The following is a 144,179-nucleotide window of genomic DNA, read 5'->3' on the forward strand; positions in this document are numbered from 1 at the left end:
ATATCCGACAGATGAGATTCCAGACCGGGGGTGTTACGAAAATAATTTCGCAAAACTGAAGTTGAAATCATTTGATAATGTATATCAATGCTAGAGTTATGTTTATATATTTCACAATAAAAAAATAAAATTATTTTCTATTGAATGCTTACCAAAAGTGCATGTCATAATATAGGAGGAATGTCCTCGTGGAAATTATAAATAAGTTTTGAGATGGCCTCTACATCGTACCTAGCCTCTGCTTGAGTCACGTGACATTCATTGAATTTCCTGTGTGAATCGAGGCGGGCGGCGGCCCGGTTGACATGGTTTGAACATTGAATGATAATTTTGCAACTTTAGACGATTGTGCTACTGTGAAACCACTCTTGTTGAAATTCCTTGTTTTGTAGGGATTTATTTAAACGTTTGATACTCAGGAGACAGCTGAGTAATCAGTTTCCACACTTTCTGAAGTCGTGTGGATCATTTGCAAAATTTCAAAATGGCGGACGATCCGTACGCTAATGTTAGCGCTCAGGAGCTGAAGTATCTTGCTGTTGATAGGAATCGTATAAATGATCCTATGGTCCAAGCAGAATGGGCAGCCAAAAGATTAATTTGGGTGCCTCACGAAGTCCATGGCTTCTGTGCTGCCAGTGTCGTGTCGGAAAAGGGTGATGATTTGGAAGTTCAACTTGAGGAAACTGGAAAACATGTGAAGGTCCATCGGGATGACTGTCAGAAAATGAACCCCCCAAAGTTTTCAAAAGTTGAGGATATGGCCGAATTGACATGTCTCAACGAAGCATCTGTCCTTCATAATTTGAAAGATCGATACTATTCTGGTCTAATATACGTAAGTATCAACATAATTTGAAGCCGAAAAAGAGCGCTTTTCGAAATTCAAAATTGCACTTTATTGACATAGTCGCATTTGTGATACTGTACATCCTACATGTGTGCAGTTTGGCCTCAATGAATCACTGACAATCCCTTATAAATATGTCAGAAACCCAGAAATGTGTTATATCAATAATATGATCTGCTGCTAATGAGGATAATTATTGATGTAAGTTAGTGTATTAAGGACAAGACACATTAATAGATGCAGAATATCAGTATTAAATGATTACAACATCTTTTATCATGGTCCCACATGTCAGTTGATACTTCTTTAAGGTATAAATGTTATGATCAATTGAAACCTATCTAAACCCACTTTCTGTAAATAATATACAAAGAGACTAGGTCTATATTGTAATTGTTACAATACAGACTATACTGCAGGTGTTGCATAGTTTTGGTTTTAAATATTTCTTTGTTGCATAGTTTTGGTTTTAAATATTTCTTTGTTGTCAGTTTGATTTTCTCATTTATTATAGATGTTCCACAGCAGTCAGCTGCTAATTGTGTGATGTCACATCAGACATGGTCTAACATTTTTATGATAAATTTATACCTTGGACTGCATAAATTTGCTCCATCTGCCCTGATCCTGAAGATGACCTAGGTGACAGGACATGGGTCATGAGTCATCTGTTTGATGCTGATAAGGCATTGATTTTTATGGGGTGTTCAGAGGTACATTACGGTATTTGACTCAAAATTAAACGACACCCAGCTTTAGTTATCTGATCCATTTCCTTTCAGTTTTAAATCTGTCCATGAAGATTGTAACTCCAGTTTAGTGTTAAGAAGTAATTACAGATATTGACCAATGCTATTTACACTCCCTATTGTAATGATGCCTTGTCAGGAAAAGGGTTATGTTGTATTTCCTGATGTTAATTGAGCTCTAGCTTAGGTTTACGACTTCATTCTGATACCAAAATGCAAGGCATTTTAATTGGCTGTTCTGCATCATGTAATTGTGTAGATTATAAGTGTTAGGTGAAACTAAGGATACAAGTTCTCTGTCATTCAAAACAAGATATCATATTTGACAATACATTGTTTTGATATAACAACAAGTTAAAAGTAAATAAAAATTAATTATAAATATTATATATAAGGCTAAATTTACCAAATTAACCTTAAACTGATAATCTTATTCTTAATTTTCACAAAAATGCTGCATATGAATTATCATGGTCACTAGAAAAAAAATGCCAAAAACATGTACTAGATGAGTGTATTGGAAAGCTCCGAATTAGGTCACAGTGCATGAGGTCGGTCAGCTGTCACACGGTTGAGCGATTCTAAAATTGGGACAAACTAATACCCATCTAACAGAACGGTGGACAGGTGAAGACTGAAGATCTTTGGAGTCGATAAAGATGTGTTTCTGTTCACCATTTGTTTCACTTTATCATGTATTTACTCACAGAAAGCTTACATGGTTTTTTAACAGTATTATACATCGAAATTACAAAAAGTAGACATTGAAAATATATATGCATTGTTAGTATAGATATTACTGGGTTAAAGTAATATAATGCATTTTAATATTAAATACACAGTAGCAGCAAGTTTAAGACTATGATTATAAGCAATTTTAGGGTTACTTGGGCAGTATGTGGTATAAAGATGCCCAGGTGAAGAGGGTGTTATCTGGAGCCAGTGTAGTACACAAGTTGATGGCCAGGTATACACTTACAAGATAACAGTGTTGTTATATCACCTGTAGGAGTTACCTGGGTAGGGACTAAATGGCTCACCTCTTATTTGATGTTGGCAAACACAATGTGGGCAGTTCGGTGTTTACCCCAGTAATTACATATATACTGGACGTCCTTCAGTCCCTTGTATCACAGTCAGATACATCCTAGTAATCATGTGTTGTAACATTTTTTTATTACAAGATTGGGGAAATCCATTAATAGTCATAAGTTTATGTATTGAATTATCTTAGAACCATTAATTATAAATATAACTAAATAGGGGAAAGGAAAGTATCTAACTTTTTAAATAATTTAATTGTCATGATATACCAGGTATATTGCATTCACTTGAACTATAAATCACAAACATAACTTATTCATAAAATAATAAAAAAAAAAAATTATTATCATATTTAAGAGAAATTTGAAGGTTCCTCCATTTCCGGAAAGCTAAATGATAAAGATTTGTTGAAATTTTTAAAATGCTTTTTATTTCTATTTTTATTGAAATGAAATCATCTAGCTAATTTCAAGCTTTTGTCTTTTTCTATTTTCTATTATATTCTGACAGCACATTAATAATTGTTGCACACACAAAAACTGCAAAAAAAAGCAAACATTTTACAGTCCAAATTATTCTGAACTAAAGCAATTATAGAGATAATTGTAGGATTTTATCAATGTATACAAAAAATACTTCCTGGGCTTCCATTTGTAATGATAAATGAATGGATCGCTGCCAAAAATTTGACCCAACCAAGAGATTAATTACTATAATTTACTAAAAAGTGATCATAATGCAGCAGGGTCCATAAGTAAAAATAACAGACTCAACAGGAAGTACACTGCCTTCTGACTAAATACATGAAAAGGTGCAGAGCTATAACAAGTGAATAATGACCCATTTATACAGGGTTTAGTTTGTATTGCAAGTTGAATTGGCAGACTGCCCAAATTTGCATTATAATCTTTAATTTCACTTTACTATTATCTATTATAAAGATCTTATATAAGAAAAAAGAAAAAAAACTTTTCATAAAACATGCAAGTTAGTAAAAATATCTGGTATACAATTTGTTGAAGACTTTTTTCTATATCTGCCATTGAAATCTTTGTAAATATCAAATATTCCGATTGTGATGTGTTATTTTTATACACAAAATGCTAACCTAACGATGAGTTTACATTTTATCTGTTTCTAGCATCAGTAATTATATAGTATATGTACATTTGGTAATGTCACTTTGATTCCAGTTTAAGTACTAGAGTGTCTGATATTGAAAATGTGTATCTATTTGATATGAAGAGTGGTTTCCAATTTAAAAAAATATGATACTTAAATGAAATGCAAAACATGTTTCTATATATAATGTAATTAGATTATTTATATTTTGTCTCATTAGAAAATTTCAATTTAGTTTAATTTTGAATTTTGAAATTTAATAGGTTTGTGTACAACTAACTTGCATTAATATTAAAGCCATTACTACTGATTTAATTGACATCAATACCATTAATATAGTTAATAGGATTTATTCTTTCCTCTTTCAGACATATTCTGGTCTATTTTGCGTAGTAGTGAACCCTTATAAAAGACTTCCAATCTACACAGAAAAAGTTGTCGACTTATACAAAGGAAAAAAGCGCCACGAAGTTCCGCCCCATGTTTTCGCCATTACAGATGGAGCATACCGTAGCATGTTACAAGGTAAATGGAGGAAGATGCTGTCAAGTTGTCAAATTATTTTCCTGTTTTTGCTTGTAGCTTGTGTATACAGCATCCAGGTATCCTCTGCTGACAAGTATCCCATTAGGACATTAGTAGTTTTAAATCAAATTTGATCCCTACTATTTTACAGTAAACACTGTTCCTGAGAAGCTCAGATACATATTTTCTGTGTGACCATATGATGTATATATAGCGAGAATCTTGGACATTCTCACCTTCATTTGTTTACAATGAGAGATACGTATACACTTACACTTGTTCATGTTGCAATTAGATCATAAAAAAGTAACTATAAAAAAAAGTTAGTGTCAAAGTAGTGCTAATTTAGATTTTTCTTATATATTTATATATAAGGAGAATCTAGATTAGCACCTCTTTGTTAGATGAAAGTTTTTTTTACATTGGAATACAGTAAAATTGACATTACCACCATCTTATTAGGGCCCTTTCTGTTTACACTGCACGAACACAGAAGAAGAAAAATCACAGGATTTGTTTCTACTGGTGCTAAATGGTGCTGACAAGTTAAGGATAATGGATTGCCTACAAGTGCCAAGTTGAAACTTATCTGCTCTCTAGCAGGCTAGATATTGTGATAAGCCAGTAGATTGTAAAAGGTAGGGATGGGTATCGCGAAAAATTTTGTATCGCGATATATCACGATACATCATAAGTGTATTATGATACGTATCATGATATTTTGGAATTATTTTTGTAGAATAAGAATTGCATGGTTTTTTCTGTCAATCACCTAAAAAAAGTATGAAATAAATGTTTTGTCAATATATCACTTTTATTCTTGTTTTTATCTAAAAAATGCGACATAATGTCTGTGTTACTTCCGCTCGATGTTTTGCAAACACTTACTACTGGACGGGACTCAGTAGCTGGGTGATGGCGACGCAAGTGAGTCGTCAGGTTCCTTGTTCCGCCACTACATTTAACGATTGCCGTACACAATCGACATCAAGCGATGCTTTACTCGCTATTTATTTCCCCTTTACGTACTATAAGGCCAAAATGCTGCCATACAACCGCTTTTGCTTGGGATTTTTTACGAGGTTATCATTCGTGCCTATGAAGGTCGCCATTTTGAAACGTTACTAAGCACAAGATCAATCATAATCTACGTATAATAACATCCCAAAAATCCATCTTAACCTATACATTTGTCTGAAATGTTGTTAAAATATATATTTCAGTTTTAATTTTTATACAAATTCTCATTTTAAAAATATTTCCCGTCAAAAACGAAATTTTCACGGAAATATACGGAAAATCCCCGAATGATTCCGAGTGAACCGATACGACTAAATCGTACCGCGATACGTATCGTTTTCAAATTGAACCTGGATATATCGGTATACCGATAATACCGCGCACCACTAGTAAAAGGTAGTACAATGCATTGCAAATCCATCATTAAAGAAGTTTAAGCTCAAAAGGAGTGAGGAGTAATATATCAGTGTGAAATGAAAAGTTTTTAGCAGATGTAGAATTAGAAGATGGAATCAAAATGAGGTGAAAACGGTTTAAAGTTAGTATATTAATAACTAGATAGAAGTCAGGTCATTGTGTAAATTATGTGTCTATTTGAAATTATCTTAATGTGTCTATTTGAAATTAAATCTGCAAAAAATTTTGAAGTAAGAGGCATCAATGTTTTCTGCTGCATATAATATCTATCATGATCAAATAATGAAAAATAAAAAAAGAGAAAAATACATAAAATTTACATATACATTTCATGTTGATAAAAGGGTTCACTTTTGAGTTCATCATATTTCAAATTTGATATAAAACATAATATTATTACAATCAAAATCACATACATATAAGACGATATATATTTACTGCTGTACATACATATGCAGTGTTGAAAACATGTCTAGCTAGACCCACTGGGCAAGTGAATACGATATATTTTATGCAGCATACTAATATTGACACAAAAAAAAAAGATTGTATTGATTGTATGAACATCTGGTTACTAATATGGAAGAACTGTATATCTGAAGTTATCTATTTCCTAGTTCATACCATATATACATAGACTATAGCTGGTAGTCCATCATTACTGTGACGACTTCTGTCCATCAAGCCCGATATCACTCAATAATATGCTGACATATATGGTACAGATACATGTATGAATGGGTCTTGCAGCTGGGCCTAGATATGAGAAAGTATGGCAAATATACCCATTACAGATATGGGAATCATAACAGATAGCAAGATTATTACTTAGTTCTAATAGAAGTCCTGACAACAAGAGAATTTTTATCAATTTAATATAGGACTATAACTTAGTGATAAATCACATCATTTCATCAACTCATAATGTCCTGATCATGGAATGATCTTTATACATTATGATAATTTGACTGTACAACTGCTTCCTAATTCAGACCCAAACTTGCCCTGCCTGTAAGCTAGATATATAGTCCAAGCTCCAGGTACTGATCCTACTTTAAACATTTCTAAGTATAATGTCTGCTGGATTTGTATATGCAGTACAGTACTAGTACTGTAGACTTGGAGTAGTATGTACACATGTAGACTTGGAGTAGTATGTACACATGGCCAAACTGTTAACATTTTTATGCCAATTTTGCGTGTAAGACAGAAGAGAAAAGATCTGTATTACAGTAGTTATGTCTGGCATGTCGCACAGCCGTAGGGATCAGCAGGCCTAGGTACATTCCTCATATGATGGAGCTTACTCTATATTAGATAATGACACCTCATTTACATATTATAAACCTTAAAAAAAAACCAAAGCACTACACCGCAAGCAAATGTACCTGGTAATCGACATGCATATATTATGATCAAGGACAAAGAGACATGCCAGTTAAACAAGTGTCGATACTGGTATCTTTATAGACCCATTGTATGCAAGTACAGGCTTCAGAAGGTGCACATAATGAAGCATAAACATATGCTGTGAATTTTTATGCAGGACTCGCATACATTTTATTCTTATGACTCATTTTAGGTACATGGTTGTCTTTTTAACTCAGACTTTGTCATAAGTTATTTTTTGTCTTTATAAGAAAGGATTAATATTTTGGTTTTATCACTTGTAGATATTTCTAGTTATCCAAGAATTTGCTTTCTAACTTGATTGAAGCTTTTTCATTTGGGTCCAATAGAGCTGTAAGCCTTATGAGGAAAACAACCAGAAAAAAGCTCGAACTTTTAAAATAAACACCTAGATTCATTGATCATAGATCTATATTGCAGTTTCTTTAAATAATTATCTACATTGTAATTGAAATGCCAAAAATGATTCCTATCGATAAACAGCAATGTTTTGAAAAAGCCAGGTGGTTTTGTGTAATCTCCTAAGTATCAACTTCTACCTTGTTTCTGGATATGTATAAAATTTGCATTACAATTCATCCATGCAAGCTTTATACACATAACTTTTTGGTGAATCTTCTCCCGAGGAATTCACGATTAAATTAAGACATGGAGTAGAGTTATGGTGTGAAATTCTTGCATAATTACATGATCTATATTTCTGTCTTCTGCTAGCTATATTGACAGCATTGTTAACTTAGCTTACAGTTTACATGTATGTGCTGAGTAATCAATGCATATAGGACATGCAAACTTCAAAAGCTGTGTATTTAGGTGAACACATGCTTGATAACAATACCACTGAATAATAGGCCTACATCATTAATTTGGCCAAGAACAATGGTTCTGATATCGTCCTGGGCTAGTCCACATTCCGGGCATTCTAACTTTACCATTGATCGTCTCCAGCTCTGCTAGGGTCACATATTTCAGATAGCTACCTGACCTTGAAAATGGTGGCCATTACCTTCCTTTGAAATTTGAATGAAGGAGATTCAGTGTAAATGGAAATCTGAAATTTGTAAAGATAAAATTTTAATAGTAGATGTATTGTAAAGTAAGGAATAAACTGTGGCTCTGTGATATCAAATGAATATATAAGGAATTTGTAGTGGTCGTTCAAAGAGGCTACTGCCTGTATATATAAATACACACTAGATTACAGTAGTTTTCAATGTTTAACAAGATATTTTAAGATGTTCGTTCGCTATGCTCTTAATAAAACAGGAAGCTTACTAGTCCCAGATAAAATGTTGGGCCGGTTATACAAAAGGATGGTCTTTCTAACAGCGTAATGACCTTTAGTATTTGTATCTGTCAAAACAAGATGACTGCTAGATGTGGCAAGCATGGAAGAATTAGCAGTCATCCGCTTGGGCTAGATGGTATTCTGAAAATGTGAGCTTAAAACATGTAGATATGAGATGCCCTGATCATGACACTTGTTTGCTATAAGAAGTCAAGTTGCTGTCTGCTTGTTAAAATGTACCAGAATGTAAAGTACTTGTGGAAAACACTTGTCAGAAGCTAACAGGCTAATAAATATAAACCTTGTTATTTATCCAAGTTATCAAAATATTACAATATCAGAATGTATTTAACTTTTTGATGGGATCTTTTACATAGATGGCTATTTAATTTGGCTGAAAAATTGAAATGTAAGTTCACAGCCAAAGTCATTGGCCTCTGAAGGTGAACTAAGGCCATTTATTACCTAGGGGAGCCAGATTTTGACAGATATACAATGTACAGGTCATACCTACAGGAAGTTCACAGTTGGGTACCCTTGCCTCACTCCAGGGATATCTAAATTTAAATATATTTCAATTTGAAATTGATTGTTAATGTATTTTGACCATTTACACATACAACTTTTAGTCTGGGTCTAGAGCTGTTTTGGCTTTTAATAAAATCACCTGTTAGGACTGCCTGGTAGCTTGTCTTGTTTTTCAACTGGAAATAAACTGTTAAAGAGAATAATTTGGATTTCACTGCCTTCAAACAATATTGCTACAAATTAGTTATAAAAATGTATAATTTCATTGATTTCTATAGAACTTGACAAACTGACTTTAATTTTTTGTTTGCAGATCGTGAAGACCAGTCTATCCTATGCACGTAAGTATTACCAAATAAATCAAATTTCCTTCTGATCTGTTCCTAATTATTGAGGCTTTAGAGATACATTGACTGTACTGCAGTCATGTACCTCTTGTAGAATACTATCTGAAGTTCTTGTTGGTAGGAATTTGAAACTTTGATGAATTTGAAGATGATATACTGTACTTAAGATTCTGAACTTTGTGGCAGTTTAATGACAGGACTTTCAACACATGAAAAGTTTTACAGTGGGTGAAAGTTAAAACTAGCTTTCTATAAGACATTAGAATACATTTCTACAAAAGGAGGAAAAATAGGGGTAGGGGGTGACTACATCCCCTTTTCTTTCTACTCTTAAAGAATTTATTGTACTAATGTTATATATTCACTAAAAGGCATTAGACATTTGGATGTACTTTTAAAAACATATGTATGTAAATTTGGGAACTGAATAGTATATAATAATGAACTTTTCTACTAGTGAATGGAGTAGTATTTATTCACTGTCTGTGATTATCTGACATATTACATCTTATACATCATGAACAGGTAGATACAGTCACTTTAATTCAAGATTAATCATAACTGGAAAATTACCCAACTATCAGCCCAATCTGAGTGAATCATCCCGTATGTGTGAAGCCAGGAGATGTCGGGCTCTAACATTTAATAGGGTGCCTTTCACTTCTCGAGGTTGATTTTGAAATGTTTAGATAAGAACTGATGCTAGTCTGCATCTTGTTGCGATTACAGACAGGGATATAGCTGAACCTTATTATACTGTGATGTTTGCTTTTCATAGACGATATCAGTTCTAGTTATATGTATGACGTATGCTTTTCATAGACCTCTAAAGTTGAAAGTTGAAAAAAAAATTCCTCTATCAGTTCTAGTTATATGTATGACGTATTCTTTTTTCATGTAGTTTAGTGAAAGTTATTAGATTTTTTAGGCCTGGACTATCTGAACCTGCTGCATTCCATTTGTAGTGAGGTATGATTAGAGTCAAGGTGATTAGCGAGACCCAGCTGATCAGTAAACACCGCTCAATCTATCCTCACCATGCTCTAAGTGGGAGTGGATATATAGCTCCCCTTACTCTAGTAGTGTAAGAGATAGAAGGTGTATGTACCCCTGGCTGGGATGTTATTTATCTAATCTGTGTAATAGACACATAATAAATAGCACCTAATGATAGCTATTCACTGGGGGTTTGATAACCTTCCATACCCTCGGTCATCTCCTATACACAAAACCTGGTCCTTCTGCATTTGAAGTTTGTACAAAAACCTGGTCCTTCTGCATTTGAAGTTTGTACAGAGTCAAGTCTGTCATATTTGTAACTAATTTCATAACTTATGTTAGTTTGGAGTATATAATTAAAAAGTAACATATCTTTTAAAAAAAATCAAAAATTTCTTGAAATTTGAAATAAGTTTTTACCAATTTGAAATGATTAAACTCAATAATAATGACACACCTGTTTCAGGTAACTTAGGGCAGCACCTAAAGCTCGTTCCAAAATATTTCCTTCTATAATTTTATGATATTTAACAGCATATATTTACAACTATATTATTTAGTAGTGGTAATTGATAAAGCCCAATTCATAATCTGTCTTGTGTGCGTCATGAAGCATTAAGTCTACAACTGACGATATGTGCAGCATGGCCTGACTGAACTGCAGCTCTACATGTGGTTGTATGTACTGTTGATGTAGACCGGCTGTGAGGGGGACGTCCCTCAATGATCCCTGTTTGCATAGACAGATACAGTGGTATATACCTAGTCAGCTTCTTCATAAAAACAGAACAAAAAACACATTGATCACAGTCGCACAGCAGTCTGTGATTATAAAAAAACACTGCTGTTATCTTTGTGTATTACATATGCCAGCCATTACAGGGCCTTCTTTCATTTACTGGTGTTTTCTCATCAATTCTCAGGTAATCTGCATACATTACCACTGATTCACAGCTTGTATCTCGCCTCCTACTTCAGATCAGTGTATTTTTGTATAACAACAGAAGGAGGGACTGTTGACTGATTAATTAGCCTGATTTTGTACTAGCCTTTGTAGTAGTCTGTCAAGTAGATAGTGGTATTATATAAAAAGGCAGAAGTGGCCTAGTGGTTTGGGTGTCTGATCTGCTTCCGTCCCTGACCTCCAACCAGGTCTGTAAAGTCTGTTTGTGAAGTACTTGAGGTCAATGGCTGTTTGTATTGACCAGATACTTGTTAGTTCGATGTAAAACACAATCATCAAGTCCAGGTCAATGTGTTGTATGGTATCCGAGTCCAAAGGGTCATGTTTCAGCCTGGGGACTATTTGTATACAGCTGTAACAGTTTATTTTCCTGAAATAAAGTTAGTGAAAATGGCAAATTTTCTGTATGTGCTGAAAATAATGATTACATATATCTCAGATTTTGTCTGAAACATTTAGGAGATGATGAAAGTTTTCTGCTGGTATGCTATATTTACATGTGCTTTACAGATTATAGCTATAGATGGTAATCACTTTGTTAGTTACTCATACACTGGTCCAGGTCCAATATGATACCCCTGTCCTTACATCCAGTCATTTCCATCTCCTTGAGCAGCTTCCGGAGTTTATAGACCAGGGAAAGATACTGTTTGGAGCTGTAATGCAGTTGTTGTGGCCAGGTTTATAAAAATGGGATTATATTATATATACATGCATACACAGTCTTATTATTATTTGGACAGGAAGGTGGCACAGTTTCCTAGACAACCGGACTTTCCCTCTTCAGATTTCTGCTGTACCAGCACACGTGTATTATATTTAATATTTAGGAAGAGTGTTGTTGAGTTGATAAAGATATTTGATTAAACTTTACACTAAATATTGAAAACTGTTCCCCTGCCTTACACTGGTGGCTGGGGAATTGTAAAACAAGGGTGTTATCTGGGTACTGAGCTGTAAATGGGTTGAAGGACGGGAGATAAAGCTGAATTATTACATCTTATTCAATAGAGAGTGTTGTTGTCGGACAGGTTTACAGGCCAATGGTACTACACCACTACCTCTGACCTACATACACCTGTATCTGTGTATAAATTCCACATTATAATCCACCACACCCCTAGTTATTGTCTATACAGATAAATAGAAGAATCTACATCCATTAAAATAAACCTCATGACCTACAATAAAGCAAAGAATCTGAAGAAATATTTGATTTCTTATATTACTGTTCTGTTTACTTGATGTTCTATATATGCAATGTCCCAATCAAATTGTTATTTATGTGCATTTTGGAAGAATATTAGTCTTTATGTCTACTTGATGGTTGTCTAGATGTCTTAAGGCGTGCTGAATGCATGCATGGACAAGAAAGTATTTTTGAGCTAAATATGTATGTGTTGGTACCAAATTTTGCATTCTCTTTAATTCCAAGACCAAATACATCTTCAAACGCAGAATAATACAAAGTTTAAAAGGATTGCCAACTTCACCAAAATTATAATCCACCCGGTTTGAACAATAGTACAGGTGTGAACAGACGCGTCCTAGTCTTGATTTCCAATTTCTTACCGAGCAGCTTTTGATTTCTATTTGCACACACAATAAAAATTTTTACATGTTCAAGGATGCTTGCTTTATCACGCTTTTTAAGACACGAGGATCTGTGCGTAGGTTTAATGTGCAGTAGTTGGTGTTTTAAGATAGTTGATAAAAGTCTATCCGGTGGCCAACTTTTACAAAACGTGACAATGATGACACCCTCTTTGTAGGTTTCGTGTTTTCATTGCTTATTCAGATAGTCTAATATGATCCCACTGCCAGGGGCACAAGTTTTCTAGGCCTGAGCTTTTATGGAATTTCTCATTTATTCAATTGACCTTAAACTCCTGGAACAAATATTTTGTTTTCTTCGGTGTAAGGACACAGCTCATTTTCAATTTAAAAGGGTTTCGATTGACTTAGCACAACAATCAACATAACAATAAACCCAAATGAAGAATGATGATTACAATACACATATTTCATACATTACATGTGTATATGAAAATATATACACCGTCACTGGATGACAGTCTGCATGTTTTTGTGCAATCATGCATACTTAACTTTAGTGTAGCTCTACTATAAGTTTTTATGCCAGATCAGCATACCTGGCTGGCGGTCGGAGATATTTCAGTTTACCTGTGTAAATACTAGACATGAATGACTGCTTTTGTTCATGTTTTTTTTTGTCTCGATAAGATTGTGGATTGGTTCAAATATTAAAAGCAGACTGTAGTATATGTGGTTAAGTGTCTGGGGCAGTAGTAGATCGTCAGTCCTACCTATTGAGTAATAGTTTCTCGTCATTATATGACGACAGATAGAAATGTTACACTCCTTACGTGGCTAATGACTCACATAGTCGTTTGAAACCCCATATAAGGTAAAATCACTCCTTTATCAGACTGGCTACCTTTAAAGAAATACAGTTTTAATAGGTATCAACTCTCACTACGTTTTTATACAGAAGTTGCTCAGGAATTTGCCACCAGTTTATAAATAATTCATTGACTAGTGAGTTACTTGGAAGGTCTATAATTAGATTATGGCTAGTATATACACTTTTATCACCGTAATTATCTACAATAATTATCCTCATTTAAATCATGTTCTGAAAGTGGAATACAACATCCCTCAACAAACTTGAATGATTTTTCATTTGGAAGGCTTACATGAGAATAAATGTGATAAAGGTGATCCTAAATCTCGAATAATCCGGTAGAGGTCTTGTGAACCCAAACCTGTAACTTCTTGGATCATTCACCTCCCGAACTGATATAGCTTAGTGTTTTATAAATGACTATAGTATGATCGGCATTCCAGACTCAGATATCTGTACTGTTTATCATTACAGACTCACTGGCTTTACAGGTTATAGTGAACTATTTCGATTACTATTACTGGGACAGCTTATCAGATCAGGCTCAGTGTTTTAATAACTGTCATTGATAATTAATCTGAGGGATATTAAAATTCTATCAAAATATGTTTGAGTTGTACTTTAGGTGTAGTGGATCTGGAGGGTCCTCGAACTGTACTATCACCTCGAGCTCACTATCACAACCCTGCATGTACTTATCTGCAGATTACAACCTTGTCAACACAGTTTCACACACTGAAAGACTTTGGTGTTCTTTGAAGTCAAAGTGTATAAGGTCAGAGAAGCCGATGTTTAAAGTTTCTAAGTTATGGGAAAGTGACAAGGGTAACACAGGGGGAATTGTTGTCGGGATTTGTGGGAAGGCGGTTGTCTCCCGCTACTGTAGTGAAGAATTACAAATTCCTGCTTTCACATATGAGATCTGAGAAATATCGATAAAGGAATCTAAGTTATTTGTGGCTGACCTTCTCACCGCTATTGATTAATATAGGCCTAATAGTGGTCAGCAGGTAAGGCTCAGCATTTTTCAGGGGAGGTAATGACGTTTCGGGGTACTTCAGCTGAAGTGTGCGAGCATATTATTAGGTGTGTACTAGACAACTAGTGTTAATCTGTGTATGAAAATGACAACTACAAGTACTGGAACCGTCTGAAATAAGAGGAAGCTACAAGCATTGACAAGTGGAGGAAAGTGTTCAGTCTTTGTAAACAAAATCCCCTTTCATGTGTACTAATGACACACACTTGGATGGTTTCCTATGGCCATTTACAGTCTTGTGTTGTCAATCCTGGTTTTAGCAAGGTATATCAAATTAGGTCAGCTGTCCATGTAACTGGATACAGGACATTTATTGTTTATTTCTCTGATTGACCAACTGGACCTTCCATAAAATTTATACACCTTAAATGTGGTAGTTTCTAGTCTAAAAGTATAAGAAAATATTAGTTCAAAGAGTTGATGTGTTTCATAATAGATAGCGCAATAAACAAGTATAAAGATCACATTGATATTCTGATTTGAGATATTGGAGAATAATATTTGAAAAAAATGTAAATCTGTGTCCGTTGAATCATGTCAACTATATATAGTAGAGATATTGGTGATAGACAGCTTAATAACCTAGCTATTTAGATCAGGGATATATTGATGATTGAATTGTAAGCAAAAAGATCAGAGAGGATTTTGAATCCTGTCACTTCTGCATCGTAGAAGACTGTTGAGGATTTTGAGTCCTCTATCAGAAGAGATATTGGTAATGTAGAATATCTACCATCTGTATCAGAATTATCATCTATAATTGCCGTCTACACACAGCTAATTACATATAAACCCCCTGGGACAGGATTAGCTGGCTCACTTGGACCAACACTAACTGGCTGTACAGATGATTAGTAAGGTGCTACTGATGAACCAAACTTCTACACAAGAATGTTTGTATACAATTTACCAAATTGGCACTGGCTACCAAGAGGAAACATCTGCGAATATACACAGGTTACATCGTCAAAATAACAACATATCTTGTGTACACTCAAAATAACGTCAAGAAGCACGCATAGTCAAAACATTACAGCTACACCATGCAGCATAACAATTATCACTGTGTAGGTTTAGACTTTGTTGTGTGATAATGGCGATAGAATTGACAAACATAGACAGAAAAAATAAAGTCTGTTGTGAAAATAAATATAGAGGTGTTCATACTTTACAAAACCTTTATAAACAAAGGAATAAGGCATTTGTTTGTTTTATGTTTAATCTCACATTAGCAGTTAATCAAGGTCATTGAATGTCATTGAAGGTCATGTCGGGTTAAGGAGGTGGAGGAAACACTAGTGTACCTAGAGAAAAATCACCGACTTACAGTCAGTAGCTTGCATGTCCCAACTGGGGCATTAATCATAGAGAGGAAGTATAGTTCTGTAATATAGGTCATGATGCAAAAAAGTTCTTTACTATTGCTCAAATCATTCTGTGTATACACGAAGAAATATGAGGTAGCCACTATGGTGATTTACTGGAATCAATATCGTGTCTGCATATTGGTCGAGTAGAGAAAGGCTTTAGTCATCAGGGAAGTGATGACCAGTACAGATATCAATATGTTACGTCTCTACCACGGTACTATTATGTTGTTTGTCAGCCTTGATGTTATTTACCTAATGACAGATCCTCATATTATACCATTGAAGTACAAACATCTACTTTTACAATGACAAAACAAACTATTCTTGTTTTCTTTCCGGTCTTCATAATAGAGGAAACAAAAAAAAAATGAGTTGTCTATCAACAAGTATTTAAACTGATAGGGTGACATAGGTAGACATGATACACTGTAGGTGTAACTTGGTTGTCTGGGTCTGACAAACTGATAGGGTGACATAGGTAGACATGATACACTGTAGGTGTAACTCGGTTGTCTGGGTCTGACAAACTGATAGGGTGACATAGGTAGACATGATACACTGTAGGTGTAACTCGGTTGTCTGGGTCTGACAAACTGATAGGGTGACATAGGTAGACATGATACACTGTAGGTGTAACTCGTTGTCTGGGTCTGACAAACTGATAGGGTGACATAGGTAGACATGATACACTGTAGGTGTAACTCGGTTGTCTGGGTCTGACAAACTGATAGGGTGACATAGGTAGACATGATACACTGTAGGTGTAACTCGGTTGTCTGGGTCTGACAAACTGATAGGGTGACATAGGTAGACATGATACACTGTAGGTGTAACTCGGTTGTCTGACAAACTGATAGGGTGACATAGGTAGACATGATACACTGTAGGTGTAACTTGTTGTCTGGGTCTGACAAAACTGATAGGGTGACATAGGTAGACATGATACACTGTAGGTGTAACTCGGTTGTCTGGGTCTGACAAACTGATAGGGTGACATAGGTAGACATGATACACTGTAGGTGTAACTCGGTTGTCTGGGTCTGACAAACTGATAGGGTGACATAGGTAGACATGATACACTGTAGGTGTAACTCGGTTGTCTGACAAACTGATAGGGTGACATAGGTAGACATGATACACTGTAGGTGTAACTCTGTTGTCTGGGTCTGACAAACTGATAGGGTGACATAGGTAGACATGATACACTGTAGGTGTAACTCGGTTGTCTGGGTCTGACAAACTGATAGGGTGACATAGGTAGACATGATACACTGTAGGTGTAACTCGTTGTCTGGGTCTGACAAACTGATAGGGTGACATAGGTAGACACGATACACTGTAGGTGTAACTCGGTTGTCTGGGTCTGACAAACTGATAGGGTGACATAGGTAGACATGATACACTGTAGGTGTAACTCGTTGTCTGGGTCTGACAAACTGATAGGGTGACATAGGTAGACATGATACACTGTAGGTGTAACTCGGTTGTCTGGGTCTGACAAACTGATAGGGTGACATAGGTAGACATGATACACTGTAGGTGTAACTCGGTTGTCTGGGTCTGACAAACTGATAGGGTGACATAGGTAGACATGATACACTGTAGGTGTAACTCGTTGTCTGGGTCTGACAAACTGATAGGGTGACATAGGTAGACACGATATACTGTAGGTGTAACTCGGTTGTCTGGGTCTGACAAACTGATAGGGTGACATAGGTAGACACGATACACTGTAGGTGTAACTCGGTTGACTGGGTCTGACTGGTGTAGTATTTCATGTGATGCCCCCATTTCTTCCTGGTATAAGATTTAAGGCTATGTCTTTTCTGTCCTGACAGTTTTTGTAACAGGGGGGGGGGGGACCATTTCAGGCATTTGATATGGTGTCTGTGTCACTTATGATATTAGATTGTGTTTCCTAAGTTATCTCATTCAACAAATTTACAAATTCAATTTAATAATTCTCTTGAAAACCATGCAATTCAAACTGCTGGTGGCATCATTATTGATAAAGTTTTTTTAAGAAAATTATAGATGAAAAATTTGTTTATGGAAATATATAAATTAGTGTGAAGTTTAAAGAACACCTGTGTCTAGGAGTGTTAACAGAGATGATTGTCTGACTGATGATTGGTCCCAACATCACTGATAATGCTATCTTACATATTGTGTATGGCATGTTTATAGGGCGATGTTTCCTGGGTTATTTCATTGTTCCTGGGTGTAGCTACACTATCCCTCTAACACTTTGAATCATTCCCACGTTATCTGTGTGTGCTGTAATCATAACTTAGTACAAGCTGAAGTAATAACATGATCTGACCAAAAGTCTTTGTTCCAGTGTACTACGTCTATAGCATTATCTATAACAAGGGCAAGAAGGGCACATATGTATACCGTACATTCAGGTGCTCTGAAGGTGAAAGGGTTTTCTGGAAAGAGTTGCGTAAATGTATAATATCTTGCAATGCAACTGAAGTGACAGGTTAGATAGTGGCCTTTTGCTCAGAGGGCTCTATAGATGTCATAGGGGATGAGGGAAAGCATTTTCCCAGGATTCTTTAAGCATTGATACCACTATTTCAAAATAGTTTGCAAACTTTTTTTTTTTCCATAACCCGATAAAATTAAAAAATAGTGACATCAATACTTATAATTAATTTTATACTCTATTTGATAAAATGAAGTATGTTTAAATGTAACATTATAGTGGTTTTTCAAGGTATAATATCTTGCAATGCAACTGAAGTGACAGGATAGATAGTGGCCTTTTGCTCATAGAGCTCTATAGATGTCATAGGGGATGAGGGAAAGCATTTTCCCAAGATTCTTTAAGCATTGATGTCACTATTTTAAAATTTTATCGGGGTATGAAAAAAAAATTGTTTGCAAACTGTGTGAATCTGCGTAGCGGATTCTCACAATAGTTTGCAAACTTTTTTTTTTTCCATATCCCGATAAAATTAAAAAATAGTGACATCAATACTTATAATTAATTTTATACTCTATTTGATAAAATGAAGTATCTTTAAATGTAACATTATAGTGGTTTTTCAAGGGATTCTTTTATTCGAATCAATACGCAACGTCAATGTCTCTATTGTGACGTCACAATAAAGTCGGGGTTTCACGCCATTCTCGTATATTTTTTTTCATAGTGGTATGCAAAAAAAATATTGGCCAATCAGAAAGCCAGATTTGGTATGAAAAAAAAAAAAAAAAAATTATTCACCCATAATACCACAGAATTAAGATTGACAGTATTGGATATATATAGGTTAGACAAAGAAATAAAACAGACATTCCACCATTAAAAAACAAGAATGAAGTAATATGCCATTCGTGTCAATTCTGGTATGCATCTGTGTAATTGGACACCTGGTATGAACTCCTAAACAGTGTTTTGTAGAAATCATAAAATTAATTATAGGTTATGTTCCTTGCTCTTGTTGACTTGAAGGAAAGTGTAAGAGGGATCCATTACTGTGTTGTCAAGAGACTTAATCATGGCCTTTTAGTTTTTCACGTAAATTTTTGCTTAATCCAGAACTAAGTTGTATTGAAAATAAATTTGCAAAGGCTTTGTTTATACAATGTGCTGTACAATTCATTTATGAACAATTATGTTTGATTCTTTTTACAATTAAAAAGAATTTCAATTTTCTGAATTACAATTGCAAAAATTTGCTAGATCTTATACATGTGTCAAGTCATTGTTTCATTTAACTGTCAGAAAACCTTTCCTCTACCTTGAATTGAAAATTAGGTGTTTCCATATTTCCAGATACATTAATACCATTTGAAGTCTTTTTGATAATGCAATTTTAGCAAACAATTGCAGTTTTAGATTCTTTCCATGTGACATACCAACAAGATTTGAATGTTAGATGTGTCTGCCACACACATGACATGAACTTGATAGTGTTTATGTTGACATTTTGAGACTATTTTTACTTGCAGAGGTGAATCTGGAGCTGGAAAGACAGAAAACACCAAGAAAGTCATTCAGTATTTGGCTCATGTCGCAGCCTCAAATAGGACGTCGGCCAACCGTTCATCCGTGTCCAATCTCCACATCCCGGTATGTATTGGCTTGTAGCTGGTGGCAGTTGCTAGCCATCTGCTGGCAGTTAGGGTGTGGCTGGGTGGGGAAGGACATCGCCAGTCCCTCCTCCCTTTTGTATATTGATATATATGATACAGCATCTGTAGCTAGTGGCTCCAGTCTGATGTTTTGGCTTGTATCTGTCTATTAGATAGTCTGCTATTTGATAGAGGAGATCATTTTATTGTTTGTATTCAATATTTAATAGATGTGAGGTAATTTATTTTTTTCATCCTTATGTCAATGGGTTTTCCAATGTTTTCTCTTTCAACTGCTGGGTTAGGAAAATGAGTTTGGATCTGAAGCCAACATTTTGTTTGGCAAAAGACCAAAAAGATCTCCACTCATAAAATAGAAAATTTTGGGGAGTTTTATTTTTTTGAGGCCATTTAATCTTATGCCAAATTTTGTTCTAAATATCCTTTAAAATTTTACATTTGGATTTAATTGACTTAATTGATATAAGGATGTAATTTTCTTTATCTGGTATTGCTTCAACTGTCTGAACTTGGGATCAATGTAGCTAATGGATATGGTGTAAACTAGTAGTAGTAGATTCGGGCTAGTATTGTTGTTATCTTATCTATAGTAGTATTTAAATTTCAAAATCTAATGGGATATTAAATGGAAAGTGTATTCTGTCAGTTTAATCTTTCTGAATGACAGCTTCATTATACTTTTTGAAATGCTAGGGTTCATGATGATTTAAAACTTCACAATATTACACTGTTTTTAAAAAGGTTCCCATATGATACAGATTATATGTTGTTGGAAAAAGATAGCTTTAATGTGTACCTAGTTGCTGAACACAATAGCAAAACTTTGTGTCTGTAAGTTATCTACTTTCTTTAGGCTAATATACCTATACATAAACCAGCCAAATCTATGAAGAACCACTAGCTGTATACTTCATCTAAATGAGTTTACACTTTGATGTTCCTCTTCTTATCTCATCAACAAGACTACATCAGTAAATCTGTTACATTACATAGAAGTGTAAGATAATTTGTAAGATCCCTAAGTTCAGATGTGTAACTACATTGGGCCGATATAACTAGTGCAAAAAAAGTACAGCTGGGGCGATGGGGATGTGCATGTTGATATGGAATGGCTTAAACTTGTCGTTCGTGTTCGTGTGTACAAAATTGTGGCTTTTGACATACGCACCTTTCAAGGACTAAAGCTTAGAAACAGGAAGCAGAACTTCTGATATCGATAGAATTACATAACATATACAATAGTCGTCAATCTCCATGATTTTACTTTTTCATTTCCTGCTGCTCCTATTTTAAGTGACTTTAGGATGTTGGTAGCGGAGTCAGAAGTAGTTAAGAAATGTTCTATAAGTACAAGTGGACTGTTTATGTTTCAAATGGCCCTGTGTGTTTAAAACAACTGTTTTAGGTTCTGAGTTACTCAGTCCTGCCACTGACAAGTAGATTGTATTAAATACACACCCTATGTTTAAGAAAGAAAAAAAAAGAAAACCGGTTTGTTCCATATATTGCTTCCTATAAATGTAATTCTGTTGACGAAGTCCTTCAATTTGATGCTTTTAACATCTGGAGTTGTTTAATGTGTAGTAACATTTTAATATCCACCGGAAACTTCTGACTTATCACATAAGTGTGACTAGCTTTAACCTGTGGTTTTGTCTCTTACCTCACAACTATAAAGCCCAACACCGAACGTCAAACTGCCTTCACGCTGGTAGGTCATGTGATTGTAAACCGTTGTTATAACCCAGAAAGTTATACCAAACTTACCAGGTGACAGATGCACAAAGTAATCACAGTAAAAGGCAGGGGAAAATATACAGAAAACAGAGTTTTGCAATGTATAGATACTGGTGAAACATCAAATATGATCTTCCTGATTGTGCATCTGTTACTTTCCTAAAAAAAACCATAATATCTGTAACCCAAAAATAAAACTTGTTTGTATTAAAAAGTACTTTTGCCCCTCGTTATAAACCCCAGATAATTGATTAACATGCTTCTAACCAACATGTGTTGCTGTGTGTAAAAAAAATAATTGCATGCAGGCCCAATGATTGCATGTCATATTTATTGGCTGTGTTGAAACATAAAAACTGAAATGAATTGGCCCTAATTAAGGAAAGGTTATAAATATACATGATTTATTCATTAATTATTGTTAATTAATATATTATACAGGGAGGTAATGTCTTTATACAGGCAAGTAGTAACATTTATGAAATTCTCTTTTCTGCCTACAAATATGGAATGACCACGTTATCTACTGGAAATTATTATCAATTTATCAAAAATCCCTACTATTAGTCCATATACATGTATATGTATAGTATATCTGTACTTTCTTCAATACTCTGTCCAATTCTTGATGATGCATGAGGCATTCTGGCTTAGCAAGTTATAGTTTGCTGTGCGCTAGCTGCTAGGGAACTAGGGATGTCGCTTAGAATTACTGACTGCATTCTTTGATAGCTTTTGTTCCTGAATTTAGAAAGATAAGAAAAATTTCAGATAATTGATGAGTTTCTCCGGTTTGATATTTGGTTATGAAGAAGACATTTTCATGTGATTTATTTTCATTAATTTTAGATCTCTTTATTTGTACGAAAAGTTCTTCAATTAAAGTTACATTTTGTATTGTGAAAAATAATTCATTTCTTTGTTAAATGGCTAAATATTCCCAATATTGTGCTAGTTTCTCCAGTAAATCTTTTCATTATAAAGATCAATTAGATCTTGTAAAGAATCCTATGTAGATATCTATCTCTTTAATGCATGTGAAAATAGCATGAAGATTGATTGGTTTTATATGACCTTTGTACGACCTTTGTTGATTTCTGTTGAACCAATGCCTAATCAACTGTCTCTTCTCCATTGTGGGGCACACTCTACAATAGAGCCATAAGGATCTAAATCTTGTAAGTACACATGTACTTGATAGCCATCATTTGTGTTCACGTCACACGAGCCATGTTGTCCGAGTCTTGTTTTTGTTTTGTCAGTTTTGTTGAGTAATTTTGTAACTGTTGTTTGGTGTATTACAGTAACATGTTTGTTTGGTGATTTGGATACTGATTTAGTGCATCTGAAGTAGGTATCGGGATGTGTTACGGATTGGGGTGGTCCTGGGTGTGTTAGAAATCTGTGAATGTAGTTTACAGGATAGACGGGGCATTATAGAACTTAACAATATCAGAGCATGCTTTTATCCATGTCTAGGGCGACATGGAACTCCGAACTACTAACATGTAAGTGTTTGTGTAGACTACTAGAGGGAGAGAAAGCGAGAAAATAAATGGACATGGTCATCAGTCTTTTGTCTTTTGTTTTATGGACAGAGTCGGCAGTCTGGGAATATCTGAATCCTGAATGTCTCTGTCCAGCCGTTGATTCTTTCCATGAAACAGAATGTAAAGACTGTTTGTTTCCAAGTATTTTCTGGAATACATTTGTGTATGTTTATGTAAAAAGATAGAGTGGAGGTAAGTATATATATATAAAGCTCCTCTAGGGGGCTTTTCTCAAGGTCTAAAATGGGTGACCTTTCAAAAAATGTACTGTTCAGTCCCATGGTTGCGGAGATATACTACCAGCTGTCATGGTGATTATATAGAATACATTAGCCCTATATATAGACCATAAGAAAGCATGAACAGTGAAGGATTAACCCCCGATACTATTCAGTTGAACATATACTAACACATGAAATGCATGCAGCATCCCAACCACACTTCTTTTATTACATACTTTTGATCAATTCACTGATCCATTCACCGACCACTGGTCTCTCTATGTTAACAGTAACATATTGAGAGTTGTTGTGATCGCGCTTTGCGACCTTGTTTATCATACACCAGTACACCTATATACCACGGAGTGAACTCACTGGTGGATCTTGTACACTTGGGCTCACAACTGTTGTTGCTTTGAACCACTGATATTGTTCATGGTCAGATATGTCATTGACTTTAAACATCATGGTTGGAACTGTGAGATTGACCTTTTATGTCATGTTTGATATATGCCATTGACCTTCATCATGGTTGATATATGCCATTGACTTTCATCATCATGGTTGATATATGCCTTTTACCTTCATCATCATGGTTGATATATGCCATTGACCTTCATCATCATGGTTGATATATGCCATTGACCTTCATCATCATGTTTGATATATGCTATTGACCATCATCATGGTTGATATATGCAATTGAGCTTTTATATCATTATTAGCTTATGTCATTGACATTTTACAACATTGCCAATTTATGCCATTGACCTTTTATATTACATCATGGTTGATATATGGCATTGACCTTTTCATCATGGTCAATATATACCATTGACATTTTACAACATGGTTGCTTTAGTTTATTGTGACTGATGTTTTAAGTACCTGAATTTCTGAACTTCATACTGAGTCTACAACACTGGAGTGGAATGGAGATCTGGGTCGTCCATTTACAGCAGGAAACATACTGCTGGTCATGATCTGGGCTGTCCATCAAACTTCAGCTACAGCAGGATACATACTGCCGGTCATGATCTGGGCTGTCCATCAAACATCAGCTACAGCAGGATACATACTGCTGGTCATGATCTGGGCTGTCCATCAAACTTCAGCTACAGCAGGGTACATACTGCTGGTCATGATCTGGGCTGTCCATCAAACTTCAGCTACAGCAGGATACATACTGCCGGTCATGATCTGGGTTGTCCATCAAACATGATCTACAGCAGGATACATACTGCTGGTCATGATCTGGTCTGTCCATCAAACATCAGCTACAGCAGGGTACATACTGCTTGTCACGATCTGGGCTGTCCATCAAACATCAGCTACAGCAGGGTACATACTGCCGGTCATGATCTGGGCTGTCCATCAAACATCAGCTACAGCAGGATACATACTGCTGGTCATGATCTGGGCTGTCCATCAAACTTCAGCTACAGCAGGATACATACTGCTGGTCATGATCTGGGCTGTCCATCAAACATCAGCTACAGCAAGGTACATACTGCTGGTCATGATCTGGGCTGTCCATCAAACATCAACAGCAGGATACATGCTGCTGGTCATGATCTGGGCAGTCCATCAAACATGATCAACAGCAGGATACATACTGCTGGTCATGATCTGGGCTGTCCATCAAACATCAGCTACAGCAAGGTACATACTGCTGGTCATGATCTGGGCTGTCCATCAAACATCAACAGCAGGATACATGCTGCTGGTCATGATCTGGGCTGTCCATCAAACTTCAGCTACAGCAGGATACATACAGCTGGTCATGATCTGGGCTGTCCATCAAACTTCAGCTACAGCAGGGTACATACTGCCGGTCATGATCTGGGCTGTCCATCAAACATCAGCTACAGCAGGATACATACTGCTGGTCATGATCTGGGCTGTCCATCAAACTTCAGCTACAGCAGGATACATACAGCTGGTCATGATCTGGGCTGTCCATCAAACATCAGCTACAGCAGGATACATACTGCTTGTCATGATCTGGACTGTCCATCAAACATCAGCTACAGCAGGATACATACTGCTGGTCATGATCTGGGCTGTCCATCAAACATCAACAGCAGGATACATGCTGCTGGTCATGATCTGGGCAGTCCATCAAACATGATCAACAGCAGGATACATACTGCTGGTCATGATCTGGGCTGTCCATCAAACTTCAGCTACAGCAGGATACATACAGCTGGTCATGATCTGGGCTGTCCATCAAACTTTAGCTACAGCAGGATACATACTGTCGGTCATGATCTGGGTTGTCCATCAAACATGATCTACAGCAGGATACATACTGCTGGTCATGATCTGGGCTGTCCATCAAACATCAACAGCAGGATACATACTGCTGGTCATGATCTGGGCTGTCCATCAAACATCAGCTACAACAGGATACATACTGCTGGTCATGATCTGTGCTGTCCATCAAACATCAACAGCAGGATACATACTGCTTGTCATAATCTTGGCCGTTCATCAAACATCAATAGCAGGCCAACTGCTGGTCATGATCTGGGCTGTCCATCAAACATCATCAACAGCAGGATATATACTGCTGGTCATTTGCTTTACTTCACAATGCAATTTGTCTTGTTAACTAGCCCTTAATTGATTTACTGCATGCTTTTAACAAATAAAAAAACAACAACAATTAACTTTTAAATGGATTTTTTTCTGTTAATATGTTAAAGTATAATATTTATCTAGAGACTAATTTTGATAACCATTTATGTTTCTAGTTAAAAGTAACTATTAACTGATTATTAAAGCGATTTCATCTATCACTTTCTTAATTTTGACAATTATATTCAATAACAAAAAATTTTTTAAATGTGCACATTTCTCCTTTTTATAGACAATGTCTTGAATGTGTCTGGTATTTTCATTTGTAGGGTGAATTAGAAAACCAGTTACTACAAGCTAATCCCATCTTAGAAGCATTTGGAAATGCAAAAACCATCAAGAACGACAATTCTTCCAGATTTGTAAGTAAATATTTTCACTTTAAAAATAATTTTAATTTATATTATCCTTGATAAATTCATCTTTAGAAACTTAATATCTTTGATAATATAATTTTAGAATGAAGACCCAACTGAAAATGATATAACAAAGAGACGTGCTATACTGTATAATAACTGTATACATCCATATAAAAGTGTAATACTTTGAATTTTAAAAGAATTAAAAAAAATTATTTGCAATTGCATTTGTAGCAAAATAGATAACATTTATCAATGGTGTTTTATGTATTTTAGGGAAAATTCATCAGAATCAACTTTGACTCATCAGGCTACATATCTGGGGCTAACATAGAGACATGTATCCTTATACGGTGTACCGTAGGACAAGAGGACACAAATAGGTCATCGGTCATCCTTACCTGTACCATAGACATGTGGACATGACTAGGTCGAAATTTCTAGTAAAAATAGCTGATGATGAAATTCTAATTAGCCCTTTCAAATGTAAATTTTGATGTAAGCTTTCTATATATTATTTTTTTTACTTGACATCATGATTTATGTGGTGTGTGTAAAAGCTTACTTTATATGTTACTTTGGAAAAACTAAGGGTGACTCACAGCCTGCAAAAGGTACAGATTTGGCATTGGCATGTTAATGTGAATTTGTCATATCTCAAAGGTTTATAGCCAATAAATGTTTTGTATTAAATAGAAATAAACAACATTTTGAGTATATATTGAACTGATCCTTGACTCGCTGAAGATCTGCTGGAGAAATCTCGAGCTATCAGACAGGCTGAACAAGAAAGATGTTTCCATATTTTCTACCAGTTCCTGTATGGAGCCACGCCCAGCCAGAGAAGTATGTACACAGACTATCTGATCCCATAGTTATATCATTTATATAATATTCTACCACTTATTAGGAACCATGGTATGGTAACCCTCGTTGCTGTTATTTGTAATCTGATGACAATAGTCCTATATACCTAAATCATGTTTAGGGCATCTGACTTGTAACCACATGTACAGTGAAAGGTCTTTGGTTCAAGTCTAGGGGCTTTCGCACTGTTGTGGTCGGATTTTTTCACGAATATGAGAAACAGTTTGGTCTTGGCTATTGTGATTTTGCCTTTCAACAAGATACTTTACCCTTTACTTGATGGTAAACAAAGCGCCCCTGGTTGATTTTTCTCATGAATACGAGAAACAGTTTGGTCAGGGCTATTGTGATTTTGCCTTTGAACATGATACTTTACCCTATACTTGATGGCAAACAGTGTCCCAATATGTTGTAGAATGAGGAAGCCACCAGGTACTGGCAGAAGCATAAATCCCCCTAATAACACTGGTGAAATAAAATAAGTGTAATTTCATAAATCACCTGCACAATTTCTGACATTGTTGATTACCTCAGAATGCTTTTTAGGCGTTAGCACCTCTCATCAAATCTCTGTTGTTACTTAGCATAGCCATTTTAATCTCAGTTAACAGATACATTATGTATATATCATACAACAGATGTCTTGTATACAAGTTTGTTACATAAATAGATTTGTTATATGTATAGATATTACCTGTTGTGTGTAGTATGTAGGTACACCAATGACCTGTGTAGACTAGTGGGGGGTGACTCATATACACACAGCTGGTCTGTCTGTCTGGCTGGCTGGCTAGGCAGTCATTGTACCTCCCTGATCTAGTCTCATCAATCATAAAACATACTGTCCCAACATTTAGTCATTCCTACAGGTCTCCATATTAATTTTCCAGATTAATTTTGTTTCTGAATCAAGATGGTTCTTTTTTATGGAATTATACAAATACAATAGTTGCAGTAAGAAACCCATTCTAGTTCCTTTTTGAGAAATCAAGAGTTGTTGATTGTTATAGTTTAGTGTCAATCATATCTGTTTCTAAATTTGACTTTTTGTAATGCATTTGTAAGACAAAAAGGGAAAGAAATAATTTCAACTTAAGGAATTAGAGCTTAATTGTGAGAACAGATTTCAGGTTTAGATAAATTATATTGTCCATCTTTTTATTACTGGTATTTAAATTCTGTTGTGTCAAGATCTTCTTCTTCCTTTAAAAAAAAAAAGAGAGAAAAATCTGAAATGACTCGAGTTAAATTAAAGTCATGTGACCAATGTAATGAAATTTTAGTCAGCCATTATAAGAACAGTCTTTGACTGCAATTGTTATCAATGTGAAATAAAGATTATGTCAATATCATCAATTTGAGCTGAAGGTAATGATTTTTTTCTCTTTTTTTTTTTTTTTTTTTTTTTGTTTACAGAGGAATTTTTACTGGAGGACATCAAAAATTACAAATTTCTGACTTACGGCAACGTGCCTGTCAGTGGTGTGGACGACACCGCCGAGTTCCGCCAGACAGTCGAAGCTCTTACCATAATGGGCATTTCACCTGAAGATCAGTCAGGTATAACATGCATTGTCTGTAACATAATAAGGGATTCAATCCTAGTCACAGCACCAAAATGTTTTGACATGGAACAAAACATTTAAAAAATTGAAGCAAAATTTAAAGATGCTCTACCACCAATAAGTGGTGATTAATCCTATATATATATATATTTCTAATTAACACAAAATAATACAATATAATGCATTCTGCTTTTGGTGCATGCACAATCAGTACCGTATTTCCACCGGAAATAAGACCCCCCTCCCAGAAAAGAAATAAAGGTCAAAAGTAGGTGGGGGGTCTTACTTGCGGACACAACCGCCTGATAACATCGATCTATGAGGTCGCCATCTTGGATTTTTTTAATGTCCTGTCATCGTTGTAACATACAGTCGTTATGACAGATGGGTAATAGCAAGATGTTCAAGTATTTTTAATAATAATGAAGAAACGTATGAGTAAAATTAAATCCAAATATTATGACAAATTGAAATATATTTGTTAAAACAATATAGGGCAGTTGTAAGTCCTGAAAGGAAACGCACATTTTTGCAAGAGTCACGCGGACATTCACCAATGAATCAAAAACGAAGAAACAGCATCTATAAGCAATGTCATTTTAATCTAGAAGTTTTAATAATCGTATTGTTATTTTAAAAATATTCAAATTAGGTTATTGTTCTACGATCACAACTACATCTCCGTCTTAGTAAACACGTGAATCAATCACCGTGAATCGGAAGAAGGGACGATCGCCGTTCAGACTCAGGCCTATTTAAAATTCACTGCAAACGTTTACATATCAAATTTGTTCATAGACAGAAGAATCTACGTACATTTGTCTCAGTCAAATGAGCAAACAATCGTGATTTAAACTTCATGCAGTTGTTTGTAACATCGTACACACATGGCATTCTGCTTTTGGTGCATGCACAATCAGTACTTCATTCCATATAGGACAGAGCGCAACAGAATTTGAAGTAAAATTAGAAGCTCAAACTTCAATGGTGGTAATGGTGTAAGGTAAATAACTTTTGTAACTGAAGAAAAATTGTTAATCATCTGCTGCTGTTTTTAATACCATTTGCCAGCAGTGGAGCATCTTTAGATAAAACTCCAATTAGGTTAATTATGAAACAAACCCCATGTGAATTGTGTATTTGACAAAATAAAACACTATTTGACCAGTTACCTGCCCAAAATATTCTCGACATAAGTCATCATGGTTGTTTTGCTAATCTGTGCTTAATTACTTCGTAAATAAGGTAGGTAAATCAAAAGTTATGCAGTTATTTCCAGTACCCTGGAAATGTTCATATTGTTCTTTTGTATTTGTAGCCATCATGAGAGTGATTTCTGCATTGCTGCTGTTCGGTAACATGGTATTCAAACAAGAAAGGAGCTCTGACCAGGCCACACTTCCAGATGATACTGGTAAAGTCCTACCACCAGGAGGAGATATTTTCATTCTGTGCTTTAGATATAATTAAAGTTGATTTGTTTCATGTTAAAATTGCTGTGAAATGAAAGAAAGAAAAGTGAAAATACAGTCAAGAATTCATGTAATGAGAATATGTTTATGTAGTGAATGGTTTAGCCGGGCCTAACCAAACATATTAAATCTGGGTTTTCCCAGTTGAATAATTTCAAAATAAAAGGTCGAAATCGTAGATGTAAAGCTGATATTCAGATATCTTTGAAATTTTTGTGTAACCATAAATAAATAAGGATGTTGTATTGATGATTTGAAATTAAGGAGGAAGACGAACAAATTGTATAAAAGATTGAAATAATACCAGAATCAATTAAATCATAACCTTTTCTTCTCCATGCCAGTTGCCCAGAAAGCTTGTCACCTCCTTGGCCTGTCTGTGACGTCGGTCATACAAGCATTCCTCCGTCCCAGGATAAAGGTCGGCAGGGACTATGTTACAAAGGCTCAGACCAAAGAACAGGTGGAGTTTGCTGTAGAGGCTCTGTCCAAAGCCTGCTACGAGAAGATGTTCAAGTGGCTAGTGACCAGGATCAACCGTTCCCTCGACAGGACCAAGAGGCAGGGAGCATCTTTCATTGGCATTCTAGATATTGCTGGTTTTGAAATCTTCAAGGTGTGTATACTAGGGTCAAGGATCTGTTTTGAATTTTCTAATTTATTTGATGCAGTAAGAGTTTGTTTGAAATATGATTATTGCCTTTGTTGGGATTTATTTGGTTATATTTTGGGATTTGCATTTTGAGGTTATGACAGATATTGAGATCAGGATTTTCTTCTAAGGTTTACTGATTTACTTGTCCATGTTCATCATGAGCATTTGGCAAGTCAGAATCTACTATGACTGAGATGTGATGAATTCAGAAAAATATGAACTGTTTAAGTCATAGGATTTGTTGCGTGTGGTTATTTTTCTTTGATAAGATAAACTGCAATGGGATATTAGAACAGCTATTTTCTTTAACCCTCTCAATCAGCATGTTTTAAGTTTAAGAGAGCTTTATTTTAGAAGGGATATACATGCATAAACAGTGGTACGGAGACATGCTTGTTGATTAAACTATCCATGAGAAACTGACCATATACTATTTATATCTGTTACGCCTGCAGTCCACAGATTGTAAGGTAAATGACCAGTTCCGTCAGCTCCATGTCTGGTCGGGACATTCAAGAAGCATGATCTGTGTTTTTTTTGTCAATTTATATGTCAGAGGAATGAGCTAGTAGATATTAGTAGATTTATTTGCTGAATGGTAATCATTGTTTACACAAGATTTTTTTGAGTCATTTATTTAATTTTTGCCAACATATTGTGGAACTTTTGTTCACTTGGTGAATAGGTACGTTTGAAAATGCTGTAGAGAATTCCTGTGCACAATGGTTTTTGAATCATTTGCAGTTTTTTTTAGCTGTTTGTTTTTCATACATGTCTGATTATAGCTATGTAACATTATTTATTATAATGAGGTAAAGATCTTGGGTATAAATCATAGCAATGCGCTATTTTACACAGGAAGTTTGTTGTACATCCTGTACTGTAAAGGTTGATCATGAGTTCTGATATTGTCTTATGTCTCGTTAAAGCCGAGTGATGTGAACTCGGGTGAAGCTCCCGTAAGTAGTGTCTGATGCCAACCATCTTCACAATGTTATATTGATTTATGTTGGTAAAGTTGGATGTTAGATTAAATATAAGGAATGTATGCTGCATTGTTATAGAAACTTTTAATGGATTATTCTTAACTTCAAAACAAACGAATTTCAGAAACTCATGAGCAGGTACTTGTTTTGGGCAAAGGATGAAAAGGGGGTAGGGAAACAGAGAGAGAAAAAAAATTTAAGAAGAAAGGGGCATTAAGAGTTCAAGAAAATTTTGAAGGAGACATTTCTTTATATAAAGTCTGAAATTTGTAAGAATTCTTATAAAAATAAGTGTTAGGTTTTAGCATTCAAACAATGTGAAAATGGTTGTTTCCCAATGGTTGGTGTGGCAGAATCGTATGATAATGCTGAAGCCTAGTTATGATCCAGTTCAATGCTTTCCATAAGGAAATGAAAATTTGTTGTTCAGTCTTGGCAAAACCTATCCCGCTTCACTGATGTACTACCTTTCAAAAAGTTGTCAGAATACTTTTTTGTGTTTAATCTAAATTGTTTGCTGAAAATTTGGATTTTAACTGTATATAGACTATTTTGAAATAATATGTTACTGCTTAAGGAAATGATTTTTTTTTTTCAAATGAAAACTGGTCTTGGTAAAAAGATAAAAAAAAATTATCAAAGGAGTACTGGTCTTATTTATTGATAATAAATTTTTAATGGAATTTGAAAACTGGTTAGGTCATGGTATGCAATCACGAAAGTTTTGAAACCTTGCTAGCTGATTTATTGTTTTGGAAGTTAAGCTATGCTTTGTTGAATGGCTGGAATACCCAAGGTCATATAATGACCTTCAGCTTAAAGCAGAGTTGCTGTGTCCGGATGATTTTATGTATATGCATGAATGTGCACGTCAGGAAGTATGCTGTAAATTTCAAAGCAAACTTCAGATGTTGTTTGATTGATTAAAGGCTGTAAATTTCAAAGTAAACTTCAGATGTTGTATGATTGAATAAAACAAAGATTATTCTCAGGTGTGCATGAATTTTCATCGGTCAATTACATATTGATAAAAGAAATAGTATTTTAGGTGTGCATGAATTGGTCAATATTGTATTGAATGTGGACTTCATGTTCAAGTTACATATTACTGAGGAAAACCTATCGTCAACTTGACTTACTTTATTTTTTTATGTCAAGGATTGAAATCAATGATTTCCTAAATTGATTTCTTGTAATTCAACATTATCAAGCCCAGAATTATTCAGGTGTTTTTTTGTACCATTACATGAAACTTTATTGTTGTGCTAGTTATTCCCATAACCATTTGTGGTATAGCTTATTTTGCCATCTTTTCTCCCCAAATTTGTGTTCTTTAGTTGTTTAAATGTCAGAGGTTTCTGTCTATTGATTTGGTTGAATTTTGAAATGATATTTTTGTTTTGCAATGAAAAGAGTACCTGATGAGTTCCAAACCGGATGTTGTTTCAATCAAACATTGCATGCACTCTTTTAAGCATTTTGATGGTTGAAATGGTGTGCCTTCAGTTTTGACTCTGTACAGTTTTAAGCATGTTTTATTGAGGTTCTAAAGTTCACAAATTTAAGTAATTTTTCTTTGAACACTTTATAAATTATTTGGGTTTAAAAATCTAGTGTGTCATGTAGAATTGTCCCGATTTATTAATTGCGAAACTTACTGAAAGAAAACAATTTTTTTTATTAATTTTCTCTCATTATCTTCCTGTGACATACACTAGTATGCCTGTCCAAGGCAATAAACCTGTACATGATTCATGGAGTTAAAAAAAACCCACCTTATTGTGACATCACATTGTTCATATGATGTTTCAGATGGTTCATGCATTATAATGTTATTAAAGATGGTTTTGCTCCAAGGTCAGATCCGGAAGCAGAAAATGTAACAATTATCATAAAAAATGTGATATGAGAAAATCGTATGTCTGGTTTAAAGGAAAAGGGTATTCTACCCGCATAGTCACTAGATTTGATGAAACCGAATTTAGTGGCACCTTGGATGTTCCGATCCTTCACCACCTCATATGAAAAAATCTTATAATCTGTTCTTGTCCAAAATATAACAGATATGGTGATTGGGTATTTTAGCTTCAAAAGTGGCATAATGCATGGCTCATGCGAAGAAAAGAAGGATTTATTTGTTTAGTTCATAGATAGAAATGTTTCTGTGTTTGATGTATATCGATAGTAGGATACAAATATTTCTTCTGTACAAACTCAATCTGAATGCTTCTCAAATATATCCTGTATAGTTGCCTCAGATTTTCTAATGATCAGTTTTAAATCCAGGTATATCTAATGATGCATGTTTGGGGAAAAAGCAGTGAATTATTTTTATCATTGCTAAAGAAATTGTCCTTGTATAACCATTATGAAATTTTATATCCTTTTAAATCAGCAGAGCATATGGCAGCTTGAAAAGCTGTGATAAAATGATTTCGTAGTTTTACATTAGAGTAGATAACTAAAGCAGACCTATCTATGTTATAGATGAACTCCTTCGAGCAGTTGTGTATCAACTACACAAACGAGAAGCTACAGCAACTCTTCAACCACACCATGTTCATCCTGGAGCAGGAGGAATATCAGAAGGAAGGCATTGAATGGAAATTTATTGACTTCGGCCTCGACCTCCAGCCAACTATTGACCTCCTTGAGAAGGTATTGTTACAAATTCTAAAAAATATTCTCTTATTCTGTCTTTGTATATTACAGAGTTGCCTCCCTTTTGGATAGGTATCCATTGTGATGTCATTATTTTGTGACTGCAACTCACTTCGTTTTGTCAGAAAAGTATTACCCTCTGAAACACATGACGTCACAATCAATACCTACCCGCAAGGGCAGAGAACTCTATAGTAATATGCAAATATGAAATAACGTGTGCTTAATTAAGAGTCGTAAAAGGAGAATCTGAAAGTATTATGAAATCATCTATAAAACCTAAGATTTCATAAGATAAAATTTGTTGGTATATTGATTGAATTGTTTATATGATAAAATCAACTTATGTATGGTAATAACCGTTTCTTTCATGAATGTGTAAACTGTGTGTTGCTAAAACTATTATTTTCTTCAGCCTATGGGTATATACGCCTTGGTCGACGAGGAGTGTTTCTTCCCCAAAGCCACAGACAAAACCTTCATTGACAAGGTTGTTACCCAACATTCCTCTCACCCCAAGTTCCAGAAACCTGACTTCAGAGCAGACGCAGACTTCAGTCTCATCCATTACGCTGGAAAGGTGATTCAATAGATTCATTTACAGGATAAAAATTTGTATTGAAAGAAAAGTTAGAAAATTTGATAGCATGAAAATAATTTCTTAGATGTGTCTAGAAAATATGCTTTGCCTTTTTGCCCTGCCATGAAATGGGGCAGAATATATAGGAATACCTATGTCTGTCACATCCCTTTCCACTCTCATGTATGGAAGCCATGACATGAAACATGACCTGTTGAGTCCTTCTGTTAAGACAAAGTAGTTCTTTCAGCACCACCTTATCAATTCTCTTCAATTTTAACTTGTGCGAAATCCAGCAGCCTGATAAAGTCTGATGTAACAAATTTATATATTTTGATTTTCATGTTTTGAAAGAGAAATGTTTGACATTTCAATCATTTTTAATTGCCAGGTTGACTACTCAGCAAGCATGTGGCTGATGAAGAACATGGACCCGTTGAATGAGAACGTTGTGTCTCTACTGCAGATGTCATCAGATCCCTTTGTGGCAACTATCTGGAAAGACGGTAAATAACCAATTTACTGAAGTTCGTTAATTATCCTGCAGTAGCCTCTATCCAATATAATGTGTTAAGAATAACTATGTAGTAAATATATAACTAGAAAATCAGATTGATGAAATGGATGTTCAAATTTGTTGTACAATCAGTTCCAAACATGCTTAGTATATACTACTAAATCAACTGTAATGGATGTTAAAATTTGTTGTACAATCAGTTCCAAACATGCTTAGTATATACTACTAAATCAACTGTGTTTGGAGGCAATTATGTTACTGTTTTAACAGGTTGAAAGGTACAATAATTCCCTTTCCCAGTAAAATTACTAATAAATGTAAATTCATGCTTATCAAGTATGTTTATTTTAACTCTTTATCTTGTTCCTTTGACAGCTGAAATTGTCGGTATGGGAGCCGCATCTACCGGTGACACTATGTTTGGGGCACGAACCAGAAAGGGAATGTTCAGGACAGTTAGCCAACTGTACAAGGAGCAGCTCGCCAAACTGATGGCTACACTACGCAACACTAACCCCAACTTTGTCAGATGTATCATTCCAAACCACGAGAAAAAGGTACTTTGAATATTGCATATAATGTTGTCATTGACCAGGAACTATCATCATGTGAGTCTTCATGTTTATCAATCTGATGACTTGGCTTGGGGGGGGGGGGACACTCAATTAGTTTAAAATGTGATTGATAGTACCTACTTGTTTAATGGATATTCTAGATTTTATTTGGTATTTCTAAACTTAATTTGCCTCATTGTTTCATTTATTCAGAAATAACTCTTTTGTTTAACAGGCTGGTAAAATCGACTCGCCCTTGGTCCTGGAGCAGTTGAGATGTAATGGTGTATTGGAAGGAATCCGTATCTGCCGACAGGGATTTCCCAACAGAATTCTATTCCAGGAGTTCCGACAGCGATACGAGATTCTGTGTCCAAACAGTATCCCCAAAGGATTCATGGACGGCAAAAAAGCTGTGGAAAAAATGGTAAGACCATGTCTGATTTTCTGTTTTAAAAAAAATAACACTTTTTCTGATGGAAGGCACTTTCAAAATATTCACAATGTTAAAAAAAAAAAAACCAAACAAATAAACAAATATAAACACATATGTACATGGAAATTTTAAGTTTAAACTTGCATATTTCTTGATAAAACAATCCTTGATTTATCCTCATTAGATTTAAGTAGCCATTTAGAATGTTTTTGTTTAGTTTACTTCATAGATGAATGCCCTTTCCAGCTGAGTGTGGATAAATGCTCTTTTCAGCTGAGTGTAAATTGATATATTGAATGATAATATGACATTAATCTTTTTTGTAGATAAATGCTCTGGAGTTGGATCCTAATTTGTACCGAGTTGGTCAGAGCAAGATCTTCTTCCGAGCTGGAGTACTGGCACATCTAGAGGAAGAAAGAGATCTGAAACTTACTGATATCATCATTCAGTTCCAGGCCTTGTGCCGAGGCTTGATTGCAAGGAGGTAAAAATATCTGAGGATGTAAACATTTATTGTATGATTGATAAAACTGTAAACATAGATATTTTTGTGTGTGGATTTTTTTGCTGAGTTAGCTTTCAAAGTGTTCGCAGTGTGATCATTTTTGCACTGAACATCTATTTCACTTTCGATGTGTTAATGCAAGTGAAACAAGCAAAAATATCCACAATGGCAAACACATTCATTTTTACAAGGATTTCTTTTTATGAAACACCAACATGGATGTTAAATCACAATGTTGATGATGTGACAAAAAATCATAAGTCATCATAATTCAATAGTTAGCTTTGTTCTTGATCTACCAAAGTCGTTTTTGTTTATTCAAACGTGCAGTTTTTTTATATAGGCCTGTGATGACTTTGTTAAGGCTTGTCTTATAACAATAAAATCACCAGTAATCTGTAATTTATGAATGGACAACTACACATAATCGAAAACGGCCTAGGTGTTTGATGTGTAGATGTTGATGAGAAATAAGTGAAGGGAGATAACTCTAACCTTAACTTGATCTCCACAGGAACTACCAGAGAAGGCTTCAGCAGCTCAGTGCTATCCGTGTTATACAGAGAAACTGTGCTTCCTACCTCAAACTGAGGAACTGGGCATGGTGGAGACTCTTCACAAAGGTAAATCACTGCCTTTTGATTTTCATGTGAATATAAAAAACCCTAACATGTCAACAGTTAATAAAGATGTATCCTAGTTTTCAGTCACAGTTTTCTTGTTTTATTTATGGAGACATGGAACAGAAAGCATTTTGTAAATATTGATGCTCAAATAAAGAAATTCTATCTTCTGTCTTAGATTACAGTGACATGTGTAACATTTTGTGTGTTCATCTATACATTTCCTACTACTTCGTAATTGTTGAAGATATTGTTTGTTTGTGATCCTAATACACTTAAAGCAAATGAAATCAAACAAACATATGCTTTATAGGTTATATTGTTTAATAAGAAAAGGTTTAATTATTTCTCTTTTGTTTGAAGGTGAAACCATTGTTGCCTGTTGCTGGACAAGAAGAAAAGCTTACATTAAAAGAGGATGAACTTAAGAAAGCAAAAGAAAGCATTGACCGCCAAAAGACTGATATAGAGGAACTGGAAAGAAAGTATGCTCAAATTATAGAAGAAAAATCCATCTTGGCTGAACAGTTACAGGCTGAAACAGAAATCTGTGCAGAGGCTGAAGAGGTTTGTATTTAGAAGAAATACAATACAGATATTTCATGCAAGTGATGACAATTTTATGTGAATTCTGTAAAATAAGATCTTAGATAATATGATTTGTCGTAATTGGCAACATGCAAGTTTCAAAATTGATTGCATTGATGAAATATCAGTTGCCATCAAATATAAACAGACTTTAGCAGAGCAATGTTGAGTATATATGATATACACACTGATAGGTCAAATTTTTGTACTATTTAAGCTACAAAAATTTTGTATAATATGAAAAGTAGCTTTTTTTTTTCAAAATTACAAGAATATAATCCTCATAAAGATGAATGGTTTATGGTAATATATTTGATTAAACTAATTGAGTATGTGATTTCTTCAGTCCAAGGCCAGAATGCAGGCAAAGAAAGAAGAGTTGGAGGAGATTTTACATGACGTAGAGATCAGGATAGAAGAGGAAGAGGACCGCTGTAATGCCTTGATGGAGGAACGCAAGAAATTCCAGCAGACAGTTACAGACCTAGAGGAACAGTGAGTATGCTGGACAAACATTGTGTACTGGCAGTTCATAGATCATAATCAATTTAATAATCATTTGGGAAGAGCGGAGGCCAAGTACTGAAAGATGTCCTGACACACTTTCACAAGCTCCTCACTTCTAGGACATTAGTCAGAATCCCATAATCTGTGGTTCTTCTACTCTGGCTTTCCTAAACTTGGCATGTCCTTTAATGGCCGCGACATTAAGAGGACTGATTAAGTCAAAAATCTGTTTAGGAAACCATTGTTTTTGTTTCATTATGTAGCATAGGTAAGGCTGTTGGTTTGGCCGTACAAAAGAAGGCAAAGAGTCCTAAATCATAAAAATGGACCATTAAGATGTATGGCTACCTTGTAAGTATATAGCAGGCCTGAACATTTAACATTTTCTCCATAATGTTACAGACTTGAAGAGGAGGAACAATCCAGACAGAAATTACAACTAGAGAAGGTATCTGCTGATTCTAAGATCAAGAAGTATGAGGAAGATCTAGCCTTACAGGAGGATACAAATCATAAATTGATGAAAGAAAAGCGAGCTATGGAGGAGAGGATGAGTGAGATTACATCACATCTAGTAGAGGAGGAAGAAAAGGCCAAGCAGCTTGGCAAACTAAAGAACAAATATGAGTCCATTATCTCAGACTTAGAAGAACGCCTCAGGAAAGAACAACAGGTAAATAAATGATAATTTAATTAATTTGTTATTAATCACATTGACTGAGTATCTGCTGTATCAATGTACAAAGGTTGTGTAGAAAAATATAATGAAACTTTCCATTTCCTTTTCCAGGCTCGACAGGAATTAGAAAAAATTAGACGACGTCTGGAAAGTGAGCTCAATGACCTTAGGGAACAGCTAACAGAAAAACGGCAACAAGTAGAAGATTTACAGGCTCAACTACAAAAGAGGGAGGAAGAGGTTCAATCCTCTTTGAAAAAGTAAGTTGTTGGACGATTAGAGTAGCTGCTGTGTCTATAGGGTGATGTTCAAGTGAGTGAGATATTGAACACTCTACCGTTTACAACGACATCTTTGAATTTTTGATTGAAAATTCAAAACTATAGTTTGTGCATGTGCCAGATTTTTTTACCAATATTTTGACAAGAATGTTTGTTTGTTCGAGTTTCAGGGCCCATCAACAACTAAGGTCATTTTTTGTCAAGAGAATGACATCAAAACAAATATAATTTGGTTGTATGACATAGCTAAGAAATTAAAAATAAAAATTGAGAAGTTGAATGTTGTGTTATTTATGGAGTAAATTGTTGTAATCTTACAGGGTAGATGAAGAAAATGTAATGAAATCTCAAGCTATGAAACAGAGCCGTGAAATACAGAACCAGTTACAGGAAGTAACGGAGGACCTGGAGGCAGAGAAGGATGCCAGAATGAAGGCAGAGAAACAGAAACGCGACCTTAGTGAGGTAAATATATAAACAGATGAATATTAAATAGCTCTTCAACTTGGTTAAGGGGAGATAATTGTGTGATTATTACAGTACTAACTCATCTTTGAATGATATTTATTTGGTCATATTTGCAAAAGGCTTAAGCTCTTTTATTTGCAAAAGGCTTAAGCTCTTTTTCACTTGCTTTCATTGATTTTCACACTGACTTCTATATCACCGTTCTTATTATCATGTAAAAATGACATTACAGTGAACTTGTAGAATATATTAACTGCATCAAGCATGTTTTAAAGATGACAATGAAAATAGTTGTTCATGTATTGATGCTATTGAATTAATTTAATGCAAGAAGTGAGAGGCAACATATAGACCAAATGCTTGTATATTATTTCAGATGTGTAAACTAAGTGTTACGCCATCTTATTTTTATAGGAATTGGAGGCCCTTAAGTCTGAACTGGAAGATTCATTAGATGCTACGGCCGCTGTCCAGGATTTGAGAAACAAGAGGGAAGATGAACTTAAAGATTTAAAAAATATGTTGAGCGAGAGTAAGAAAGGCGCAGAAGAACAAATACATGCCATGCGTCACAAGCATACAGCTCAAATACAGGCACTTAATGAAGAAATTGAAAATGTTAAAAAGGTAATTAGAATTTGTCTGCATATTCAACAAATGTCAGCTTCATTGAGAATTGCACATGGATATATTGTACATCTGTGACTAAATGTCTTTCGCACCAAAAACCTAGTTGACTCAAGTTCTAATCCTTCATGCTGTATAGTATTGGATATTGAACTATTGTTAGTGTATTTGTCTGTTAAAAACATTCATTTTTGATCTGTTCAACAGTGATAGCATTATATAATTTAGTAGTTATGACACAGTACACTTTATATATAATTAGAAGAAAACAATAGTTATATAGAGGAATCAAACTCTTATGTTAGCATTTTAATGAGAATGTATTTGATTCTCCAACAGAGCAAAGCATCCCTAGAGAAACAGAGACAGACACTGGAAGCAGAGACCACAGACTTAGCTGGAGACCTCAAACAAGTTCAAATGGCTAAGCAGGAGTCAGAACGAAAGCGTAAACAAGTGGAAGCCCAGCTCCAGGAGGTCACGATACGTTTACAGGAGTCTGACCGTGGCCGTGCAGATAGCAGTGATAAGGTCACAAAACTCACGGTAAGAACAGCATTTCAGTCCTCTTATAAGGATAGATCTTCTTTATCAGGTGCAAACAGATTAATTATTTTAGTTTTTTTGATTAATCAATTTTAAAGCAATTAAGTCTTTATTTTGATCTGCAATTTGAAAAATAGAACTGTTTGATAAAAGTATTTTATGTTGGTAATTAGATAAAAGTGACTTGTAAAGACTGTAAGATAATGCAATATGCTCTTTGATAAAGTCAGTGTACAATCTTTCTGATATGTTCTCCCAGAATGAACTGGAACAAGTCAGCACACAACTGGAACAGGCTGACACAGACTGTCCAGTTGAGAACAGTCGCTAGAAGCTCACAACTAGCTGATTCAAGTAATATATGGGTTTGACCATGTTGGTTAAATTCAATAAAGGAATTAAAATGAAAATTGACTTGTACCTAAATATGGTGACAACCTCAGTACAAATCAAATAATTTTTGAGAAATAATGCCTGAACAGTAGCCAACTCACCCGATTTCCCGGGTTGTTTTTTGGCATTTTAGAATAAAGTCTTTTATAGTTTGGTAATTAGATAAAAGTGACTTGTAAAAGACTGTAATATAATGCAATAATCTTTCTGATATGTTCTCCCAGAATGAACTGGAACAAGTCAGCACACAACTGGAACAGGCTGACACAAAGACTGTCCAGTTGAGTCAAAGATAATAATGAAACCGGACAACAAAAATCCGAATTTTGCTAAATATTATTTTAAAGACTTTTTAATACAATATTTTTATTAATAATACGATTCAAATTATATTATAACATAAATATATCATAAATAATATATTGAATTACAATATGAAAATAATAAATATATGCATATTTAAGGCTTTTGAAAAGTGTTTAAAAAATACACTAAAATGTTGTTTCGCACATGACCCTTGTTTTGACCCTTTCACCCGTTTTTTCAAGGGTGATCAAATAATTTTGCTGAGAAATACTGCCTTAAGTAAATGGATGAATAGGTTGACAAAGTTATAGTTTTAAAATGTAGATCAAATTTGATAATTGTATATCTTATGTCAAAAATTATGTCTATTAATTCAGCTTTAATTTAGGTGATCTAGAGACAATTGTGTTTTTTTACAGGACACTTTACAAGAAGAGACAAAAAGCAAACTGCAGGTACAGTCAAAACTCCGACAGATGGACGACGAGAAAGAAGGTCTGTTGGACCGAATAGAAGAGGAGCAGGAATCTAAGAAAGTGTTAGAGAAACAGATCAGTGAGCTACAGGTTAAGGTAGGCACTTGTGTCAGCATCAAGCAAGAAATTATTTTCATTTTCTTACTCAAAAGGCATGTAAACTCGTGATAAAGACAATAATTTTTCCAGTGATATTTTTGCTACTACTATTTATATCCCATTTCCTCTTATTAAAAGACACATTGTCAAATTTAAATTTAAATTTTATTTTGTCATTTGAAATGGAAATCAGGAATTATCAGATTTTAGAATCAAAAACTCTGACTAGACAATGCATTAGTACTACAGCAAGTATAGCTGATATCTCTACTACACAAAAAAATAGTTCTTTCCATCAATTGGCATTAATTATAATGAAGAGATGAGCTTAATAAGAGTTGAACTTTCACAGATGTTGGAGCTGAAAAAGAAGAATGAGGAAGAGATTCAGAAGCTAGAGGCAAACGAAGAGCTTAGAAAGAAATCAGCCAGAGATGCCCTAGATGACCAGAAAAAGGAAGCAGACCTCATTATTGAACGCCACGAGAAGTCTCGTAAAAAGTTACAGGCTGAGGCAAGTGACAATGGTGAATTTGATCTGAAATATACGATATACCTTTAGATGAAATTTGGATGCATTTATTACATTTTTCTTGAATCTTGAAATTTTAAGAGGGGAGGGGAATGGTTTAAAGCAGAGAAACAGATTTTGCATGTCTAAACTTATGTTGTTTTTATTTGTGCCCAACAGGTAGAAGACATGACAGTAGAATTAGATAATCAAAGATCTGCTTATACCCATCTGGAGAAAAAACAAAAGAAGTTTGATGCCCTCCTTAACGAGGAAAAGAGTGTTTCAGAAAAGTAAGTTAGATGCCAAATACAAGCTGTTGTAATATAAAGTATGAAGATAAGATTACTATTATGTGTAGAACATTCCAGATTAAAAAAGAAAAAAAATCAGTGTCCATACACTGATTCGATTATTCGGGATGAAAATAGAAATTAATCTGTTACAGGCAGATACTGTAAATCAATTTATTTTTGTAGGTGATTATAATTAGTTCAAATAGATTGCCATCTGTTATATATAAAAGATTTACCTGTAAATGGCGAAAATTAAATCGCCTTGGAATTTTTATTTGGCATGAAAACGTGAAATTAAGTTGCTGCGGAAATCAGTAGGTTTGCAGTATAATATGATTTGTGCTGAGACAATATACAGCTATGAAATACTGATTTAAGCAGAAGGAATTTTAATATTTGGTACCTGTTTCTCAGTATTTACTTTCAAGATTGTTGTAAAGAAAGACATGCTTGAGTTGTACTTATTTGTTGATATTTACTTTCAAGATTGTCGTTAGAGAAGGATATGCTGGAGAGGGAAAGCCGCGAGAAGGAAACAAAGATCATGAACTTACAGAGAGAATTAGATGAAATGCACGAGTCATTTGAGAAGGCTGATAGGAGTCGACTTCTTCAGCAGAGGGAGCTTGAAGATCTCATGTCATCTAAGGATGATGTTGGCAAAAATGTAAATATTTCATGTTCATCTTTTAAAATGTACATGTCAAATGGCAGAAGTTTATATCACGTCCGTACATAAAGAAAAAAGAAAAAATAGTAGTAATAAAATTCTTGAATTTGATTGAGTGTTAACAGAAAAATGTTATGATTTTGTCGCTAAAAACTTATATTGTGTTGATTATTGTACCATATGTGCACTAATCATGCATAAATCTGTTTAGGTCCATGAGCTGGAGAAGGCGAAGAGAACTCTGGAAGCCCAGGTGGAGGAGCAAAGACTGCAGATTGAGGAGTTAGAGGATGAACTCCAGACCACAGAGGATGCCAAACTCAGACTGGAGGTGAACATGCAGGCCATGAGAACCCAGTTTGAACGTGACCACCAAGCTAAGGAAGACACTGTCGAGGAACAAAAGAAATTACTCCTCAAACAGGTAAAAACTGGGAATAAACTCTGACTGAAGCTGTCATTTTGACTCTGACTTTGCGTTTTATATTGTGAATGCTATGACATTTAAAAGGTACATGTGAGTTTATTCAGAAGAGATGTGGCTACTTACTACCTAGTGATAAGTTAATTTGGTTGTAGTTACCTGAATCAAGGCTAATTTGGTTGTAGTTACCTGAATCAAGGCAGAACTTTCTATCTTATTATACTATTGATTAGATAAGTAAGAAAAAATAAAAAAAACTGATTGTTAAGTGTCAGGTAGGGTTTGACACTTGGTAAGTTGAATTACTGGTGAATTATTCGTCAGTGATGATTTTATAATGACCTAATTTGAACGAGTTGATATCACTTGATATGACTTTTCAATTTTGCGTCCTATGGGTTTGTAAACAAATAGAATTATAACATATTTGTATTCAACAACAGCTACGTGAGATGGAGGCGGAACTTGAGGACGAACGAAAGCAGCGTGCAATGGCTGTTAATGCCCGTAAGAAGTTAGAAAATGACATCAAGGACCTGGAACAACAAGAGGAGATGGCTAACAAGGTAAAGGAAGATGCTGTCAAGCAGCTGAAGCGCACACAGGCTGTCATGAAGGATAATCTGAGGGAGCTCGACGAGGCACGACTAGCCAGGGAAGATGCTGCTGCTACTCTCAAGGAGAACGAGAAGAAGTTTAAAAACCTCGAGGCAGAAGTTATCAGGCTGCAAGAAGAGTTGTCTTCTTCAGAGAGATCTCGCAGAAATGCTGAGGCTGAGCGAGATGAGCTCCAGGATGAAATCGCTAGCAACACAACTGGAAAGTATGTATGCATAGGCTTTAACAGTTCACAGTGAACACATCTCGCCGTCAGTTTACCAAAATGAAAGAAAATTGATGATGTTTTCTCTATAATACAATAAGTCATGCTACAATACACCAATATTTTAGCTGGTATTTATTTGATTTGATGAATACTTGGACAAATTAGATGATATTGGACAAGATGACATTCGGTCTCTTATCCTTATAATGAATGTTTGTCAAACTTTGTTATTTTAACGTTGCCTACTTTTGTGATTAATGAATTCCTTTTGTTTTATCAAATTGTTGTTTTACTCTTCAGTGATGATCAGAATCGGTACAAATGTTTTATAGACTTTGATTGTGTTGTGTCCTTGACCCCAGGGCATGATTCCTAGCATGAATCTTTAAAAAAAAAAAAAAGAGACATTTTAGGTATCGGTGGTGATATTTTATCAAGTTGATATCTAAAGCAGAATGTATATATGTATAAATAATTTCATCTTCTAGTGTGTAATAACAAACCTCTTCATTTGTGTCCTATATGTATAATATTTCCTAATTTTGAAAAAGAATTAATTAACTCCAATTGCACTATGCATGTCAATAAAGAAAAGAAATTAAAACTCCCTGAATGCTCAATTTTAAAGTGTGTAGGTACTGATTTGAAGCCATTCCTTTTAATCTTGAAAATTTCCATGATATGAAAGTGTCTTGCATAAGCTGCTCCAAAGTGCTCTGTTTCCTATTAATTGTGTGTGCCCCGTGAAGACTTGTATTTAACAAATTCCATTTGTGCTGACCAATTGTAATAATTTCAAACATAATTCTGAAAATTTTTGTTTGGAAAATTTGCTGGGGAAAAAATCCTATAAAAACAATGAAGACCTAGTAAATTTGCTGGGAAAAAAATCCTATAAAAACAATGAAGACCTAGTAAATTGGATTATTTTGGATATCACTACAATTCAACAGAAAATAATAGCATATTTAACAGAAAGTGATGGATAAGAAGCTTCAATTGAGGAAAAAATAGAAGATAATGAATCAAACTTCACATAACCTAATAGCCAGCTGAATGTAGATTACTTGTTTTTAATGGCCATTTGTTGCCAATAATGATTAAGGATCATGTTTATTACAGATCCTCATTGCTGGATGAGAAACGACGACTTGAGGCACGTCTACAACAGGTAGAGGACGAGCTGGAGGATGAACAGACTAATAGTGAAATGCTGCTCGACAAAGCCCGCAAGGCACAAATGCAGGTAGGTAATATATCCTTAATGACGGGATACTTTAGTGTTCTGATGTCTATCTATCTCCTGCCAGATTATCATAGATCTAGGTGAGGCATTGTCATGTAAAGTAGGTTACTGCACTCTTTATCTAACCTTTGACTTTCATTAAAAAAGACTTGTCTATAATCTTTCTCCTACAATACTACGATTTACGGACTGTAATTTGCCAAGTTTCCTTCTTAAAAAAATATCCGTGGTAAAAGATGTTAGCTTCAAACTGTCCATGATTAGAAATATCATTGACTCGGTGTACTGCCCACTAGACATGTAATACTCTTACACACAGTGCTTAGTGTTTGAGGTAGAAAATAATATATTGGTTTGGTTTCTAAAGGCTGAGCAGTACCAATCTGACCTGGCTTCGGAGAAATCAGTCACCCAAAAACTGGAGAACCAGCGATCCTCGCTGGAGAGACAGAACAAGGACTTGAGGGAGAAACTACAGGACTTAGAGAACACTGTACGTACTCGCACCAAGGCAACCATCGCCACTCTAGAGGGCAAGGTGTCTAACCTGGAGGAACAACTCGACAGCGAAACAAAGTAAGTCATATAGTCACTCAGGTGTAATCATATCATCAGTCATTCTTTCTATCAGTTTAGATGAAGGTCATATTAATTACTAATAAATGGTTTTATTTTTGCATGTCCAGACTATCGTCTGGGTCATCTGAAGGTTTTACAAATCAAGCATGAATTGTAGTATGCCAATAGTCATCCGAAATAGACCATTCCTGTAATGTTGACGTTTACTTATGACATTACATATCCCAATGAACGATACCAAAATTTGGGTATTGCTATCTATGTCTCTATATGTATCTATTGAGTTGACAGCTAAGATTGTACTTTGTAATTTAGGGACCGATCAAATATGCAACGTACCGTACGTCGTTTGGAAAAGAAACTGAAAGAAATGGTGTTGCAGGCCGAGGATGAGCGTCGTCATGCTGACCAATTCAAAGAACAGGTACAAATATTTGTTTCAATTCATACCAAGAAAAATAAAAATGGATCAAGCAATAGTTTTCTTGCCTAGGTGACAACTAGTACATGAATATATATATATATTCTTTTGTTGCTCTACTCTCCACTTATTATAATCTTGTGAAATTGCTTCATTGTGTCTACATGTCATAAGTTTATCTTTGTGCTGAAAATAGACATAATATTAGGAAGTTGTGTACAAATTCTTACCCATTCTAAGAAAGTTTAATTAGGATTAACTTGAATAGATTTTTTAATGTTATGGAGATATAACACAAAAATCTGAGTGTACTCTAAATAAACCACAAAGCGGTTTATGATTAGAGTACACTCAGATTTTTTTACTCTAAATAAACCGCAAAGCGGTTTATGATTAGAGTACACTCAGATTTTTAGCCCACCATCATCAGATGGTGGGCTATTCAAATCGCCTTTCGTCCGTGGTCCGTCGTCCGTCCGTCCGTCCTTCCGTCCGTCCGTCCTTCCGTCCGTCCGTCCGTCCGTCCGTTAACAATTCTTGTTACCGCTATTTCTCAGAAAGTACAGAAGGGATCTTTCTCAAATTTCACATGTAGGTTCCCCTAGGGCCCTAGTTGTGCATATTGCATTTTGGGACCAATCGGTCAACAAGATGGCCGACTGGCGGCCATCTTGGATTTTGATAGTTAAAGTTTGTTACCGCTATTTCTCAGAAAGTTTTGAAGGGATCTTTCTCAAATTTCACATGTAGGTTCCCCTAGGGCCCTAGTTGTGCATATTGCATTTTGGGACCAATCGGTCAACAAGATGGCCGACTGGTGGCCATCTTGGATTTTGATAGTTAAAGTTTGTTACCGCTATTTCTCAGAAAGTTTTGAAGGGATCTTTCTCAAATTTCATATGTTGGTTCTCCTAGGGCCCTAGTTGTGCATATTGCATTTTGGGACAGATCGGTCAACAAGATGGCCGACTGGCGGCCATCTTGGATTTTGATAGTTAAAGTTTGTTACCGCTATTTCTCAGAAAGTTTTGAAGGGATCTTTCTCAAATTTCATATGTTGGTTCTCCTAGGGCCCTAGTTGTGCATATTGCATTTTGGGACAGATCGGTCAACAAGATGGCCGACTGGCGGCCATCTTGGATTTTGATAGTTAAAGTTTGTTACCGCTATTTCCCAGAAAGTACTGAAGGGATCTTTCTCAAATTTCATATATAGGTTCCCCTAGGGCCCTAGTTGTGCATATTGCATTTTGGGACCAATCAGTCAACAAGATGGCCGACCGACTGACGGCCATCTTGGATTTTGATAGTTAAAGTTTGTTACCGCTATTTCTCAGAAAGTACTGAAGGGATCTCTCTCAAATTTCATATGCATGTTCCCCTTGAACCCTAGTTGTGCATATTGCATTTTGGGAGTGATCGGTCAACAAGATAGCCGACTGGCGGCCATCTTGGATTTTGATAGTTAAAGTTTGTTAACACTATTTCCCAGAAAGTACTGAAGGAATCTTTCTCAAATTTCATATGTAGGTTCCCCTACGACCCTAGTTGTGCATATTGCATTTTGGGACAGATCGGTCAGCAAGATGATCGACAGGTAGCCATCTTGAATTTTGATAATTGAAGTTTGTTACTGCTACATATCTCAGAAAGTACTGAAAGGATCTTTCTCAAGGTTCATATATAGTATGTAGTAAAAGTTTGAAAAGCAGGGAAAAGATCCCTCTTTCTGTTGTCAGACATAGATCATTCTTTGGTGGGCGCCAAGATCCCTCTGGGATCTCTTGTTGTGTTATATCTCCATAACATAAAAAATCTATTCAAATTAATCCTTATAATTCCATTTACTAAAGATAATCTCTTCAATATTCAAAATTCATTTTGGGACTCTTTTGTCTATGAAATCATTACGCCGTCATCTCGGCCAATCAGAAGCAACATTACAAACGGTGACGCCATTTTTTCCTTTACGGGCTGATTAAGTAAATTTTAAGCCAATGAAAATGCTCGTAACAAGCAAAATTGAATTATAAAAAAAAAATAAAAAAAAAAATACAGTTGAAAAATTTCCTTTATGTTTATTTGTAATTCCAGAACGACAAGATGAACAATCGTGTACGAGCTCTGAAACGACAATTAGACGAGGCAGAGGAGGAGATTACTAGAATGAATGCAGCAAAACGCAAACTTCAGCGTGACCTTGATGAACAAATGGAACAAAGTGAAGCAACAGCAAGAGAAATATCTCAGCTGAAAAAATACAGGTAGGTTGAAGGCACACAGAGATGTATCAACTTGAGGAAATATAGATACCTGGTCGTGGTGGTAGTTACATAATCTTGGCGGTGGCTGGTGATTTGTTGTCTTATGAACTCTTGAAAGTTAAATGCTATAGTTTCTTACTGGAAAATTTTTAAACCAAAAAGTTCATCAGAAGTCTGATAATATCATTGGTCTGTTTCATTATTAATGTTGATTTTTTTTTCTCTCTTTTAAAAGTGTTTGATCAATGGGAATTTTGCTGCCTTGCAACAATCATAACATGTTAAAACTCAAATTTCTCTTGGGGTAATTCATTTTGCTACTAAATGCATTTGTCATGTCATTGAACTTTATAGATCTAGATCATTACCTGTGATAATGTACTAACAGAATTTATTTCTATATTTTACAATTATAGGATTTTAGATCTAAGTCTAAGGTTAGCCTGACTTTCTGTGTCGGTAATCACCTAATATATGTGCTGTGAATTTTAGTTTCATCGGCTTCACAATAAAGACAAAATATGTTTGCAAGCTCTAAATCATTCATCTAGAGTTGTTGACCATAAAATAACATTGTGTTGATTGGAATAAACGTAGGGATCATTTGCAAAAATATCCATAATTTATTGTCAGTAACACAAAAATAAATTTGTGACCCAAGCTCCTTTCAAATATGTTGATGGAGGTATCTCATTAAAAGTTTTTTTTTCTTTTCTTTTTGTTGTTGTTGATATAAGAAAGTGAAAGGGTGTGATATCATAAGTTCAGGTGGCTTTGTTGAATCAATTTGTGACCATTGTTATTTGAATCATTGAAAATTAGGATTGTTGTCTTTGGAGAGATTTTCAAATTGTCTTTATTGCTCTTTGATACTACATGAGTTTCCAAGGATTTTGAGGGAGCCCCTGTCTTGACATTAAAATAGATTTCTAACAGTTTGCATGTCGTGTGGTGATCAACTAGAATCTAGTCTGTGCTTCTATAACTCATTTGAATATCGTTTAAACTGCATCATGATAAGTAGTGCCCTCACCGCCCATGATCAATTCATTCTCTCATTCAAGTCACAAGCACATGCTCTCCCTTCAGCCTTTAATTTCATTTGCACCATAAGATAAACCTGGCTGAATTAAGAGAAAAATGATGCTGAAAAGCTTTGAATTTTTTCTTCAATAATTTTGCACATTTTTCTGCATTTTGGTATCTAAGATGTCTGGGTTCTTTTTTTTGGAAAAAATTGGTCACCCGAGAGCTACTGTTTACATTTTTCCTTTTTTGGTCGAGTCCTTTATGTAAAGAAATAACAAGATGGTGGATACTCTTTGGTTAACTATGATAACAGGATTCTAGTTGTTAGACGATCTCTGGCTGGAGACTTGTTCTTTCCTGAGGGTTAAGTACTGCGAGCTTCATGTATATTTCTGAATTCACAGATCGGGGGAGAAAGCCTCTAATTGATGATCTTTTGGGTCAGACAGGTAAAGCTCTGATTGATCTACCTGCGGCCTCTGCTAGCCAAGGCATTCTTATTTGCCTTATTGTACATCCTCCTACATGACAATGCTTGCGACTTTTTGGCCAAGTGCATATTCCTAGTCTTGTACCATCAAGTAGTTATTAATATCATATACAGTGTATCTGCCAACTGTGCATCGTTAAAAATCCTCAGTTAATATCTTCACTAATATCTGAATCGCTAATCATCATTTTTGGAAGATTTTCGTTTTTCTGGTTTTTGGGAGAATGTTGCATGCATGGCGTGATACTGATTTATTTTTGGTTTTAAGTGATATTTTTGCTTCAGCTTTCCTTACACTAGATTACATATTGAACTTCATGTTAAGAATGTATCAATAAAGAAATATTCTTGGTGAAGGAGAAAAATTGAAATTGTCCATTTTTTGACGTCTTAGACTTTGAATATGCTGTTATTAATCAAACTTGTATAAACATATTTGTTTTGATGTCTTGGAATCCTACACTTGATATGTTTGATTTAGATTACATGGTAGTGTGCATGGTATGAAATCAAACCAATCGTAAGTTCTCCTTGGAGCACACATGGTTAGCCATTTCTCAAATAGTGTGTTCACTCAGTATACCTTATCAATGTCACTGTTAGTATGATGTTTATCAGGTCCACAAAACTTCACATTCACTCATTACAGTGTGATGCGAGTCAGTAATTGGTTTTCCACCAAATATAGCACCAATTGTTGATTGAGTGGTTTTATTTTGTTATGCAATGACCAGGAATTGCTATGTCTGTACACAAAAGGACATCATTTTCTCGTGTAACAATGTTACCCTCGCCAAACATCAAACAAATATTGTGGTTTCATGCTAAAGACCTAAATTGTTTGGCAATTTAATTTCATGATTTACAGTAATCTATGCTAGAAATTTTGGTGACAATAAATTACCACAATATTTTCTCGCACAAAAAAAAAAAAATCACGTGCGAAAAATAGTTGGTTTTCTCGTTTGGAGTACCCTATCATCAGAGATAGTAATTCTACATACAAAAATAGGGGATATCTAAGATATTTTTAGTTATTTTTCTCTGTTTTGGTGATAAGTTACACTTCATTTTTGTGTCATTTTGTAATTCTGGCATGGACAATCATTTTTATTCACCTCGCATGCTTTTTGGAGGCCAGTAGTTCATACTAATAGGATCAGCATAAGCATGCTTTATGATCATTTTCTGATCAAGAAATTTGAAGAAAAAAATATACCATAGCATAACATAATACATAAATCTGTAAATTTTGATTAAAATTAGTCTAGCCTACACGGCCGTTGCCAACTGCCAATGCTTCATACCGCATCTGGTATAGATCTTATTGGTTAGGGGATGGTCTCCCTTGCTTACCCCCTTTTCAGCAATGCACAATGGCAAATCTTAAAAGATATGTAACTCAGATTTCTAAAGCAACTAACACTTAGATTGGCAGCTGTTTAAGAGATACAGTCACTGATTTTGAGGTTATGTTTGATGCCCAATCAATAATATACAATCCTGACGAGTGTTTATCCTCACCAATGCTGACGTGTGATGTTTGCGAGTGTGTTTTGTAGTTGATTAATACCACACAACCAGACCCTATTTAACGTGAGGTCTTGAAACATTTGCCAAATGAAACAAAGAAAGGAAAAAAAACACAGTCTTTAACTGATGAAAGTGAAGAAATGAATGAAGAATATTTTAAAAGATGTCTCGCAAATTGATTGATTTTAGTTAGTATGAATGTTTCTGAATACAAGTTTTACTGATGTTATTTTCGGGAAGATTGGTGCTCATAATTATCCATTACACCATGTACTAACGAAACTGATATAAAGCTAAAAATCTGGCATGATCATAAACAGACATTTGATTCATGTATATGATATATAAATAATATATTCTAATGTGGCTTCAGTGTTGATTTCTTCTCTATTTTCAGACCCAGTGCTAGAGTGTCGTCTGCCCGTTCAATGTTATCTTCCATACGGTCCGGAGCTGGTGATTTGGATGATGATGACGACGACAGCGTTGACTCGACGAAACAAAACTCTGATGCTTAAACACATACCAGAACACTTATCATTTACTGAATGGGTGCCCTATGTCCAGTGTATCGTACTTCATATAAACACTTATACGTTTGATTCCTTTTTTCTACAAAAGATGTGTATATCATGCCTATATAATTTCTATAATAAAAACAACAAATTAAGTTTATATCATTACCACTGTTGACATATTATGTTTTTTTTTACACTTTGATTTATATCAAGATCCCCATTAGCCGTTATCCTCTTTTTTTATACACAGTGTAAAATTGTTTTGTTACTTTTGTGAGTTTTCTCACCGAATCATTTACTGAACGTCTTATAAGAAAATGTGATTACACTTGTATCATATCACCAAACTGGGACCCGAAATACTGGACCATACCTTGACCTTTGACCTTCCTGCTGGCCAGTGTCAGTTCTGATGTGTGTGAACTCCGACAGCGTGGCGTTATAAGGTTCGACCAGGCTTGGCGGTGTGTTGCTTCCAACAAAGATTGACATGTCATTTCTGGCATAGGGTCATTGTGTCATTACCTGACCAAGCTTGGGTGTTGTGTTGCTTCCAAAAAAATGTTCTATTTCTGTCAAAGCTGTGGATATGTTGGAAGATAAAAGTGCTGAAAAAGTTTTGTCTGTGGTGGTCACAACGTTCTGTGCATGCCCATTTTGCCAGTACATTATGTTGGTAATGCTTTCTTACCCGTTGCTATTATAAACAAATATTTAATGTTATATTTCTTTTACAATGGTTATTATTGTACTATGTGCTCTAAATTAAACTGTGCTATTCTTATTGTCTCGTATGCTTAGCTTTTATAGAGAACTGAACGAGAGCGTGCGAGAGTAAAAAAAATCATTTGTTGAAGGGTGGACTGTTGACTAGGTCATAAATATCTGTAAATATTTGGATGAAAATATTGATATAAAATTTGACAATTTATCAAATGATGGTATTGGTTAATCATTAACCAAGAAAGTATGAAAATAGAGATTGTATCAATTTTATATTTGTTTTTTGTAAAGACTGTGGTCACTGTAGTGTGTGCACGAGAAAAACGGTGATTATGCATGTAAATATCCATGTTGTCCAACACACCGTCGTCAACATAGCCCATTCCACCAACATCTTTTCACCATCGTTCACTGTCATGTCACTGGCATCTAGAAAAAAATCTACCCTTTCATTATAAGCTATTTAATTCAGAAGTAGATAAAATAAAAAATCTCTGCCTTGTGTATTTGTATTCACAGGCAGATCTGTTATCATATTGTTCCAATAAACTTAAGTAACTCACACATAGAAAAGTAACAATTAGTGGTAACAATGATTAATTCCATGATGGATTCTGTGATTGATAGGAGTCAATAAAGGGCCTTACAATTATAGTTTGTAGTAGATATCGAGCAGAACTTGTGTACCGAGTTGTAGGGGTGACTATACCCGTGTAGATTAGAACTTTATACATGTACGTTGGATTAAGATCTCACCTGGTGGTCAATGTTAGTGTCTGTACAGCAGAATCTATATTGTTGTAATGTTTGGTTCTAGATCTATACGACCCGAAATAGTTTCAGTTTTAGACCAAGACTACCCGAGACTGCTTCAGTTTTAGACCTAGACTACCCGAGACTGTTTCAGTTTTAGACCTAGACTACCCAAGACTGCCAGAAGTTTCCGTATTAGATCTAGACTACACAGACTGTCAGAAGTTTCATATTATACTGTTGAAGTGTAAACAATGCTGAATTGTTTGTGTCCCCCAAATGACAAGAAATAATAATAAGAAAAACATGTTAAAACATGGTGATATGCAATAAATTTTTGTGTGGGAACAAATGGTATATTTTCTGGAGGATTTAACCTATGTGATCTACATGTATATGTACTGGATGATAAGTGTATACCATATTGCTGCTTATAGCTAGCTAAATATTAAGATATATTATTATTATTAACGGTGATAGCTTTTTGCTAAATGGACATCTTGAATAAATAAAACTAATAACATTATTGGATTGTTTGTGTGCGTTCTTTAACAAAATACATCTCGGATATACTAAAGATGACACTAGTACCTGTGTAGAGGTCTTTAGAGATATAATATTACAGTTAACATCAAAACTGTATGGATCATGTTTAAGCTTCCATTTGCAGCACTTTTACCAGAAAAAATAAAGGTAACTTCTTTTTCTTCTTTAGAATGACATAATAGGTACACAAACACCAATTTTCTTCCTTTATCAATTCCATAATTTCAAAACGATGAAGAGATTCCTTGGCAAAACCTGAAGGACGCTGTGTATTAATTACACTACTGTAACATCACAGTGATTCCGTAACTTGATGGAGATATTTAAGATATTGACACCATGGTGGTGCTGACTGGCCTTCACTCTTCTTCATGGCTATTCTGCTACTCATACAGCCGAACGAATCTGGACATCTTATCATTCAGAGTGTTCATTGTCGCACATAATGGTAAAGAACGTAAACAATCTTACAGTTGATGTAAAAAAAAGAACCAGAGAGTTGGAGGTTAATAACTGATGATTATGATGTATGTGCCGATAGCTGTCGTGAGGATGCATGATTGTTGATACTGAAGATTTTGAATTGGAAATTACTTTGAAAAACAAAACCTTAATTAACCCGTCTTTCAAAACAAACTAAAAAGACAGGCAGACAACTTGGTCACGTGACAAAATTTTTAATCGATTAAAACGCATTTAAACACGACCGTATTCGAATTTTCTTCCTAATGTCTCCATCGGCACCACCTCATTTTTGAACTTGTGAGAAAGACTTCAGTGTTCTGTCCCCTGGCCGAAACATTATAGCCAGTAGTTTCTGCTCTTCTTAAGCGTTCTGCTAAAGCGTAAGAGTTCCTCTTATTACGAGGAGACGTAACACGATTAAACCCCAGCCTCCAAAAATACACTCCCGTGTATACACACCATTTTCCTGTTTATACTAGAATGAATATTCAAACCCGGCCAATACTAGACCAGAAACATATACATATATAATCATGTTTCTTGACTATACCTTTCGACCCGGTATAAAGATAATGTCATTACCTTCTAAAAGTCTTTTGAGCTACAAAATTCAGCTAGCAGGTAGTTAATACCGATAACCTTTATACACAAAATATATGAGAACTAATAATTTTACCTGAATCGCAAATAATGTAATTGAAATTTGGAAATATATCAATTTGAAATCATTTACAGCAGTGAACAAATTTATTGCACCAACTAAAAGTTATATGCCGATCGCCAAAATGTCATTGTTCAGGGTGTATGATTCCCCATGTCGAAATGCCTTTACAGCATACATTAGCGTTATAAAGTTATATTTTATTGTTGTAATCCAACTGCATTAAAATAGCTACAACATGTAGTAATAACCTATCTACAACTGTTTTTGCAACATTCGGAAATCGTGAATTGCTACAATTCTACACGTATAGACCATCCTCGATACTCCATGGGTTCTTAGAGATCGTTAGTGAACGGAACCCCTGGAGTATCGAGGATGCATATAGTACTTGTAATAATCCAACTTTATACTGATAAAATTTTCAATAGGAAAGTAACTTTGCTCTCAGAATACCAGGGAATCATTAATACGCATTCATAATTTCCTGCGGAGAGGGTATCTCGTCATCTGGGTTCAGCACTCAGCAAGGAAAACATGGATTCAATCCTGGATACGCTCATGGACATATATTCCAAACAAAAAAAAAAACAGTAGAGGTATGACGAAGCATAGGTATTTAGCACGCTAGTAAGTCAAGGACCCACTATAGACTAATATATCTATATATTAGTCTATAGTGGGTCTTTGACTTACCAGCGTGCTAAATACCTAAGGACGAAGCAGTTCCATTTGGAAATGCGCGGGAAATAAGTGGGCGTTTACCCTCAGTCCTGAACCGGAAGCACGTGTTTGGATCACTTCCGTGTAAATAGTCGTCCAACTGACACAGTCCATAGTCTGCTTCTACCTTTTACCGGTCCAGACCTTCAGATACAGTAGCCATGTCTCAGAAACCGTCCTACGTCGAGGAATGCATCAAAGATTACAAGTACATCTTTAGGCCTGATTTACTCAAGTAAGTATGTTCAATGCTACATACATGTAGTACTAAATTTTGTTCTAATCTAACCAGTTTTTAAAAGGCACTGAAATAGTGCCTATCGGTTGATCTGTTGACCGACTAGGTGTCAGGGGTCATCTTGTCAGTGAACAAAAGAAAGAAATGGAAATAAAAACATTTAGTGTTGTCAATAGTTGCATGGCATGCAGCAAAATGAAGCCATTATTTTTAGGTCAAGAAATGGGACGTTCTAGATAATGACTGGTTCATAGTCAAAATGAAAAATAACATTTAGTGTTGTCAAATGTTGCATGGCATGCAACAAAATTAAGCCATTCTTTTTAGGTCAAGAAATGGGACGTTCTAGATAATGACTGGTTCATAGTCAAAAATGATTGCTTGCATGTCCCAGATACTGACCATTTCAGTTACATGTATTTACTAGTAAAGGTCTTATCTATGCAGCTCTGTGATGCTAATCAAATACATCTAGCCTTTGTATATGACAAACTCTAATGCTTCATATTTCTAATTATATTATCACTGACTTTGCTTTCAATTTAACATGCTATACAAGAGGTCCAAAGGGCCTGTACCACCTGATTAACTGGGTAAATAATATAATACAAAACACTCCTATATCAGGTAAATCGGTATATTCACAAGTTCCAAAAACAAGCAGTTATAGATAAGTATCTTATTCAGGAAATATTTTGAATGAATCATGTGACCCCACAGGGATGGAACCAATCCAATGAAATCAGTCCAATGTATGAAAATAGCTAATTGACCTATTTTGGTCCTGCTGCTCAGGTCCACAAAGGGTCTTATATAGAGAGTAACTTACATAAAATAAGCCTAATTGATCATTTTGTTTCCTCCCTTCTCTCCATCATGCTTCCTGAGTGTCAGCCTAACTATTGGTAAAATTTTGAAAACAGTAAAATTGACCCCTTTTGACCCTGTTCCCTGAATTGGCTCTGAGGGTTTTTAGCGTTAACAATTTTGAGCTAATGAAACAGACATATATGTCTGCTCAATTTTTCAAATGTCTCTATTATCAAAGAGACATTGAAATATTAAGGTGATTTGTTTTTTTTTCTTACTATAATTTGCCCAATAAGCACCCAAGGCATTTAAAAAATTGAGGATGTGTGCTAAATAGGACCAGATTAAGACCTCTTTAAAAAGATTTTTTTACAAAAGTCAGACACAAAGAAACACAGCATAAGAAACTGTATGTTATTCCTATTTTTAATTTGCATTTAATAAATAATTCTAACACCCCCCCCCCCTGATAGCAATCCTACGCTTATAAAGTTAGCTAGGGGGTTGGGGTATGAGGGGGTATGGGCACTCATAGGGACAAGAACACTTAATGGGTAAAATACATTGTACAGAATAGTTTAAATAAAATTTTGTTTGCTACTGCATGGTGCATGAAATACATGTATTAGGTAGGTCAAAGACAAATTATACTTAGCAAAATGTAGGAACCTGAGAATAATGTAAACCTTGTAGTGTAGTCCAATGGTCTTCTTTCTGGTGTTAAGGTTAGAAGAAATTCAGACTGTACTTTCCTAAGCTCTCCCGAAACATTCTACATACATGTAGTTGTTGTGTTTTTGTAAATGTTAAAGCAGATTTCTGTTCCATGTTTACCTTTTATAAATTAATGCAGTATTTGTTTTGTTTTAGGGGGAAAGTTGCCTTCATCACAGGAGGAGGGACAGGAATATGCTTCACTATTGCTGAGGTTTTTATGAGGTAAGCTGAATTTTTTGCTCATTTAGAAAATTTTATGCAACTCTTAATTGAATACTTCACATCTGTTGTCTAACTTGTTTTTGTAAAAGTGGTTGGTTCAGTGCTCAGCGGCGGCCGAGATAGTAGATCAATACGACTGTTTGAGATATTGGTTTTTGTGACATCATACAGTTCCTCCAAAAATACAATATAAGACCAAAAAAATAATATGTCTGTTTAGGGTTACCCGACCGACCCTTATTTTTTACCCCCGTCTTTTAATTTTTTTTCCACTTTTCTATGAACGAAAAAAATTAAAAGTCGGGATTTCGATCTCAGACTCCGGTTCTGGCCATTATAAAGAGTGAAAGACACTAAAAAAAATTCTCCAGACTTACCGACCCCTATTTTTTTAGCCCACCGTCATCAGATGGTGGGCTATTTATTAATTACATCGCCATTCATCCGTGGTCCGGGGTCTGTGGTCCTTCTGTCGTCCGTTAACAACTTTTGTTACCACTATTTCTCAGAAACTGGCCCCTAGTTGTGCATATTGAATTTTTAGGACTGATCCGTCAACAAGGTGGCTGCCAGGCGGCCATCTTGGATTTTGATAGTTAAAGTTTGTTACTGCTGTTTCTCAGAAAGTACTGAAGGGATCTTTCTCAAATTTCATATTTAGGTTCCCCTTGGGCCCGTGTTGTGCATACTGCATTTTGGGACCAATTGGTCAACAAGATGGCCAATCAGCTGCCATCTTGAATTTTGATAGTTATCGCTATTTGTCAGAAATTACTTAAGGGATATCTCTCATATTCGATGCATAGGTTCCCCTTGAGATTTAGTTGTGCATAGTACCTTTGGGACTAATCGGTCAACAAGATGGCCAACCGGCGGCCATCTTGGATTTCACAGCTGTTTCTCAGAAAGTAATGAAGCGATCTGTCTTAAATTTCATATGTTTGGAAAAGTTTGAAAAACAGGGAAAAGATATCTCTTTCCATTGTCAGACATAGATCATTCTTTGATGGGCGCCAAGATCCCTCTGGGATCTCTTGTTTGCCAATGTAACCCTAAACAGACATATATTTTTTTTTGACCTAATCATAAGAAGGTGGAATAATCATCCTCAAACCATGTCATTTTACTATCTCAAATCACTCATATATCACTCATTTTGGTTGATTATCCATCTAACGGGTAGATTTGAAAGTGTGGTACCCTACTTTGGGCTGCTTCTTACTGCTCCTGTCACATCAGAATTATTTTTTGATAGAATGATTACATAATCAATTATTATCATGACATATTCATAATAGTAATTTGAAAAAGAAAATACCACTTGTTAAATGTGGACTAACATTTAGCATATCTCCTGTTTCAGACACCAGTGTGATACCGTGATATGTAGTCGTAAGATTGACAAACTGAAGGAATCGGCCGAGACATTGTCCCGGGCCACAGGTCGGAAATGTATCCCTGTACAGATGGATGTTAGAAAGGTGGGTATTAAGACATTGTTTCATTATTTTGTTTTCCACTGTTCTGTTTTCTGGCCAAAAATTGTCCATTATTTACCATGTGTAAGTGGTTTTCCTTCATGAACTCTGAAATTTGTCTTTACCAAGTCTGTCACATGTACAGTCAAGCATAGCTGATAAAACACAAAAATCCAAACAAATTAGGTGTGTTATATTTTTGGATTTTTTTCCTTACAGCCCGAAACCATCATAAAAGCTGCTGACATGGCCCTTTCAGAGTTTGGCAGAATAGACTACCTAATTAATGGTATGTACATGTTTTCAATAAAGTGTTGTGGACTGGGTAGATTTTTAGCCCAGCATTATCAGATGGTAGGCTATTCAAATGGCCTTTCGTATGTGGTCCGTCTGTTAACTATTCTTGTTACTGCTATTTCTCAGAAAGTACTGAAGGTATCTGTCTGAATTTCACACTCAGGTACCCCTAAGGCCCTAGTTGTGCAAATTGCATTTTCGTACTGATCGATGAATAAGATGGCCGTCAGGACGCCATCTTGTATTTTGATAATTGAAGTTTGTTACCGCTATTTCTCAGAAAGTGCTGAAGGACTTTGTCTCAAATTTCATTTGTAATATGTTGTAATAGTTTGAAAAGCAAAGAAAAGATCCCTCTTTCCATTGTCAGATGTAGATCATTCTTTGGTGGTAGCCAAGATCCCTCTGGGGATCTCTTGTTAATGGCTATAAGTTTCTTGTATGTCTTCTTGTAAGGACAATGACTGAGAAAGGAGGGAGGAGTGTAGCGGAACTGGGCCGATCATCAGTGACAAGGTAGCTCAATTGGTAGAACATCCATCTAGTATTCATGATCAGGAGCCCTAGTCTGGCCGCTACATTTTCTTTCCTGTTACAATTAACCCTTGTTTTAAGCATTGGGAATATGCTTAGGGAAAATATGCAAGTTGTTGTGTTTTTGGGGACAAAGACCTGGAGAAGAGAGGAACCCCAGTTTAGCTGCTACATTTTGTCCTCTTCTCTCCTCTTTCCTCTAGAACTGCAGAATAATTTGGACTAGCATCAGTTGTTGTGGAATGTTATACTGTAAACCTGGTAGCCATTTTATTTTACAAGTAAAGAAAATTTGGTCATAAAACAAAAGATTTAAATTTCAGTGATGTAAAACAAATTGCAATATACGTGTATCTATAAATATATTTATGATTGAACCAATCCATTACAGTTAAAACTGCCTTACACGACCACCTCTGCATAAAGACCACCTGCTTGATAAGACCACTTTTTTTAGTTCTTAATGGTCAATTTCAACACCATTTTCCCTATCTGTAAAGACAACTTAGCTATAAAGACCATTTTTGCTGGGTCCCTTGGGTGGTCTTTATTGACAGGTTTGACTGTTGGTTGTCATTGCTGATATAAACAATATTATTTCAGGTGCTGCTGGAAACTTCCTATCTCCTATATCTGGCCTATCATTTAATGCTTTCAAAACTGTGATGGAAATTGATGCTCACGGCACATTTTATGTCAGTAAGGTCATCTACGAGAAGTACATGAAGGTAATTATTGACATTTATTTGTATTTTTCATTTTGACTGAAAAGAATGCTAATGATTTTAAGAGGATAATCAAAATAACATTCATTTCATATTAAATGAAATTAAAAAAATGTGTGGAAATGTTTTTGTGGTTGCTATGAAACCATAAAATATATAAATACAAGGAAATGTATGTTTTCATATTACTGTATCGATTGTAAACCACAGAAATTTCTGTCCACGGTACAATGGAAGTAACCATGTGCTTTCATGCATCCTAAATCATTATACATGCACTCTTTATGATATAGAAATATCCTATTCATTAGGTCATTATTCACAATACACATACATGTACTAAGCTTGATTCTTTTTATTGTTATCATATTTTCTGTAGAATCATGGTGGAGTAATAGTGAACATCACCGCAACACTACAATTACGTGGTCAGGTACTTCAGGTCCACGCTGGCTCAGCTAAGGCAGCTATAGGTAAGTAACTAATGGTCAGGTACTTCAGGCCCACGCTGGCTCAGCTAAGGCAGCTATAGGTAAGTAACTAATGGTCAGGTACTCAAGGCCTACGCTGGCTCAGCTAAGGCAGCTATAGGTAAGCTAAAGGCAGCTATAGGTAAGTAATTAATGGTCAGGTACTCAAGGCCTACGCTGGCTCAGCTAAGGCAGCTATAGGTAAGTAACTAATGGTCAGGTACTCAAGGCCTACGCTGGCTCAGCTAAGGCAGCTATAGGTTAGTAACTAATGGTCAGGTACTCCAGGCTCACGCTGGCTCAGCTAAGACAGCTATAGGTAAGTAACTAATGGTCAGGTACTCAAGGCCTACGCTGGCTCAGCTAAGGCAGCTATAGGTAAGTAACTAATGGTCAGGTACTCAAGGCCTACGCTGGCTCAGCTAAGGCAGCTATAGGTAAGTAACTAATGGTCAGGTACTCCAGGCTCACGCTGGCTCAGCTAAGACAGCTATAGGTAAGTAACTAATGGTCAGGTACTCCAGGCTCATGCTGGCTCAGCTAAGGCAGCTATAGGTAAGTAACTAATTGTCAGGTACTCAAGGCCCACACTGGCTCAGCTAAGGCAGCTATAGGTAAGTAACTAATTGTCAGGTACTCAAGGCCCACACTGACTCAGCTAAGGCAGCTATAGGTAAGTAACTAATGGTCAGGTACTCCAAGCCCAAACTGGCTCAGCTAAGGCAGCTATAGGAAAGTAACTAATTGTCAGGTACTCAAGGCCCAAACTGGCTCAGCTAAGGCAGCTATAGGTAAGTAACTAATGGTCAGGTACTCCAGGTCCACGCTGGCTCAGCTAAGACAGCTATAGGTAAGTAACTAATGGTCAGGTACTCTAGGCCCACGCTGGCTCAGCTAAGGCAGTTATAGGTAAGTAACTAATGGTCAGGTACTCCAGGTCCAGCTGGCTCAGCTAAGGCAGCTATAGGTAAGTAATTAATGGTCAGGTACTCCAGGCACACGCTGGCTCAGCTATATAGGTAAGTAACTAATGGTCAGGTACTTCAGGTCCACGCTTGCTCAGCTAAGACAGCTATAGGTAAGTAACTTATGGTCAGGTACTCCAGGCTCATGCTGGCTCAGCTAAGGCAGCTATAGGAATGTAACTAATTGTCAGGTACTCAAGGCCCACACTGGCTCAGCTAAGGCAGCTGTAGGTAAGTAACTAATTGTCAGGTACTCAAGGCCCACGCTGGCTCAGCTAAGGCAGCTATAGGTAAGTAACTAATGGTCAGGTACTCCAAGCCCACACTGGCTCAGCTAAGGCAGCTATAGGTAAGTAACTAATGGTCAGGTACTTCAGGTCCACGCTGGCTCAGCTAAGGCAGCTATAGGTAAGTAACTAATGGTCAGGTACTCCAGGCCCACACTGGCTCAGCTAAGGCAGCTATAGGTAAGTAACTAATGGTCAGGTACTCCAGGCTCACGCTGGCTCAGCTAAGGCAGCTATAGGTAAGTAACTGATTGTCAGGTACTCCAGGCCCACACTGGCTCAGCTAAGGCAGCTATAGGTAAGTAACTAATGGTCAGGTACTCCAGGCCCACACTGGCTCAGCTAAGGCAGCTATAGGTAAGTAACTAATGGTCAGGTACTCCAGGCCCACGCTGGCTCAGCTAAGGCAGCTATAGGTAAGTAACTAATTGTCAGGTACTCAAGGCCCACGCTGGCTCAGCTAAGGCAGCTATAGGTAAGTAACTAATGGTCAGGTACTCCAAGCCCAAACTGGCTCAGCTAAGGCAGCTATAGGTAAGTAACTAATGGTCAGGTACTCCAGGCCCACGCTGGCTCAGCTAAGGCAGCTATAGGTAAGTAACTAATGGTCAGGTACTTCAGGTCCACGCTGGCTCAGCTAAGGCAGCTACAGGTAAGTAACTAATGGTCAGGTACTCCAGGCCCACGCTGACTCAGCTAAGGCAGCTATAGGTAAGTAACTAATGGTCAGGTACTCCAGGCCCACATTGGCTCAGCTAAGGCAGCTATAGGTAAGTAACTAATGGTCAGGTACTCCAGGCCCACGCTGGCTCATCTAAGCCAGCTGTAGGTAAGTAACTTATTGTCAGGTACTCAAGGCCCACTCTGGCTCAGCTAAGGCAGCTATAGGTAAGTAACTAATGGTCAGGTACTCCAAACCCACACTGGCTCAGCTAAGGCAGCTATAGGTAAGTAACTAGTGGTGAGGTACTTCAGGTCCTCGCTGGCTCAGCTAAGGCAGCTATAGGTAAGTAACTAATGGTCAGGTACTCCAGGCCCACACTGGCTCAGCTAAGGCAGCTATAGGTAAGTAACTAATTGTCAGGTACTCCAGGCCCACGCTGGCTCAGCTAAGGCAGCTATAGGTAAGTAACTAATGGTCAGGTACTCCAGGCCCACACTGGCTCAGCTAAGGCAGCTATAGGTAAGTAACTAATTGTCAGGTACTCCAGGTCCACACTGGCTCAGCTAAGGCAGCTATAGGAAAGTAACTAATTGTCAGGTACTCAAGGCCCACACTGGCACAGCTAAGGCAGCTGTAGGTAAGTAACTAATTGTCAGGTACTCAAGGCCCACGCTGGCTCAGCTAAGGCAGCTATAGGTAAGTACCTAATGGTAAGGTACTCCAAGCCCACACTGGCTCAGCTAAGGCAGCTATAGGTAAGTAACTAATGGTCAGGTACTCCAGGCCCACACTGGCTCAGCTAAGGCAGCTATAGGTAAGTAACTAATGGTCAGGTACTCCAGGCCCACACTGGCTCAGCTAAGGCAGCTATAGGTAAGTAACTAATTGTCAGGTACTCAAGGCCCACGCTGGCTCAGCTAAGGCAGCTATAGGTAAGTAACTGATTGTCAGGTACTTCAGGTCCACGCTGGCTCAGCTAAGGCAGCTATAGGCAAGTAACTAATGGTCAGGTACTCCAGGCCCACGCTGGCTCAGCTAAGGCAGCTATAGGTAAGTAACTAATGGTCAGGTACTCCAGGCACACGCTGGCTCAGCTAAGGCAGCTATAGGTAAGTAACTAATGGTCCGGTACTCCAGGCACACGCTGGCTCAGGTAAGGCAACTATAGGAAAGTAACTAATGGTCAGGTACTCCAGGTACACGCTGGCTCAGCTAAGGCAGCTATTGGTAAATAACTAATGGTCAGGTACTCCAGGCACACGCTGGCTCAGCTAAGGCAGCTATAGGTAAGTAAGTAATGGTCAGGTACTGCAGGCCCAGTCTGGCTCAGTTAAGGCAGCTGTAGTTATGTTACATCAAATGTATGAAAGAGAAGGAGAGGGTTGGGTTGGGGACTAGGGAAGGGTGAGAGTGGGCTGGGGAATAGAGTAAGGTGAGATTTGGGGTGGGGGAAAGGGTAAGACCGGATCAGCTATAGGTAGGTTACTTAAAATCAAGGAAAGAGAGGTAGAGGGTTTGATTGGGGACTAGGGCAGCTATGACAGCTTTAGGTAAGTAACCAAGGAAACGGAGAAAATACAGATGAGGTTAGATATGAATGGTACAGTAAAGGAAGGTGTTGGGTTAGGGGATCAGTAATGAATGGCTATAGGTAAGTAAACGATGGTTTAATGAATGTGGACAATTAAGGCAGCAAAAGCTTAGTTACCTTTAATACAGAACTGAAACAAAGGAATTAATGGTAACTGGTTAAGTGGTAAGCAAAGGCTGCTATAGGTAAGAATTCTATGGTCCAATAAGGGAATAGACCAGAGAGAAGGAGGCTGTCAGGCAGAGCTTGGGGTGGGGCCAGCTGATTCAATGAAGAATTCTGTAATGGAGTAAGGAGTAAGGAGTAAGTTAAATGAAGGGATGAGGCAGCTAATTAGCTGTTCAAAAGTAAGTATTAATCGTAAAAGGAAGAGGGAAAGGTTTTAAACCATATTAAAAATCAAATAACAAGGTTATATATTTTTTACAGAGACGATGACCAAGCACATGGCGGTGGAGTGGGGTATGGACGGTGTGAGGGTCATGTGTGTGGCACCAGGACCAATAGAGAATACCGAGGGCATGAGACGGCTTGGTATGTTAGATTTTATAGAGTTATGGCCCTTTGTTCAATATGTGCTTCATCCATTGGAGCATATCTTGACTTCTAAACCTACAGCTACAAAATTTTTATATGTAAGTTTTTCAAGGCACAATAAAACATGTTTATAACGAACATACTTATAACACATTCATGGTTATAACATGGTAGTTTTTATTCCCCCTCAAGATTCCTATAATATGTTTGTGATAAGCGTATAAAAAACTATGTTTATAAAGCAGTGATTTTGTTGGTCCATAGAGGTTTGTAATAACCATGTTTGACTGTATAAAGAGGAATCAATTTTTTTAAGGTTGAGTTATAGCTGTCTACATTGTTTTTCACTTTGTTTTCGGTTTTAACTACATGAGTCCAATTCTACAGCATCTTTTGTGATACATGCATATCAAACAGTTCCTATAAGAAGGCTATGTAGCCAAACATTGAATTAGAGACATTTTTGGAGTAAAGTTTTTCCTGGATTGAAGTTGCTGTGTCTTAATTCCAACTTTTAAATGAGTTACTGCCCTTTGTTCATTAATAGCAATTATGTTGTAAAGTTTTAAATTGCTAACTTTTTTTTAAGAATGAGGGAAATATCAAGTTGATGCTGTGACTTTTTTCTCACTTCATACAGAGTTATTGCCCTTTATAAACCTGTGCTTTGTTCCATTGAGTCTTTGTTGTATAGCTATCATTGTCTGGATGTTAGTTTTTCTTTTGATTGAGGAAATTACACCTTGAGCTGTGTCTAGCACGCCTCCTGATATGGAGTTACTGCTCTTGTTGATTTGTGTCTTACCTGACAGAGATGAGTTACTGCCCATTTTGATTTCTGTCTTACTTGATGGAGATGAGTTGTTCTGTCTTACTTGATGGTGATGAGTTACTGCCCTTGTTGATTTCTGTCTTACCTGATGGAGATGGTGTTATTGATAAACATTTGAGGAAAGGTTTGTAGAGTAACATTCGAAATATCTTGGATAAGTTGGAAAATCAATACCTTGGATAAGTTCGAAAATCAGCTTTATCAAACAGTAATTTACGGAGTTATTCCCTTTGCACTTATAATTATTTTTGACATTTTGAACACGTTAACTTAAGTAAATATGCATTGAGCTTTATGAAAATTTGTATGTAGACTAACATTGGAAAGATCTTGGACTAGTATGAAAATCAGCATGATTCGATGGTAATTTACGGAGTTATTGCCCTTTGCACTAATGATCATTACTGGACCTTGTGAACAGCATAACTTAAGTAAATATAAACTGAGCTTAATGAAACTTTGTATGTAGACTAACATTGGAAAGATCTCAGACAAGTTCAAAAATCAGTGTGATGCGAATGTAACATACAGAGTTATTGTCCTTTGCAAAAATAATTATTATTGGATATTGTGAATATGAAGACGTGGTAAAAATGCACTCGGCTTTATGAAACTTTGTATTTAGACTAAAATTTCAAAGATCTCGGACAAGTTCGAAATGGCCTGATTCGACTGTAATTGAATGAGTTATTGCCCTTTCCACTAATAATTATGATTGGACTTTGTGAACCCAATAACTTAAGTAAATATGCACCCAGCTTAATTCAAACTTTGTGTGTAGACTAACATTGGAAAGACCTCGGATGAGTTTGAAAATCGGCTTGATCCTTCTCTAAATTAATTATGGAGTTATTGCCCTTTGCATAAACAGTTATTGAACCTTGTGGACACGATAATTTGAAATACTATACACCAAGGCTAGCTTAATGAAACTTTGTATGTAGACCTATTAGATGTATGTTCCTATTTTGTGAACAAAAGACATCAGTTGGCTAGTAAATGACATAACTAATTTTTATCAAATATCAGGTGACCGTTAAGGCCCATGGGCCTCTTGTTTGGATTGAGGTAGTTCTCCATTTATTAACAGCTTGATAATATATCGGGTTGTGGATTTGAAGAAATTTTCCATCAAATACTCATAATCATCCAGATTGATGGATGATATTGTAACCAAGAAGAAATCTTTAATTCATGGAGTTATTGCCCTTGGTTGAATAGTACCTGTATGTGTTTCTAGTGGTTAGAATATCAACAAGAGAGGATATTTATTTGTTGGAGATGGTGCTATGACTAATATTGGAAGAAAAGAATTTATTTTGATTGAGGAAATTCTCCTTCTTTAAATTGAAGCGCGATAATATATGGAGTTATGGCCCTTGGTTGATTTACACCTGTATGTGTTACAGGTGGTGAGAGTATTGATGACAGCTATTTGAAGGGTATACCTGTACAGAGGCTGGGGACGAGGGAGGATATCGGTAATACAGTACTGTATGTAGTTAGTGATGCCGCCCAGCTAGTCACGGGGACAACAATCATAGCTGATGGTGGCGACTGGCTTTCTTCCTCTAATAGTTATCACCAGATGCAGCAACTGATGAAGAAGAAGTCGATGATGTAGACCTATATTTCTAGTCTGCCTTGAACATGTAAGAACTCTGACTGTGGTGTCTGTTGTGGATAATATTAGGCCTCAGTTTCATCAACATTTATTAAAGAAAGTTTGTCTCATCACTAGATATTTACCAAACTTTATCGAGAAATAATCATAGAAGTCTTGATTATGCAAAAGTTAAGACGTGCGAAGTTGTGAAATTTAGTAGCCACAAAAGAAAGTTTGCTTACAGTGATTTCTTGGACTCATGATTTTCCTATTGGACTCACTTAAATCTTGAAAAACCTCTATATGTATTTCTCTATTCTGGACTCGACTTAAAAAATCCTACATAAATTGCTGAATATAGACTGGGAGGAAAGATTTTAACTTTGTGACATGCTTTATTTAGATCTTCTTTCATTAAAAGGGAGGATGTGTTGATGATAAACGTAGTAGGCCAAGCACGTAGAAATGTTTGAAATAATTGATAAATGGTATTTCGTTTGAGCAGTGTTGTGTTATGGAGCTGACGGCATTGTGGATTTGGGTTGTTTTTATTTGGTTTGGTCTGACTAAGCATTTTGTCTAAGAAAAATTGGTGATATTAACCAAGATGTCCTTTTCTAGTAAAACACAAACACTTAAATAGATCAAATTCTACCTTCCTTGTTTTCTGAATTATCTCCCTTTTGTTGTAAATGTTACAAATGCATATATTGGTATGTAAAAAAGGGAGGTATAGTATTGATTGCATTGAATGTTTTTTGGTTGTTTTTTTTTATCAATTTCATATCAAAAGGTGAAAAAATATGCAACCTGCCACTGTTGCGTGGATCATAAAAGGCAACTCAATTTTGGATTCTCATCCTGGATGGTAAAATAAGGGCATTAAAAATATTCATTCTAAGTTTGTATAACATATAGGGTTTCACAACAGTAACTTAAATGTTTGATTTTACTTACAGATGGCGGGAGAGTAAATGAAAACTTTGTCAAGTCTATACCAATACAGAGAATGGGGAAGCGTGAGGATATAGGTAACACTGTTCTCTATACAGTTAGTGACGCAGCCCAGCTAGTTACAGGAACAACCATCATCGCTGACGGCGGCCATTGGCTTACAAACGGCAACAGCTATTACCAAACAAAGAAATTGATGGAGAGGAAATCACAGCTTTAAACTCAATAAGTGCAAGGCTTCAGTTTATGGTAGTGAATGAACTTTACAGAGCTATGGAATTGTGAAGGACAAGCCTTTAATACTGATGTGGATAAAGTGCTGAAAAAATGGCCTTTTTGTCTAACATATATAACCAAAAAATTGATGTGAAAGAGGAAACAAATAACAGAGTATCATTGATACTATCTCCTTCGGTTACTATGATCTCTGATTCTGACCCGCCATCCTTGTATTATCCCCTACACCCTTACAGCACAACCATCTGTCATCTCCAATACTACTTTTTCCCCAGGCAACTGTTAATTGTCTCAATATCCTCAACCCTGAGTCCTCCCACAGCCCACCACCCCATTCCTTCAGTTCATGATGATCGACCACTATTCTCTCCTCCCTGCCCAAAATCCCTACTCCCCATTACCATACCCCTAAAAACCACTGCCTGACTCCAAACTCAATCCTGTCCACTGTGTTTATACTACAGAACTTCCGGTAAATGGTGCTAATTATTTTGTACATTATACACATTCCATACATTTTGATTACTGTATCAATCATAGGTTGTAATAAATGACAATCATTTGAATGTAACATATTCACTTAGAGCAATAAAATCATTGGATGCAACGATTTATGTCATTATTGGTACAATCAGTTATGTGAACATACCAAATATTGTGTGCTACAGCTCATTATCCATGAGATGTGTACAAAATAAAACTTGTGTAATTTCGATGTGAGAGAGGTGACAAATATCATGTGTACAGACTGTGATAAATAGGTTGTTATTATTAATGAATAAAGTGATTTTTGAAATGATAATTGTTGGTTTATAATATATAGTATCGTATTTATACTATAGTTATAATATGGATATCATGGTAGAGAGAATCACTAAGAGGAATTTTTTATTGAAACATATTTTAGATTAGATATTGCCTTTTTTAAAACGTGCATGGACAATCTAATTTCAATAAAGGTTGAATATAAATGGTTCTCTGTGTACAACAATATACATGTACAAATATCATAGAAACTATAAAAAGAACTAATGTTCAAAAACAATCATTCACTTTACATTGTCCTCCATATTCCAGGGGGTTACTATCTCAGTCGTTATATCCACCTCTTGACTATGTCATTGTAAAACTGAAGGCATTCAGGAGAAATGAACTGACCAATCACAGATCTACAGAGGCTTCGAAGATTAAAAAGAGCGATGTCTGTCTTTAAAGTCATAAGTGTACCGTATTATGTACATCAAAGGATCAAACTATCTGACATCTGTTGTCACTCACAGAGCCTTCAGTTTTACTATGACATAGTCCAGGAAGAATGGATATAACGACAGTGGTAGTAACACATGGAACAAGAAGCAATAGCCATAACACCCCTAGAATGCAAGCCAAACTATGGAAACGGTTCGTGGATGATGTACTAGATAGAGGTTGTCAAGAAAGGGCCATAAAACAGCTGTCGTCTGCATCATCAACATCAAAGCTAGTAATTGCATCAAATTCACTTGTGAAAAAGCACCCAATTAACTGTCTTTCCTATACATCATTTTAGTTAAAAAAGAAGATGGTGCATTAGTTAAAAGGATTGGTACATATAAGAAAAAGACCTACACAGACCAATGTCTGAACTTCAATTCTTACCATCCCCGTATCAGAAGTTAGGAACAGAGTTAAAATTGCTCAATAGATGCGAGACCATAGTCACAGAACAACAGGACAAACCACAGGGGCTTGCAGATTATGGTATAAAGTTGCTGTAAAAGTATAACGGAATAGGGCTACTGGTCACAGGGAACTGGCACGATTTTTTTAACTAACAGTATACATACATATATTATAGTATATATATATATGTATACTGTTGGTTGAACATTTTCGTGCTAATGGTTAAGGCACACTACATTTCCGAAACGGCTATTAATCATCAAAATGGGAATGTAAAACGATATCGATAATTTTTGTAGAGTCGCAAAAGTTATTAACTTACTGTTAATGCTACACTCATCATCATCTTCTGAGAAATTTAATTAAAATAAATAAAATGTTAATTTTCATCACGCAGGTCGTTTTATGTTTCTCGCCGTCGTCCTAACTACCGCTCGGGAGTTGAATATTACTGCGCCAGACAGTAAAACAGCGAAATGAATCTCCACAGTTATCACAAATTATGCAGAAAATTTTGCATATAGTTGGTGTTGTTAGCTCATCTTATTTTCTTATGTTATTAATGTTTTTAAGAAACGTATAAATTATGCTTTGGAAAGGTAGTGGGCCTTTAACTACGTATATAGTCTCTAGAATTAACCAGTAGCCATATTCCGTTATAATTTTACAGCAAATTTGTATGATAATGTGGTCTGTGAGACTAACCACATAAATCAACTGATAACTAGGGCAATGAAAGTCGTGAATATCCGGAATGGGTCCTATGACAGGTTAGAAAATAAAGAGAGATCTAAAAGGAAACCAACTAATGACAACAACAAAACCAAAAGGTCAAATGTCATCCCGTATATCCAGAGGATGTACCGAGGTCATAGCATAAGATTTAACCATGAAACCACTCAAGAATATCCGGAGTACCCAGAACATCCTAAGGATAAAGCAATAGATAGGATGCAAAAACTGCGATGCATCGTATATAGGAGAGATGGGAAGAACTTTGGAGTCCGCCAAGAGGAACACCTGAAAGATGCGAAATCCCAGTCAAGAAAGGCCGATCTGAAAGCCCACCCAGATCAAGAATTCGGTTGTTATAAACCATGCCACACCGAACGTATGACCCATGGAAACCTTTGGTTTTATATATGTATTTCAATAGTCTCCAATGTGTAGTATTATCAATAATATCCCGGAGTAATGTCAGCTATATCGGATGATCCTATGTAACGTTGACATGAAAAAAACCTACAATATCACGAAAATAACCCCCTATAATGTATCTGTCATAATGGCCATCCGTGTTCTGGTAACTATTTTGTAGCCGATATGTGGGGTTTCTGATCCGCTGACACAAAGCTCTATTTTACTAGGGGCAAAATTGCCTTCACCACCGACAGAGGAAGAACTTTACCACCGCTGGTTATGAGGTGAGTTGGCGTCTCTCTGTGATTCAACGAAGGATTTACATACCTTTGGAATCCAGTCACTAGTACTGATTTTATTTATAAGATTTTCTTCAGAAAGGTAGAAAAAAGATGCTTTATAAAAGATTGTGAGAATCGTTCATCCGATTGACATCTTTTGATAAATATTCACGGCTTTGATAAAGAACAGTGAGTTGTCAACACGTTTGGTTTCTACTACATTATTATTGTATTTACATTTCGTTGTTGTTCTCACTTTCCTATTTAAATACTTCCTATTATAATTAATTATTTTTTCTTTTGTATCTTCCCTATATTGTATTTATATATCTGTAAAACAAGACAACATGTGTGATTTGATAATAACCAAAGCGACACTAAGAAAGATCCCTGTAGTACTCCTTTAAATCAGACAAAAATAGAAACCTCTCCACGAGTTTCTACAAAACCGGAAGCTCTATCCAGCTGATAGCATATTTTGGTTTGAATTTTCAGAGAATGACTTTGTTGTATAGAATATCTGTACGGTGACCATTTCAAGGTTTCTAGAGGTATACCACTAAGCACATTGCATGTACAACAGTCCGGCGTATGTATCCTTGTGCAGATGAAAAAGGTGAGTGTTTATCTTATACGTTTTCTGTTGTACGTGTATATTGTCCTATTTTTAATGAAGAAATATTTAGCATGTATTCATTTCTACCAACCTAGATATTTGATGCATAATTTTTATTGTTGATAGACCGGTGCTACTTATATCTCACTGGACACCATTAATTATAGTTGCTTGGAAACATATATTGAACACATATACGTGTATGTAAACAGATGGAACTTTAACCATATGATTATTTCTTGAAGAACTGGCGATGGAATAATGTTGAAGCCTTTATTATCATAGAAAATTCGGCAACGTTTGTAATACTTTCACGAACAAAAGGTTCTATTGAAAAGGCTACCGTGTATCTATAATCGAATTGTCCTGTTGTTGATATGCGTCTCCATAACGAATACATTTTCCCGTTAGTTTGAAGTTTGTAGTAACTTCAAAATGCAACTTTTCTCGATGTACTCTGGTATGCCGATGCTTGAAGTCCGCTATTCGACAGTATGGTTCGGTGTAGTAACACTATAAACCGGGCATTGTTTCCACATCCGTAGCGTTAGGGAGGTTTGCTGAATTATTTGAACTGATTGATGTGATCTTAAACCATGTAAACAAAACTTTACCATTATAATTTCCGATTTCATTTATAAAACTATGTTGCATACACGATTTTATTACCTGTACACAAAGAATCATTATTGTTTACATTGTTTACATACACTGGTTTAAGGAATTAAAAAAAAGGTAACAAAATATTGTTATATGTATTTTATTATACATGTTTCTTTAGTATATACATGTACTCTAGGTTTAATAGTTTGGATTACAATTAAATGATGCTTAAGTCACTCTATACTTATAACACGATATATTTACTAGAGTAGACAATTATATGTACATTACAAACAATCTGAGGTTAATTAAGGTATGCAATTCTACATCTAATTTTAAGTCATCAGTTTGTGTTTCGATGTGCTAACTATAAATACTGATACAGTACAAAGTACTACATAGGTATTCTGAGGTTAATGCGAGGTTAACAATTAATTTTTAGATTAATACGAGGTCTACAAGTAATACAATACAAACCATAGCTACTGTTGTAGCGGAAAAGATATCACCTTCTGACTGACTTTTCCGCTACTGCAAGGTCCCTCTATAAAGGTGTGGGAAACCAAATCAGGCACGACCGACCATCGATTATGTCTTGTCAAAAATTATTCCGATCAAACACGGCTTTGACACATACCTGGATGTTAGTAGGGGATGTTATTCTAGCTGTAGACGTCGAGTTTTTAACTTTATCACCATTATTTAATCAGATACATGCATTTGAATCCAATGTTGTCAATTTCTCGGCTAAAATCGAGCGACATTTTGTAAACTACCGCCGCGCATGCGCCAACCTCCGAGAACATTACTTGTGAGGCCCATTGGGGGTCACGCATAAATGATTCAAATGAAAGGAGTAGGTCTAAAAATTCGGGTATTTTGGCGATGTATTCATTGATCAGGAGTTGGACTATCATTTTTAAAATGAAATCAAATAGTAAAATCACTGAAATGAATACCCAATATTTAAGTTTCTTTAAGCATTCTGAGAAATGAAATTGGTAGTAAGAAATTCATATAAAATTAACAAACAAATATATATAGGCCTATATAATATAAATAAACTATTAAAATGATTTGTATCGTATTTCTTTTCATAGTTAATGATATATTTCTTAATTAAATGACTCTTATCTTGTCTGTTTCCAATACATGTATGTCTTGACATATTTTCCATGATTTTTTTTTTTTTTTTTTTTTTTGCATATATTTATAAATTGTAGATCGCATGGGTAATACAATTTTTACTTTGACATTATCGTTTAGGAATGGAAATTTGTGGAAATATTCTTATAAATTCTAGCATCAGAAACTATTCCTGATTATCTCTGTTCTCATATTTTTTTATAATTCATAAATGAATATGTCAGCTATAATTATGATACTTATAATCAATATCAATAAAATTTCAGACACGTACATTTCTTCCGTCGATACACAAGCCACATTTTATATTTGCATTTCCAAATAACTTAACCATGTTAATATGTGTTGATGAAGAAAACATCAAGAATATCTTCCATTTCCAATTATCTTAATCAATCAGAATTTATTTTTTGACACCCAAGAAAATCACCTACAATTCAAATCAAGATTAAACTTTATAATTAGCTTGGTTTATTATGTTTAATGTTGTTAGGCTTACATGTACATATAAACAAACTACAGAAAAATCCTGCAGTTGAGTTATGAAAAAAAAATGGAAACACATGTATGCACTTTCCAAATAAAAATAAATTCAATAAGTTTGACATAAATGATAATAATTAATCATTCTAAAAATAAAAACAATTAGAAATAAAACTTTCCAAAAAATACAGATGCTGATGATGAATTGAATTTTTTTTAAAACAAATTATGATTTTTTTTTATTTTGTTGTAATCATTTTTTTCACATTTTTTTTAACTTAAAGAATGAAATAAAAAAAAATCTTTTCCTCTTTGTCACCTAACATCCCCTACTAACATCCAGGTATGTGTCAAAGCCGTGTTTGATCGGAATAATTTTTGACAAGACATAATCGATGGTCGGTCGTGCCTGATTTGGTTTCCCACACCTTTATAGAGGGACCTTGCAGTAGCGGAAAAGTCAGTCAGAAGGTGATATCTTTTCCGCTACAACAGTAGCTATACAAACCAGTACATAGATATTCTGAGGTTAATATGGGGTCGATAAGTAATACAGTACAAAATAGTACATAGATATTCTGAGGTTAATATGGGGTCGATAAGTAATACAGTACAATGTAGTACATAGATATTCTGAGGTTAATATGGGGTTGATGAGTAATACAGTACAAAGTAGTACATAGATATTCTGAGGTTAATATGGGGTCGATAAGTAATACAGTACAAAGTAGTACATAGATATTCTGAGGTTAATATGGGGTCGATAAGTAATACAGTACAAAGTAGTACATAGATATTCTGAGGTTAATATGGGGTCGATAAGTAATACAGTACAAAGTAGTACATAGATATTCTGAGGTTAATATGGGGTCGATAAGTACAGTACAAGTAAACATAGATATTCTGAGGTAATAGGGGTCGATAAGTATCAGTACAATATACATAGATATTCTGAGGTTAATATGGGGTCGATAAGTAATACAGTACAAAGTAGTACATAGATATTCTGAGGTTAATATGGGGTCGATAAGTAATACAGTACAAATAGTACATAGATATTCTGAGGTTAATATGGGGTCGATAAGTAATACAGTACAAAGTAGTACATAGATATTCTGAGGTTAATATGGGGTCGATAAGTAATACAGTACAAAGTAGTACATAGATATTCTGAGGTTAATATGGGGTCGATAAGTAATACAGTACAAAGTAGTACATAGATATTCTGAGGTTAATATGGGGTCGATAAGTAATACAGTACAAGTAGTACATAGATATTCTGAGGTTAATATGGGGTCGATAAGTAATACAGTACAAAGTAGTACATAGATATTCTGAGGTTAATATGGGGTCGATAAGTAATACAGTACAAAGTAGTACATAGATATTCTGAGGTTAATATGGGGTCGATAAGTAATACAGTACAAAGTAGTACATAGATATTCTGAGGTTAATATGGGGTCGATAAGTAATACAGTACAAAGTAGTACATAGATATTCTGAGGTTAATATGGGGTCGATAAGTAATACAGTACAAAGTAGTACATAGATATTCTGAGGTTAATATGGGGTCGATAAGTAATACAGTACAAAGTAGTACATAGATATTCTGAGGTTAATATGGGGTCGATAAGTAATACAGTACAAAGTAGTACATAGATATTCTGAGGTTAATATGGGGTCGATAAGTAATACAGTACAAAGTAGTACATAGATATTCTGAGGTTAATATGGGGTCGATAAGTAATACAGTACAAAGTAGTACATAGATATTCTGAGGTTAATATGGGGTCGATAAGTAATACAGTACAAAGTAGTACATAGATATTCTGAGGTTAATATGGGGTCGATAAGTAATACAGTACAATAGTACATGATATCGAGTTAATTGGGGTCGATAAGTAATACAGTACAAAGTAGTACATAGATATTCTGAGGTTATATGGGGTCGATAAGTAATACAGTACAAGTAGTACATAGATATTCTGAGGTTAATATGGGGTCGATAAGTAATACAGTACAAGTAGTACATAGATATTCTGAGGTTAATATGGGGTCGATAAGAATTACATAGTCGAATAGGGATAAGTAACAGTACAAAGTAGTACATAGATATTCTGAGGTTAATATGGGGTCGATAAGTAATACAATACAAAGTAGTACATAGATATTCTGAGGTTAATATGGGGTCGATAAGTAATACAGTACAAAGTAGAATATATATATTCTGGGGTTAAAATGTAGCCGATAAGTAATACAGCACAAAGTAGAACATAGATAAGTAATACAGTACATAGGTATTCTGGGGTTAATATGGGGTCGATAAGTAATACAGTACAAAGTAGTACATAGATATTCTGAGGTTAATATGGGGTCGATAAGTAATACAATACAAAGTAGTACATAGATATTCTGAGGTTAATATGGGGTCGATAAGTAATACAGTACAAAGTAGAATATATATATTCTGGGGTTAAAATGTAGCCGATAAGTAATACAGCACAAAGTAGAACATAGATAAGTAATACAGTACATAGGTATTCTGGGGTTAATATGGGGTCGATAAGTAATACAGTACAAAGTAGTACATAGATATTCTGAGGTTAATATGGGGTCGATAAGTAATACAATACAAAGTAGTACATAGATATTCTGAGGTTAATATGGGGTCGATAAGTAATACAGTACAAAGTAGAATATATATATTCTGGGGTTAAAATGTAGCCGATAAGTAATACAGCACAAAGTAGAACATAGATAAGTAATACAGTACATAGAATATATATATTCTGGGGTTAAAATGTAGCCGATAAGTAATACAGCACAAAGTAGAACATAGATAAGTAATACAGTACATAGGTATTCTGGGGTTAATATGGGGTCGATAATATTGCATTTGAAGTCTATGGCAAAGTCTTGTTGCCTTTTTCTTGGAGCAATGTGTATTCAGAATGCAAACAAATTATGCATGAAAAAGATACACAATTGTAATACATCGTATTTTATAAGAACTCTAATATCTTTATTCATAGATAGTTTTATATGTTTTTTATATCGTTGATATTTATTGTTTTCTTTTATAAATCATCTCATGCGGTGTATAAGATACATGTATATTATCTAAAAAAAAACTATAACAATTTTTTATCTAATAAAAGGTAAGAATATTTTAAAAAATGTGAAATATTATATAAATAAAAGATATTAGATATCATATATATATAAGCAATTGTCTTGTGTAAGTTGACTGTATAAATGGCAACTTGGCTTGCCATAATGTTAAAACAATCGGCCGTTTGTTAGCATGGGGAAGACAATGGAATCTGACCTAGTATACAGATAACTAATGTGAGTTTATTTACTTGGAGTACATGTAATACTAACACAATTATTATTATACAAGTTCTATATATTGTTTTAGATATTAATACACAATCGCTACACTATTTGGCGAAGCAATGAAATAAGCGAAGATTCTTGTCAAGTAAACCAACGAGCTACTTATGACGTAGTCCACATAATAATATGACGTAATTACGTACACTTACTAAGGTTATTGTGACCTTGTCTGCAACGAATTAATAAAGAATGTTACAAAGCTAAATATATTGCATGCATGAATGGATCTATTCTAAATTAAAGTATAGTTACATAAGAAAAACTACACTACTTATATACATTATCACTTATGACGTAGAACACTCATCAGAAAGGATTATTTTAACCAGTAATATATATATATTTTGAAAGGATTTACTACTACATACACAATTACACACTGCCATCTTAACTCTCGTATTTTCTTTATGCATGTATACACTAGTTCTATCATCATGTTCCAATCGCAACATCTCGGAAAAATTTCCGGCAAACTTCGGAAATTAAACACCGCTGATTGGAGGAAATTTCTCCGATATGTTCAGATTATGTTACATCCTCCTCATTAATATGTCTAATATACCGAAAATACAGGGACACAACAACGATACATCTCTATATACACTTAAATCTTAAACAAACGTAAATAATACTGTTTACTACAAAATACTGTTATATAGTTCTAAAACTAACAAAAATCTCATTACAAATGTATATACATATATTTAAGGATTAACTTGAATAGATTTTTTATGTTATGGAGATATAACACAAAAATCTGAGTGTACTCTAAATAAACCGTGAAGCGGTTTATGATGAGAGTACACTCAGATTTTTGTGTTATATCTCCATAACATAAAAAATCTATTCAAATTAATCCTTATAATTCAATTTACTAAAGATAATCTCTTCAACATTTAAAATTCATTTTGGGACTCTTTTGTCTATGAAATTATTACGCCGTCATCTCAGCCAATCAGAAGCGACGTTACAAACGGCGACGCCATTTTTTCCTTTATGGGCTGATAAAGTAAATTTTTAAGCCAATGGAAATGCTCGTAACAAGCAACATTGAATTATATATATATCAGACTTTGTCAATCATCAATTGTAGTTAACATCGGCACTTAAAGAAATTCAGCTTAATCGAGAAGAAATAAATTCTAGTATAGATATCTGTAAAGTGTCATTCCTTCGTTTAGACATCAAACATCAGGAAAGAGCTAAAATAATACTGAAAACTTGATTACACGTGTTGTATAATGCTTTTTGTAATACTTCAGGTCGATTCTTTATTTTTAAGGATTTAGTACTTAAAGAAATTTCTGTAACCCTTGGGTTGTCATCAAACTAAAATATCATAATTAAGCTTTAGCGTAGATTTGATCGGCTATCTGGGGTGCCACTTGGGTAGGATCGAAAATGTTGAGGTTGATGTCTGTCTGGTAAGTCTGAGGAACTGTCCCTATGGTAAAGGTTACATTCAGTGGTGAAGAATTCAGGATCTGTTCCGAGATTCTAGAGTAATCCAAATTATCGTTGTCGTAAGTTACCTGAAATGATTAGGAAAACATGTGTTTGTTATGTTTGTTAAATATTTAAATAATTTACTCATAAAAGCTACTTGTTCACTATACACAATTAGCGTAATCCCAAACTTCTAGTGCCAAAAGCGTTTAAATATTGTAACCTTAAATATGGAAAAATACTGTTTACTGTTAAGCGATCAAAAGACTTTTTTGACTTATGTATCAAGTCTTTGCTTCGTCGATATTCCAACTCCTGTTCTTAGACTGTAGACTCAGAAAGCCGTCCACATGCTTTCGAACATCTCTTTGTCTCGCTCTGTCTCAGAGTGTTGATTTTGTTATCTTGTTTTAAGAAAGTGTTTACTAACCTTGCTCAGTATGGGGTTAGTGAAAACGTTTACGAAAGTGTTGTTTACTAACCTTGCTCAGTATGGGTTAGTGAGAACGTTTAAGAAAGTGTTGTTTACTAACCTTGCTCAATATGGAGTTAGTGAAAACATTTACGAAAGTGTTGTTTACTAACCTTGCTCAGTATGGGGTTAGTGAGAACGTTTAAGAAAGCTTTGTTTACTAACCTTGCTCAATATGGAGTTAGTGAAAACGTTTACGAAAGTGTTGTTTACTAACCTTGCTCAGTATGGGGTTAGTGAGAACATTTAAGAAAGTGTTGTTTACTTACCTTGCTCAGTATGGGTTAGTGAGAACGTTTAAGAAAGCTTTGTTTACTAACCTTGCTCAATATGGAGTTAGTGAAAACGTTTACGAAAGTGTTGTTTACTAACCTTGCTCAGTATGGGGTTAGTGAGAACATTTAAGAAAGTGTTGTTTACTAACCTTGCTCAGTATGGGGTTAGTGAGAACATTTAAGAAAGTGTTGTTTACTTACCTTGCTCAGTATGGGGTTAGTGAGAACGTCTAAGAAAGTGTTGTTTAATTACCTTGCTCAGTATGGGGTTAGTGAGAACGTCTAAGAAAGTGCTGTTTATTTACCTTGCTCAGTATGGGGTTAGTGAGAACGTCTAAAAAAGTGTTGTTTAATTACCTTGCTCAGTATGGGGTTAGTGAGAACGTCTAAGAAAGTGTTGTTTAATTACCTTGCTCAGTATGGGGTTAGTGAGAACGTCTAAAAAAGTGTTGTTTACTAACCTTGCTCAGTATGGGGTTAGTGAGAACATTTAAGAAAGTGTTGTTTACTTACCTTGCTCAGTATGGGGTTAGTGAGAACGTCTAAGAAAGTGTTGTTTAATTACCTTGCTCAGTATGGGGTTAGTGAGAACGTCTAAGAAAGTGCTGTTTATTTACCTTGCTCAGTATGGGGTTAGTGAGAACGTCTAAAAAAGTGTTGTTTACTTACCTTGCTCAGTATGGGGTTAGTGAGAACGTCTAAAAAAGTGTTGTTTACTTACCTTGCTCAGTATGGTGTTAGTGAGAACGTCTAAGAAAGTTTTGTTTACTTACCTTGCTCAGAATTGAGTTTGTGAGAACCTTTGACCACTCGTATATCCTAGTCAATCTGTTCAGCTCCTCTACTATCTGCTGTTGTTGTGTGGTAAACGTAGCCCCACAAACTGGAAACAGGCAACCCGAATTCATTACAAGCATTGCTAAGGCTTTATTTAAGTTGAACGCGATATGAAAATATTTTATTTGCAATATTAAGTTAAAATAAAAAAGGAACGCCGTGTGATTTCAGTAATGATTTCTACAGGTGGGTTACACTTTAAAATACTGCAACTTAACTTATTATCGCGGCCACTCAACTTCGCGTTTTTATTTCTAGTGACATTTTTAACAATGATTCAATTTCGTGATGTAGACTGAAATAGCTCTGCAGTACCTGTCCTTGAAATATATAATTGCTGCAATTCATTTTCGCAATTTGCAATTGCCTTCGAAATAAACTAAATTTTATTGCACGTAACTTTGTTTACAACAGACAAGTTTGCTGCTATCACAAGGAGACTACACAAATCAGCCTCACCAAACACAATGTTTAAATATACTTGTATGAATAGCTAGTTCTATCGATATTAATATTATAATATATTTTATGATCACTTACCGGCCTGGAATATTTCTGCCTCTGTCTTGATACTAATATCGATGTTATCACAGTCTGGACACGGATTAGCGTGTCGCCTCAGTCTGTCTAATAGGGCTGTAGATCGTCTACGTCTACCGGAGAATAGACCTTTATAAACAGAAATGATTTGCATTAGAACCATGTAGTTAAGTAATAGCTTAATATTTTTCTCCGTTATCTGCAGTAATTTGAGTTTGTAACAATTCTAGAGATATTGACTTTTCTTGGCAGACACTTATTATCTATCAAAATTTAGAAAACCAACTAAATTTACAGTGATTATCAGCTTTACTGTTGGATTTATTGAGTTATTTATATTATAAATCCTGTTATATAAGTTTGTGACAGATTTGTAATTGAAAAAAGCTAAACTCAATATTTGAAAATAAAGGACTCTCTAGAAGTTGTTACATTTATCGAAAAAAATCAAGCATCGTTGTATTATATCTTCTAATTAAAAAAGGGGTATCATTTCGTTGAAACTAATTTAGTTTTGAATTCATGGATATTTTTGGTCCTTGGGCATTGCTATCGAGTCTAAGAAATACGAAACATTAAACAGCTGTATGTTTTATAGATCCTTACAGATTGTGTGTACAACCATACAATGAGTAACATTAGTGTTTTGTTGGTGTGATATGGTAGAACATTTCTCTTACCTCCAATACTATTTCCTAAGTCCGTCAAACCGCCGACAATTTGGGTACCAACATCCGGAAGTGACGACATGACATTCCTTAGACCACTCAAAGCGGAACTTGTACCAGACGAGACAAGATCAGGCAGGTTATTCAGTTTAGAAATAGTAGCAGCTCCAAATTTGGTCACACCATCGACAAAGCCACCTGACGTATCTATAGCACTTGAAATAGCTGAGCCAAGCTCAGAGAACTTTTGTCCAGCAGTGTTTAGCATATTCTTAACTTCCGCCACTGCTTTTTCTGCTTCATTGCCAAGGAAACTTCCAATGTTCTTTAACGTTGAGGTGGTAAGTCTTGCAAATTGTTCACTTTTGCTGCCCATGATGCCACCAAGATTAGCTATGTCTTGACTTGCTCCGTTGAAAAATCCTTCCATAGCAACGACAGGTTTGTTCAGTTCAGACACGGCTCGGCTGAGCAAATCTGAAGCCGGTGCTGTAGCTCCTGAGTTACTGTAAAACACAGGAATACATTAAGATAATGTTCTTTTAGAGAATGTTACAGATAGGATTGGCACCATGACCAAGAAAACAAAACGAGTTCTCTTTTTACCATTTCCCACATTAGATTGTACTTGTCATTGTTTCTTGATATGTGTAATGGTGTCCAATATATTACCACAAGCTCTCCACCCCCATTTGCGAGTTCGTTCGAATCTCATTTGGGGCAGTTGCCAGGAAATGACAACTTGTTGGTGGTTTTTCTCGGGATACTCCGGCTTTTTATCCACTCCACGAATCTGCCTAATCCTTAAGTGACCGTTGTTTTTAGATAGGACGTGGAACAAAAAAAAAAAAATCTAAAACATGTGACCTTTTAATTCCCCTTATTTTGTATAACATATGTTACCGTTAAAACAACTCCTTCTTCCTGGGCGTCTGCTTCTGTTTACATTACACATTTTGTTATGATTCTTTACACAAATCTGTATTTTTGTTTATTCACTTTTGTGTAATGGATTTTTGTGTTTGGTTCATTACCGACAATAATATACAATGTAATATCAGTATTAGCTATTCTTCTTTTCTATGTTACAATATAGAGAAAATTGGAAAGTTATCGGACTGGTTATTAGTCATATTACATTTATGATATAAATGATGTTTGTAGTGTAACAGTGGAGGAGAACATGTAGCGGCCTGACCTGGGCTCGAACCCGGGACCTCCGAATACTAGCTGGATACCCTAACGTTTGAGCTACCTGGCCACTGATGATTGACCCAGTCTAACCCCGCTACACTCCTCCATCCTTTCTCAAAGTCTTCACCCTAGAAGACATACAATGTACAAGACCCCTAAGACCCCTATATCATCACCATGGGTATTGAGCTAGGTGCCAATTATGTAACAGGAAAGGAGAACATGTAGCGACCGGACTAGGGCTCGAAGACATGACCTACAAATACTAACTGGATGCTCTACCTATTGAGCAAACTGGTTACCGGAGATCGGCCCAGACCAATTCCGCTACACTCCTCTTTCCTCTTTCAATCGCTATACAGTAGTGTATGACTGACGAGTTTCTTACCTTGCAGCACATGTCTCGCATTTGACGATGGTCTGGTTGATTTTTGTTTCACAATCCAGAATCATGTTTTGCTGTTTTGAAAGTGTTGCATTAACGTTGTTTAGGACTTTGAGAATAATGAGTCCTCTCACTTCGTCTTCGATATCTGTACAAATCCAAAAAGGCATTGAATGAATATCGTTGATTTACATTATCAGAGATAGTAAATTAGTAAATTCATAAAAGATAAAAACAGCCATTATAACTTTATTGATTTATAATATAAGAATCCAGTGTATGCATATTCGTATAATTCTTTCACAGACAATATATCTTTTAAAAATACTGTTTCAGTGACGAAATATGTATACACATCCTTGAATCATCCGTAGACGATAGGCCAGCAATGTATTTTTCTACATTTCATTCAGATGTGTATACCAAAACAGAATATTTGTCCTTTAATTTTGAAATTCAGAGTTTTCTGTTAAACAAAGCGAATCTCGTGATGAAGCTCAGGTCCTTGTGTGTTGAACCTGTATCCATCACTTAGTTTATCGTGTATAAAACTAATTCTTGACTTACCTTGGAGTGTTCTCTCGTTCACGTTCATTATTGTAGCTGCCAGGTGTCCCTGGATACAGCCAATGACAAGGAAGCACACAACTGTGTACATGGTTGTCCTTGTAAAAAGATATATATCTGAAACAAACACATTTAACCATAGAAACCGTGTGACAATGTTTAGAATACATGTTCCATCAGTCAAAACATGTACTGTTCAGGATGCTAGAAAGTTGTCGTTTTCGTTTTGTCATAATATTGCAAAAGAAACCTATACTTTGTAAAATTGGTTCATGGGCAAACATTTGGTGTGGGTTTTGCAATGAAGTCATATCAGTTGTTTACTTAAATGAGTTCGGAATTATTCTATGTGGCACTGAAGAGTAAATCGATGATTCAGTTTTAAAGAACTAACTAAAGTAAAATTTCGAAATCACTTAATAGTTTAATTTAAGATTTCAAACGGAGTTGTTTTCGTTGTGCATTTCGAGTAAAGAAATCAACTATTTAAAAAGTTATTTTAAAAAATCAGATTTGCTGTATATCATTTGTTGATGTAGCGTTTGTGTATCATTTACCTTTACCACATCAAAACAAAAACAGTTCGAAATTATATACAGTCAATTTGCTTTATAAAAGTACATAATTGATAGCAGAATTTACATTTCGGCGAAATGAAAGTTATTATCATGAACAAGCTATGTAGTTTCCGTTACATTGACTACCAATATAGACATGTGTAAAATGATAAAACGGGAATTACCATAGACTTATTATATATATAATCTGTTTTGTATACTTACCGTTCTACTTTGTGATGTGACCTCTACAGCGCTGGTTTACGTGAATGATGCCTTGATGCCGATAAAGACTATATAGGGCTCGGTAGAAACCCTCGAGGGGTTACTAGTCTCGAGAAAGTTTGGAGTAAACATGGTCTTCGTCACCCAGATGGACAAACAATATTTCCATCATAAACGAGAAGTCATATGGACGCGTGTTGTTTGCTGGTCAGCTTGGCCCTTTACTCCAAATATATAGTGTTTAGTTTTATGGGTAATGTCAGTTTTGAAAAAGACACAAAAGAACCAAAATATGCATGATTCAAAAATAGATAATAACCGTTTTAGTGATTTACAGAGACAGGAAAAAGGAAATTTCGGAGATGCTTCTAACTTCTGTATAAAATTAGACTTTAACAGTGAGTATCATAATCATTCCGTCACTTGCGAGGAATGCTTGTCAAAATGATGGAATTAACAAAAATATTGTTCGTATGCATATAAAAGTGTAACATGTGTTTTTAGCTTGATATATCTAAACGGTGTCATGCAACTGTGGGTAATTCTTGAACCCTGTCCGAAAAGCCTACAAGGCTTGCACTACAGGCCAGTTCACAACGGACAAGTCAGTAAAAAGCAGTAGACAGTGGTCAGCACCATTTCACGTCATAGCAAGGACATATTAATGGTCCGCCGGACAATATACCTGTCCAGGAACGGACAAATGCACTATAACGTTAGGTAGTATGTTATTGATGTCATCATGTGTGTTATAGCCGACGTCATGGCGCAGCTAAGTTATTTACTACTACAGCTGTGTACTGGTAGGAAAAACCAAGAAGTCATTTAATTAATACAAAAATTGGCGTGTGGAATTTTCCTCTGACGCTGATAAATATAGTATCGGCTATTTATTTTTTGCAGTACGATTTGTTTAGATTTTATTGATTTCTTTTTTAAACTGTGTGCATTAAATGAAGTATTTATTTATTTTGTGAGTATATTTGTTATGTATTTACTTGTTTTGTGCAGTGTTTACATTTTTGTGATGGGAATTATTTTGTAGACGTTTTTATCTATTTTTGTACATTATTTATTTATTTCAGTCAATATTTGTATATTTATTCGTATATTACAGTACATTTAAAAATAGGCACAAAATTGTCTTTAATACTTAATCTCAAGCACATGATTGAAAATTACAAGTATATCTAATGCTAAGTTTTTAATCATAAAACTTGTATTTAATCAGATATAGCTTCAGCAAATGATGGTCCAATTCTAGAACTTTTTATATTCCGTAGTTATTATATGGCCGTACCACTTACCGACTGTCAATGATGATTTTTTTTATAAATGCATACGGAATTCCACTTGATGTAAAATGATATTTTCAGAATAACTGATTCGGTTGTAGCCTACACTTTTTTCTCATTTAAATGCATTTGGCGAAATACTGTATGTGGTTTAGAGCTACAATGATATTTGAACACTTGGAGTCGCTCAATCAAGACTCTTTTTGAATAGCAGTAATACACATATATCTCTAAGGCTATGGCGGAATCTTGTCTGTTTGACATATGGAAATATAAAATATAAACCGTCTCAAAGTTCACATCAAATATGTGAATGAAATTTTCTAAGAATCACCATGTAAGTAATGTTTGTTAACTTTATCTCAATAAGGCAATGTTTTACATGAAAATATGACCACATTTTATCCACTTTTTCGACATTTACTAGTTTCCCATTATTTTATGATATTCTTGTTACTGTATATTCAGGTAAATAAACAACTTATCAGAAAATGCTTTGGCCTAAATGGGGAAATAGTGCATCACTTTCGTGGAAATCGAGTCCGATTTTAACCAAATTCGGTATAATGCTTTATATCAATAAGATCTCGAATGAGTTCAATAATGGCCATAATCCATCAATATTTGCAAGAGTTATGGGACTTTAAATTCATCAAAACAAATAAATGTGTGGTTTCTGCTCAATAACTTTAGTATTTTTTGTCCAATTTCAACCAAATTTGGTATATTGCTTTATATTAATGCGATCTCGGTGTGGTTTGATGCTGGTCAAAATCCATCAGTATTTGCAAGAGTTATGGGACTTGATAACTTCACCTAATTATTAACAATATTTTCAACTGTAAATAACTATTTTGTGATGCTGTGCAGGCGACACATCCACTTCCGTGGAATTCTTGTTTATGTTTAATATCATATTAGAGCACTGGTTACTTCATTCCTAGCTCCAGTTGCTACATCATACTTATATATATATCGTGTAATTACACTTACTATGCTATGGACGTTGGTTAATTGGCGTCAGTATCTATCATTCATACGACTCTCTGATCTTTTAAGAGTTAATTTCGCACCGTGTTTATTGTATATTTCATATTCCATAAATACACACTGTATATATCTGGTAATTAATAAGTTAATTTTATATTACTGCAGTTATATTCTGGAAAGCATAACGGGACTTTAACCAAGCGAGCTGGATGGGCTTTTGAAAAACAGAAAGGAAAAAAAAACATCTAAGGGTTGTAAATTCGAGGTTGAATCTGGACAGTTCCCTGATGGAGATCAATTTCCCTCCACTAGATACTTTCAGGCCTTAGTGAGGTTGTAAATAAATGGGACACACATAAAATGAAACCGGGTTTTACAGAACCCTACACGTAATTCCTAATATAGATTCATACTATATTTACGCTTTCTCTAGCGTCTTCAGTATGTTGTTCCATATTTATAGCATTATTTACGCAACGATCATCAAAATTAAATATGATAGACATCTGTCTACTGTGTACCAATATCTGATCCATCTGGATTTTGTTCTCGTACGCTACCGAAATTTTAACTATAATAGCATCATCGTATGACATTGTGCCGTTTGGGTGGATAATAATCCTAGCTTCAAAAAACAGCGACGTGATTTTTTTTTCAATAATAATTGCTGGGACAATAATTCAAGTTTCAATTAATAGGAATGAGTTGTCAAATTTATTTCATAGAATGTACAGGATGTACCCATAACTGGTCTATAAGTGACCTGTAGCCTGTTTATATTAAGATTTTGGACCCCTGCCGGTTTATATGTGATCATTTTTTAGACAGTCACTTATAAACCAGTTAGTAATACTGAGCACAGCTCGAAGTGTAAATAATCTTTGCGTGGACAATAATCTTAGTTTCGAAAAAACAGCGATGAGTTGAATTTTTCAGTAATCTTTGCTTGCACATTATTGAATCCCAGATTCAAGAAAAAGTGACGAGATTTTTTTTTCAATAATCCTTTCTTGAACAATAATCCTAGTTTTGATATACAGCAATGAATTGATTTTTTTCCAACAATTTTTGTTTGAACAATTATCATAGTTTTAAGAAACAACGATGGGATTTTTTTCAATAATAATTGCTTGGACAATAATCTAAGTTTCAATAAACAGCATTGAGATGATTTTTTCAATAATATTTGCTTTGACAATAATTCTAGTCCAAGAAACAGCGATGAAATGATTTTTTCAATAATCATTGCTTGGACAATAATCCTTATTTCAAGAAACAGCGATGAGTTGATATTTTCCAATAATCTTTGCTTGGACAATAATCATGGTTTCAAGAAACAGCAATGGGTTGATTTTTTTTCAATGATCATTGTTTTGACAATAGTCCTAGTTTCTAGAAACAGCAATGAGATGATTTTTTTCAACAGTTGTTTTGACAATAATTCTAGTTTCAAGAAACAGCGATGAATTTTTAGGTCACTTTAGACGAAGTGTCATGTGACCTATTCTAATCGCCTTTTGTCCGTTGTCGTCCGTCGTCCGTCGTATGGCGATAAACAATTTACATTTTTGACTTCTACTTCGAAACTACTGAACCAAATTTGTTGAAATTTTGCAGAGTTGGTTTTTTTCAATAATTTTTGCGTGGACAATACTTCTAACTTCAAGAAACAGTATAAACTTTGCTGGGACAATTATCCTAGTTTCAAGAAACAGCGATGAGTGGATTTTTTTCAATAATCTTTGCTTGGACTATAATCCTAGTCCAAGAAACAGCAATGAGTTGATTTTTTCAATAATCTTTGCTTGGACAATAATCATCCTAGTCCAAGAAACAGCGACGAGTAGATTTTTTCAAGTATCTTTGCTTGGACAATAATCTAAGCTTCAAGAAACAGCGATGAGTTGAATCATTTTATATACCCGGATCAACCAAAACACGACATAAGGTGCAACTTTATCATAGAAAATGTTAGGACTTTGTTGGGATATTTACAGATGAAATATCTGATATATAAAGGTAGGCAATAATAGTAAATCTATTTTAAATCGTCATTGCTAATTCTGATGAAACAATAACAAATCTATATTGATAATTCTGAGGGAATATTTAATAGTGATACACGAGAAAATACAAATAAACAAAACAAAGGAAAACAACTTAGGAAAATGAATTCAAAAGCAACATTAATGACTGTAGGGACGTATTCACTGTAGACATTCAGTCCAGATTTTCTAAGCAAGCTCTCCACAGTTTGCCAAAAATTGTACCCGATTGGACTTAAAGTGATGGCACGAACTCATTCCAGATTCTCTTAGCAAGTGCCGCTCCAAAATTTTGGTTAGAGTCGTAGGCTAACTGAAGAGTTACTGATGTCTCCGTATAAGATCTTTGTGTTCCTTCGATGCTATACGTAACTGTAAATGGCCTTACAAAATGCATGTTGTATTGTTTAAGGTAGATCTCATCCTTTTTATTGTAAGACACCTAATATGAAAAAAAAATAATATCAAATTAAAAATAATCAACAGCTGACAATGTATATAGTTTGGCACAATCAAATCTAAAGTAACATTAAGCTTGAACGGGTTAACAAATCTTTGTATTAACGATATAAACTGACTTGGAGCAATTTTTGTATAATAATACACAAAATAGACAATATAAGGATTTCTAGCGAAAAAACCCACCATAAAATAAGTTTTTTGCAACATATTTAATAGCATAAAAAGCGTTTTTCTGTATAGTTCATGGACAAAGTAAAACAATTCAAACCTCCAATTTGCTATTTAGAAAGGGCTGAACATAAACTCCACAACGAGAAAGAAATTGCGTTACTGTAACTTTTGTAAAATATCAGTCGTTTATATTTATACAACAATAAAATATACTGTACATAAACTACACTATTATTGAGTTTTAATGTTTCGCTGATCATAAGACTTTGCAAAATAAAAAGAATGGTTTATTGCCATTTCCTTTTCGTTTTTTCCCTCTCTGTTTCTAACAATATCAAAGTAATTGTAAAAAATATATTTGTGAAATGGCGTTGTAATATCAAGTTATGTGATGAAAAGAATTACTTTGAAATATCCCATGACAAAACGGAACATTGTGAAATAAGTTTTGAAATGCAAGGTTATCATCCTAGAATTTTTTTAGAGCATTTTCAGAGAAAACAGTATACTTATGTTACCTGGGTGACGATAGGTGTTTTTGCTTTGGCCACATTAATGACAGACGTTGTAACGGCGTATTGTTCTATGATTGCGGCTGCCTTGTCACCACAGACTGGATACAATGAAACAAAATAAGCTTATATCATTAAAATTCATAAGTGTGTACTTATTTGCGCTCAGTTTCACTTTCTCCACCAACGTGTATTTTGTGTATCTTTCCGGTCTTGTTAATACAAGTTTTTTAAAAAATTTCGATATAACTTATTACCTTACAGCCGATTTTCTAGCGGGTTGAGATGTTCGCGATTTGAACTTAAGACGTGGAAATCAGATTTAAGCTGTTTAAACTTTTTCGCGAATCTGGCTATCCGGGTATGTAGTATTCAACATTTTCTCGATATTTCGCTTAATACATTTTCGCGATCGTAGCAATGCTCTGCGAAATTGCGAAATTATCATCCACGCGAAAATGATACACAGAAAAATAGAAATAAATACATGCATATCTTTCGAGATCTTATACTTCCAGTAGCTTGAAAATTTTGATATTATGGGTAATGGAAATAAACATAAATACATTAGAATCCGTTTTTAGCAATAAATCATTATCCAGACATATAAAGATATTCACTCAAAAATTTTTTCGCTTATTTTTATGCATACATATTAATACTGATTACACTATCGGCACTTTCCGTAAACAATAATATACCTCGGGAGTAAAAGACGGAGTTTACGGAAAGTGCCGACTGACTTAAGTCACTTCCGGCTTAAACTTACCAGCTCTCCAAATTTCAGTCGCAGAATTTTTTGTGTCATCGACTTTATCACACGAAGGACATTGTGACGCTGCTCTCCTTCGACGACCGAAAAGATCTGAAATGGTACAGTAAAAATATAGCACAGGGGGAATACACTTCTAACATATTAACATTAAACTACAAAACCGACAAAAACACTATCGTTTGCATAGATGTATTCTATATTGATAAATTGTATGGTTCTTTTTATCATATCAATAAATCGCACTTGATTTTCTCCTTGGATGATTTTAAATATGTAATTAAAACAATGCATTTCATCAGCTCGAAATCATATTGCCAAATTGCAACAGTTTACAAAATCTTAATAGACATTTGAACATTTTAGCAGCCATGGTTATGTATTGACGTGGATTAAAGTCAGTGTACCCAAAGGAAAACCACCAACTGCCACACATGGAATTTGAAGCACAGTGAGACTTCGAATTATACATGATGGAAAAATGGCGGACGATTACTCGACCATATCTACATATGTGTTGTATGTCCTTTATAGTGAAATATATTATATACTAGACTGATAATTCCTAAAGTCTTTTAGATAAAAGGAACAAAAATATGAAAATAATATCAATCTAAGTATTTGGAATGTGATTTCTTTTTTACCTTTGAATCCATTTGGTATCGTTTTGGAGAAAAAATTTCCGATGGGTTTTCCAACCTTATCTTTGAAGAACTCGCCTACTTTCTTTCCGGCGTCAGGAATCGTATTCACGAAGAATTTCTTCACCTCTTTTACACCTTGTTTGCCAAGGTGAGGAACCTTCTTAATCAAATTCGGAAATTTCTTCACTAGACCAGTGCGGAGTGCTATTCCAAGTGGCGGTGGCAGTAGGCCTATTACGAATTTGTCAACGGGGAACTTTCCACCACCAGATCCACCGCTTGATTGTTGGTGCCTGTAGAAAGTATAATAAAACCTATCTTAACAACCACCTGCTTAATAACGACCTCCTCTGTATAAAGACCACCAACTCTACATATAAAATCAATTTTAAGGTCCCCATATCGCCATTTTAAAAACAATTTTACCCGTGTACAATGATGTTGGGCGGTATTTATAGTCATGTTTGACAGTATAAAAACCAAAGCCACTGATGTCGGATATAGACTAGGAATGCTAGTGTATTCTGTAATACTTATATATAGATAAATAAAATTACAATGACTTATTGTTAAATAAGTCCCTAGATGTCACAGTGGTGGCAACTCACTGATAATGCAATATTGTTTTTTAGTATCGAATGTGTCAGGTTGCTCTTTTACTAATCAGCTGTATGACGCCTAATCGAGATCTCCGGTTCTGAGCGTAGGCGCACTACATGCACGTACGCGAACGCGTTACATTTTAAAGGTATAAACACATACTCAAATGTACCGTGGTCAATTTTCCTATGCATATTAAAGCATTCCACTAGTGATAAAAGTTGTGAGGAACTACAATAGTACAGGTTTTTACCAAAAAAAAACACACACAAAAAAAAAACGAGGAAAAAAAACCCCAAGTATCTTGTAATCCAATATTATCACAGCTCTTCGATAATTTTATCGATGGCATGTGTATTAATTCTGATACAGCTTCCGATTCCACGTCCTTATACGGTGTACGAAGTGTGTCAACACTAAGGACTGGAGATGTTGTTGATGTGTAGCAATGCGCAGTGCCAAGTGAAACAAAACAGCATTTTTCAAAGTTCTTTGAAACTAGCACTATATATAACGCACTTTAAAAATTGCGTTATTTTTACAAAGTGGATCGTAACGTTAGTATGACTATATAACGAAATTAAATTTGCTATCTCAAAATACATGTAGATTACACAATTGCATTTATGAAAACATCTGGAGTTCGACCGACCAGAATCAACAGACGATTTAAGTTTCAAGTATCAAATGCATGTGCGTAACGTCAAGCTTACAATGGTACAGAGAGTTCTAATCCCATACAAATCTGTCGTCATAAAGATATATAGACATACCTGAAGAACCATAATTGTTTATCATAAATACCTTTTAGCACAAGCAACACACTGATCCAAGGTATCGTTGTACTTTTTCTGACATACAGGCTGTACTTCGGCATAGGCGGCTTCTAGGGCTTCGAATTCCGAACTGAATGCTTCGGCACTGAATTCCGTAAAGATGTATCCGTTGAGTTCGTCCACTTCTGTGTATATGAAAGTGACAAAAAATATAATTGACTGATGTCACATACATCAAAAATCATTCAACTACTATCATGTTTTGGATGCATTAAATGTGTCGTTATGCTTTTTCAATAAATGAAAAACTTGATTATGTTGATGTAACAAAAAAATACAAATAAATAATGAAGTAAACTTCATTTTTCGAATGCAATTCATGTCCTTTCCCAGCCATCGTACATTATCGAGTCGACGCTTCTTAAAATCGCGTATAAATGTCAAATTAACACAAAAACAATATGAAATAATTTACTTTGTTTTTGGTGAATGCGCAATCAGTACTTCATTCCATATAGGACATAGTGGTACGAAATGTTTTTGGGATGCAATTAATTATTTTTAATATTCTTATCTTGGAGTTAAACTAGGAGCTCAAACTTTTCAATAGTTGTTATGGTGTAAAGTAAGTAACTTTTGTAACTGAAGGAAAATTCTAAAACGTCTGCTCCTGTTTTGATAGACAAAAATATCATTTGTCAGCGGTGGAGCATCTTTAATATTATTAGACTTTCCACTGTCATCGTCCGATATTGGTATTAGAATTGTAACTTTTGTGATTATTAAACTTCAAAAATGTACTTATCAATGGTTTCTCCTGAAATGCATGAATAAGCATTTGATCGGTTCTACTTCTTGATTAACCATATCCGCTAAAAGAAGTGTTTTGATTGGTTCATTATTTAAACTCGTGTTTCCTTGATTAACCATATCCGCTTAAACAAGAGTTTTGATTGGTTCATCATTTAAAAACATGTCTTCTTGATTAACCATATCCGCTAAAACAAGTGTTTTGATTGGTTCATCATTTAAAAGCATGTCTTCTTGATTAACCATATCCGCTAAAACAAGTGTTTTGAATGGTTCATCATTTAAACTCATTTGGGTATATAATCCGATCATGAAAGCAACTTGATTGGCTTATTGTTAACGTCTTACAGCATTGTGATTTGTTTACGGATTCAAGTTAAAAAATACAAAAAAAATGTTATTCACGATGATATTTTAAAAAATCCACCTTGTACTTAAAGTTTAAGTTGCCATTTAGCTATTTGTCAAAATACTTTTTTTCTTGGAGAATGTTGTTATCCAGAGTATATTCGTTATATTTCCACCTTGAAATAGCGGCCGATGATATCAAAATCCTCACCGACCTATTCCGCTTTCATATGTGATGATCATTTATGTTTTACATACAGTTCTAGATTAATTCAAAGTTGTTTTTGCTTACTTTTTAAAAACTCATATCTATTTAACATTTTTACAGTGCTAAAGGTTAATGTAAAAATAAATACTTCTGCAGATATAATTTCATTTAAACTTACATAAAGCGTAAAGGCTTTTAAGAACTTTTACAAAGCAAAATACATTTTTTTCTGTGCTTTTGAATGATTTTCTCACCAATCCTTATAACAAAAAATAGCATGTCAAAATTATCATTCAGTTATGGCACATATACCATTAATGCAATATAATGAAACATGAGATTAATATGCACAATTTGACAACAACTACAATTTAAGAGCACTTACTCGCTTGGTTTGTGACCGCCGTTGATAGCCCCACGTTGAGCAGGAACAGGTAGAGAAAACCTTGTAGAATCATTTTGTCTTCTGTTTCCAGTCTGATCCGGATGTCTGTGGTGTTTGAACCATCCGACTTCACTTTTATAGCCTTTTGTTCAAAATAGGCTAGGTATCTAATTTTCTCAACCCACGTCAATCACGGACAGATTCATAGAACAAAACCACGTGACCAGAACAATTCTAGGAAGAAAAATGATACGCGCGTCATTCATAATTAATCTTTTACGTACCTTTTTGTTTTTCTAGTTCAAACCAGAATCGGTAACACGTGTTAATGATATATACGATTAATTAAATGTTATTACATTTTCGGCTTCCAAATCAACAATTCTGTGAAACATAATATTGTCAAGGCTTCAGTTCTGAGAAAATACGTGGCTTGCATTTACATATACTTCCCATTAAACATACACACTGTCACTTGAATGCCAATTAGTCTTGTAGTTTATATTAAATTGTATGCATATGTGTTTTTAAAAATATTTATGCACTTCTTTCCTATTTGAGGCTAGTTACGAATGTCTGTGGGTGCAGTTTCACATTTCATAGTTGTTTATACATAAATGATATATCTTTCCCAGATTGTTGAATTCCCTATAGAAAGCGTTATATAATAATAAATATGTAATACTAGTACATATAGTAAAGTCTCAACCGGAATGATACATTTTGTGTGTAGTGTAAATATAAATCTATCCTGATGTGTGAATTCCCTTAACCACCTCATCGTTTTGGTACATTTTTTGATATATCCGAAAAAATGTCCTTTTACCAAGCCGTCGAAGTGTGATCCCTTGTATCAGATTATGTCAAAACACTCCTTGTGACAGTTTCAAAAGAATCCACGTTCTCTTGGTGCTTTGACTACCTAAAGTGACGAAGCGCCTCATCATTTGGTCGTGTATTCTCGATACGCAATGGGTTACTATCACTGACGTTATATCCATCTCTGGACTATCTCATTGTAAAACTGGAGGCAGTTCAGGAGGAAAAAAACTGACCAAATTCCTTTTCTTATGATTTAAAAAGCCCTCTGAACAGTCCATTTTCGAAAGACTTCTTTTTAGTGTCTGTTTTTTTTATTATTATTATTTATTAACGTCCTATTAACAGCCAAGTTCATGTAAGGCCAGACATTAATAATTACTATTAAATCAGTAATCGTTATCATGTATGAATGACAACAGTTTTTCAATTAATTGCATGTGATCAGTACTCATTAAAATTATGTTTACATGTAATCGATTACAGATAAAAAAGGTGTGTAATCATGATTATTTCTTTGATTACTTTATGATTATCGGATACTTTCAAATTCCGTCTTTGCATATTACAGAGTTAGCTCCCTTTAGGGTAGGTATCGATTGTTACGTCATTATTTTGTGAGCGCAATTCACGTCATTTTCTCCGAAAAGTATGACGTTACGCTCGAAAACACATGACGTCACAATCAATACCAACCCGTAAGGGCAGATAACTCTGTAATATGCAAATACGGAATATGTGCTTTCAGTATGTTTACAAACACAATTACTATACTTACCTCTGTGTACAACGTTTATTCTTATTAATGTTAATAAATTTGGATAAGATGTGATATGACTTCTTTTATGTTCATTCTATATCAATACAGTAGTAATCTTAAGTAATCTTCCTGTAATCATGATTATTTATAGTAAAGTAATCGAAAGTAATTACAGAAAAGCATGTTTGTAATCATTCTGTAATCGATTACTTAAAACTGAAGTAATCGTGATTTACTGGATTACATTTTAAAGCAATCGACTCCATGTCATGTATGCGGTGTGCAGTGTGTATGAAGTTCATGGTGCGTGTTTTGGGAGACTGCGGTACATTCATGTCGTGTCATGCCGATGACACCAAGCGACACCCCTCACCCGGTCACATTATACTGACAAAGGGCGTGATCTATCTGTTGATTTTTCTAATGTACTCATGGTGATTTCACCACTATCGTAAACACCTTTTACAAAATTCTTAAAAATGAATACAATCATTCATGATATTTACTCTTCGAAATACAGAAATTTTCGACTGGCGGAAACAACACACGTTTCGCAGTTGCTGCGATACACCCAATGAAACATAAACTCGTGTAGCTGCTCTTAGCTGAAAAGACATAAATCCTGAAGATATCGAAAAAAGCGTTTCTCACCGAAACACCGTTGGAAGTCGTACTTTATTTTGTTAATCTCAGTTAGTTTGTTTTTATAACAAAAGTTTTTGTACATAAAGTCAAACTAAACTTAATGAAGATTTAACGATAAATCCACGAAAATCTTATTATGTTAACTACTCTTAAGGTTTAAGAATCTGTTTAAACTAGTGATTTTTGGTATGCCCATGGTGTAATTAAAATCGAATCCGGTCAAACCAGCGATCCTACTACATGCTATAAACACTAGTAAACATAATGACATGGCTATTTGGTTACAGCAATGTGTACTGAACCCTGTGGACATGCAAAACTGAAATGTACAATTTTTTGCATATTTTTCCAAAATTTACAAGCAATACAACAACATACTGATTTAAACGGGGTCTTAAACCTTAGTAGATTTGTGTCAAAGGCACTATTTGCGGATCGTCATGGTAAAAGTTAGTCATAATCAGATGTTTAAATGGAAACAAAAAGTAATCATCAAATGTAAGCAAACCCGAAATGAAAAAACACTATGGCAATACTAATGTTAATGCGAACAAGTCGATTTTTCTCTAGAGTGTCTGAATTTTTAATTCAAATTTTAATTAATTACACGCAGCTTGCCAGTTGTGATTGATGTTGCCACTGTCAGCATGTAATCACATTAAAGTCATCAAACTCTCAGAGCTATTGTCACACTATATACACTCCTACATAATATATTTTATTAAAGGTTTTTATGTAAATCAAATAACAGGGGCTACCGACATATGTGCAAATATACTTTTATCATTACAAATGACAATATGAAAATTGAGAGAAAAAATACATACTGATGTATTGGCGTGACAAACTGGTGCGTGATCAAAACGTGTATGTCAGCATCATCATCATCATCATCATATCATCATCATCATCACCATCATCATCATCACAACCATCATCATCATCATCACCATCATCATCACCACCACCACCACCATCATCATCATATCATCATCATCATCATCATCATCATCATCATGTCATCATAATGCTTATGATGAAGATATGATGGTTTTGATGATATGATGAAAATGATTGTAATGTTTTTGAAGATCTTTCAAAAGATGATGATGAGGAGGAGGAGAATGAGGAGGAGGATGAAGAGGAGGATGATGACACTACTACACATTATTTCATATCTGTAATTTTTTTTAAACTTAACACTGCCGACTTTACATGATAATGATAACATGGTTCATGAATAAACTATAAAGTGGTACATTCATTTCTATCAGTTGTTCAAAATATTTTTTGTTGATTTTTATAAAAATGTTGTCGCTCATGATTTTCTGTTCAAGGGTCAACAAACTTGATGTATCCGGTTTGACGGCACTTATATTATAAACGTGTACATGTATTTATATACTTATTAACGTTTCAAACACTTTAACATAATTTAATAACATTGTATTTTTTAACATAATCTATGCATATTAATCATATTATTTGAATTGTTAGAGCAATGCCATAAAATATACTCAATATCACATCAATTTACAGTGACATGGTTATAAACACAAGGATAACAATACAACTACAGCTGTTATGTATGACGTTAATCTTGTCGATAAAGTTATGCAATAAGTATCGTTTAAGTTCATTTAAGTAAACAATGCGAATTACTCATTAAGTTCATTTAAGTAAACAATACGAATTAATTATTCAGTTCATTTAAATATACTCCACCGCCGACAGAGCATAAATGACATTCATCATTTGAACAAAACATGGTGTTTAATCATGTATATATATGTCTAATTAACACAGAAAATATTATAAAATAATTTATTTAGCCTATGGTTCATGCGCAATCAGTACTTCATTCATTATAGGATATAGTGCCACGGATTTTTTTCGGGATACAATTAATTATTTTTCATATTTCTAACTAAAAGTAAAATTAGAAGCTCAAACTTTTCAATGTTGGTAATGGTGAAAAGTAAGTAAGTTTTGTAATTGAAGAAAAATGCTAAATCGTCTGCTCCAATTTTTGACAATAAAAAAATACCAATTGTCAGCGGTAGAGCATTTTAAGTAAACAATACGAATTAATCATTAAGTTTATTTAATTCAACAATACGAATTGCTCATTAATTCATTTAAGTAAACAATACGAATTACTCATTAAGTTCATTTAAGTAAATAATACGAAATACTCGTTAAGTTCATTGTAGTAAACAATACGAATAACTTATTCAGTTCATTTAAGTAAACGATTCAAATTAATCATTAAGTTCATTTTAGTAAATAATCAGCAGTACGTTGCGATTTGTATTCTACACTCAGAGAACTTTTGTACGTAGATTTTAGTGTCGTTTAACTTCATTGTTCTAAGAATCGTCTGAGCACCTTACATAGATGAGTTAGTGCACCCAAAGATCCTTAAGATCTTCACTATCCCTGCTGTTTAGCTTAATATAATTTAAATTACACAACCACACAGTATGCAGGTTGTTATAAATTACTCACACTAGTTGTCTAATTATCATATGTGAAATAATGCGTTGTGGAAACGAGTAATGTGTGTATTGTTGAAGCAATGAATGTCTTCTGCAGGTCCACATGACATCTAAAGAAGTGTGACATTATCAAATAAACCAGAGAAAAAGAGAACACATGTAAATTGTGAAACTAGTAATCTTTTAAGGTATTTTTTTTTCAAAATCCACATTAAATGCTTAGCCGTCAGAAAGTTTTCTAAAAGTGATAAATGACATTTTTCTTGGCCCAATGAACTGACACATTAACTTGTCTATGATATGTACAGCTGACAATTTAAGTTAAAATTATTGGTGTCGAGTTAAACTATCAAATGGTGTGCAAATGCCCTCTGTACATCCGCCATTGTCTCTAAGCAAAGTTGACGACAATTTTTGTTTTATGTTACCTAGATATCCGAGTAATGATAGAATTTTTAAGAAAATAAGACAGCTATAATAAAACTTCAATTATCACATTACTTGCCCATCCAGCCATGTCATATCGTAAGACACATGTGTAATAATAATAGTTGAATCATTTTATATACCCGGATTAACCAAAACACAACATGAGGTGCAACTTTATCATAGAAAATGTAAGGACTTTGTTGGGATATTTACAGATGAAATGTCTGATATATAAAGGCAAACAATCCAGATTGGTCAGTGCCTTACAACTTTATCATAGAAAATGTAAGGACTTTGTTGGGATATTTACAGATGAAATGTCTGATATATAAAGGCAAACAATCCAGATTGGTCAGTGCCTTACAGCTCAATCGTTTATTGAAAGGCAAATGCCTTGGCCATAAAAAGTAAATTTATTTGTTAATCGTCATTGCTAATTCTGATGAAATAATAACAAATTTATAATGGCAATGCTGAGGGAATATTTAATAGTAATACACGGGAAAATACAAATAAAACAAAAGAAAGGAAAACAACTTAGGAAAATGAATCCAAAAGCACCATAAATGACTGTAGGGACGTATTCACTGTAGACATTCAGTCCAGATTTTCTAAGCAAGCTCTCCACAGTTTGCCGAATATTGTACGCGATTGGACTTAAACTGATGGCACGAACTCATCCCAGATTCTCTTAGCAAGTGCCGCACCAAAATTTTGGTTAGAGTTGTCGGCTAACTGAAGAGTTGGTGATGTCTCCGTATAAGATCTTTGTGTTCCTGCGATGCTATACGTAACTGTAAATGGCATTACAAAATGCATGTTGTATTGTTTAAGGTCGACTTCATCCTTTTTATTGTAAGACACCTAATATGAAAAAAATAATATCAAATTAAAAATAATCAACAGCTGACAATGTATATAGTTTGGCACAATCAAATCTAAAGAAACGTTAAGTTTGAACGGGTTAACAAATATTTGTATTAACGATGGTTGCTATATAAACTGACTTAGAGCAATTCGCATAATAATACACAAAATAGACAATATAAGGATTTCTAGCGGGAAAAAAATCCACCATAAAATAAGTTTTTTGCAACATATTTAATAGCATAAAAAGCGTTTAACTGTATAGTAATGGACAAAGTACAAATCAATTCAAACCTCCAATTTGCTATCTAGAAAGGGCTGAACATAAACTCCACAACGACAAAGAAAATTGCGTTACTGTAACTTTTGTAAAATATCAGTCGTTTATATTTATACAACAATAAAATATACTGTACATACATTACACTATTATTGAGTTTTGATGTTTCGCTGATCATAAGACTTTGCCAAATAAAAAGAAAGGTTTATTGCCATTTCCGTTTTTTCCCTATCTTTTTCTAACAATATTAAAGTAATTGTAAAAAATATATTTGTGAAATGGCGTTGTAATATCAAGTTATGTGATGAAAAGATATTACTTTGACATATCCCATGACAAAACGGATCATTATGAATTAAGTTTTAAAATGCAAGGTTATCATCCTAGAATTTTTTTAGAGCATTTTAAGAGAAAACAGTAGACTTATGTTACCTGGGTGACGATAGGTGTTTTTGCTTTGGCCACATTAATGACAGACGTTGTAACGGCGTATTGTGCTATGATTGCGGCTGCCTTGTCACCACAGACTGGATACAATGAAACAAAATAAGTTTATATCATTAAAATTCATAAGTGTGTACTTATTTGCGCTCAGTTTCACTTTCTCCACCAACGTGTATTTTGTATATCTTTCCGGTCTTGTTAATACAAGTTTTTTGAAAATTTCGATATAACTTATTACCGTACAGCCGATTTTTTAGCGGGTTGAGATGTTCGCGATTTGAACTTAAGACGTGGAAATCAAATTTAATCTGTTTAAACTTTTTCGCGAATCTGGCTATCCGGGTATGTAGGATTCAACATTTTCCCGATATTTCGCGTAATACATTTTCGCGATCGTAGCAATGCTCTGCGAAATTGCGAAATTATCATCCACGCGAGAATGATACACAGAAAAAAAGAAATAAATACATGCATATCTTTCGAGATCTTATACTTCCAGTAGCTTGATAATTTTGATATTATGGGTAATGAAAATAAACACAAATACATTAGAATCCGTTTTTAACAATAAATCATTATCCAGACATATAAAGATATTCACTCAAATAATTTTTCGTTTATTTGCATGCATACTTATTTAATACTGATTACACTATCGGCACTTTTCGTAAACGATAATATACCTCGGGAGTTAAAGGCGGAGTTTACGGAAAATGCCGACTGACTTAAGTCACTTCCGGCTTAAACTTACCGGCTCTCCAAATTTCAGTCGCAGAATTTTTTGTGTCATCGACTTTATCACACGAAGGACATTGTGACGCTGCTCTCCTTCGACGACCGAAAAGATCTGAAATGGTACAGTAAAAATATAGCACAGGGGGAATACACTTCTAACATATTAACATTAAACTACAAAACCGACAAAAACACTATCGTTTGCATAGATGTATTCTATATTGATAAATTGTATGGTTCTTTTTATCATATCAATAAATCGCACTTGATTTTCTCCTTGGATGATTTTAAATATGTAATTAAAACAATGCATTTCATCAGCTCGAAATCATATTGCCAAATTGCAACAGTTTACAAAATCTTAATAGACATTTGAACATTTTAGCAGCCATGGTTATGTATTGACGTGGATTAAAGTCAGTGTACCCAAAGGAAAACCACCAACTGCCACACATGGAATTTGAAGCACAATGAGACTTCGAATTATACATGATGGAAAAATGGCGGACGATTACTCGACCATATCTACATATGTGTTGTATGTCCTTTATTGTGAAATATATTATATACTAGACTGATAATTCCTAAAGTCTTTTAGATAAAAGGAACAAAAATATGAAAATAATATCAATCTAAGTATTTGGAATGTGATTTCTTTTTTACCTTTGAATCCATTTGGTATCGTTTTGGAGAAAAAATTTCCGATGGGTTTTCCAACCTTATCTTTGAAGAACTCGCCTACTTTCTTTCCGGCGTTAGGAATCGTATTCACGAAGAATTTCTTCACCTCTTTTACACCTTGTTTGCCAAGGTGAGGAACCTTCTTAATCAAATTCGGAAATTTCTTCACTAGACCAGTGCGGAGTGCTATTCCAAGTGGCGGTGGCAGTAGGCCTATTACGAATTTGTCAACGGGGAACTTTCCACCACCAGATCCACCGCTTGATTGTTGGTGCCTGTAGAAAGTATAATAAAACCTATCTTAACAACCACCTGCTTAATAACGACCTCCTCTGTATAAAGACCACCAACTCTACATATAAAATCAATTTTAAGGTCCCCATATCGCCATTTTAAAAACAATTTTACCCGTGTACAATGATGTTGGGCGGTATTTATAGTCATTTTTGACAGTATAAAAACCAAAGCCACTGATGTCGGATATAGACTAGGAATGCTAGTGTATTCTGTAATACTTATATATAGATAAATAAAATTACAATGACTTATTGTTAAATAAGTCCCTAGATGTCACAGTGGTGGCAACTCACTGATAATGCAATATTGTTTTTTAGTATCGAATGTGTCAGGTTGCTCTTTTACTAATCAGCTGTATGACGCCTAATCGAGATCTCCGGTTCTGAGCGTAGGCGCACTACATGCACGTACGCGAACGCGTTACATTTTAAAGGTATAAACACATACTCAAATGTACCGTGGTCAATTTTCCTATGCATATTAAAGCATTCCACTAGTGATAAAAGTTGTGAGGAACTACAATAGTACAGGTTTTTACCAAAAAAAAAACACACACAAAAAAAAAAACGAGGAAAAAAAAAACCCAAGTATCTTGTAATCCAAATATTATCACAGCTCTTCGATAATTTTATCGATGGCATGTGTATTAATTCAGATACAGCTTCCGATTCCACGTCCTTATACGGTGTACGAAGTGTGTCAACACTAAGGACTGGAGATGTTGTTGATGTGTAGCGATGCGCAGTGCCAAGTGAAACAAAACAGCATTTTTCAAAGTTCTTTGAAACTGGCACTATATATAACGCACTTTAAAAATTGCGTTATTTTTACAAAGTGGATCGTAACGTTGGTATGACTATATAACGAAATTAAATTTGCTATCTCAAAATACATGTAGATTACACAATTGCATTTATGAAAACATCTGGAGTTCGACCGACCAGAATCAACAGACGATTTAAGTTTCAAGTATCAAATGCATGTGCGTAACGTCAAGCTTACAATGGTACAGAGAGTTCTAATCCCATACAAATCTGTCGTCATAAAGATATATAGACATACCTGAAGAACCATAATTGTTTATCATAAATACCTTTTAGCACAAGCAACACACTGATCCAAGGTATCGTTGTACTTTTTCTGACATACAGGCTGTACTTCGGCATAGGCGGCTTCTAGGGCTTCGAATTCCGAACTGAATGCTTCGGCACTGAATTCCGTAAAGATGTATCCGTTAGTTCGTCCACTTCTGTGTATATGAAAGTGACAAAAAATATAATTGACTGATGTCACATACATCAAAAATCATTCAACTACTATCATGTTTTGGATGCATTAAATGTGTCGTTATGCTTTTTCAATAAATGAAAAACTTGATTATGTTGATGTAACAAAAAAATACAAATAAATAATGAAGTAAACTTCATTTTTCGAATGCAATTCATGTCCTTTCCCAGCCATCGTACATTATCGAGTCGACGCTTCTTAAAATCGCGTATAAATGTCAAATTAACACAAAAACAATATGAAATAATTTACTTTGTTTTTGGTGAATGCGCAATCAGTACTTCATTCCATATAGGACATAGTGGTACGAAATGTTTTTGGGATGCAATTAATTATTTTTAATATTCTTATCTTGGAGTTAAACTAGGAGCTCAAACTTTTCAATAGTTGTTATGGTGTAAAGTAAGTAACTTTTGTAACTGAAGGAAAATTCTAAAACGTCTGCTCCTGTTTTTGATAGACAAAAATATCATTTGTCAGCGGTGGAGCATCTTTAATATTATTAGACTTTCCACTGTCATCGTCCGATATTGGTATTAGAATTGTAACTTTTGTGATTATTAAACTTCAAAAATGTACTTATCAATGGTTTCTCCTGAAATGCATGAATAAGCATTTGATCGGTTCTACTTCTTGATTAACCATATCCGCTAAAAGAAGTGTTTTGATTGGTTCATTATTTAAACTCGTGTTTCCTTGATTAACCATATCCGCTTAAACAAGAGTTTTGATTGGTTCATCATTTAAAAACATGTCTTCTTGATTAACCATATCCGCTAAAACAAGTGTTTTGATTGGTTCATCATTTAAAAGCATGTCTTCTTGATTAACCATATCCGCTAAAACAAGTGTTTTGAATGGTTCATCATTTAAACTCATTTGGGTATATAATCCGATCATGAAAGCAACTTGATTGGCTTATTGTTAACGTCTTACAGCATTGTGATTTGTTTACGGATTCAAGTTAAAAAATACAAAAAAAAATGTTATTCACGATGATATTTTAAAAAATCCACCTTGTACTTAAAGTTTAAGTTGCCATTTAGCTATTTGTCAAAATACTTTTTTTCTTGGAGAATGTTGTTATCCAGAGTATATTCGTTATATTTCCACCTTGAAATAGCGGCCGATGATATCAAAATCCTCACCGACCTATTCCGCTTTCATATGTGATGATCATTTATGTTTTACATACAGTTCTAGATTAATTCAAAGTTGTTTTTGCTTACTTTTTAAAAACTCATATCTATTTAACATTTTTACAGTGCTAAAGGTTAATGTAAAAATAAATACTTCTGCAGATATAATTTCATTTAAACTTACATAAAGCGTAAAGGCTTTTAAGAACTTTTACAAAGCAAAATACATTTTTTTCTGTGCTTTTGAATGATTTTCTCACCAATCCTTATAACAAAAAATAGCATGTCAAAATTATCATTCAGTTATGGCACATATACCATTAATGCAATATAATGAAACATGAGATTAATATGCACAATTTGACAACAACTACAATTTAAGAGCACTTACTCGCTTGGTTTGTGACCGCCGTTGATAGCCCCACGTTGAGCAGGAACAGGTAGAGAAAACCTTGTAGAATCATTTTGTCTTCTGTTTCCAGTCTGATCCGGATGTCTGTGGTGTTTGAACCATCCGACTTCACTTTTATAGCCTTTTGTTCAAAATAGGCTAGGTATCTAATTTTCTCAACCCACGTCAATCACGGACAGATTCATAGAACAAAACCACGTGACCAGAACAATTCTAGGAAGAAAAATGATACGCGCGTCATTCATAATTAATCTTTTACGTACCTTTTTGTTTTTCTAGTTCAAACCAGAATCGGTAACACGTGTTAATGATATATACGATTAATTAAATGTTATTACATTTTCGGCTTCCAAATCAACAATTCTGTGAAACATAATATTGTCAAGGCTTCAGTTCTGAGAAAATACGTGGCTTGCATTTACATATACTTCCCATTAAACATACACACTGTCACTTGAATGCCAATTAGTCTTGTAGTTTATATTAAATTGTATGCATATGTGTTTTTAAAAATATTTATGCACTTCTTTCCTATTTGAGGCTAGTTACGAATGTCTGTGGGTGCAGTTTCACATTTCATAGTTGTTTATACATAAATGATATATCTTTCCCAGATTGTTGAATTCCCTATAGAAAGCGTTATATAATAATAAATATGTAATACTAGTACATATAGTAAAGTCTCAACCGGAATGATACATTTTGTGTGTAGTGTAAATATAAATCTATCCTGATGTGTGAATTCCCTTAACCACCTCATCGTTTTGGTACATTTTTTGATATATCCGAAAAAATGTCCTTTTACCAAGCCGTCGAAGTGTGATGCCTTGTATCAGATTATGTCAAAACACTCCTTGTGACAGTTTCAAAAGAATCCACGTTCTCTTGGTGCTTTGACTACCTAAAGTGACGAAGCGCCTCATCATTTGGTCGTGTATTCTCGATACGCAATGGGTTACTATCACTGACGTTATATCCATCTCTGGACTATCTCATTGTAAAACTGGAGGCAGTTCAGGAGGAAAAAAACTGACCAAATTCCTTTTCTTATGATTTAAAAAGCCCTCTGAACAGTCCATTTTCGAAAGACTTCTTTTTAGTGTCTGTTTTTTTTATTATTATTATTTATTAACGTCCTATTAACAGCCAAGTTCATGTAAGGCCAGACATTAATAATTACTATTAAATCAGTAATCGTTATCATGTATAAATGACAACAGTTTTTCAATTAATTGCATGTGATCAGTACTCATTAAAATTATGTTTACATGTAATCGATTACAGATAAAAAAAGGTGTGTAATCATGATTATTTCTTTGATTACTTTATGATTATCGGATACTTTCAAATTCCGTCTTTGCATATTACAGAGTTAGCTCCCTTTCGGGTAGGTATCGATTGTTACGTCATTATTTTGTGAGCGCAATTCACGTCATTTTCTCCGAAAAGTATGACGTTACGGTCGAAAACACATGACGTCACAATCAATACCAACCCGCAAGGGCAGATAACTCTGTAATATGCAAATACGGAATATGTGCTTTCAGTGTACAACGTTTATTCGTATTAATGTTAATAAATTTGGATAAGATGTGATATGACTTCTTTTATGTTCATTCTATATCAATACAGTAGTATTCATAAGTAATCTTCCTGTAATCATGATTATTCATAGTAAAGTAATCGAAAGTAATTACAGAAAAAACATTTTTGTAACCATTCTGTAATCGATTGCTTAAAACTGAAGTAATCGTAATTTACTCGATTACATTTTAAAGTAATCGATTCCATGTCATGAATACGGTGTGCAGTGTGTATGAAGTTCATGGTGCGTGTTTTGGGAGACTGCGGTACATTCATGTCGTGTCATGCCGATGACACCAAGCGACACCCCTCACCCGGTCACATTATACTGACAAAGGGCGAACCATACTCGTTCCACTCCCCGTATGCTGGGTGCTAAGCAGGAGCAGAACCACTTTTATAGACTGTGTCTCGGCCAGGGAACGGAACCCAGAGCCTTCCTCACAGGGGCGAGCGCTCAACAGAAAGCCAAAATTAAGGTGGTGTCAAGGGAGACGTTAGGAAGTAGATAGTTAGTTTGGAAGAAGAGAATCGATACTATCCTAAATTTAGTCGTCTTTTACGACCATGCAATAGGGGCAGCGAGTACAATCCTAACGCCATACCTGAAGTCATATAGCTTTGGCGTGATCTGTCTGTTGATTTTTCTAATGTCCTCATGGTGATTTCACCACTATCGTAAACTCCTTTTTACAAATTAAAAAAAAATGAATACAATCATACATGATATTGACTCTTCGAAATACAGAAATGTTCGACTGGTGGAAAACAACACACGTTTCGCAGTTCCTACGATACGCCCAATGAAACATAAACTCATGTAGCTGCTCTTAGCTGAAAAGACATAAATTCTGAAGATATCGAAAAAAAGCGTTTCTCACCGGAACACCATTGGGAGTCGTACTTTATTTTGTTAATCTCAGTTAGTTTGTTTTTATAACAAAAGTTGTTGTACATTAAGTCAAACTAAACTTAATGAGAATTTAACGATAAATCTACGAAAATCTTATCTTGTTAACTACTCTTAAGGTTTAACAACCTGTTTAAACTAGTGATTTTTGGTATGCCCATGGTGTAAGTAAAATCGAATTCGGTCAAACCAGCGATCCTACTACATACTATAAACACTAGTAAACATAATGATATGGTTATTTGGTTACAGCAATGTGTACTGAACCCTGTGGACATGCAAAACTGAAATGTACATTTTTTTGTATATTTATCCAAAATTTACAAGCAATACATCAACATACTGATTTAAACGGGGTCTTAAACCTTAGTAGATTTGTGTCAAAGGCACTATTTGCGGATCGTCATGGTAAAAGTTAGTCATAATCAAATGTTTAAATGGAAACAAAAAGTAATCATCAAATGTCACCAAACCCGAATGAAAAAACACAATGGCAATACTAATGTTAATGCGAACAAGTCGATTTTTCTCTAGAGTATCTGAATTTTTAATTCAATTTTTAATTAATTACACACAGCTTGCCAATTGTGATTGATGTTGCCACTGTCAGCATGTAATCACATTAAAGTCATCAAACTCTCAGAGCTATTGTCACACTATATACACTCCTACATAATACATTTTATTAATGGTTTTTATGTAAATCAAATAACAGGTGCTACCGACATATATGCAAATATACTTTTATCATTGCAAATGACAATATGAAAATTGAGAGAAAAATTACCTACTGATGTATTGGAGCGACAAACTGGTGCGTGATCAAAACGTGTATGTCAGCATCATCATCATCATCATCATATCATCATCATCATCACCATCATCATCATCACAACCATCATCATCATCATCACCATCATCACCACCACCACCACCACCATCATCATCATCATCATCATCATCATATCATGTCATCATAATGCTTATGATGAAGATATGATGGTTTTGATGATATGATGAAAATGATTGTAATGTTTTTGAAGATCTTTCAAAAGATGATGATGAGGAGGAGGAGAGGAGGAGGAGGATGAAGAGGAGGATGATGACACTACTACACATTATTTCATATCTGTAATTTTTTTTAAACTTAACACTGCCGACTTTACATGATAATGATAACATGGTTCATGAATAAACTATAAAGTGGTACATTCATTTCTATCAGTTGTTCAAAATATTTTTTGTTGATTTTTATAAAAATGTTGTCGCTCATAATGTTCTGTTCAAGGGTCAACAAACTTGATATATCTGGTTTGACCGCACTTAATCCTTGACATGGTAATATTATAAACGTGTACATCTTTGTACATGTATTTATATACTTATTAACGTCTCAAACGCTTTAACATAAATTATTAACATTGTTATTTTTTAACATAATCCATGCATATTAATCATATTATTTGAATTATTAGAGCAATGCCATAAAAATGTACTCAATATCACATCAATTTACAGTGACATGGTTATAAGTACAGGGACAACAATACAACTACAGCTGTTATGTATGACGTTAACCTTGTCGATAAAGTTATCCAATAAGTATAATTTAAGTTCATTTAAGTAAACAATACGAATTACTCATTAAGTTCATTTAAGTAAACAATACGAATAACTCATTAAGTTCATTTAAGTAAACAATAAGAATAACTCATTTAGTTCATTTAAGCAAACAATACGAATAACTCATTAAGTTCATTTAAGCAAACAATACGAATTACTCATTAAGTTCATTTAAGTAAACAATACGAATTACTCATTAAGTTCATTTAAGTAAACAATACGAATTACTCATTAAGTTCATTTAAGCAAACAATACGAATTACTCATTAAGTTCATTTAAGTAAACAATACGAATTAATTATTCAGTTCATTTAAATATACTCCACCGCCGACAGAGCATAAATGACATTCATCATTTGAACAAAACATGGTGTTTAATCATGTACATATATGTCTAATTAACACAGAAAATATTATAAAATAATTTATTTAGCCTATGGTCCATGCGCAATCAGTACTTCATTCAACATAGGATATAGTGCCACGGATTTTTTTCGGGATACAATTAATTATTTTTTATATTTCTAACTTAAAGTAAAATTAGAAGTTCAAATTTTTCAATGTTGGTAATGGTGTAAAGTAAATAACTTTTACAATTGAAGAAAAATACTAAATCGTCTGCTCCTTTTTTTGATAGTGAAAAAATACCAATTGTCAGCGGTGGAGCATCTTTAAGTAAACAATACGAATTAATCATTAATTTCATTTAAGTATACAATATGAATTACTCACTAAGTTCATTTAAGTAAACAATATGAATTACTCATTAATTCCATTTAAGTAAACAATACGAATTACTCATTAAGTTCATTTAAGTAAACAATACGAATTGCTCATCAATTTCATTTAAGTAAACAATACGAATTCCGCATAAAGTTCATTAAAGTAAACAATACGAATTACTCATTAATTTCATTTAAGTAAACAATACGAATTAATCATTAAGTTCATTTAAGTAAACAATACGAATAAATCATTAAGTTCATTTAAGTAAACAATACGAATAAATCATTAAGTTCATTTTAGTAAACAATACGAATTAATTATTAAGTTCATTTTAGTAAATAATCAGCAGTACGTTTTGATCCCGGATTTGTATTCTACACTCAGAGAACTTTTGTAAGTAGATTTTAGTGTCGTTTAACTTCATTGTTCTAAGAATCGACTGAGCACCTTACATAGATGAGTTAGTGCACCCAAAGATCCTTAAGATCTTCACTATCCCTGCTGTTTGACTAAATATAATTTAAATTACACAACCGCACAGTATGCAGGTCGTTATAAATTACTCACACCAATTGCCTAATTATCATACGTGAAATAATGCGTTGTGGAAACGAGTAATATGTGTATTGTTGAAGCAATGAATGTCTTCTGCAGGTCCACATGACATCTAAAGAAGTGTGATATTATCAAATAAACCAGAGAAAAGGAGAACACATGTAAACTGTGAAACTAGTAATCTTTTAAGGTATTTTTTTCAAAATCCTCATTAAATGCTTAGCCGACAGAAAGTTTTCTAAAAGTGATAGGTGACATTTTTCTTGGCCCATTGTACTGGCTCGTTAACTTGTCTATGATATGTACAGCTGACAATTTAAGTTAAAATAATTGGTGTCGGGTTAATCTATCAAATGGTGTGCAAATGCCCTCTGTACATCCGCCTTTGTCTCTAAGCAAAGTTTACGACGACATTTTTTGTTTTATGTTATCTAGTTGTCCGAATAATGATAAAAGTTTTTTGGAAAATAAGACAGCTAGAAAAAAACTTCAATTATCACGTTACTGGCCCATCCAGCCATGCCATATCGTAAGACACATGTGTCATAACACTATTGTGACGTCACATGTAGTTTTGACGTCATAATCTCGCATGATTGTCTCAGTAAAAGTTTATATAGAGACGAAATCTAAAATTTTACTACATTTATCTTTTTAAAAGTTTTGTGATAAATATAATATTACACTCATAACTATGTGAAATGAAACTTATCAAACTCGTTAAATAATCTGAAATGCTATTCGCTTAAAGGCTCGTGGCATATAAAATTATTGAACTCGTATATCATATCGCCACTAATGTAAGATCTTCAATTTATTAAATAGATATACACAGATGAAAAATACGAAACCCATCATTTTCTAACTTATTATCCTCTTCCAATCGTGTAAATACTTACACCCAATATGCTTCAAGAAATATTACAGCAAAAAATCTTATTCTCGATTATCGATTCTCTTCTACATTATCATTTTTGCATTCTATCTTAAAAATTTAACCCTTTATATTATAATATGAAGCCCATTATGCTTCTTTTAAGTCAGCTCCTTCCCAATTAGTCCTTATTCGGCAGTAACTTTATCAGTACCCTTAAATGGCTATTAAATGGACATCGATTCATCGTGAACAAACCTTGTAAATTTGTACGCAATTTACCTCATTATGTATTTGAGTGTTCAAGTCATTTTCTTACTTATCATGGAAAGTTTTTTTCGACAAAAAATATAGAAGTTGTTTCTTTTTGTGTCAACTTTTTTTTCTTTGGAAGTGATTTGTAGAATATTTAAACATCTAGTGGTACAAGGTGAAGATATGTATATACTTTGAAGATATATTTACCTTTTTAAGTTCTACATTTAATATTGAGTTTGCTGTATCAATGTAAAGCTCTTTAGATTGTGTGTTTTTCATAACTGAATTTCAATTTGTATTTCGATGATAGGATATAAAGTCTAAACCTAACTATTGCCTGATCCATTTGTTTTGATGTAGTATTAAGTTTAAAGTCGTAGAAAAACGATTATTAGTCGATGATGTCTTATTTGAATTATAACACAGTATGACGCCATATATGCTGTGACGTCTCCTTTGGTTACTTTTTTGGGTTTTGTATTGGTAATGATGCAAATGTTAAATACTATTTAAATTTTTAGTATCCTTTACTTGTGAAATGTTACGGGAGGCAACTCGTGCTGATCATCTAGAAAAAACAAACAAGACTTTAAAACGCCATTGTTAGAGTGAGCAAACAGTCTTTTTTGAATAGACAATAATGTGGTATGCTTTCCTTGAAATTTTCGTAAATAAAAACTTGATAAACCCATTTTTTAAAGAAAACACACAAAGGCCTCATTTGTTCAAACTTTATTGTCACTATGTACAAAAGGTATATAAATAAATTCTTATACATGAAATATGGACCATTGACCTACACTATTGATACACTTGCATGGATTTTATTTTAGCATTAGCTTCATTACAGTCAATATCAACAAGATTGTTCCGTACTCCTATTGGTACGATATGAATCCTAGTCACCAAACAGCACAAAATATAGAGGAACAATCAAGGGGAATTCAAACAAGGTCTACGATATTGTTAAACGTGGAAGAAACAGGATGATATTTTTGTTTTGAAATCAATGCGTAGGTCGATATGTTTATGTGTATTCTGTATATGCATATTACAGGGTTATCTGCCTTTGCATCTAGTTAAATACTGATTAACAATCATTTGCTATGATTGCGACATTATACATTTCACAAAAATAACGTAAATTTTTCTCACAAAGTAATGACGTCACAATCGTAACCTACTAAGAGAGATAACTCTGTAATATGCAAAGACGTTATGGCTTGATACAAGTACTTTGCTTGTCATGTTACCGCCAGCAGTATGAATAAAGTCAACCGAAAAATAAAGGAATGGTTGGTTATAGCTAAACGTTTTGTTTTCGACCTTAATACTTATGCATCAAGTTGAAAGAAAATATCTCTCCTTTGACATAATTATATATGTAATCCCGAACATCTAGAATGATTCCGAAACAAAATGTTCATGAGTATTTATATGTTTGAATATTCTAATAAACTGTAAACCATCTTACTTTCGTGGACTATTAAATTTCGCATATCTCGCATGCAATGAAAATGCGCTAAAATTACTTATCACGAAAAAAAACGACAAAATATATAATAAAGCTATTTAACTGGAAAGAAGTTGGTAGATAGGAAAACATGGTGGTTTACATTGCATTGTCTCTGACGAAAAATCACAAAGTAGTTTCGAAAAACGATTGCCACAGCTCGCTAGCCAATTCCTCTCCCAGTGCCTGATTTGAGTTGACTAAGTCCAGAGTTTTATTGACCTGTAGCGTCCTTATGACTCCACCAAGGTTGTACGTTATCTGGAATGAGGACACTTGGGCGGAGCCTCTCCTTCGTCGTTGTCCAATCATATCCTTCCTCTGGTACGACAACTGGTGTGACATAGTAAAGGTTAAAGATCAGATCAAAATCACGGGATAATAATGCTGTGTTAGTTTCGTATAGTGCTTAAACAGAAATATTGAATTATTGTATAGGCTTAAGATAATCACACATTTAAGACATTTTTTTTATAAATATTTAACATCATATCAATTAAGATTTAATTCTGTATATTGATTCAATCAATATTTTTAATCAAACTAACCCTTACAGAGAAGGTTAGATATAATTTAAGACGTTTCTATGTATGATTCATAAACTAGTTAGAGTTGCAATGAATTTGTGCAAATGTACGTAAAACTGTCACTTTTGATTTATCTCTGAACAGTGCATGAATGGTTCAGCGTGATAGCACTATAAAATAGGACAATATTTTCACTATCACATTACTAAAAGGAACAATTTTTCTATTTTTTTTTACGTTGTGAACCACACATACAAAAAGAAATAATCATTGAGATATCAATTTCATAAAGCACATAGAATTGTTGTCGAATAAGTTTGGAATGATGAAATTGCGCACTCGTAGTAGTTTTTATATAGAGTCATACAGAAAATGCAATTTCCATAGTCATATTTATTTTTAGACATGGTCATCGCCAAAATATGTACGTCCACGGTAATTACTCTACCTGTAATCTGTGCTATATTTTGTAATAGCATGTCATTTCTGGTCATATTAGCAGATTCCTCTGAAACATTTTTTTTTCTTTTTAATTTTACTGTTATATTTTAATACGACATTTTCATTAATTAAAACTAAACTCGACATAATTAATTATTTTAAATAATAACTTACCTTTGTGATAATGGGCATTCGATTTAAAAATATTGTATTGCCTAACTCTTTCATCTTTATATATTTCACGGATTGGTCATTATGTTTAGCCCCGCAAACTGAAATTCAAATCAAATAATATTTTACAATACATGAATTATTGGACGTTTAAATTAATTTTACTTGCATTTTAACCAATATATGTATATAAATTATACATACTGTAGGCTACATGTTAGCTAATATCAAAATGAAGATCTTATATGCATGTATGTGTATTGTCATGGGAATAAATACTACCAACCAACTAAATTCACTTGCAATTATATTTGTTTTGCGTATTTCACAGGCAAAAGAAGTCTCAGAAATAAATTGCAGCGACGAAAATGTGTCAGGCTTCGGTACCGTATAATCTTATGATTTTTAATTGTCTAATTACATTTACGCGAAAAACTATTTTGATGTGAAAACGCGAATTTAAATCTCGGCGAAAAAGTATTTAGATGTGAAAACGCGAAAATAAATCTCCGCAAAGAAATATTTGGACGTGAATGCGCGAAATTAAATCACCGCGATAAAGTATTTAGATGTGAAAACGCGAAATGAATTCTCCGCGAAAAAGTCTTTAGGCATGAAAACATGAAATTGAATCTCCACAAAAAGTATTTAGATGAGAAAACGCGAAATTTATTCTTCTCAAAATAAGTATTTAGGTATAAAAACGCATAATCGAAATCCGAGAAAAAGTATTTAGATGTGAAAACCGAAATTAAATCTCCGCAAAAAGTATTTAGGCATGAAAACGCGAATTAAATCTCAGCAAAGAACTATTTAGACGTGAAAACGCGAAATTAAATATCTGCGATAAAGTATTTAGATGTGAAACCGCGAAATTAGATTTCCACGAAAATGAGATGTCATAAATGAAAAGTGCTTATCAATCAATAATAAGGAAAAACTAGGTTAAACAACACCGTCCGCACAACAACGTAATAACATTGTGTGGGTTTGTGGTAAGTGTCATAGTGTATAGCCTACGGTTATTCCTAGAAATGGCACGCTGAGTGAGGTGAACAACCGTTTATACTATTCAGGATTGAAATACTAAAGTCTGGTTATCTTTTTGACCGATTAAAATGAAAATAAAGTAATTGATAGACATATATGATAAAAGAGGAAAATAAGCTTAAAAAGATAAGTTTTTGTCTCGCCGACTAAAGTGTGTGTTCTGTTGGTGTCAATCGTGTGTTGGCAAACATCCATAATCATATCTAGATTATTTTCTTCTGATTTTTATTTTTTTATTCGCATTTTGGTTTATTTCTATATTTGTCATTATCAAAAAGATGACTTAGACTTAGCATTCAATTAATCGACCGCAAAATATTTTAAAATAAGAACAGAATCGCCCGTCATACGCGAAGATGCATTGATTTTGAGTAGGCTTATCCAAATTATGATAAATTGCAATCAATTAATCAAAATAATCAATCAATCAATCAATCAATCAATCAATCAATTAATCAATCGATATATCAATGAATCAATCAATCAATGAATCAATCAATCAATCAATCAATTAATCAATTAATAAGAAAATAAAGGATTGGAAGAATGCAAAACAATAAAACAAACTGATATACTGTGTATTCTTTTAACAAACAGAAAAAAGAGGAGATAACCGAGACTGGTAAAACGTAAAGTCGACTTCTAAAAGCTCACAATGAAAAATCAGACAGCGAGGATTATACGTCAATAAGCCGATAAAGCATATCCTTAAGCGACATAAAGGTCATGGAGATGATCCATAATACAGTACTGAATAATTTAAGGTATAATTTAATTAATTGTAAAACAAGCCATAAAGCTATCACCCACCGACATCTTTAACCTCTGTGACATTCCTGTTGTTGAACTCGTCACATGTCAAACACGGAATGGGGTCTGTAGCTTGACGTCTTCGTCTTGATTTCCCGAACATTACTACAAACACACAAAATGTCGCCTTCCTTCACTAATACGTTTAGGCTGATATGAAGCATTTCTAAAAGTGATGTATTATCGTGTAATTTATCAATTAAATATTGCGAAATGCAGACACGTTGTATCGTCTACTTGTATATGCATCATCTGTCTGTTGGTGGCACATGTGATTTGTGAATGGGGATTTGAATAGAATTAGTCTAGGGGTGGTCTTAAAACATTTTGCCGGAAGCAATGCTATTAACTTTAACTTAAATCATCGATATCGTCTGCTAGTAGATTGGGTCAAAACGCTGCAAAATATACAGCATTTTCTTAAGTCAATGCTAGTATCATCTTATCTAAACTACAAAAAAACAGGTTTTGAAACTTTCTTATTATCACTTGCAGTAGATCAAGCAAGACAAGCCCACATCGTTATCACATCCAACAGTTGAAGGCGATTTCAAATGTTAATCTAATAAATGAAAAAGTCAATCTAGTTCAATGAAGGCTTAAATTTAAATGAAATATGATTCAATTAACAGTTAATATGAATGCTAAAACATTAATGTATTACTTCATGTTATGGCCCCTTTTTTCCTGGACCTCGGTTGTCGTGCTCGAGGCAAAACGTGCGAAAATTCAGAATAAGTGAAAGGAAGATTAGAATATTAAGCAGTCAACGACCTCACGTGTCATAACGTATTTCGCATTTTTTTTTAATATTACAAAAGTTGATCTCGATCTGGGAACGGATTGCATTAAATGTATGTTGATTTGAACACGAGAAAATTGTGCTCAAATCCAATATTTTGTTTCTGCGGTTCTTGAGATAACCGGAAACAACAACATTACTCTTCCTTAAGCATGTACACTGCATAACTTATCTTTTTATTATTTTGATGTATGCTATACATCACCAGGTGTTTTAAGAGCCTGTACACTAAAGTAATACTGACCTTTGGAACGTCAATTTTGTATGACTGGTCAAATGACACAATTATAACTGTCGAAAAGGCAACAAATGAATGTGAATAACATCTAGGGTGAGGCTTCATAATAAACCTATTATAAATAATAAATAAATACTTTCAATTAATTCAGAGTATACTCCGTTTGTTCACAATTTCTATTGGAAAAAGGGCACTTAAAATTTAATACAAGTTATAAGAATATGTTAAGAATATAAATGATTGATTGAAATAATTTTGATTATATTGATATAGTTACCTGGTATCGTCTCCAAAAAGAATTTCCCTAAATGACGCCCGATCGTCCTACCAGCCTTGGGGAGAGTCTTTACCAAAAATTCCTCCAGCTTACTCTCGGCATTTCTGGGTATCTCGATCCGCCTCGTATCGAGTACTGATTTGACGCCATCGACAATAAACATGCCAGTTGCAGGCAGTGTTCGGGAAATGAACGTGTCGAGATGGCTTCCGAATCCAGTTACTGCTTTCGGGAAGTCCTTAGTTACTATTCTTTCAAGGGGTTTTCCTATCCGAGCTTTTGGGAGCGTTTCGGTAAATACGGTTTCTACAGTTTTCGCAACTCGTTTTCCTGTTTCTTCAATTGGTGTATTAATCAAGTTTTCAAGGGTACCTTCAACTGTGTCGACTACTTTTGGAACAGCCTTTAATGCTAATCTTTTAATTGTAACTGGGTCTGTTTCAGTAAATATCGTTTCTACAGTTTTCGCAACTTGCTTACCTGTTTCCTCAATTGGTGTATTGACCAACTTTTCAAGGGTACCTTCAACTGAGTCTATAACCTTTGGAACAGATTTTAATGTTAATCCTTTTTTTGAAGCTGGGTCCGTTTCACCTAGAGATTTTCCTATATCCATCAGACTGTCTTTTGTCAGCTGTTCAAGAGACTTTTCTGTTTCCTTGATAAGGGTATTGACAGGATGTGAAATATCACTGATGTTCATTATATCGAAGCTACTGGTATTTAGTACACGAACAATAGATATTGGCTTTTCGTCGAATTGAATAATAGTTGGAGCCTTAATAAAGCTACTTCCCTCCATCTTCACTGCACCTGGTAGTTGATTTTCACCGATACTTGGTAGCTCATTTCCGCTTATTATCGGACGAAGGTTATCCCTCATGGGCTGTATGTCGTTATCTTCTACATTACCTGGGACAATGGGTAGATCACCAATGCTATTGTCAGATTTAAATGGTACGAAACTACCTCTGAAATTTTGCAGATGATTTTCATCCATTGTTGGATCATTGTTTTCCACATTTATCGGAAGTTGATCACCCATGGTTGATGGGTCATTGTTGCTTTGGTATGACTGCAGCTTATCCCTTAGAGTTTTAATAAAAATTTTATCCTCATCTTGTAGATTATGTTCAATCATTGATTTAAGTTTGCTTATACTTTCTTTTAGGTTGATGTCGCCAATTGTTGATAGGATACCATTGGTACTTTGTAGGGCGGTATCACTCACTACGGGCGAATTATCAGAAATCAGTTGTTTGTCATCACTGCTGAATGGTTGTTTGTTTCCACTAGTGACTGGTACGTTATCGCCACTTTCTGTGTTTGGTGTTGTCATTTTGCTGCTTTCCGATAGATCCTTTTCTGTTGTAGATAACTCATTCTCGCTCGTGATTGGTAGCTTATTGTCATTTGTACTGGTAATTGATGGTTTCGATTCAGTAGTAGTTGGATGTGTGTTTTCATTTGTGGTCGACATGACCTTTTCAGGTGTAGTTGATTGGTCTTTATCAGTAATGATTGGTAGCTTATTTTCGGCTGTGGTCGATGATACAATGTCAGTTTTAGTTTGCGGCTTATTTTCACTCGTAGTTGATTGTGCCTTTTCAGTTGGTTGCATTTTTTCACTTGTTGTCGACGTTGCCTTTTCAGTTGTTGTTTGTTTATTTTCTGATGTAGTTGACGGTACCTTTTCAGTGGCTGTTGTCGACGTTGCCTTTTCAGTTGTGGTTGTTGACGTTGCCTTTTCAGGTGTGGTCGTTGACGGTGCCTTTTCAGTTGTGGTTGTTGACGGTGCCTTTTCAGTTGTGGTCGTTGACGGTGCCTTTTCAGTTGTGGTTGTTGTCGTTGCCTTTTCAGTTGTGGTCGTTGACGGTGCCTTTTCTGTTGTGGTTGTTGACGTTGCCTTTTCAGTTGTGGTTGTTGATGTTGCTTTTTCAGTTGTGGTTGTTGTCGTTGACGGTTCCTTTTCAGTTGTCGTTGACGTTGCCTTTTCAGTTGAAGTTGTTGACGTTGCCTTTTCAGTTGTAGTTGTTGACGTTGCCTTTTCAGTTGTCGTTGACGGTTCCTTTTCAGTTGTCGTTGACGTTGCCTTTTCAGTTGAAGTTGTTGACGTTGCCTTTTCAGTTGTCGTTGACGGTGCCTTTTCAATTGTCGTTGTTGACGTTGCCTTTTCAGTTGTCGTTGACGGTGCCTTTTCAGTTCTGGTTGTTGACGTTGCCTTTTCAGTTGTAGTTGTTGACGTTGCCTTTTCAGTTGTCGTTGATGGTGCCTTTTCAGTTGTGGTAACTGTGCTTTTAGTTGTTGTTGTTGATTGTGTAGTGGCAGTTGTTGGTAATGTGCTGGTTGGTTGTGGTCTTATTCTATTAGTGGTTAAAATAATGCTTTCAGGGGCAGATGTTATATTTTCAGCTGTTTGTGGCGGCTCATTTACAGTGGTTGTAATAGCTGTATCCCTGTTGGTTGGTAAAATTGTACCACTTGTGAACGTTGGATTATTCCCAATTGTAGTTGGTGGTTCATTTTCAATGGTTGTGACTATGGTATCGCTTGTAGTGGTTGGTCTACGAGTGGTGCTCAGTTTTATAATGGGTAAATAAGTAGTCACTGTTGGTATGGTTGTTGGGTTGGTAGGTTCGGTTGGTGGGTTTGAAGGTGCGGTTGGTGGGTTTGTAGTTTGAGTTGGTGGGTTTGTAGGTGCGGTTGGTGGGTTTGAAGGTGCGGTTGGTGGGTTTGAAGGTGTGGTTGGTGGGTTGGTAGGTGCGGTTGATGGGTTAATAACTGTAGATGGTTGGTTATTGGGTTCAGTTTGTGGGTTGGTAGGTGCGGTTGGTGAGTTGGGTGGGTTGGTAGGTGCAGTTGGTGGGGTATTTACTCTGGACACTGTTGACGGGTTAGTAGGTTTTGTTGGTATGTTGTAAAATGTGGTTGGTTGGTTGTTATGTACTGTTGGAAGGCCATTAGAATCCCAGGGTAGGTTAGTGGGTTCTGTTTGTTGTTTATTAGGTGCGTTTGAGGGATTATAATCTTTGGTTAGTACGTGGTTTGGTTCTGTTGGTGGGTTGTAAGGTTCGTTGGAGGGTTCATAAGTTTCTGTTACTAAGTTGTGTTCGTTGATAACTATAGGGTCATTGTGAGGTTGTGGGTTATAACTACTTGTGGTTGTTACGTAGGCATCAGTAACGGTGGCTGGGTTGTTTCCAGAGATGGTCTGTAGGCCCGATCTAATATTAGGTGTATTTTCCACTTGATTTCCATAGTTTATCTCTCTGTAAGACAAAGAAAGACAACAAATAAGCAATGCAAAGATATTTTAGTTTAGCCTGAAAGAGGATCATTAAAATGAAAGTAAAATAATAAAAGTGTGAAATAATTTTGAGTCTTTGTGTAACAATGCATATGCTATGATAATTGGCGTGTATGTTCCGTTGTCTTGTAATTATTTCTATGGTATAACATTATTTGTCAATAATCAATGTATGTTTTATTTTTCATGTATCTGATGCCGAGATGTTGTTGACGTTGTATACTGTGAATTTCTCTTTCAGAGTCAGATATAATGCATGTTATTTCCATCAAAAAGAAAAAAAACTGGCATTATTGTAACAAAAATATTAAGTTATCGTCGTTTTCAGAAATCCATGATTCTAAGATTAGTAGATTGCCTTGGCTAGTTGATGGGATAATAATTCTAAATTTGTATTATTCATTCTTCGTACCTTTCTTTACAAGTGTGACAAGAAATCTTCGCCTGGTAATATCTAGCTTGACATCGTGTGTGTTCTGCGAGGGCGAGATCTTTCCATGTGTAGTAATCCTTCAAGATCTTAGCTTTGTAAATTTTGTCCACTATACTGTTCAGTTCCCTCGCCTCTGGAAATCACCAACATGCTTGTTTATAACGTTTGTTTATTATCCCTGAGATAATAGGTTTGGATCCCCCACCCCCACTCCAAAAATTTGGACACAACAATTTCGAGGTACGAATTCACATTTTTTATTAGTTTGATCTTTTTTTTTGTTATGAAGTGTCTTTTCTGCGTGTTATTTCGAAATTGTTATTTATGTCGTTATGTGTAAATGGTGATCTATTTTTGCTCATTGTAAAATCATGTTGAATGTTATTCATGAATGTGTACACCAGTTTGCCCTGATCTTACAACAACGTTTTGGTGTTTGGTGAGTGAAGGTTTGGATAGTTTAAAATGCTCAATTTTTGCGAGAACCCCAGAATAATAGTAAATAATTCCCGTATGGAGCTAATAAAGAGTGCATAATGAGGTTAGTTTAATAAGATTATTTAGGGTTCCCTTGATTATGTGAGTTTTCATAATACTCAACTTCTCGGTTATTTGGTCATATCCTTGTTTTCGTAGAACATTATCTTAAGTTATTTTTGGCGTCTTGATTTTAACGATTTAAGTCCCTCAACAGTGTCATACGAAATTCACGGAGACGTCTTTAAGAGCTGCTTATCAATGACGGTAACTCCGACAATGTAGTTATATACTAATTGACAATGTGTGGCTTCAAGCTATTCGCGACATTTTTGACATTTGCAATGAAACGAAAATTTCATAATGACAGAATCACCATAGCAACCAAATAGATATTTAAATCCATTGTCGGACTTGGCGCAGTTTTTAAATTTTGTACGCCTATTTAATGTAATATTACATGATTATAATTCTAAAGCTAATAAACTAATAAAATTAATTATGCACGTGAATAAACGTGAATAAACGAGCGTCTTTTGGCTAAAATCTTGTTAACATTGACAGAGGCTGTGACTTTCGCGGTTTTCTTTTGTTTTAGACATGACAAATGTTTAAGACAGTGACATTCGTGCAAGTAATAATAACACTGAATGCAGGAAAAAGATTCTCTCTGCCAAAGTTTGTTTTTGCGAAGTCATACTTAACAAGAGCATTTATAGATGTGTTACTCATTTTAATTTCCCTCGACTTCCGGAATCCAAAATGACGAATTGTGTATTTGCAAAACGTTAATGAGTAAATATGTATATTCGTTCCATTAAATACATTGCACAAGTTTTAACGAAGCATGTTAAGTAACATAAATCATAATGTCTCACATACAGACAAGTGGCACTGGAAAGACATTCGTTTTAATGTAAAAGGCATTCAAATAAATTTAATTGCGCTAACGATGAAAATACTTCAATGTTATCTATGTACAACTGTTTTTACCCTTTCGGCTTGTATACCAAATATAAACGACGGAAATTACATGAATCAAATCAACATTGATTCAGGAATATTGAACCCGCGCTTTATCTATTACACGGAAATAAGGTTTCCCCAAAAAAATGCACTTTGAAGCCCATATCCAGTTGGGATCCGGTTCAAGTCATTTCCTCATAGTTATAATAATGGCGATGTAAACGGAACTAAAGGCTTCAACTGTTGTGAAAGGTTATGGAAATGTATGACTATGCATAACACAAGAACGGGAGTAACAATTTTGCATTTCCATTACCATGTGTTAATATAGGCCGATTCCGGCATCAAAGAGTGACTTCCTCAAAATGTAACTTAGGTTTAATGAACGGAATCGCCGTGGCTCAAACATATGCAATACTATATGGAGACCGGAACAGAAAAAAAGATGTCAAAATTGATTCCAGATAAAGTAATGACATTTAAGATCTATGACCTATGCCTAAAGCACAAAAACACTAACATAATACGATAAGTCAATGATGAATCAATGCATAATAATGCCTTTTGTCATGTTACTGTTAAAATGTGATGATTTTTTGAAATATAAAGTCCTTACTTTGTCTACCTCTAAACTTTTGTTTTCTTTTCTGAAACAGAAGGTGGTAAAAAACCATGTAAGTAACTAGAATAGATGTAACCATTTGCATGGCAAGGTAAAAAAGGATTCGATGTGTATGCTTCTGTAAAGTCGAACCTTTTCAAACAAACATTCATTGTGTCTGTAGCAGATTCTAGTAATGGTAATGATACGTTTATTTGGTAACAAAAATATGTTCCTAACCCTGTGGACTCTTTTTCCCTGAAATGTACATTTGCATACATATTTTCAAAATTTACAAGCTACGCAACAATTTACGAGTCAACGTTAATATTTAAGGTTAACCCCGATGCATACACACTTTTAATCTACTTAGTTATCTTCAAGTACACCTATAAAGTATACAAAACATCACTAGTATAAACAGGGTCTAACTCCTTAAATCAATTTATCGTTTATACCAAGCACGAAATGAGAGTGGTAGCGATCGGTAATCGCGAAAGGTTTACAGAATCCAAAAATACATGTACGTTTTGATACTGTGTAATGTACGCATGCTGTCAGTATAAACGGTTTGTAGCTGCAGTATTAAATATGGAAAACTATCGAACGTTGATGCTTCATAAACAGATGTTTTATCATACCTGGAAAACGGTAAACGGAAAATTTGATTCCAAAAAAGATGGTAGGAAGACATCTCAGCTGTTGGGCTCAAACTGAATAATACAGTCCGTTATAGACAAAAATGAAAATAATGTTTGGCTGAACAAATTATTTTGACATGTTAGCCTGGTAAAATATGTGTTTTTGTTTAGGTTTTATTAAATGGTCATTATTTTGTCTAATGTGTCCTATATGGTAAATGTTGTCATAAAGTGAATCAAATTTGCGTTTGAAAGGAAAGAACTTACATAGGTATCGCTTGATGTTCAAACCTTTTTGAATTTATTGTTATATTTTTTTTTGTTGAAATTGAAAGTGATCGCTTATCGCGAATGAATTCCTTCATTGCAACTGGTCATTTAATACGTGAATGTAATGTACGCAATCATTTAAACAATGTTTAAGCATTCTGTAATCTTTTGTGATTGATCTATGTCACTGTAAGTGAAAGATGTAAAAATTAATTATGTGAAACTGACATTGCTATATATCGACGTGTTCTTCATGTTAATCTAATAGTGGAACAAATTAACAACATCTTTAATGTTTCACCTTTATATTTAAACATTCAAAATATCTTAAATTGATTAACAACAACGCTTTCCGTAGCGTTATCCTTTACAGAGATAGGTTACTCTTCTGGCAAAATTGATCTTCTACAAATCAGATAACATTTTAATCACTTAACAAAATAAATTAGAACATAAAACTGGCATGCGATTAATAACATCTTGTACTTACTTTTTCGATTCTGCACAGATGCGGTTAAACTATTGAACAGCAAAACAGCAACCCAAAATGGCAGAATCATGTTGACCATCTCTGGACGACGTGTAGCAACGACTGATCGCTATAACGTTGTGAGGAGAAGACAAGATATATGGAGACACGAAAATTCTAATTAATGAATACAAATACATGCAGAAATGACAACTACTACTCGACAGCATAACTTGATGGCCATGATAAATGGGTTTATGTGTTTATCTCCACATTGGATAATAAATAGCATGCCTGTGTGACTGATTGATACTAAATGGTGTGTTGCAATGTCTTACAGGCATTGTTTTTTCACTTAGCGGTATTGTGGGGAAATTATCATTCATACTGATTAACATCTATGGGTTAATGAATGCAATTTTGACACGAACTGTTCAAGGTTGTAAGTAATAGCCACGATTATATGATTCTTATATTTTTTCTTTGTATTTTTCTCCATTGTGAAAAAATGTGATATAACGGAATGACATGGTAAAGCTTTGAGGTAATATATCATGCAATAACTGTCGCCTTTCTTATAGAAATTACTTCTTTAACTGGTACATTACTTGTACGTAGTGATTTCGCAATGTGTGTTAGCTTTGTATGGTGGCATTACATCATTTCAATAGCTCGCTTAGTTCGAAGGACAAACGAAACTTAAGTCATAGCTCATATTACAACGTCTTTCTTGTCGTCCGTTTTGTCAACCATTCCTTTAAATGCGTACTTAATTAATCAATGTCTTTCGATGAATTTGAATTTAATCATTCTTGGGCAAGGAATGAGTATTTTTTCGATCGATGAATTTTACGAGGAGGGGGTATTAATCATAGGTTCTAGGTCTAGGTAGTGTAAACATGTTTTGATTGATAGATCAGTGATAACAATATTATACAAACTCTACCAATGGGTACTTTGTTACTTTATTAAATCTTGGAAACAATTGTACCCTTACCATTCAACCGTTTGTGTTTTTGAGGTAAACCGCAGAAATAAATGACTGAACTATTCTTTAAAAAAATATTTCAGAAACCTAACAAATTTTGCTTAATAAATGAATTGAGGGATGTATTCCTTCTGTATTTTTTGCATTATTACTATGTATCCTAAAACTTATACTCGCTAATATATATTGATTTCAATATAACATACAGGCATCTATCATTTGTAAAGGAGGAATATCAATAGGGGTCTCTTGGTCATCAACACTAAGTTTTACATAATGGTAAATCTTGGTAAGATGGATATAGTATTCTATTCAGAACATTGATTTTCTTCTGTGCCTTTGGTAGTTTCAGTGGTCAAATGGCTAAAAATGATTTTTTCATGATTTCAATTTTCTCCAAGTTAAATCGTTGATTGTGGTGCAGGTGGATAATATTACCGATTCTAAAAGTGTGAATTCATTAATTTCAGTTGAGAATACTGTTCAACACGATGAAGAACTAGGTCACAGTAACTTACTTTAGCATTTGCTTAATTTTCTTGTTAAAAAACTCACTTGAATAATTTTCTGAATATAACACAAATATAAAGACATAAACATCGCGTTTTTCGCATACAATATTCAGTCACAAAACCGAAAAAAACCTGCTCATTTAGTTTACACACAGGGATATACATTAAACAATATTTTAAAACTGAAATTCACAAACCTATGTATGTAACTGCTAAATGTTCGTGTTTTATTTGACTGCACTAATCGAAAAATGATACACGCAATGTGATAACGTCTTATACATACATATATAAGGAACGAATCAATGTGGCTTATACATAGTGTTGAATAAGATATTCTGTCTCTGTTACAGGAGCATGCTTCTTTGGCTCAATCTTTTACTGTGATTTGCTTTGGTTGATAACAATGTTGCGCCATGGAACAATTTTTGACAATAAGTTATAATTTCATCATATTTTCATACGTACTGAACAGTTTGGCTTCAATACCATATAAAAATTAAACAATGCACTCAGCTAATTATACCATGAAATGATGACATATTATATTTTAAAGTATTATACACATAATGTAGCTCATTTACCCTCGGAAGAAAGAAACATTTTTCTACGGTGAGATAAACAGCATTAGATATAAAAGTGTTTGTTTGAATATCGGAATCTGGAAATAGCATTTATCTAAACAAAAATGAATGAATGTGGATAGAAGTACGCCAGCGCATTTTCACAATAAAACAATATTTTTGGGAATTTGGGCAATACAATCACATATCAATATCACTGTCAATTATTCTGGTAATCTTTATAGAAATAAATTACTATTGGAAACAAAGCATGCTTACGTCCAAGTTATTATTTTCCTGACGTTTCGCGGCTTTTTGAATTTCCAATACATTTTATTACGCTTATGGTTTGCCAAAAGGTAGAAAAACGAATTATCTATGTCTAAACGTAGGTGCATTTTTTTCATGCAGAAATCCTAGAAATGTATATTAATTGTGTTAAGCATTGATTCCTATCAAAGACCGCTAAAAGTTAATTACTAAATCAATCTTACGTCATTTGCTTATTTCTTTACCAAGGAATAAAAGTCAAAATAAGATTGATCTTTTAATTTTGGCTACAAATGAAAAACTCCTTTCATAAGCGAAACTACATATATTGTATTCAGCTATTGGTGTCATTTGCATACCATTTGAATAAATTAGCGATAAAAGGATTTGAAGTGCTCAGTCATTGCTGGAACTTTCTGACAGATGACACGTAAAAATATGTGAATTCAACTTAAAACGTCGTATTTATAGTTTTAAGTATTACCTTGACAAGTAACATTGATGTAACAATTTGTAAAATGACGTCATTTCCCATTGTAATTGTTCATTGTTCACGTATATTTCTCATTCTTGTACAAAATGTTTAAGTCAAGTACATCAACCTAGATATCTTAAACCTGGTATCTTGTGCTGTTGTAGAAGTCATGAGGAAATATTTTCACGTACTTCAATTAAATCAACATTTTCAAACACATTATTGCAAACATGAACGTTGTGTAAGTAACAAAAAGAATGCAATAAGCATTTTCTATAATCAGGCGACAAAAATGGAAGGAATGTTCATTGTTGGTGTATTTTTGTTTTTTGTTGTTGTTTTTTTTAACATTAAATGTCGACTCTATTTGTCGTGACGGAAAATAACACACCTGTAGGTAAATAGAGTTCATGTTCATTAACTCGTTATGAAAATTACTGCGTAATATATTGCGAAATATTTTTGTTGTAACATACACAGCCAATATTTCCTAACCTGAATTTCAGGTCAAAAATCTTGACCTGAAATTCACCTGAAATTGACCAGAAATTCTGGTTAATTTCAGGTGAAATTCAGGTCAAGATTTCTTGACCTGAAATCTGGTCAATTTCTGGTCAATTTCAGGTTAAGATTTCTTGACCTGAATTTCAGGTCAAATTTCAAGAGAAATTCTGGTCAATTTCAGGTGAAGATTTCTTGACCTGAAATTCAGGTCAAATTTCATGCAAAATTCTGGTGAATTTCAGGTGAATTTCAGGTCAAGAAATCTTCACCTGAAATTCAGGTGAAGAAATCTTGACATGAAATTCAGGTCAAGAAATCTTAACCTGAATTTCAGGTCAAGATTTCTTGACCTGAAATTCTGGTCAATATCAGGTCAATTTCTGGTCAAGAAATCTTGACCTAAAATTCAGGTTAAGAAATCTTCACCTGAATTTCAGGTCAATATTTCTTGACCTGAATTTCTGGTCAATTTCAGGTCAATTTTAGGTCAAGATTTTGAAATTCTGGTTAAGATTTCCTTGGGTGACTTTCAGGTCAAATTTTCTTTGGATCATTTACTGGATACTGTTACGGCTTTCATAGATCTACTTTCTATTAAAAATAATTTGTAAAATTGTCTATTAAAATGATTCCTCCAGTATAAAAACGTCTGAAAAATGAAGAGAAGACATTGTAAGTGTTTTAAAACAGTATTTATTTTGCAGTTAAGAAAAAAAAACTGCTACATAAAACTTAAGCACATGTTTTGCTTATCATTTGTAGCAAAGAGCGATAACTCTTTACCAATATCTTGTTTGATCATCACTTTGGACAGAGAAATATGCAAATTATGCATGATATATATACCGGTATGTACAAAAGTTCCTGCTCTGACACATAGCAATTGTACTTATAATTACACAATTCGGTAATAATTGGTATATACACTGATGAAGTTAACTTTTTACATATATGTACATGCTTTGTACAAAGGATGATGTGGGTTTTGTCAGTGTGATATACAATGTATATGGAGCTTTGTATATGGCCAGAGGTGTTGCCTTGTAGCCAATCAAATCCCTTGTTGCCTTGGTCAAGCCTGTTACTTGAGAGTAGCCGGCGCTTGTTGACCTAACCAATAATTCAGACAAACAGAGTATGGACTTCTCCCTCCAATTCAGGGGTTACAGGCACTGACTGGCCCCAGATATCTGCAATCTCATACCAACAGAAGGCATCAGTCCATCCATTTAGGGAGAAAGAAAACCTAAAAAAATAGAAATAAAAAACAAATGCCACAATGAATATGATGTTGACTAAGTAAATATCATGATAGCATGTACACGTATGTATTGCTAGATGTTTCTGTGGTTTGCCGGCATGCATAAAATATGAATATTGGTCTTAATTAACCGCAAGTAAAAAAAGAAAAAACATTTTGTTTATTTGTTCGTCAAATTACCAAGTCATGTTATTCATCCCGAAAACCATTTGTATGTCTTTTACCAAGTTAATTAATTATGGACATTTGATCTATTCGAAGATATTACAACATGTATTTAAAATTCTACATGGTTAGTATAAAACCATTCTCCAACTCCAACTAAAAAGTCCTTATTTCTTACATTAGAAATGTATGTATTTCAAACAAGGTAAATGTTAACCACATTATTTAAAATTTACAAGCAGGAACTTAATGTCATAAAAGAAATATATTGACTAAGTAAGTTTCATAAATTTCAGAAAGACAACTCGTATTTAAGTATGAAATCATTTCAGATGTGAAAAAATACCTGATCTTCGTAGCCGAAGAGGCATGGCTAGTTTGCTGATCTTCAATTTTCAAACACTGTCACGTCTGGAGAAAAGTGCTGTTTGTGGCCATGCATTTTAATGTGGTCAGTCTGAAATATTCAACAGTTGTCATTAATAAAGTTTTATAACAAAGAGGCTACAATACTAGTGCCTTTTTGTTATGATCAATGCCTAGACATATAAATTATAATGTTGGAATGTCACTATTAGATCATGTACATGTTTGTGAAAATGGTTACATACTTTTTATACAAGGCAAGTCTTTCACAGACCCATGTGTATCAAAAAAAAAAAAAAAAAAGAAAAGAAAAATTGTGACTAAATTAAACAATACATCTGTAGAACAAATCATATGCAGCGTAACTCAAGATTGTCTCCCCTTATTAGTAGTTATTACTACAAATAGTTCAGAAGTTAGGGTCCAGCCTGGACAATCAAATCAATGTGAACTTGGCTTTTACTTTTTACCTTTCTCTTAGAACATAGGGTCAATGACCTGAATGTAGTGTATTAAATATCAGCTTTGGGTTACAGAATTGAACTACATATGTATCCTTCAAATTTCATCACCATAAGTCATATATTTAACACTTCAGAAATGCAGGGCTTTGCAGGATATTATTAGATAAGAAGAGGATGAAGAGCCAGTTCTTATACAATATATCTCACTTCATTCAAAGGGAAGATATTATGAAGTATACATGTATATTGTATAATATACCACATGAGTTATAGCAATCTGATTTTAAAGTGAATTATGGAATAAAACTTACAATGAATAAAAACTTTGCTCCCAATACACTTATCAATACAGTGACATTCATATGTACAATATCATCCAAACTTTTTTTCCACATTTTGTTTGCTTACCAAATAAAAAAGTTTGGGTAAGTTCTTCTTGCCCAGTCCTGGAATATTTTCTTGATTAAAATCAATTTTATATCTCCGGTATTTAATTTCAAAGACATCAATCTGTCAAATCTGGAAAATAAATAAAAAATAAACTAATGATGGCAATTTAGCATGTTTGTATCTCTGACATATACATGTATGTACATGTATACATTTTGTGTATATGTAACTATATGTACCTATAGGTTAACTACCCGTATTTACTTGGGGTTATTGAATCAATATTGCAAGCAAGGTTCTTTAAAAGATTTACTTTTCCCTATTACACCATGCTGATAACTGTTCTCTTAAAATAAACTTTTACAGAACTATCGAATCAGTTAAAGTTCTATAAATGTCCTCATCAAAGACTAGACATACGAAATGTAATTATAAGTATCCACAATTAATTTCAATATTCTATATTTTCATGATAGCAAAATATTAGAAATATATTATTAAATAATCATATAATTATATTTAGCCATTGGTTGCCAGTTATTTACTATAAATAATCTATGTATTTCAAAATTGCATATTGATAAGATTCACAAAGAAATCATCAATGTTGGATCTGAATTAATATTCAGTTAAAACATGAAGAGATCCTTTCCTGTTAGGTATATGTACATAATTATGCACTATATTTGTTCATGTTTTATTTGATTTCTAATTTCCTGTTTTATTTGATTTCTTATGTAACCTTTATTCTTTATATAAGCCTATTTAAGCAATGTTATGGACAATAGAGAATGATGACAGTCTTGAGTCTTATAAATATATAATTAGTTCTACATGTACAATTATTATATGTAGATTTCTACATGTACTATGTAGTCTACATGTAGGGTACAATTAATGTACATGTATACTTCTTCATGCCAATCATGATTATAAATGTAATTTGAAGGATTCATTACAGTATGGGTTGTGACAATCTAATTCACTGAATATGGATATGCATACACTCCATACAGTACCTGATGATACACAAACTACTAGACTCTACATAGAGTACAAACGGTAGGCCTATCGGACATAATGTATACACCTTTATTTATTGGGTCAGATGGACTGGGCTTTCTTACGGATTTATTTTGGCTTTAATTTTAGGTACTTTGTAAATATACGGAGTCATAAAAAGACACACTAAAACTACTGTCTTAATCAGAACCTCTCCGCTTCCGGGCGGCATAGGATTTATTTTTCATCAGATGTTGGCTTCTCAAACTTACTTTGTGATTGTCGTATTTTGTTCCGATAACATAGTTAAGCTGCTTGTAATATCGCTGACAGTTAGGCATCCTAGTCGTAGTGTACCGGCAAACATCATATATCGTAATGTATTACACTACATTCACTAATATTGGCGATATAATCAAAATATTGTCACAATATCATAGGCCACCGTCTTGATCTGTTGTCACAGACTCCATCCAATCTGGGTCGATGAGATGCTTGACTCCGCCGATCCGTAAATGATAAACATATCGATGATCTAGATTTGAACTAGAGCGCCATCTATATCGAGCAGACGTAAACAACAGCACGTGCGCGTTTTGACTACAGAGGCCGGGATATCGATGTTGACAATCTTCCGTAGAAAATGAGTAGAGGCGAAAGAAGTTGTTTCAGGTAATCCGTCGATATGAATATGAAATTTAGACGAGTTTTTTCTCTCTCATAAAACAAACGAGGTTGTTGTTTTGTTTATCAGACAATATTTGTGAAAAGTTTCATTGGGGTCCTGACCCGGCCCTTGGGATATTTTTTCCTTGCGGTTATTTTATTAGATTTCCATAGGAATATGATTCGTTAAGCCCATAACTGCAATAATTGCCAATTAAAAAATTTAATACAATTATGACAGTAAATTGAAATTTTGTCAAAATACAGAAAAAATATGACTATGAAGTAGCCTAGCCAGTACACGTAAATCACAGGAGCTTGACGTTTTGTCAATTGTACATGTACGGTATGTAAATATACGATATACATATATAAACTACTCCTATTGATTTTCAGTACCATATTTAAAAGTGGTTTTAAGTATAGGGGTACCTGTACAAGAAAAAGAATTAAAAAAAAGATTAGTCAGAAGGTGATATCTTTTAGCTAAACAGTAGCTAATTTGTTGCAGCTAATGACAAGTAATGTACAATGTAGAACTACATTTGTACTTTATGCTAGGCCTATTAAAATTAAAGTCAAGATGCGATTAATTTTACAAGTTCTTAAAAAAAACCAAGTTACAAAGTGCATTGTCTATAGGCCTATAGAATAATTATCATTGTATGTAAAACATCACGCCTTTCATAAAACATTCTAGTGTCATAATTACACAGATTTATTGTTAATTTATTCTGATTTGTTGGTTTTCTTATTATTATGTTAATTACATGTTGAGTAAAATATTGTAACAGGCAACTACATTTGTACATGTAGGCTTATGCTGTATATAATAAATTGACTGACTGCTGTATTGAGATTTGTGATGAAATCCGTGATATTTGGGGATATTTAATAATTATGATTGTAGTGTAAATGCATGCCTGTTGGTATCTCTAGCTATGCAGGTTGCTTATACATGTATATATATTTGGACATGAAGCACATCATGACATGACTGACTAATATTACCTTATTGCAGTTACAACGATACATTAAATGGTTTCTAATAAAATATCAAATATAACACGCACACACGGGACTGACTTTATTTCATAATAACAATTCCATATGACATCCTTAAGCTTTTGCAATAACTTATTTTATGAAAAAATTATGTCAGATGCTACATGTATATATCTCTGGTAACTCTAGATAAAAAAAGTTGCTAAAACCTTTCTTTTATCTTTAGCAAAAAAGAAATATTTTTAGCAGAACACACCTAGTGCCCAACAAAGTCACTTATTTGTCTTTTTAACATTACGATATCTACAATAGCGCATAGGGCAAAATTTGCAATGCTTTAAATTGCTAAAAGTAAACTAAGAAAATAGTAAAAGAACATGATATTTTCATAATCTTCCACATATCCCTCCCTTTATTCCTCAAGGCCATAACCAGGCCATTATTTTTTCAGTGTAACACTTGGAATGACAAATGTTTAGGAACTTAAATTCCATCTTGAATCATATGGATTTGATAGCGCAGGTATTTAGAATGAAAAAAAAAAAAATGAAACTACAAATTTATTCTCGTTCTTCAGCCAAAAAAATGGCTTAGTAAAAAATGCTAAAATGATTATTTTTATTTTAGCAATTAGTGTCTTCTATTAGCAAAATGCCAAAAATTCTATCCATAGAGTGAGCACAGTATATGATTTTTCCTGAAACTTTTTAAATTTAATTTAATTAAACACTGGTAATGCTGAGTCATCTGATTTTTTGTATATATAACCCAAAAAATGTTAAGAGAAACTCGAACATTTTTTTTATCTTACTATGACTATTTTAGAGGGAAAAAACCCAATGCATTTGATGACAAAGTGTTCTTTATTTCCAGAACAGTGTACAATATGATTCCGACTTCTAATGAAAGTGTTAACACAGTATGCCATCTCCAGTATATTACATGCAGTTTGACTTTATGTCCGTAGATTCAGCTAAATAACTTGTAGATCATGTGCAGTTGGAATGTAAATGTTTCTCTTTTACATTTCAGGGATTGCAGTGGCAAGAAGATCAAGTAAAGAACTTTTGGAAGATAAATAACGTAAAGCAGAAAACAGACTTTGTCATTGTTTTCCTAGGGATGGGGAGGGGGAGGGAGGGGAGGAGGGTTCTAGGCTGTGTAACAGATCCTCTACGAAAAAAATCGACCCACTAAAGTCGAAGTTCCTAGAAAAAAATAGTTGAAGAAGGTGAACCTCTTTGAATGTGAATCGTTTAAAGCTATCATGAAGTGACAAAACAATCTGTGATTATCATTAATTTCTTCTTTTAATAGATAAATGTATTTACAACATGTACGTATATCTACATGTACTATGTATATAAAACTTAAACAATATGCTATGGTGAAGAATACTTGTTAAAATGTGACCTTTTTGTCAGACAATTGATTTATATTCTGTGATTTCTTATAATACTTCGCTAGGTTGTCTCCTGATGGTAGCATTACCCGACTGTACGTGTCGAAGGAGGTTATAAACATGTGCGGATGCTGCAACCTAGTAGCCTCGTGACCTGATCATTTGAAATGTTTAGGGCCATAAGCTCCTTGCTATGAACTGGATGCGGTCTTTTATATCCACGAAGTTCATGGTTTAGAAGTAGTTAAGCCGCCTCTGCTACTTTTGGGTGGTCACACTCATTCCTTATGGTCAGTAAAGTTGAAAATGTTATGAAAAATAAAAACAATTCAATGGTCACATTTTGATTAATATTCTTCAACTGTAAAAGACTGTTTCCTTTTCCAAAATATCTTGATACAAATGACCAAAATCACCAAACATTCCTCAGCAGTGTGATTGCAACACCTGATATGCTCAGAAATGGGTACAATTCTAGAACTACAGTGACGCAAGTGAACCATTTACCAGGACATTGCCAGTAAAATTGACCTGAAAATGACCAGAAGAAAACTTGACCTGAAATTGACCTGAAATTCAGGTCAATTTCTGGTCAAGATTTTTTCTGGTCAAATTGACCTGAAAGGAGCAGAAAAGTCAATTTCAGGTTAAAAATCTAACCTGAAATTGACCAGAATTTCATATGAATTTAACCAGAATTTCACCTGAAAATGACCTCAGAAAATTGAGGTCAATTTCAGGTTAAAAGTCTAACCTGAAATTGACCAGAATTTCACATGAAATTGACCAGAATATAATTTGAGGTCAATTTCAGGTTAAAAAACTAACCTGAAATTGACCAGAATTTCACATGAATTTGACCAGAAATTGACCAGAATTTGACCTCAGCAAATTTTAATGTGAAATTCAGGTCAATTTCAGGTGAAATTCAGGTTAGTTTTTTAACCTGAAATTGACTGTTCTGCTCCTTTCAGGTCAATTTCAGGTCAAAATTTTAACCAGAAATTCTGGTCAATTTCAGGTCAATTTCAGGTTAGGAAATATTGGCTGTGTAAACGTGATATTACGTTTGTATGTTCGACATATTACGACGTGAATTGTGTTCACAAAATAATTACGTCATATTCGATACCAACCCGCAAGGGAGCTACCTCTGTTATATGCAAAGTCGTAATTTCGACGATGCGAGTTAAAACAATTATCTAGTTATGTACTGTTAAATAGATCCATGGAAATTCTTTCATTTTAATTTCAAACACAGGTTGATGTTTTAAAGCTTAATTATATGTGCAGCATGTGTTCTGCTCGCGAATTAAGAAGAACTTTTGATTCGTTATTCACCACCACAAGTTACCAACATTTTGAGAATTACAGTGTTTACAATGCAGAGGTTATAATTGTACAAGTAACAATACTGCCAAAATCATTGAATTACATCTACAGTACTTTCAATGAGAACATACGGTCAGACCATGAAGCCAAGGTATGGTCTACAATATTTTTCTTCGCATTTTTACGATGTTCTAAGTAATTGTTGTGTGATTTCTGCAGTTATGTTTCCATCTAAACACACATTTTGCAAAAGAAACTAAGAATCTTATAGTGCGCTTTTTATGTATAGTAATTAACATTTATAAGAGGCTGTACATTAATGTCTGTCCATTTGGATGATTTTCACAGCTTAATTCATCAAACCGTATGTTTTTCAATAGATTACACGTCACAATTTTCGCCCAGTAATGGCACACATTACATTAAGTTTACACCAGTTTCAGGAGTTAACTTCAGGTGATAGATAATACATTTAGATGCAGAATGTGTGAAGAATAAAAAAAAACATGTCTGTTTTGTTAGGAAGAGAAGACTAGGTTTAGCAAGATGGTAAATCTCTACAATGTTTTTAATTCACATATTATGGAATTATGACCTTTTTTAAAATCAGCATTAAAGGACTAGATTTAAAAACACCTTTTAGTATTGACAGTGACAAACAGTGTCGTACTATGGAGAATCATTTGGTTCTGCAGTCAATAGAATATTTCACATTGACGTTAACCAACCCACATTTATTGATTTCTTCATTACATTAACAACCGAACAGTAAAATGATTTGTGTAATTTCTAATCATTTTATAGTTTTATTGTATTTTTATAACATAAGCTATTTATGCTTTGAAGACATGTCAGATAATAATACAGCTTGACCGCATACAGAGAATTAAACTCAAACAGGGGGAATTCTTCAAATTTTTCAAATTCAAGTGCAACATCTAGTCAGCTTCTTTTTGAAAACTGTACCCAATATTTGATTATGCTTTCAAAAGCCCGCCAGATCACACATCCAGGTACGAATTCTTAAATCATATCCAGTTTTTGCATGAAGGTAAAATTGTGACAGTTTTAGATATTTTGGCTCATTTCCTTTATGATTCACACCGTCTTTTCCACGTCCTGAGTATGAACGTTTATTTGACAATACGATTCCAAAATGACTCCAAGCATAATAAGGTAATAAAAACAACAGACGAAGGCTATTTCCTCCATTTATTTATGACTTGTATTAAAGTATCTTCTGGACGTGTCATGCCGGAAAAAATAAGGTTAAAGATGCTCCACCGCCGACAGAGCATGAATGATACTCATCTTTTGAACAATAACTGGTATTTAAGCATGTATATATATGTCTAATTAACACAAAAAATAACATAAGATAATTTATTTTGCCTTTTGTGCATGCGCAATCAGTACTTAATTTCATATAGGACATAACACCACGAAATTTTTTCGATATGCAACTAATTATTTTTAGTATTTTTATCTTGAAGTAAAATAAGCTCAAACTTTTCAATGGTGGTAATGGTGTAAATTAAGTATCTTTTGTAACTGGAGAAAATACTAATTTGTCTGCTTTTTGTTTTTTATTGAGAAAAAATTACTATTTGTCAGCGGTGGAGCATATTTAAGTAAACGAGGGTTGAGTATTTTCATGTGTCATGTGCATCTTCTCTGCCTAATGCAGAATAAAATACTACAAACGTTCACTTACATGAACACGCATGCCATCAAGGGACCGTTTACTGATTGTTATATATATATATATATTTCATGCCTCTTATGATCCATTTTAAAATCTTTTTCGTTCTTTTGTATGCTACTGCTTATCAGAGGTTCTGAAATTACATAATATTCCGTCTTGCGGGTAGGTATATCGATTGTTATGCCATTATTTTGTGAGCGCACTTCATGTAGTTTTTTCCGAAAAGTATGACTTTACGTTCGCAAACACATAACGTCACAACCAATACCTACCCGCAAGGGCAGATAACTCAGTAATGAGCAAGTACAGATTTTCAAGTGATTGTCAAGCCCTCTACCAATATTAAAATTTTAGCGTTCGAAGCCATCAACGAGTTATTAATGAAATATTGAAAATTCTGTATACTGCTAATAATGTAATGTAAATGTACAATATTTTTGACCAATCGCCAGACAGTATCTCGTAGCCGCGCCTCGTGCTCGCATGCGCACGTGTTTCCATTTATTGCCACAGCAATCGATCCGTCAATTGGAAAAGGATCATCTTTATTGAAGTAAATCTCGTCATAAGGAATCCATGAATTCCGGATACTCAAACGTCATCTAAAAGACAGTCATGAAATGGCCAATCAGGCTATAAAATCACTAACGTACATGAATAATATACAATGAAAAAAATAATGTCGATTTGACATGTAAACATAACGAATAGAGTGGTTATGGTGGTATGATTTCCCAATAGTTGAAAACAGACATAAATCAAGGAGACAAGTTAAAGGGTTTATACCCTTGCTCTATATTTAGACCGTCCAGCAGACGATAGGCTGCGATACAAATGTCAGTTTATTCATATGGCTATTCTCAAACCAAAGTCACTCAAATTATTCAACTTTTATTGTCGGTTTTGATTAATTTATCAAAGCTCTTGTTCATATTTTCATATATGCAAAAGAATAAGTGAATAAAACATAAAAGATATTTACATTGATCTAAATTTTTGATTTACCATTGTCTGAATCGTTTCGTTGTCCGTGACATTCCGGCCTTTCGTTTATGGTTTATAACTTGACACGGAGAGCTGAACAATAAACCACGAGTGATTTAATGAATGAAAACTGTCATCATCCTGACGTGTAGTAAGTGTATTGATACTTCCTTTAGAAAATGGTATTCCCAGTGTTGAACAACAGATGTGGAAATATTCATATACACATGTATTTATATACGAGCAAATATATCATAGCTTACAATTTTGGGCTAAGAATAAGAACACAGAACACTGATTACACCTGCGTTACCTAATGTCGTATATTCATGCCTAACTACTTTTTCACTTCGTTATTTACAGTTTTTCTGATAAAAAAACTTTCCACGAATTCCTTTGGTTTAAAATCTCGATTCTTTCGTGAACAGGTGCGCAACATTCGATGGTTAATTTAAATCCGATTTGTCATAAAGTAAGTGTGGATCAGCGTCATTCTGGTCTTACAAGCACAAATGAGATATATTGGGTAGAACTTCCAGATTCTGTTTCTTCATATACTACGAAGAAAAAATCTGAGAATGTCGCGAAAATCCGACGTTATCATGACGTCACTATAAAGACGTTGACGTTGCGTATTGATTTAGAAAAAAAATCCATTGAAAAATCAATATTATCTAACGTTTAAACTTATTTTTTTGTTATCAAGTAGTCTGAAAATGTATGTATTAGCATTGATGGAACTACTTTTGTGAGTATCCGCTGCACGAATTCACACAGTTTGCAAATAAAATTTCTTTCATACCCCTATGCAGTTACAATAAAGTAACATCAATGCTTAAAAGAATCATACTTCAGTAGAATTTTTGCATTTAATGTTCAAGTATCAGTTCTGAACAATTTCTCTATTTTGCTGAGATAAAAACAACGACGTTATCGCATTCTGTCGTAATTTTCATGTATTTTTTCATTTCTCATATGATTGTTATATATTTTGTCTGAAAAAAAATATTATACTTTCACGCACATAGAAACATCTCTTTTAGAACGCACTTGTCTACTTTTTACTTTAATATGGATTAAGCATTAGTTACACATTTGAGTTGTCTTTTAATGATAGTTTGGCTGTCGATAGGCCGTTAAACACAATCAAACATACAAACAAAATACAAACGTTTGACAGTATGATGACGGGATTAAGAAAAACCCACTTCCCTCTGGTCTACAATAGAATCACTAACTGGTTATGTAATTATTCTAATGATATCCAATCACGTTTGACCCGAGACAAATAAAATGTTATCAATAATTTCACTACATCTTGAGACATCAGAAAGCATTACATAAGTTAGGGAATGTATCGTTTGTAACGTTTTTATACAGTGGATTACACTAGGAATATTTTGAAATTGACATTTACCCACCCCCCCTTCCGATTTCATATTATTACCATCGCGGTAATAAGTAGTTATGAAATGTAAATCGGGTCATAAAATTAATAAAAACAACGATTGCTCTGATTAATTTATGACGATCATTAAACACCAATTAATTGGCGTGTCATACCGTAAAAGAGACTTAAAATTAATCGGATTTTTTTAAAATAAATTTCGCAATGCATTGCAGAAACCTTGAGTCGTGACACGTGCACATGTCATTACGTGAACATATGAATATTTGCTGTATCATTGCAACATACACGGAAGTAAAATCGAGAAGTCGTTAAGCGATGGGTTTCGTACGTTGTAACTAAATTCAATGTGGGAGATTTTCTAAATTCCGAAGTATTGACAATGTTAGCGAAGACACATCAGTGTTTCAATTTTTTGTATATTGCACCTCCTAATCGATTATT

The 144,179-nt window shown here is 34.5% G+C and overlaps 5 protein-coding genes and 1 long non-coding RNA gene across 8 annotated transcripts; 2 read left to right on the forward strand and 4 right to left on the reverse strand.

The window, feature by feature from the left end:
- Nucleotides 1-247: 247 nt before the first annotated feature.
- LOC138323604 (myosin heavy chain, non-muscle-like) lies at nt 248-55,910 on the forward strand. The gene is given in 37 exon segments (XM_069268323.1): nt 248-838; nt 4,134-4,290; nt 9,267-9,294; nt 20,058-20,178; nt 26,619-26,711; nt 26,985-27,048; nt 27,456-27,554; nt 28,992-29,135; nt 30,459-30,554; nt 30,957-31,228; nt 34,741-34,911; nt 35,330-35,494; nt 35,886-36,000; nt 36,387-36,568; nt 36,801-36,992; nt 37,328-37,488; nt 38,024-38,132; nt 38,496-38,699; nt 39,067-39,215; nt 39,630-39,900; nt 40,018-40,166; nt 40,508-40,652; nt 41,070-41,282; nt 41,622-41,828; nt 42,446-42,501; nt 42,916-43,099; nt 43,455-43,620; nt 43,798-43,906; nt 44,396-44,576; nt 44,791-45,003; nt 45,447-45,826; nt 46,952-47,075; nt 47,443-47,651; nt 47,970-48,078; nt 50,169-50,338; nt 50,755-50,775; nt 53,788-55,910. Coding segments are annotated over 37 exon segments (5,904 nt in total). The 5' UTR covers nt 248-484; the 3' UTR covers nt 53,909-55,910.
- A 1,937-nt stretch (nt 55,911-57,847) lies between these two features.
- On the forward strand, nt 57,848-71,745 carry LOC138323605 (peroxisomal 2,4-dienoyl-CoA reductase [(3E)-enoyl-CoA-producing]-like). Of its 2 annotated transcripts, XM_069268324.1 has the most exons (9): nt 57,848-58,014; nt 59,698-59,766; nt 61,130-61,247; nt 61,464-61,533; nt 62,679-62,803; nt 63,180-63,273; nt 67,207-67,311; nt 69,556-69,798; nt 70,712-70,851. In XM_069268324.1, the coding sequence occupies exons 1-8, from the start codon at nt 57,941-57,943 to the stop codon at nt 69,768-69,770; spliced, it is 870 nt and encodes a 289-aa protein (XP_069124425.1). In that variant the 5' UTR covers nt 57,848-57,940; the 3' UTR covers nt 69,771-69,798; nt 70,712-70,851. The 2 variants fall into 2 exon arrangements, with proteins under 2 accessions (XP_069124425.1, XP_069124426.1); XM_069268325.1 differs by lacking the exon at nt 69,556-69,798 and having other exon boundaries at nt 57,849-58,014; nt 70,712-71,745.
- An 8,463-nt stretch (nt 71,746-80,208) lies between these two features.
- Nucleotides 80,209-87,473, reverse strand: LOC138323607 (uncharacterized). 2 transcript variants are annotated; one of them, XM_069268326.1, is made up of 7 exons: nt 87,440-87,473; nt 86,658-86,774; nt 86,094-86,238; nt 84,524-85,017; nt 83,844-83,972; nt 83,240-83,349; nt 80,209-81,805 (listed from the first exon to the last, which is right to left on the reverse strand). In XM_069268326.1, the coding sequence occupies exons 2-7, from the start codon at nt 86,746-86,748 to the stop codon at nt 81,617-81,619; spliced, it is 1,158 nt and encodes a 385-aa protein (XP_069124427.1). In that variant the 5' UTR covers nt 86,749-86,774; nt 87,440-87,473; the 3' UTR covers nt 80,209-81,616. The 2 variants fall into 2 exon arrangements, with proteins under 2 accessions (XP_069124427.1, XP_069124428.1); XM_069268327.1 differs by lacking the exon at nt 87,440-87,473 and having other exon boundaries at nt 86,658-87,208.
- A 4,339-nt stretch (nt 87,474-91,812) lies between these two features.
- Nucleotides 91,813-97,652, reverse strand: LOC138323608 (uncharacterized). The gene is made up of 6 exons (XM_069268328.1): nt 97,458-97,652; nt 95,735-95,891; nt 94,331-94,623; nt 93,684-93,779; nt 92,921-93,015; nt 91,813-92,211 (listed from the first exon to the last, which is right to left on the reverse strand). The coding sequence occupies exons 1-6, from the start codon at nt 97,528-97,530 to the stop codon at nt 92,005-92,007; spliced, it is 921 nt and encodes a 306-aa protein (XP_069124429.1). The 5' UTR covers nt 97,531-97,652; the 3' UTR covers nt 91,813-92,004.
- An 18,348-nt stretch (nt 97,653-116,000) lies between these two features.
- On the reverse strand, nt 116,001-128,475 carry LOC138323609 (serine-rich adhesin for platelets-like). Its single transcript, XM_069268329.1, has 6 exons — nt 128,295-128,475; nt 124,829-124,982; nt 121,110-124,378; nt 119,793-119,897; nt 117,936-118,033; nt 116,001-117,126 (listed from the first exon to the last, which is right to left on the reverse strand). The coding sequence occupies exons 1-6, from the start codon at nt 128,371-128,373 to the stop codon at nt 116,920-116,922; spliced, it is 3,912 nt and encodes a 1,303-aa protein (XP_069124430.1). The 5' UTR covers nt 128,374-128,475; the 3' UTR covers nt 116,001-116,919.
- A 3,801-nt stretch (nt 128,476-132,276) lies between these two features.
- On the reverse strand, nt 132,277-135,657 carry LOC138323611 (uncharacterized). The gene is made up of 4 exons (XR_011208572.1): nt 135,506-135,657; nt 134,250-134,360; nt 133,358-133,468; nt 132,277-132,831 (listed from the first exon to the last, which is right to left on the reverse strand). It is a non-coding gene; the product is annotated as an uncharacterized lncRNA (long non-coding RNA).
- Between the last annotated feature and the right edge of the window lie 8,522 nt (nt 135,658-144,179).

Source organism: Argopecten irradians, chromosome 5, assembly GCF_041381155.1.
Source record: "Argopecten irradians isolate NY chromosome 5, Ai_NY, whole genome shotgun sequence".
NCBI classification, from domain to species: Eukaryota; Metazoa; Mollusca; class Bivalvia; order Pectinida; family Pectinidae; genus Argopecten; species Argopecten irradians.

Excerpts from the sequence above, each read along its gene's own strand:
- LOC138323609 (XM_069268329.1), bottom strand. The coding sequence starts at position 128,373 with ATGGTCAACATGATTCTGCCATTTTGGGTTGCTGTTTTGCTGTTCAAT. Across the intron at positions 119,898-121,109 it reads CTTTTTGGAGACGATACCAG|TAATGTTCGGGAAATCAAGA; the intron begins GTAACTATATCA and ends GTGTGTTTGTAG. Across the intron at positions 117,127-117,935 it reads GAATGCCCATTATCACAAAG|TTGTCGTACCAGAGGAAGGA; the intron begins GTAAGTTATTAT and ends ATGTCACACCAG.
- LOC138323608 (XM_069268328.1), bottom strand. The coding sequence starts at position 97,530 with ATGATTCTACAAGGTTTTCTCTACCTGTTCCTGCTCAACGTGGGGCTA. Across the intron at positions 95,892-97,457 it reads GGCGGTCACAAACCAAGCGA|AAGTGGACGAACTCAACGGA; the intron begins GTAAGTGCTCTT and ends TCATATACACAG. Across the intron at positions 93,780-94,330 it reads GATACCAAATGGATTCAAAG|ATCTTTTCGGTCGTCGAAGG; the intron begins GTAAAAAAGAAA and ends GTACCATTTCAG.
- LOC138323605 (XM_069268324.1), top strand. The coding sequence starts at position 57,941 with ATGTCTCAGAAACCGTCCTACGTCGAGGAATGCATCAAAGATTACAAG. Across the intron at positions 61,248-61,463 it reads TACAGATGGATGTTAGAAAG|CCCGAAACCATCATAAAAGC; the intron begins GTGGGTATTAAG and ends TTTTCCTTACAG. Across the intron at positions 61,534-62,678 it reads AATAGACTACCTAATTAATG|GTGCTGCTGGAAACTTCCTA; the intron begins GTATGTACATGT and ends ATATTATTTCAG.
- LOC138323607 (XM_069268326.1), bottom strand. The coding sequence starts at position 86,748 with ATGTACACAGTTGTGTGCTTCCTTGTCATTGGCTGTATCCAGGGACAC. Across the intron at positions 86,239-86,657 it reads GAACGAGAGAACACTCCAAG|ATATCGAAGACGAAGTGAGA; the intron begins GTAAGTCAAGAA and ends GGATTTGTACAG. Across the intron at positions 83,350-83,843 it reads GGCAGAAATATTCCAGGCCG|TTTGTGGGGCTACGTTTACC; the intron begins GTAAGTGATCAT and ends GCCTGTTTCCAG.